The 144179-nt window shown below is 46.1% G+C and overlaps 1 protein-coding gene and 2 long non-coding RNA genes across 4 annotated transcripts; 1 reads left to right on the forward strand and 2 right to left on the reverse strand.

Moving 5' to 3' along the window:
• Positions 1-6200: 6200 nt before the first annotated feature.
• On the reverse strand, positions 6201-29321 carry GPR157 (G protein-coupled receptor 157). 2 transcript variants are annotated; one of them, XM_073585367.1, is made up of 5 exons: positions 29021-29321; positions 26113-26511; positions 13913-14126; positions 11872-12063; positions 6201-10364 (listed from the first exon to the last, which is right to left on the reverse strand). In XM_073585367.1, the coding sequence occupies exons 2-5, from the start codon at positions 26493-26495 to the stop codon at positions 10143-10145; spliced, it is 1011 nt and encodes a 336-aa protein (XP_073441468.1). In that variant the 5' UTR covers positions 26496-26511; positions 29021-29321; the 3' UTR covers positions 6201-10142. The 2 variants fall into 2 exon arrangements, with proteins under 2 accessions (XP_073441468.1, XP_073441467.1); XM_073585366.1 differs by having other exon boundaries at positions 29087-29318.
• Positions 29322-43415: 14094 nt separating this feature from the next.
• LOC141097874 (uncharacterized) lies at positions 43416-90189 on the forward strand. Its single transcript, XR_012234069.1, has 3 exons — positions 43416-43477; positions 52902-53001; positions 89218-90189. It is a non-coding gene; the product is annotated as an uncharacterized lncRNA (long non-coding RNA).
• LOC141097873 (uncharacterized) lies at positions 66702-68064 on the reverse strand. The gene is made up of 2 exons (XR_012234068.1): positions 67522-68064; positions 66702-66956 (listed from the first exon to the last, which is right to left on the reverse strand). It is a non-coding gene; the product is annotated as an uncharacterized lncRNA (long non-coding RNA).
• Positions 90190-144179: the final 53990 nt, after the last annotated feature.

Below are 144179 nucleotides of genomic sequence, written 5' to 3' on the forward strand. Positions count from 1 at the left end.
AATAGCGTGGATTTAGATAATGTAAGGTTAATTCCTAGGTATGTAATATAATGTTTTGCATGTCGGAAATGAAAGTTCTCTACTATTGAGCTTTGTTCAGCAGGAGGGGTGTTCAGAAACATAATCTCTGATTTATCGATATTGACCTTTAAACCTGAGATTTCCTCAAAGGATTTAAGTGTATTTAAAAGATTAGGTAGTGATACATGGGGATTTGTCAGTCAAAAGAAGGCGTCGGCAAACAGACTGACCCTGTATTCATGTCTACCTATTGTTTGGCCTGTGATACCGGGGTGCAGACGGATCTTCTGCGCCAGTGGTTCCATCACCAAAGCGAATAGGGCCGGAGATAGGGGGCACCCTTGCCTGGTTCCTCTGCTGATAATTATTGGCTCTAGAGTGGTCAAAGGTAATTTTAAATAAGCAACCGGGGTATTACATAGAAGTTTAAGTGAATCGATTAATTGTGAAATCTCCTTATTTTACGCAAGATATTAAATATGTATATCCAAGTGACGGTATCGAAAGCTTTTTCTATATCTAAAGCTAGCAAAGTTAAGGGGGTTTTACATTTGTTGGCATTATGTATGAGGTTTAGGTTTTTACGGATATTATCCGGGGCTTGTCTAGTTGGGATGAATCCAACCTGATCTTTATGGACAAGACCAGGCAGACATTTATTAATTCTATTGGCTATTATGGAGAAAATCTTGAGGTCCACGTTCAAAAGGGATCTTGGCCTATAGTTTTTTGTGAGCAATGGGTCTCTACCTTGTTTTTGGATGACAGTGATATGCGCCGTATAGAATTCCGGCGGCATTGTTTGGCCAGTTAGCATATTATTGCAGTATGCTTGTATATGCTTTAATAAAATATTTGAAAACTTTTTATAGTATAATGCGGTCAGCATGTCGGGGCACGCAGCCTTCCCAGCTTTTAGATGATTTATAGTAGATGTGATTTCCTCTTCAGTGATCGGAGAATGCAAGGTAGCAGCGTAAGCCGGAGTTAGGGAAGGTAGTGGTACATTAGTTAGGAAGCATTTCTATTTGGGCAATGAAAAATTCATGCTATCAGTGTAGTTTTTGATAATAAGGTTGAAATATTTTGTAGATTTTGTTCGGGTTAAAAGTAGTTTGGGACTGTTGGTCTTTTACGGAGAAGAGTTTAATCGCTTTCTGTTTTAATTTTCGGGCAAGCATTTGGTCCATTTTATTAGAGAACTGATAGAATGTCGCTTGCGTCCACCTGATTGCTCTTTCCGTACGAGTTGTTAGCAAAGTATTTAGTTGTAGTTTTAAGTCATAGATTCGTTTAGTTAAGTATAGGGAGGGGTGTGACTGATTGGCGGTTTCTAATTTATAAAGTTAATTCTCGAGTCAATTGCTCCTTAAGACGATTCCTCTTTTTTTGGGATGCTATCCTAATGAGTACACCAGTGATATATTTTTTATGGGCCATCCATATATTACCCATAGAGGTGTCCGGGGTGATAAGAGTGGAAGAAGGCCTTGAGCTCTTGTTCGACCATTATTCTCGTTTGAGGGTCAGAAAGCAAGGATTCAATCAGTCTCCACGTATACAGGCGTGCAGTCTTCATGCCTAATTTAAACACAGAGAGTACCAAGAGGAGGGGACACGTCTGGAATACATCAATGATGGTATGTTTTTCCGAATTAGTTAGAATCCAGTCAATCCTGGAGTATGAATGGAAAGCTCTAGAAAAATAGGTATGGATTGTCCATGAGACTCTCTCCATGTATGCACCAGATGATGAGCTTGCAAGATACCATCAAAGATAGTTTTTTCCCTACTTGTCATGTCAGGCCTCCCCTTATTAGAACTATCAAGGGTTGGGTTTACAGTCAGGTTAAAATCGCCCCCCCATATAATAGTATCATAGGGTATAGACCTTAGGGGTCCTGCAATAGATTTGTTTTCATTTGAAGTGTCGGGGGTCCATAGCAGTTAGCAAGACAGAATCGCTTCTCCTGGACCGTGCCCCAAAGGATTATATATCTACCTTCTGCGTCCGCAACCAAACCCTCCTGCACAAATGGAAAAGAATTATGCAGCAATATGGCGACACCTCTCATTTTTTGATCATGACTAGCAAGAAAAAATCTCGAGTAGAGCTTATGGAAAAATTTGGGAGATGAGTTATTAGAGAAATGAGTTTCCTGTAGGAATAGCACATCAGGGAATGTTTCTGGTAATCAATAAAGGCGCGGTTTCTTGTTATCGGGGAATTGAATCCCCTAACATTGTGTGATAGTACCTTATACATTAAATATGCATAAAGAGACTCTAATGAAATTTCTAATTAAACTACGGCCTGGAACAGGCATTTTCACCTTAGTTACGTATCCAAAAATATTTTTACATCTCATCGACACTCTTGTAGGGAAAAGAGGGAAGGGAGGGTAACAAAAAATACAACAAGAAAAATGGTCGCAACCAATGACCAATTTGTGGGCTATAATGTGCTGGTCCACTATAAGGCTGGTTTCACATTAGCGTTAAAACAACGCTGCGCACTGCGTCGGTAAGCCCTGCCCCGATCCGGCTCCCTGCCCGCCCCATCCGGGATCACCGCCTACTATCGCATTTGCACGCATGCGATCGGCGCATCCTATCTTTAGCATAGGGTGCGCAGATCATGCGCTGCCAGTGTAAAAGTAGCGTGCTGCGCACTGTTGACGGTGCGCCGAAATGCAACATGCTGCATTTCGGCGCGCACGACGCAACGTCAAAAGTGCGCAGCACGCTACTTTCACACCGGCAGCGCATGATCTGCGCACCCTATGCTAAAGATAGGGTGCGCCGATCGCATGCGTGCAAATGCGAAAGTAGGCGGTGATCCCGGATGGGGCGGGCAGGGAGCCGGATCGGGGCGGGGCTTACCGACACAGTGCGTAGCGTTGTTTCAACGCTAATGTGAAACCAGCCTCAGTAGGACCAGAGGCAGTAATTGCCCAAAATGGAGTGACATACTTACTCCAGGGGCACAACACTCCACTAGTAGAAAAAGAAAACAATATTATTCATAAATTGTCATTAGAAACATCAAATAGTAATACTATCAGAACGATAATTCAGCATTTTGGTCGTTCTTTGAGAATATTCCAGCACATTCGTCGATAGTGGACTCAAGAAATGGGCTATTTGTTGTGCTGTGATTTATTGAGTCTGGTATGGCGAACTTCCATCCACTCTCTGCGCGGTCTCTGTCTCTGTGGTAGGGCTCCCGAATCAGAAATCGGGATGCCTGCCTTCAAAATGCTTTTCTCCCTTCCTCGAGATTTCTTGGAGAATAGGTGGTGTTGCCATAGGAGAAAATTAAAGCATGTGGGAATCCCCATCTGTACTTAATCTTTGCTTTTATTAAGGCCAGAGTTATGTCTTTCATGGCTTTTCTCCATATCAAGGTTGCCGGGCAGATGTCAGGGAACAGAGATACAGTATCTGGGACACCTGGTAAATTGTTCAGTTAATAAAGTACATTTTAATAGGGATTACATATGATTTAAATAACATAACAGCATATATGGCAGATAGTACTGAAGAGTATATAAAGCAATACAGCAAGGTGCATGAAGCTTTAGACTCCGCCATCAGAACGCTTGGTGCTTGTTACAGCAATACTTTTCCAATATTCCAACAAAATTAAAGTTAAGAAAGCTGCAAATTAAATAATGTTTAAGGGGCAAATATAAAAGTTGCAATTAGAACCAGTTTTTCTCTAGAAACAAGGTGCGAAGAATGATGAATCGGGGCCTTTGGACTTGAATGACCATTTTCATGGTTGTGCTTGCTCTCAGTGAAATGGAACAGTCTTATTGATATCTATGGACTAAAACCCTTAGGGTGCGTTCATTTGGAATGGGAAACAAATTTTGACGTGGATTCAGCTGAAAATTGTGTAGATATTGTCACAAATTTCATCCTATGCAAAGGGAGAATATCCTCAGAAATAATTGTAATGATACCAATATAAACATACACCCCTTGTCATTGGACATGTGGATATTTTTCTGCAGTGTTTTAATGACATTTGTTGTCTAAGGGTTAACGTTTCTCCTTGTGGAGAGTGACAAGCCAAGCCTGACATGTCAGATTGAGGAGACTTATAGGCCATGCATGCTCCTCTAGGAAATTAAATATGCAAATTGTATCTTCAGAGAGAAAGAGGACTAGAACTCTAGTACCACCTATTGGAAGCAGTGACCCTAAAAAGTTAATATCGACCCTTTCACAAGCCAAAGTATGCAAAGTATGAGATCTGAATGATTTGGCTAGGTGAGCGGCTTTAGACTGGATTCTAAGGGGTAATGTTTCTCCTTGTGGAGAGTGACAAGCCAAGCCTGGTATGTCAGAGTGAGACTTACAAGCCATGCAAAGCTCCTGTGGGAAATTAAAATGTCTCTTTGGAGAAGAAGAGGACCGCAGTCCAGAACCTTTCACCTAGCCAAATGAGATCTCATACATTGCATTGATGAGGGCTAACACCCCGAAACACTGTTTTCAAATTGAGACTCTGGTTTGACATTTATCCTTAGACATATTGCAAGTCTCGTTCAAACAGTTGATATTGACTTTTAGGATCGCTGCTTCCAATAGGTGGCGATAAAGTTCTAGTCCTCTAGCTCTCTGAAGAGACAATTTGCATATTTAATGAGATTTGTTAAAACGTTTGCTGTTGCAATAAGCTGATGAGCTATTGTTAAAATTGTATCTTGTCTAGGTAAGGGTATGTGCACACGTGGCGGTTTTTGATGCGGTTTTGGAAGCGTGGAATTGCATCACAGTGCAGAGTGCACACAATGTTAATCAATGGGAAATTCAAAACGCTGTGCACACGCTGCGGAAAAAAAAGCGCAGATTCGCAGGGTTTTATTTTCTGCAGCATGTCAATTCTTTGCACGGAACCATTGACTTGCATTGAGTCGGGCACTTCCGCAGCAAAACCACAGGTCTAAAAAAGATCTGCGGTTTTGCTGCAGATGAAAGGCTGCAGATCGGGAGGAGCAAGTGTGTGAGCAGAGTGTGGGCGGTGACTGTGTGTGGGCGGTCTTCCTAGTCTATGAATATCAGCCCGCAACTGTCTGCGTAACCTTTCTGGCTATACAATATAGGGGGGCCCCACATCATCTTTTTGGGTGGGTCCCCCTATTTTAATAGCCAGTAAAGGCTATGCAGACAGCTGCGGGCTGATATTCATAGCCTGGGAAGATCCATGGGTATTACCCCCTTCCCAGGCTATCGATAGATCTATGGATAGATATGGATATATCAGAGTCATTTGGATGTTTTGGGCTGACATTATGACTTAGGCTAGTTTCACATTAGCGTTTTTTAGCACTGCGCTTCGTGTGCAATAGAAACGCATGCAAAAAACGCATCATGCGTTTTACATGCATTTATTTTAGGCGCATGCGTTTTAACCAGTTTCTAGCCATGTTAACACTTAAAAATGCGATTTTAAACGCAGGCGTGTACATGTCCAAGCGCACGCCTGCGTTCCCATAGACTGTAATGTGATTTTTTTTTGCACATTCCGTGCACAAGCGTTTTTTTGACACAGGTCGGACGGACCAAAAATGCAACAGGTTGCTTCCGGCGCGCCTAGGCGCACACTACAAAAAATTGCATATGAACGTGTGCAAACGCTAGACCATGTGCCCCCAAGTTAAAGATAGGGGCGCAGGACGCATGCGCATGGACGCACACGAAGCGCTGCGCTAAAAACCGCCAGTGTGAAACCAGCCTTAAAAGGAGAAAACAGAGTAGTTTGACAATAAATGGCTTCACCCAACCACTAACCATGAGTGGAGAAAAAGGTTTGGTGTTATCATTCATATTCTCTGAAAAAAGGCCAAGAAAGCAAAAATTCTGCTGGGGTATGAAAACTTTTGAGCACAACTGTAGTTAATAGTACACAGTATATGGAAGCCTATGTGGGTCCCATTAGAGTATAATGGGCTCCACATAGTCCTCCATACAGTATAATGGGGGTGGTGTCGGCGTCACGGGCCACATATAATCACCCTCCGGACTAGAGTTTGACATGTGTGGAGAGTGTATCACAATATTTAGTGCTTCTCACAGTGATCTATGAGCCGCTCTTGATAAATGATCTCTTTGGAGGCCTGTAATCATAGCATTCACTGCTCACTTCTACATAAACACTCAACTCTCTATTTATAAACATGAAAAAGTTTATATCAGTTTTACACATACAATTCAAGTAACATTGCTCCAATGGAACAGGATCCAAACTTAGAAATAAGTAGAGTTTCCATAGACCACAGACATGATACATTACTCTGCTCCAAGTGACGAGCACGGTGCATTTTCCTATAAAGTATATCTTTTTTTCTTATCTAATTTTTTATGTCAGGATTGCATATTTTACCGTAATTTATTCTTTTTTGCTAAATAAAGACTTTTTTTTCATTTGTGAATAACAAAGAGCCCAAAGAACAACATCAGCTGAACCATCTGATTATGGTGGCTCCCAGACTTGTACAACAGACAACGTCAGGGAAAAGAAGGATCGGTCATGATAAAGGGGTTATTCCCTTCTAGAAAAGATTTTCCTATATGCTCCATTAGTATTAAAAAAAAATAAAAAAAAATATATAAATAAAACTTTTCTTTACGCACCCTTCAAGGATCGAGTGCTGAATCTGCGCTGCTGCTCCTGTGTCTAATATTGTCGTCAGCGCTGCAGCCAATCAGTGAGCTCAGCGGCTCTGCTGACGTAGGCGGCACAAGCTGCTCGGTTCAATTATTGTCTGCATCAATAACAGACACCCGGAGCAGAGGTGGAGACTCCGCGCCGGACCGGCTGAGGGTGAGTAAAGCACAGATAGTTTACAAATAATGGAGCTTTATTGGAAAAGCTTTTCTAAAAGCCTTTAAATTTCATCAATCGATCCTTTTGTTCTTACGAAAGATAAGCTGCCAACACAGATGTCTTGCAGCGGTTTTCTACCCTTTGAAAGCACATGCACACTCAGCTGAATTGAGTGCGCATGTCTACGAATCAAAAGCAGTTCGAACAGTTGTGGCTTGAACCAGCTTTTGACTGATGGCTACTGAATGGGTAGAGGCTAATAAATACAATTCACACAATGCGTTTTTTGTAACCTAATTCAGGAAGAATTTTGATTAACACGGAAGACAAATGTAAAGCAAAGTGACATTAACTTTATATTAGATATGTCCACCTTAGCCACAATTTTTAATTGCTCCAATTAAGGCAAACAGTAGCAGTAACAAGATCCAATCACTGTCTACAGCTCCTAGACAGACCTATGTGTCTCCATGGTAACAGACTACAAATTAGAATCCTGTGTAGTCTGATTACGAAGTCCTACTCCCAACTATTATTTTCTTCTCGTTAATTTATATCCAATAGGTTACAAGAAGTGGCCAACTAAATGAAGGGAGTACGGCGCTTCAGACTGATAAGGCTATGTGCACACGCTGCGGATTGTCCTGCGGATTTTTCAAAAACCGCAGGTAAATCGGCAGGTCAAAAGACCTGCGGTTTTATCTGCAGTTTTTCTGCGGTTTAGCCTCTGCCATGGAGCAGGTGCCAAATCGCAGCGGAATCTGCACAACGAATTGACATGCTGTGGTTTTGAAACCGCAGCAAATCCGCACCGTCTGCACTGTGGTTTTTAATTTCCATTGATTTTAATGGTACTGTACACCACAGCAGAAACTGCTGCAGATCCGCAGGACCAAAACCGCTGCAGATCCGCAGCAGAATCCGCAGTGTGTGCACACACCCTAAGGGTCAGCGTATAATCATTTAGACACATTGTTTCTACAGATTTTATGCAAGCCTAAGTTGCCAAATGTATTCAAATCAAAGCCATATACAAAAAAGGCTGCATAAAGAGATTTTTTTTGTATTTTGATGCATATTTGGAATATAAATTGGTTGCAAAAGTGGTCATACCCTGTAAAGTTCTTTGAGAATATATAATTATACGGTAAATTTTTACTTTCTGATCAGTATAAATCACTGATTAAATATGGTGCAAGTGCATTAATCTTGGCGACTATGTTCGCTCCGGTGGGCAGTCAGTGTGAATATGAGATACATCCAAAACCAAAGTGAACCGTGATCCTAATAAAAGGTCCTGTGCGGAGCAGCACTGCTGCAACCATGTTCACACGCGGACGGAAAAGTAGTTTCAAGGCACTTCGGTGTTTGAGGTCCTCAGTGTGAATAGCACGGAAATAACGGATCGTGAACTCTAGAGTCGTTGTCTTAGGAGTATGGGAGAAGAAAAAAACATCCTGCAGTTGATACGATTGCACGGATGATTCATTTCTTGCAAGTAAGTAATAAAAACTTGGCTTCACTAATATATAAAATAATGAAAAATATTCTGGGTTCACATTTTGGGTGCATCAAACACAAATTGGATAAGTTTTAACTTGACCTCATGCACATTCTGCATTTTCCCATTATTTTTTCATTAGTATGGAATCGGCTCTTAAGTTGTTTTTGTCCCATTTTTGTTGCAGAATATCACCTTTTTGGAGCTGTTTTTACCCATTCATTTCAATGGGGACCCTGAAATCCACAAGTTAATCTGCTGGTCTGCAATGATTTGTTGCACACATACAAATGTAGGAATAATTGTTGTGTGCACGGATTAGAAATAGGACGGTAAAATCCTAAGCAATGTGTGAATGCACGTGTAAAAGGATTTGATGTGGAGTATTTGCATGTGATGCATGAAGATTTAACAATGGATTATACCCTCTGTTTTTGCGAAAGGGTGAAAAATCTACAATGAAAGAACTAACATGCTGCAAATTAGGTCTATTTATGCAAGGAAGGTTTTTTCCATTTCCACCAGATTACTCTACTTTGTTCTGTACTGATTTCTTGCACGCAAATCCGTGTGGAAAAGGCATGCATTCACCCTAGAGGGGCTGTCCAGCAGCTAAAAATATTACATTTTTCAAAATGCCAAATGGACAACCCCTTTAAGTTGTGGCACATAAATATTGACACATTATCGTATTCCACAACAAACAGTGAAAACCTACAACCCAAACAATTGCAAGATTACAAAAGGTGCAACAATTGCCGGAGCCTGAGAGTACGCTGAGAGGTATAGAAAATGTCAAAAGTCACTTGTGGGAGATAGTAGAAAAACCCTGATTGTGAAGCTGAATACTCGATAAATCCACAAAAAATAATAATATACCGTGCTGGGCTTCTATATACAAAAGACTGCTACAGGCTGGCACGTGACCGGCGCCTCTGGGCTGCGACCATCAATGCACTTCACACCATTCTCGTGGAGTGTCCATAAGAGCACGCGGTCAGACTAGATCACTTTCGGAGGAGCCAATGTGACTTTTTTAGTGGCCTGACAATGGGAATTGTAACTGTAAACAGCCAAAAAGTTAGATTTTGCTCATTGAGTTTTTGGAGGAGTTTTTTTTTTCTTTTTTTTTTTGGAGCGGATCCTCTCCAAAATCCTCCTGGAAAACTCTTCCAATTCATTTCTATGTAAAATCCACTTTTCTGTTCATAAGGTTTTTCTTTTTTAGTTTTTTTTTTTCCTGAAGAGGTAGTGAAAAAAAATGCATATTCACTTCTTGGAAAAGGACCCTGAAGGAAACCTCTCCAAACTTGGTAATGTCAAAATAAACAAAAAAAAAAATGCAACTTTAGAAAAAAGACAAAACTTTTCAAAACCATTTCAGGAAAAGAAAATTTCCTACAGCAACACCCAAAAAAAGGAACATTTTCTGAAGTAGTCTCTGCTTGATACATTCATGGTTTTTGACCCACTCAAAAAGCTCTGCACTTTAAAGTTTGGCGTTGGCATCCAAAGCTAAGTGCACTGATGACCTGAGTTCTAGGGTTTCCCCAGCCACGAACAAAGGGATTGTAAACTCTGAGCATTAGCCTAATAAAGTGCACATATTACTTCTATAGAAAAATAACCTCTACGTAATGTCAACTCTTCATATTCAGTATACACGGGCACCGAGGCTCCGCAGACAGGGCAAATCCGGATTCAGCCTTACACCTGACTGAAGTCTAAGGGGAAGATGATCTGCAGACGGTGCCGGGGCAGATGGTGATGGCTCCGGCGGGATCAGGTGCTGAGCAGGTGAGGCGACCACTTTTGGCTGTCTGGTGTTTCTCCTACTGAGCCGTAGCCGGATGCATAGCCCTCGGACGCGGCGCTCTCTCTGAAGTCACTTGGCCTAGGAGACTTGCAGCAGCTCAATGAGGTGATCAGACGCGTCCTGATAACTCGAGTGCATAGAACAAACATGATGCAGTTCGCTCCTCCCTGGAAACTATTCCCAATACCCTGGGAAGCAAAAACAAAAAAAGTATGAAATATAATACAAGTCCATCATCCAATGTGTCTGTAATAAAGACAAGATAATCAATTAAAATTATTTGATTCTAAAAGGGTTTTACAGGCTTAAAGGGAGTCAGTCTGTGCCCTCCCAAACTGAAATTGAACAATTATATAGGGGACGTGGCACCAGAAATATCCAAATTGTAAGATAGATTTTACTTATTCTGTTTTTTTAATAGAAACATACGGAAATCAGGGGGCTTCGGTGAACCCAAGTGATCTGCTTCACCCCCTCAATTTGCATCTTCTTCCCCTCCCCTTATGATGACTGACAGCACTTGCTGAGCATGGCATGTATTGAATCCGGAGCACTGCACACCGACACTACAGGAGTCCACAGCACACAATGTCAGTGTGTTCGGACGCACTCTGATCCCTCTGTCCTGTGAGCATCATCCACTCGCTCCTGCAGGCAGCTAGCAGTCGATACTAGATAACAACAGAAGAGGGAGATAAGAGGGCCCCCAATCACAGTGACAAGTTGTTCTCGGCTCCTGCAGTGATAGTGTGTGCAGGCATTGCTGAGGATTCCATACAGGCAGTGCCATTGTCAATCATCATAAAGGTACTGTCACACTTAGCGATGTACCAGCGATCCTGACCAGCGATATGACGCGGTCAGGATTGCTGGTGCATCGCTAAGTGGTCGCTAGTGAGCTGCCACACAGGCAGATCTCACCAGCGACATCACTGGGGACGGGGATCGCTACTTACCTGTCACACTAGGCGATCCTGCGTCCTCACACCCGGCTCCACGCTCGTCGCTCCACAGGAAGCCCGGCGGGAAGCTGACGACGAGAAACAGTCCTGGACGTTCTCGCGCGATCAGCGATAACCAGCGGGGGAGCGGGTTGTAGGTAAGTATCACACAGCGATATTGCTAGCAATATCGCTATAACGTCACAAGTTATAGCGATATTGCTAGCGATATCTCTTAGTGTGACAGTACCTTAAGTGGAAGGGAGGAAGATGGTAATGAGAGAGATGGAACAGCGCCCCGAGCACTTGGTCCTGCCATGGGTTCACCAAAGACGCCACTTTTACATATGTAATAAAACTATTTTAACATGAAGAAAAATAATTAAAATCTACAGATTTCTAAATGGGCCAAGTCCTCTATATGAATGTATAAATTGTTTATTTTCAGTTGTGAAGGTGACAGACTCCTTTTAAGATACTAATGACCTATTCTTAGGACAGGTCATTATGATCAGATTGATGGTGGTCCGATAACCCTTCCGATCAGATGTTTCTTATTTCTGCCAAATGTAAACAGAGCTGGGCAGTGCAACTCCGTTCCCTGTGTAGCAACATTTCCTGCGTTCTCCAGCTCAGCTCCTATTCACATTTATGATGTATTTAATTTTGGTACACAGAATATTATGAATACCATATGGCCGTGTTAATATTCTATGTTAATAATGTTTATATGACCGGCGATGGTCCCACTTACATGCAATACGACAAGGATGGGGTTGTGCACGGCTGGTGAGTCGCAGAGAGTCAATACAAAGCGTATGGTGCTCCAGATACGGAGAAAGATGAAGATGATGGGGATGAAAATGAGCTTCTTGTCTGCTATGGCTCTAGGCTGGTACACGGGAGCCGCTGTCAAGATCGGACGGTATTCTGACAATGCCCTATGCTGCAGGAAGGAGGGAGAAGTCACATCATGATCAGCACCACATCACTTGATCACTTGTAAGGAGCAGATGACCGAGCTCCTACCATGAACTTAGAAAATTACATATAACCATTATTATCTGGCTTCTATAGCTGCTGTAAGGTCAGGAATACACTGCATCTATTGACTGTCAATGGCCCCATAAACCAACAAAAATTAGATTTAAAAAAGTTTCTTTTTAAACTTGCATTGAAAAATATATACAGCAATAAGAGTTCTATGTGCATAACTATATTGTGCCCCCTGGTGTTATCAGGAGGTAAAACAAGGACTATTCACTTTACTGTACATTTTGCACAACTGAAGTGAATTAATCTAGTAACCGAAAGGGAGCAGAGGAGGGGGATCTGTGACAATTTGGAAAGGGGGGTCTGGAGCAAAAGTTACACTTCAGTTAGAGGGGGTCTTCCCATCTAGGAAAGTCATGCTATGCTGACAGGATAATTCATACTGATCGATGAGGATTTACATTTTAAGGGGTCATTTATAATAATAATAATAATTGATAATTCCTAGGAAAGCTCATTTCCCGACTATTGGTCTGTCTAAACGGACTGCCGATGCTTGTTTTGTCAAGTGGAAATTATTTTCAAGTCAGCTTAAATATAATTTTTTCTCGGCAGCATGTCGTCTGGAAACAGGACAGGTGCCGCCGAGAAAAATGATATCTTATGTGCACAGAACGATTGTTCTGTGCACATTTAAGTGCAGTCGGCTGGTCCAAACAGTCTATTAAACGACAGTTGCCAATTATTTGTTCTGTAAATCCCTTGAAAACCATTAAAAGGATCCCTAAACCTAGAAAAAAAAATGTTAATAAGAAGTATTTGTCCTCAGTTTGTCAGACTGTAACAGCCTTGAAATATTCCCGCAGAGTACAAAGAGGCCAATCACCTGCTGATCTGTGCCGATTCCAGCTGGTCACTGGCAGAAAAGAGTAGGCTTAAGGCCCCGTTACACGCAACGATATTGTGAATATCGTTGCAACGTCACCAGTTTGGTGACATTGCAGCGATATCGAAACGACATTGTTGCGTGTGACACGTAGCAACGATTAGTTGGCCTATTGTTAATCGTTGCCTAATGGTCTGGGCCATAAATCTATCGCTGGTCTGCCACTGGGCAGCACACATCGCTGCGTGTGACAGCGAGAGACCAACGATCAGCGAGCTCCCAGCGCCATACAGCAGACGCTGGGAGCTGGTATCCCAGGGTAAACAGCGGGTAACTAAGAGCCGCGCGGCGCTTAGTTACCCTGGATACCAGCTTGCTCGCTGGTCCTGATCGGGTATCCAGGGTAAACAGCGGGTAACTAAGCGCCGTGCGGCGCTTAGATACCCGCTGCTAACCCTGGATACCAGCGTGCTCGCTGGTCCTGATCGCTGGTGTGTCTGCCTATGTGAGGCTTACCAGCGATCAGCTAACTATGTCCCAGTGATCCCATCCACATCGGATCGTTGGTGGGATCGCTGGGACACTGAAGCGTGTAACAGGGCCTTAAGGGAAGAAGTGTGGCTTAACCTTTTGTTCTCCTGCAGATATGTAAAGGGGGGCGGCTCCTGCTGCAGAAGTGGTCTAAGAACCACACCCAAAATAATGAGAAGGAGGAGGGGAAACATGGCTAATCTCCTGGGACACCGGGGACAGTTAATATATTTCTCAGTTTAAATTGGAATATCAGACAGAATGGAATGAAAGGGTAGAATAAGGGGGAAGTGTGGGGACTTTTTTTTTATTGTTAAGCATTTTTTTAGGTTTAATATTCCTAAAAAAACAAACAAAAAAATGAATATTAAGAATGTGTTTATACCGCTCTACCGATGTGCTTCTTTATTCGTAGGTACAGCACCGGTAAGATCAGGTACGCCAGGATCTCCCAGGCCTTCCCCGTTAGAAGCATCCATATCAGCTTGTCTTTAGCTTCTATGTTGATCCAACACCAACCGACTGAGACGTAGGATGCGTCATAACCGATCTTCTGGAGGCACACCGCAGCCACAGTGATCACCAGCGGAACCCCCCAGCTGTGCACAGAGAACACCATGTTATACAACAAAAAGTAACCAATGCAATGTGACTATCCAACAACATGCACTTATATAAGGACAGGATATTAAGTACATGACCAGTTGGTTCTCTGGAATTAAACCTCAGACAATGGCGTTTTCTCTCGTACTTGAAAAAAATAGACTCATTTTCAGTAGTCTTTTTTCCGTTTGTCAGTTTTTACCATCGGTATTTCTTTTGTATGCAAAAAAATAACTAAGAAAGATTTATCAAGCGTCTCCTAGCAAAGTCAGTGAAAAGCGGACAGCACACAGAGGCAACCAGACGGGAATGCGCAATTCTGATCTGTGACTCGGATGAAAATAGGTCATTTTTTAATGGAGAAACTTTGTCCACAAAAAAGAACACAGCAAAGTGAGCAGCCATATAGAGTAAGGGATACATGATCTATCCATGGAAAAAAAAATCAAAAGCAGATTGATTTTTTTTTTTTTTATTTAATGAATTTAAAAAAATTTCCATTTCCGTAGAATTTAGAAAAGAAGAATCCCCCCCCCCCCCCCCCAAAAAAAAAATGACTTGACACTCTAATAACAAGGAGAAGCCAAGGTAAGTGTCTGACTGATGCACCATGCTATAAATAATCCCCTCTGAGTGGCCAGAACTTCTCGGATTGCGGCTCGTGATACTGAGGACACCGTCTGTTTACTTTTTGTCCGCGCTCTCGGGAGACGCTCAGTGCCAGGTCTGACCCCAATCTCATACAGAACACCAGGCCTGCACCTCCCTCTGCACAAAGCTAGACACAAGTACAGTTCCTGCCATTGTGTAGGAATGAATGCACAGAAAACCAAACGTCGTCATCTGTGTGATTATAGAGGATGAAAAGAGGACATATAATGCAAGAAAAAAAATATACTTGGAAAACAGTAATAAAAGAGCCATAATGAGGACTACTCATTTTCATCCTTCTGATTTTTTTTTATTTATTATTTACAGGTCTGTAAATTATTTTTAAAGAGGTTTCCGATCTCAGGAAGAGATGTCATACTGGTGGGGTCTGACTGCCGAGACCCCCACTAATCCTAAGAATAAAGAAAAAGAAACCCTTTAGCAATATAACCATATGTCATCACTTTCTACAATTTATTATGCTTTGATTTTACAGCACCATCATATTCCACAGCACTTTACAGACATTCTTAAGGGTATGTGCCCACTATGTCTTTAGGTGTATATTGAGAGGCTTCCAAGTAAAAAAAACAAAATTGGTTGGGTCACTTATTTTTAGTCGCTTGGTGGCTTTGGAAACCTGAAGTGGATAAAAAGAAGATGAACATATGAACAGCAAATGGTTTTAAAAATTACAAGTCACATGTTCATTCTTTTTAGCGTTTATTTAGTGCTTTGTCAGGCAGTATAAGGAACTGAAAAAAGTCATGTGCACAAATCCTAAGAATAGATCTCCCATCACAAGCATTTTTTATTGCTTTAATGCATTTGAAATAAAAAAACAACAATTGTGATTCATTACTGTAATTGCTCCTTTTGTCTCCATTTTTTGGGTGTTTTTAATTTGCACCTTATTCTTCTCTCGATTATTGATTTTTTTAAAGTCTATTTTAGGGTTTGTGAACACATCATCCTTTTCAGGCGAATTCCGCCTCAGACCCACTTGAAAAAGCGCTTTAAACCCACTACAAAGAATGAACATAATATGCACAGCAATCTAAAAAATGACCTGCTGTGCTCATGTTAGTGTCTTATTTAAAAAAATAAATAAATAAAAAATATAATATATAAGATTACAGATGTTTTGGCTCATTTATCAATTCCAACTTATTAAAAAGTCACTACATTTTTGCGCAAACGTACTCCAGTTTCCCAGGAATGATTTTGTGTATATCTGGAATTGATGGACATACTTTGCAACATTTTATCAGACTTTTTGTGCTAAAAAGTTACAAAAAGGTTTAAAGATGAAAAAAAATGGAAAACATTTTAGATTTTGGCCAATCTTTAAGAACCATGTGAGCCATTTAGAAAAATGTGGCGCAAAAATAATCAACGAATACCGCAAAAGAAAAGTGATAAAAAAAACATAGGTGATGAATATGGCCCAAAGTATTACTGCAGCTCCAGGGCCACCATTATTCACTTCGCCTCAGTGATGAGTGCACTAAATGGATGGGACGTTCCTGGGGAGACCACTGGAGCGCCGAATAGTAAAAATCCCTTTAATATTATATATATATATATATATATATATATATATGCTGAGTGTGTGTCTGTATGTATGTATGTATGTATGTATCAAGCCACGCCGACTCCACATAGCCACACTCAATCCACACGGCCCACGTTGTTAGCGCACACGGGCGGAGACACACACCCCGAAAGCCACCCTGCAAAACTCACCGGTTTCGACATCCCGCCTTCAGAGTATCAGTGTGTGGCAGACACAGGCCACATCTAGCTCCGTCGTGTCTAGAATGGAGTTGCTCCTGTGAGGCATGACGTCAAGGGAAAGGGAGGAGCCTCATGGATCACACCACTATGCTCATAACAGGAGGCTGCGGTGCACGTGTGGAGGGAAGAGAGGAGTGAGGGGGAGAATGAATGAGAAGAGTGAGGGGGGAGAATGAATGAGAGGAGTGAGGGGGGAGAATGAATGAGAGGAGTGAGGGGGGAGAATGAATGAGAGGAGTGAGGGGGAGAATGAATGAGAGGAGTGAGGGGGAGAATGAATGAGAGGAGTGAGTGGGAGAATGAATGAGAGGAGTGAGTGGGAGAATGAATGAGAGGAGTGAGTGGGAGAATGAATGAGAGGAGTGAGTGGGAGAATGAATGAGAGGAGTGAGTGGGAGAATGAATGAGAGGAGTGAGTGGGAGAATGAATGAGAGGAGTGAGAGGGAGAATGAATGAGAGGAGTGAGGGGGAGAATGAATGAGAGGAGTGAGGGGGAGAATGAATGAGAGGAGTGAGGGGGAGAATGAATGAGAGGAGTGAGGGGGAGAATGAATGAGAGGAGTGAGGGGGAGAATGAATGAGAGGAGTGAGGGGGAGAATGAATGAGAGGAGTGAGGGGGAGAATGAATGAGAGGAGTGAGGGGGAGAATGAATGAGAGGAGTGAGGGGGAGAATGAATGAGAGGAGTGAGGGGAGAATGAATGAGAGGAGTGAGGGGGAGAATGAATGAGAGGAGTGAGGGGGAGAATGAATGAGAGGAGTGAGGGGGAGAATGAATGAGAGGAATGAGGGGGAGAATGAGAGAAGTGAGGTGCTGCTGCAGTATAAGGCTGTGTACTATCAGTACTTGGGTAATCGTTTAGTTAATTTGTGTTGCAAATCTGTAGTGTTGAATATATGATGTGAAATGTTTTTATGTGCAATATAATCATTCTAGTTATAATAATACATTTTATTTCTATAGCGCCAACATATTCCGCAGCACTTTACATTTCAGAGGGGATTTGTACAGACAATAGACATTACAGCATAACAATAATCACATAGATCATAACAGATACCAAGAGGAATGAGGGCCCTGCTCGCAAGCTTACAGTCTATGAGGAAAGCGGCAGACACGAAAGGTGGGTGGTAACAGTTGCCCTGATTGTATGGACCAGCCATAATGTTAAGTGTGTAACAGTACAGACACAGAGGGCTAATGGATGCATAAAGCATGTGGGAACATGATGTGGGGAACCTGGTTATGGTAAAACTTTTGACTGTGCCACACAGGGATAGATTAGGTTAATGTGTTGAGGCGGTAGGCCAGTCTGAATAAATGCGGTTTCAGGGCACGCTTAAAATTTTGGGGATTGGGGACTAATCGTATTGACCTGGGAAGTGCACTCCAAAGAATTTGTTATAACTAACAACAGTTAGTTACTATGCCCGGGCAACGCCGGGCTCTTTAGCTAGTTTGACATATTGGTAAGAAATGATGTGGATAAAAGCAAAGAAAAATAAAAGCTACATTAAGACTGGGAAATGTTTCATGCAAATGTATTGGTTCTATGACTTTTTTCCCGTCTATCACTGGAGAAAACAGGCTTTCCATGTAATAGCAACCCTATTACCAGGGACTTTAGCCAATTCCTGCAGAATAAAGTTCATAGCACAAAATCCGACTTACAGAACTAATCCGCGCTGCTTAAATTGGGTATTATTCAAAACATACAGGGGTTGGACAAAATAATGGAAACACCTAACGTTTTGGCATCATAATCTTCGAACATGTTATAAACATGCAAACCGTGACATATGGTAATGTTTTGTAGTTGATTATTTGTGTTATGTGATATGTGTATGTAAATTAACTGTTTGTTTTGCAGAATTGTAAGAACATTGATGAAAAACTGATACCAATGGCAGACCTCTCGGATTTTCAAAGAGGTCAAATTGTTGGTGCTCGTATGGCAGGCGCTAGTGTAAGAGAAAGTGCCCGAATGCTTGGCGTGTCAAGAGGTACTGTCTCCAAAGTAATGACTGCGTTTGAATGAGAAGGAAAAACGTCCGCAGCAAAGCACAGGTCCGGCCGAAAGTCGAAGTTGACTGAGAGACCCCGTTGGACTCTAAAGCGAATTGTGATAGAGGATCGCAAGTCCACGGCTCCAAAAATCACTGCTGAGCTCAATGAACACCTACAGAACCCAGTTTTCAGGAAAACTGTTCGTCGGGAGCTGCACAAATCTGGATTCCACGGAAGAGATGCAATTCGAAAACCGCTGCTCTCAATGACAAATGTTTCCAAGCGTTTAGAGTGGTGTAGAAACCTCCAGAATTGGTCCCTCGAGCAGTGGAAACGTGATATTCTCAGACGAATCATCGTTTACCCTATTTCCAACCTCCGGCCGAGTGTACGTTTGGAGACAGCCGAAAGAAGCATTCCATCCAGACTGCCTTCTCCCAACCGTAAAACATGGTGGAGGTTCTGTGATGACCTGGGGTGCTATTTCGTGGAGATCCGCCGGGCCAATGATATCCCTTCATGGAAGAATTAACAGCTACGATTATTTAGGCATTTTGGTCGACCAAGTGCATCCTATTGTTCAAGCACTGTTCCCGGAGGGGAACGCCATCTTTTAGGACGATAATGCACCAACTCATACAGCTAGAATCGTTAAAGCATGGCACGAGGAACATTTTAATGAAGTTGAGCATCTCATCTGGCCCCCACAATCCCCAGACGTCAACATTATTGAGCATTTATGGTCGATTTTAGAGATTCAAGTTAGACGTCGATTTCCGCCGCCATCGTCGATCAAAGAACTGGAGGGTGTTTTAACTGAAGAATGGGCTACAATTCCTTTAGAAACAATTCACACCTTTTATGAATCCATACCTCGGAGAATTGAGGCTGTAATCGCCGCAAAAAGTGGACCTACAACATATTAAACTAACTTTTGTTAATGTTTCCAGGTGTTTCCATTATTTTGTCCAACCCCTGTACATTACACCAATATGTCCATAGAAACAATGAATATAGGATCATAGGGACAAATTCCCCAAATAATCCCCTCTGAGACATACACCCTATTCCAGACTGAGCTTTAAAGCAGCAGCTGGACGCTAATAACGAGCGACTCTTGTATGCGAACCAGGATATAAAATACTGCGGGATAATGCTGTGAGTGGTACAGATACCAGACCCCCTTGTGAATATTTTTATATCCCATCGTTCTGTGAGTGCAGCTTGTTTGCAGATTAGGACATTTTCCCACATATGGTTTTTCCACCAAAATAGGTAATCTGCTCTGTTTACTGCAGATCTGACGCAGCATTTTGCAATGCATTTTTTTTTTGTGCAAAAAGGCTCAGCACTTAGGGCCCCGTCACACATAGCAACTCACCAACGATCCCGACAATAATATCAACTTGTCAGGATCGCTGGCGAGTCGCTACATGATCGCTGGTGAGCTGTCAAACAGACAGCTTCACCAGCGATCAGCACCAGCAATGCCGAGCGCGCGGCATCGCTGTGTACTTTTAACTAAGGGGCGTTAAGTCATGCAGGTGTCACGTCATCAAAGAAAATTCTGTTATTTCCTATGGAACAATTGCTTCCAAATGGGGACAAATTGTGCATGTTCCCCTTCTTGTTCTGCTTCTTTCAGCTGCAAGTTCTGAGCTCAGTGGGCATCCCCTCTAAAGCGCGCGTCACTTTTCTCCCTTTTTCACACTGACACGGTCGCTGTTGTTGTATCATGACTTGCATAAGACCATGTTCCCTTGTAGTATAATTGTTTTTTTGTTTTTTTTTCCCCTGGGTGTTTCTTGTGCAGCACATCTGCTGAATTTTACAGTTTAAACAAAGCGGATGTGATCTCGTGAGAACTCCTACCCGCTGTGTCTTTGAAGATGCTGCAGAATTTTGCATTTTTGGTGCAATTTTTCTTTATATTTCTACAGGCAGTCTGGAAGAAAAGGCAATTGTGTATTTTAAGCACCCGTCACACATAGCGAGATCGCTGCTGAGTCACTGTGTGTGACACTGACCAGCGACCGGCCCCCCCTGCCGGGTATCGCTGATCGCCCTGGAATAGCCAGGACATTTTTGTGATCGCTGGTCTCCCGCTGGCCAGCACGCATCGCTGCGTGGACAGGCGGGAGACCAGCGATCTGGTAACTAAGGTAAACGCAGGGTTTCTAAGCACCGATGTGTACCCTAGTTACCAGCGCGCTGATGCAGGGAGCTTGTAACCAAGGTACACATTGGGTTTCTAAGTGACGCACGCCCCTTAGAACGTGCAGAGTTTACCATAAAGATGCCACATATGAGAAATATTTGGACGTGACGTTTGTGCACTAAATACCATTTTAGATAAATGTGCATTTGTGTCTGCAGCGGCCTTTGCAGCATTAATAAAATCCTGATGGTATTGTGGGCGGCTGCTGAGCCGAAGCAACTTATTCTAATAATGTGCGAAGGTTTCGCCCGATGTAGCAGAGCTAGCTTGCAAAACCAGTCATGCTGCAGAGACTATTTTTAGTGCTTTGCTCTGCTTGACGTTTCTTTCTGCAATGCTTTCATGAAGTTTATTCTTGCAGTGTCGCTTATGTAAAGTTATGATTTGTGCAATCTTGGTCTGGTTTCCCAATTCAGAGGCAATTTTTCATGTAATAAGTCCGATGATTAGTCTGAAGGCAGGGAAAGGGAAGCTAGAACTAATTAGCCGCAGGGATTGCGTGACACTGTCATGGGATCCCCGGGAAAGCCAGTGTAGACACTATTGGAAAGAAGCCAGAGAGGAGTACAAATATTATTTTACAAGGTGGAAACAAAAGAATTGAAAACGAGTTTTCCGAATAGTGTAGAACCCCTTTAAAAATGTACAAGAAAATAAAATCCAGGGTTTCATTGGGGTCAGCAGTCCAATGTATATGGGGGCACTTAACAGATGATTTTCGGGGTGAGAGAAGCATCTGGTTTGTCTGATTTCAGACTGCCGATCGTTTCATTTTTCCAGAAATAAACTGCCGCCAGAACCATCACCCAAACGTGGAGAGTTCAGACGAATCTATTTCATGGTCCATATATGGGCCACAACACCCGGATGACCGGGAAGTCTTCCAACCTGATCTTACAGCCTCAAAGACACACAAAAGGTCAGGAGATCCACGGCTAGTCTGGGCTTGTGGTATACACAGTGAAATACACCCGTGTGAACCCGGTCATAGGCTGACACGTTGTATGTTAGCTAACCTTATGGGATGGAAAGTCTGTCACCACTAAGGCCAATTGTTGCACGGTTGGGTGATCCTTGGAATTGTGGCCAATCACATCATATAGCATCAGTCTTACAAACTCACAGACAATTTTCAGTTAACTCATTGTATAGCTAGCCACATCTCCGTTCACAAACCCACAAGTCGGGGCCCTTCAAGACAGATGCCGTTCCTGTGGATGCACCGTGTCAGAGATGAGAATCTCCCTACAACCACCTCTACGTACTGCAGCAAGCGATCTTCAGTCCTTCTCATTTGTCAGACAAGTGGCTATTGTTCACTCTCGCAGATAGAAATGTGCGGAGTAAATCCACAGCCAGGGTCACATGAAATCTTGTTTACTCCGATGATTGAAGATGAGTGGAGGTCTCTGAGCGTTCATCATCTGAACAGTACAACCCCAGATCTAACCCATGACATTAGAAACATCAAAGTCAGCACTGAAGGCATTACAGAAGAATGAAAGCTTCGCGCAGACAAATGCCGGCCTGTAAAGACGAGCGACAGCTCCGGAGACGAGCAGCCCTGATGACATTACAGAAATGTGAACGCTCTCTTCAGGATGGGCCGACTCCAATCATCGGAATGTTTGAGATGTCATTTACCAGATGCAGATTTTATTCACATGATCTGGCAGCCTCCTATCATCGCACAATATTGGAAGGAGGTGACGTCATTATTAACATCCCTGGTACAAGCTCCTGTTCCCCTTGAGCCACTGATTTGTTTGTTTGGGGTATGGGATGAGGAGACATGGGACCACTATACTAGGATCTTTTTACGGGAGATGCTATTTATGGCACAAAAGGTACTGGCACTGCGGTGGATTGGGGGCTCATGTCCTTCCCTTAGGATCTGGAGTGATTTAGTGAATTCGATCATCCCATATGAACGTACACTGTATCGAAACAGAGGCTGCCCGGGTAAATTTGGGAAGATCTGGGAGAGGTGGAATTCCTATCATCTTACTCTGTAAAATGGAGACATCACAGGATATATAATTAATCGTGTGGAGTCAGGCTGCGAAGTAGTAGTAGTTTTTTCTTTTTATTTGAGGTTTAGGACATTAAATAGGTTTTACTACCTTAGTAATTACATAAAGGCTTGTATAATTTCATTAACATTGCGTTTCATCTCGTGTGTAAACTGCTATGCACATTTTGCTCTACATTCAGTATTGTGTGAAATATATTCTATACAGTGCTTATTATTATTATATGCAAGTATGTATGCTATATATTCTGTTTGTTTAATAAACAAATTAAAAAAAAAAAAGAAATGTGACCGCTCCGCGCAGACAAAGTCCAGCCTGTAAAGACGAGCAGCATCGATGACATCACAGAAGTGTGAACTCTCCGCGCAGACAAAGGCCGTCCTGTAAAGATGAGTGACGGGTCCGGAGACAGGCGGCACAGATGACATTACAGAAGCGTGAACGCTCCGCGCAGACAAAGGCCATCATGTAAACATTACACACAGAGAAAGGCCGGCCTGTAAAGACGAATGACTGCTTCGGAGACGAGCGAGACCGATGACATCACAGAAGCGTGAACGCTCTGCGCAGACAAAGGCCGTCCTGTAAAGACGAGAAGCATCGATGACATTACAGAAGTGTGAACGCTACGCGCAGAGAAAGGCTGGCCTGTAAAGACGAGCGACAGCTCCAGAGACGAGCGGCACCAATGACATTACAGAAGAGTGAACTCTCTGCGCAGACAAAGGCCGGCCTGTAAAGACGAGTGACGACTCCGGAGACGAGCGGCACAGATGACATTACAGAAGCGTGAACGCTTCGCGCGGAGACAGGCCGTTCTGTAAAGACGAGCAGCATCAATGACATTTCAGAAGTGTGAATGCTCCGCGCAGACAAAGGCCGTCCTGTAAAGACGAGCAGCATCGATGACATTACATTAGTGTGAACACTACACACAGAGAAAGGCCGGCCTATAAAGACGAATGACTGCTCCGGAGACGAGCGGGACCGATGACATCACAGAAGCGTGAATGCTCCGCGCAGACAAAGGCCGTCCTGTAAAGACGAGCAGCATCGATGACATTACAGAAGTGTGAACGCTATGCGCAGAGAAAGGCTGGCCTGTAAAGACGAGCGACAGCTCTGGAGACGAGGGGCACCAATGACATTACAGAAGAGCGAACGCTTCGCGTAGACAAAGGCCGGCCTTTAAAACGAGCAACAGCTCCGGAGACGAGCAGCATCGATGACATTACAGAAGTGTGAACGCTCCGTGCAGACAAAGGCCGTCCTGTAAAGATGAGCAGTATCAATGACATTACAGAAGTGTGAACGCTACGCGCAGAGAAAGGCCGGCCTGTAAAGACGAGTGACAGCTCCGGAGACGAGTGGCATCGATGACATTACAGAGGCGTGTATGCTCCGCGCAGACAAAGGCCGGCTTGTAAAGATGAGCAGCATCGATGACATTACAGAAGAGTGAACACTCCGTGCAGACAAAGGCCGGCCTTTAAAACGAGCGACAGCTCCGGAGATGAGCAGCACTGATGAGATTACAGAAGTGTGAACGCTCCGTGCAGAGACAGGCTGGCCTGTAAAGACGAGTGACAGCTCCAGAGATGAGTAGCACTGATGACATTAAAGAAGTGTGAACGCTCCACGCAGACAAAGGCCGGCCTGTAAAGAAAAGCTGCACCAATGACATTACAGAAGAGTGAACGCTCCGCGCAGACAAAGGCCAGCCTTTAAAACGAGCGACAGCTCTGGAGATGAGCAGCACTGATGACATTACAGAGGTGTGAACGCTCCGCACAGACAAAGGCTGGCCTGTAAAGACGAGTGACAGCTCTTGAGACGAACATCACCGATGACATTACAGAAGCGTGAACACTCCGCACAGACAAAGGACAACCTGTAAAGACGAGTTACAGCTCTGGAGACGAGCGGCACCGATGACATTACAGAAGTGCGAATGCTCCGCGCAGACTAAGGCCGGCCTGTAAAGACGAGCAACAGCATATACTATCCAGCCCCCCCCTCCCTACGGCATATACCAATCCCACCCCTCCTCTCTGGGTATACAATCCAGCACCCCCCTTACCCACGGCATATACTATCTGGCCCCTCGCCACCCCCACCTCCACGACATATACCATCGGGCCCCTCGCCACCCCCTGTGGAGTATACCATTTGCCTCCTAGGTTTCCCTGGCACATAGCATCTGGCCCCTCTTCCTCCCCAGCGTATACCATTCGGCCTCTCTTCCTCACCAGCGTATACCATCCGGTCCCTCGGCGTATAACCTCTGGTATTAACATCAGCCCAAACACTGTGCCCCCACCAGGATCTTCATGGCCAAGCAGCCTTACATCACCAAGAACAATGCTGAACGTCGGATGGATTCGTGTAAAGCCGCTATCCCTGGACTCTGGAGGAATCGTGTTCTGTGCAGTGAGGGATCACACTTCTCTGGCATCTTATGGACGAGTCTTGGTTTGGTGAATGCCAGGAGAACGTGACCATCCATGAACATACTGCGTGACAAACAAATCCACACATGATGCCCATAAATATTTTAAATCAGCCCAATTTGCAGGCCGACTACTGTGTATGGAACCACCTGAGTGTTCCCCGACTGCAGATATGAGGGGGACGCATAATCAGATATATTGGATTTTAACATCGTTTATCCTTTTTTTCTCAGGGGAGACCGATGTCTTCCTCGCCTCTACGTGCTGTGAATCCAAGCATGCTCACCTGCGCCCAGCACACGACACGCACGATGCAGTCTGTCCTGCCGTCTCCTCTCCTGGGCCTCGCCACCTTCCTGCTCACAAACATGGAATGATCTAAATAACTTCCACTAGATTATATTATCGATGACGACTTTGGATTCTTTTTGCCCTACGAAGCATTTCAGCCCCGTCACTGCCACCGAAACTAATGCTGGTTTCAGTAATGCTTTTTCAGAATAGAAAGGGGAAGGAACGCAACGTTTTATTTTTGTCTTTAGATTAAAGTTACAATAGGTTTTCAGTAAATAATATGGAAGTTCTGTGTGTTGTATCAGCTGCCCACTTGTCACATTACCCCACCTGAATATCCTCGGCAGCTGTACTTCTCTAAATCTGCACCATTATCCACTTCTTACACATGGCATGAAATGGTTGGGACGTTCAAAATGTGGAAAAGTACTAAAAACTGTAATTGCTGATAATAAGAACAGTGGGCAATGCTCACCGTCCGCCATATTTCCTGGCAGCGGATGAACAGTCACGTTGCCGTTTGTACCCACCTGATGAGATGGAACCAGTACACCATGTGCTCGGCGAGGTTCTGCTGGGACTGGACGATGGTGATATAGAGGTACAGGGCCACCGCCACCGTCCAGAAGAACGAGCTGGTGTTGGAGAAGGTAGAGAGGGCCCCCTGGGCAACGCAGTCCCAGCTGGTGCCCTGGAAATCTCGCAGGACTCCATAGAAGTAGGAGGCGGCCGAGATTAAGTCCGCCACCGACAGGAAGAGAAGCAGCTGGCGAGGACGACTCCGGAGCTCGGGCCAACGGACATGGGTGAAGATGATGAGCAGAGATCCCAGAAAAGAGAGACCGCAGGACAAGAGGACGGTCACCTGCTCCGACAGGTACAGGGTCTGCTGGGGGACGTCCGTCCAAGCCATCGGGGTATGCCCAAACCTGCAGAGAAAGAAGCAACCAATTACTGGCAGCCCGAAACATCACCGGCAACATGAGGTCAGCGCTCCGTGTAACCCGGAGTTATTACTGGCAGCCCCAAACATCACCGGCAACATGAAGTCAGCGCGCCGTGTAACCCGGAGTTATTACTGGCAGCCCCAAACATCACCGGCAACACGAGGTCAGCGCTCCGTGTAACCCGGAGTTATTACTGGCAGCCCGAAACATCACCGGCAACACGAGGTCAGCGCTCCGTGTAACCCGGAGTTATTACTGGCAGCCCGAAACATCACCGGCAACACGAGGTCAGCGCTCCGTGTAACCCGGAGTTATTACTGGCAGCCCGAAACATCACCGGCAACATGAGGTCAGCGCTCCGTGTTACCCGGAGTTATTACTGGCAGCCCGAAACATCACCGGCAACACGAGGTCAGCGCTCAGTGTAACCCGGAGTTATTACTGGCAGCCCGAAACATCACCGGCAACACGAGGTCAGCGCTCCGTGTAACCCGAAGTTATTACTGGCAGCCCGAAACATCACCGGCAACATGAGGTCAGCGCTCCGTGTAACCCGGAGTTATTACTGGAAGCCCGAAACATCACCGGCAACACGAGGTCAGCGCTCCGTGTAACCCGGAGTTATTACTGGCAGCCCGAAACATCACCGGCAACATGAGGTCAGCGCTCCGTGTAACCCGGAGTTATTACTGGCAGCCCGAAACATCACCGGCAACACGAGGTCAGCGCTCAGTGTAACCCGGAGTTATTACTGGCAGCCCGAAACATCACCGGCAACACGAGGTCAGCGCTCCGTGTAACCCGAAGTTATTACTGGCAGCCCGAAACATCACCGGCAACATGAGGTCAGCGCTCCGTGTAACCCGGAGTTATTACTGGCAGCCCCAAACATCACCGGCAACACGAGGTCAGCGCTCCGTGTAACCCGGAGTTATTACTGGCAGCCCGAAACATCACCGGCAACACGAGGTCAGCGCTCCGTGTAACCCGGAGTTATTACTGGCAGCCCGAAACATCACAGGCAACACGAGGTCAGCGCTCAGTGTAACCCGGAGTTATTACTGGCAGCCCGAAACATCACCGGCAACACGAGGTCAGCGCTCAGTGTAACCCGGAGTTATTACTGGCAGCCCGAAACATCACCGGCAACACGAGGTCAGCGCTCCGTGTAACCCGCAGTTATTACTGGCAGTACGAAACATCACCGGCAACACGAGGTCAGCACTCAGTGTAACCCGGAGTTATTACTGGCAGCCCCAAACATCACCGGCAACATGAGGTCAGCGCTCCGTGTAACCCGGAGTTATTACTGGCAGCCCGAAACATCACCGGCAACATGAGGTCAGCGCTCCGTGTAACCCGGAGTTATTACTGGCAGCCCGAAACATCACCGGCAACATGAGGTCAGCGCTCCGTGTAACCCGGAGTTATTACTGGCAGCCCCAAACATCACCGGCAACACGAGGTCAGCGCTCAGTGTAACCCGGAGTTATTACTGGCAGCCCGAAACATCACCGGCAACACGAGGTCAGCGCTCAGTGTAACCCGAAGTTATTACTGGCAGTACGAAACATCACCGGCAACACGAGGTCAGCGCTCCGTGTAACCCGGAGTTATTACTGGCAGCCCCAAACATCACCGGCAACACGAGGTCAGCGCTCAGTGTAACCCGGAGTTATTACTACAGCCAGATGTGAGGCGTCCATCATCAGATGTGTGATTAGCGCAGAGCGTCACTGCACAGACGACAATGAGCCGGTGGAACGGGAAAGGGAGGACGCGGTAACTGCACATACAGTGGCCGCAGAGGTCCGGTGTAACCATGACATGCTGGTAGTAAAACAGCATAGCTTGAGCGCAGCGGCTCACCAACACACGACGGGAGGGCGGCGGCGATTCACCGACACACGACGGTAGCGTAGTAAACACATCGATATAACAGGTGGATAGCTTACCACATGCCCCTGGGACCCCCAGCACTACTTCCCCAGTCTCCGCTCTCACAGCAGGGAACATCCCACCTGTGACAATAATTCATAGTGACATTTACAGAACAGCGCGGACCGGAAAACGGGACCAAGGTCAATAAGAACAAGTGACCTGAGTGATCCCAGCCCCATGTAAACGTCCACAGTCCCATGTAAACAACACACTAAACCAGGTCCCTGCTGGCTGCGCTCACATGCCCAGTCATCCTCTGTATGAACAGAACCAGCGAACAAAACAATGGATCCGCTTCCATGGCAGAAATACAGACGGTGATATCACGGATCCATTTTCCATAGATTTCGGTTTAAAAAATGGATCCAGTTACAATCGGTTGTTTTTTTTTTAAGCCGGACAGAAGTTATCTGCACAACTTTCCTTGTGCTCCCCGGACAGAGGTGTGTGGTTAGGAACTTGGTAGTGACTAGTAGAAATCTCCGCCCTGCCGCCTGTATCTGATGTCTGCACGGTGCATCACCAGGAATCTCCAGGAGTCAGGACACACCTGCTGATACTCCGCGGTGCCGCTCCGGGTTGCCCCTTGTACACACTGGAGCCGGCAGTCACTCACCCGGAGCCGCGCTCTCCTCTCCCCGGTCTCCTGCCAGGATTCCGCACTCTCAGGGTCTCGCTGCCAGCGGAGCACAGGGAGGAGCCTCTGCCCGGGACATCCGGGAGGGCAGGAAACGTCCGCAGAGCCGGGGAGGAATGCCGGGAGCCCGGTGCAGCCTCCGACTCTTCTCTGTACTGTGGGAGTGAGCTCCTCCGTCCTGCAGCCGCCAGTGAGCGCTGTGCTCCTCCGTCCTGCCACCAGTGAGCGCTGTGCTCCTCCGTCCTGCAGCCGCCAGTGAGCGCTGTGCTCCTCCGTCCTGCCACCAGTGAGCGCTGTGCTCCTCCGTCCTGCCACCAGTGAGCGCTGTGCTCCTCCGTCCTGCAGCCGCCAGTGAGCGCTGTGCTCCTCCGTCCTGCAGCCGCCAGTGAGCGCTGTGCTCCTCCGTCCTGCCACCAGCGAGCGCTGTGCTCCTCCGTCCTGCCACCAGTGAGCGCTGTGCTCCTCAGTCCTGCAGCCGCCAGTGAGCGCTGTGCTCCTCCGTCCTGCCACCAGTGAGCGCTGTGCTCCTCCGTCCTGCAGCCGCCAGTGAGCGCTGTGCTCCTCCGTCCTGCCACCAGTGAGCGCTGTGCTCCTCCGTCCTGCCGCCAGTGAGCGCTGTGCTCCTCAGTCCTGCAGCCGCCAGTGAGCGCTGTGCTCCTCCGTCCTGCCACCAGTGAGCGCTGTGCTCCTCCGTCCTGCAGCCGCCAGTGAGCGCTGTGCTCCTCCGTCCTGCCACCAGTGAGCGCTGTGCTCCTCCGTCCTGCAGCCGCCAGTGAGCGCTGTGCTCCTCCGTCCTGCCACCAGTGAGCGCTGTGCTCCTCCGTCCTGCAGCCGCCAGTGAGCGCTGTGCTCCTCCGTCCTGCCACCAGTGAGCGCTGTGCTCCTCCGTCCTGCCACCAGTGAGCGCTGTGCTCCTCCGTCCTGCCACCAGTGAGCGCTGTGCTCCTCCGTCCTGCCACCAGTGAGCGCTGTGCTCCTCAGTCCTGCAGCCGCCAGTGAGCGCTGTGCTCCTCCGTCCTGCCACCAGTGAGCGCTGTGCTCCTCCGTCCTGCAGCCGCCAGTGAGCGCTGTGCTCCTCCGTCCTGCCACCAGTGAGCGCTGTGCTCCTCCGTCCTGCAGCCGCCAGTGAGCGCTGTGCTCCTCCGTCCTGCAGCCGCCAGTGAGCGCTGTGCTCCTCCGTCCTGCCACCAGTGAGCGCTGTGCTCCTCCGTCCTGCAGCCGCCAGTGAGCGCTGTGCTCCTCCGTCCTGCCACCAGTGAGCGCTGTGCTCCTCCGTCCAGCAGCCGCCAGTGGGCGCTGTGCTCCTCCGTCCTGCCACCAGTGAGCGCTGTGCTCCTCCGTCCTGCAGCCGCCAGTGGGCGGGCTACTCCTCAGTCCTGCCGCCAGTGGGCGCTCTACTCCTCAGTCCTGCCGCCAGTGGGCGCTCTACTCCTCAGTCCTGCCGCCAGTGGGCGCTCTACTCCTCAGTCCTGCCGCCAGTGGGCGCTCTACTCCTCAGTCCTGCCGCCAGTGGGCGCTCTACTCCTCAGTCCTGCCGCCAGTGGGCGGGCTACTCCTCTGTCCTGCCGCCAGTGGGCGCTCTACTGCTCTGTCCTGCCGCCAGTGGGCGCTCTACTCCTCAGTCCTGCCGCCAGTGGGCGCTCCTCAGTCCTGCCGCCAGTGGGCGCTCTACTCCTCAGTCCTGCCGCCAGTGGGCGCTCTACTCCTCAGTCCTGCCGCCAGTGGGCGCTCTACTCCTCAGTCCTGCCGCCAGTGGGCGCTCTACTCCTCAGTCCTGCAGCCAGTGGGCGCTCTACTCCTCAGTCCTGCAGCCAGTGGGCGGGCTACTCCTCAGTCCTGCCGCCAGTGGGCGCTCTACTCCTCAGTCCTGCAGCCGTTGGAGAGAGGGGGGTCGCTGTGCTGCTCCGTCCTGCAGCCGCCGGGGGCGCTGTATTGTTATAGTTCTTCTGACCCAAAGTTCCCCGCTGCTGGAGACAACATATACCAGGGCAGGACTGGGACAAAAATGCAGCCCTGCCACACGAACCCCACCAGCCCACAAACTATAGCACTCCTCACCCCGATCAGTGAATTTTTGCTATACTTTGTCGTCCCCTCATCACTCTCTTTAAGGAGTTATTTGAAGAGCCACATGTGAATGGCGTCACAGTGCGTATGACTGACCACAGCTCCATTTACATGGTGCTCTTCAAAGCTATGTTTCCCAGGATCATGGGGTCCGAGGGGTCAAATCCACAACAAACAGAAAGTCATCCCCTATCCAAAAGATAGGGGAGAACTTCCGAATTTGGATAACCCTCCATACAGTATTATAGGCACCACATAGTCCTCCACACAGTGTTATTGGTACCACATAGTCCTCTTTACAGTATTATGGGCAACATATAGTCCTCTATACAGTATTATAGGCACCATATAGTCCTCCATACAGTATTATGGGGCCCGCATAGACCTCCATATAGTATTATAGGCACCTCATAGACCTCCATACAGTATGGGCACCATATAGTTCTCCATAGAGTATTATGGGCACCACATAGTCCTCCATACAGTTTATGGGCACAACATAGTCCTACATACAGTATTATGGGCAACACATAATGCTCCATACAGTATAATGGCCCCATATATTACTGCATACAGTATAATGGCCCCATATATTACTGCATACAGTATAATGGCCCCATATATTGCTCCATACAGTACAATGGGCCCCACATATTCCTCCATACGGTACAATGAGCCCATATAATGCTCCATCAGGGCTGTGGAGTCGGAGTCGGAGTTAGTTTTGGTTGGAGTCAGAGTCGGTAGAACTGTACCGACTCCGACTCCAGCTTTAAAATAAATGTATTAATATTTCATAATTGAACTTTCATATGAATTTTATAAATGTTACTCAAATATATATGTTCTATCAAACTATGAACAACAGTGATAAGCAGTTCTGCTGGAGATAGACATTTCTCACTTCTTGTGTGTCACTGTTCTCCACTGCCCTTATCTAATCTTATACTTGGCTAACCTCATGCTGCCCCAACCCCCCTACTTACAATGTATGAAACTGAAAGTGAAAATGTGTTGCAAATTCTTAGTAGTAAAGTTCCTCCTCTAGACTAGATCATACTAGGTGTGCGTCTTCCAAGCATCTCACAGCTGCCTGCTACTCAGAAGAGGAAGACTGTAAGAAGTATTATCCTTTCAACAAACTTTGCATCAGTTAACTGTGAGTACATGAGGAATAATAACAGTATTACTGACCACTATATCAGTTGTACGACCTGGCAATAATTTTGTACAATTGTTTTTAGGAAAAACAATTGTCATTTGGATTGTGAATGCAGAATTAAAAACCTGAGAATGTCAAAGAAGCATCACATTAAATCAGCTGTATTTGAACATTTCACCATCACTCAAGATAGAAAACATTATGTCCGTTAGTGTATGACAAATGATCCAGACGAAAACAAATGCTGTGAAGCCAAGATGAGTGCATATTCAGGCAAAGATAAAAATGCTCCTACCAGAGCTTCTAATTTAAAGAGACATTTACAGCGCTTTCATCCAGAAGTACTGAAAGCAGTGGATGAGAAAGACTGCATCCAAACCAATGAACCAGTGCCCAGCTCTTCCAGCCAAACAAAGGAGCAGAGAACTTTGCAGCCATCAGTTGCAAGATATTTTGTCAGTGACAAAGTTACTGTGACAATGACAGTAGATACATTTAAAAAACAGATCATAGAGCTTGTTGTAAAGGATAGTGTGCCTATTTCATTATTTTCACGACCAGCTTTTATGTGTCTGAATGGAGAAATAGCCCGCAAGCTTGGTGTTTCTCTGGAGAGAGAGAGTATTAGAAAATTAGTAATCGAAGAAGCTTTTAAACAAAAGGAAGAACTTAAAAAAACTCTCAAGGGACGCTTTCTGTTTCTTAAAATGGATGCCTGCACACGTCACAGAGTGAACTATTTTGCCATCAATGTCCGATTTGTTTGTGACAAAAATGAAATAGTTACCAAGACATTGGCAGTAAAAGACACCAAAGCTCATCACACCAGTGAGTTTCTCCAGGTCTTGGTGGAAAAGGTTCTGCAAGACTATGAACTTAAAAAAGAGCAAGTTCTGTCGTAACTGACAATGCTTCAAATATGATAAGTACTATTAAGCTAATGAATGAGAGTAATGATGGTGACCAGCAGCTAGAAGAACATTCTGGGTCCACAGACACAGAAATGTTTGAAATAGAGGAACACAGTATTGTAACTGAGGAGCAAACTGAAGTTGCTTCAGATGAACAGCAACATGATAGTTTAGATGATCTTGTTGAAACTGTGTCAATATGTTCTTTCATTCATCACATGCGCTGTGTTGTGCATACGCTACAGCTGGCTATAAGAGACAGTCTGCAAGAAGGACATGCTGCTGCACTGATTGGCAAGGTGAGAAAATTGGCTACTGTTGCCAGAACCCCTAAAGTTGACTCAATTTTGAAGAGACGTGCTGGAAAAGGGGCAATTATTGATCAAGCCACACGATGGGGCAGTACTTACTTAATGATTCAGCGCTTGGTTGAACTGAAAACCTTTCTTGTAGACATGGCTAACCCTCAACTGACGCTAAATGAAAGTCAGTGGAATCAGGTGACTGAGCTGGAAAAATTGCTAGAGCACCCATTTATAGTGACTAAAAAATTACAAGCAGAGGACTTAACTCCAGGTATTTTCTTAAAGGAGTGGAAGAACCTGATGTTTTGCCTGTCCCAAAGAGGAGGGTTAATTGCAAGTGGCATTGCTACATCAATGAAACGGAGAGAGGAGCTACTATTACAAAATAACATTCTTTTGGCAGCTGTTTATGTAGACCCAATGCATCGGATTCTTCTAGATGATCAACAGCTAAGTAAAGGAAAAGAAGCTCTGTTTGAAATAGCAGTAAGGATGAAAGGGTTGCAGAACAGTCAGGAGGAACAAGAAGAATTTGGTCGTCCTGCCACATCTTCACCCTCATCATCAACTGATGAAGAATTTAATTTCGAAAAATATTTGGATCACAAGGACCGTGCAAAGCGTTCCCGCATAGAAGAAGAGTCATCCCCATCAAGGAACACAGCCAGTACATTTCAGCAGAATTTTTCATGTACACTAAAAGAAATTGAGAAATTTGACCGTTCATCAAAAATAACAGTGCAACAAGCGATTCCTCTGTATCCTGACATTGTCAGAGATGTTGCCCGAGTGGTTACTGCTTTGCCACCAACACAAGTTAGTGTAGAGAGGTTGTTCTCTGCTCTCAAAATAATTAGATCAGATTTGAGGGCATCCATGAAGGAGGATCTGACAGAGGTAATACTTTTTCTGAGGTCAAATTTATAGATTTCTTCTTATTAACTGCATAAAAGTGTTTATTGCATATTTACTTACAGTTTAGAAAAGTTATTTCCTATATTCTAATTGTATTCTAATAAATGTAGTTTTTGCTCTAAGTGGTCTGATTACTTATATGATGGTGAGAAACTGAATAAGCACGATGTTTAATATTTTACAACAGTAAATTTGTTGTTATGAATTGGCCATTTATGAAGGAGACGGAGTCGGAGCCTGATAAAATCCAGGAGTCGGAGTCGAAACTGTGGCTTACCGACTCCACAGCCCTGTTCTCCATACACTATTATGGGCCCCATACATTACTGCATACAGTTTTATGGGCCCCATATAATGGTCCATACAGTATAATGGGCCCTCATACTGTATATGGGTCGCCCTCACACCCAGGGCTGTGGGGTACTCGGTACCGGGCCCTATGAGCTCCAATGGGAGATGTCACGGCAGCTGTGGCCCTAGGCGCCCATTGTAAAAGGGGTTGCTTCAGTGTGCTTATGGTGATGAAAGTTTATAAGTGATTCGTGACGCCACCTGTGGTGTTCGGCAAGGGAGGTGTTAAGCCAACGCTGCAGACTGATCCTCTGGGACAGATGGTGTGGTGCAGCAGTGATGTTATAGCCCTCCACAGGCAGGGCTGGAGTACCAGGGCAGTGTAGGTGAAGTGACACTTAGATGGTGTAGGTTCAGGCGCAAGGGATGCAGCAGGGCTGGGCAGGTTGGCGCAGGAATAAGTGGAGGACACCAGGGCATGTAGTTCCAAAGCTTTACTCACAGTCTGTTGTACAAACAGGTTCCTGCCTCCGTGCCGTGTCCTCCGGGTCAGGGACTCTGTCAACCTCCAGGCCAGATGGAATACTCCTTCCCAACACTCCACCAACATGTGCCTTTCTGAACGTCTCCTCTTATAGCGCCTTTAAATTAAGTACTCCTAGTACTGAGTTACACTGGAGTTCCTCCTGTCCGATGTTCTTATGAACTCTACTTGTACGGCAGACTGCTGTAGCCTGCTTCGGGGACTTCTTGCTACTAAGTCCCGGCTCACTATCCAGTTGCTGTTGTGCCCCCAAGTCTTGTGTGGGAATAAAGTGGTCACTACTATTCCTCCGGTGTCTGCTGTAGGACCATTAGTATCCATACAACCTCGGGGACCGGGACCGGCCTTGCGCTTGGAACTTCTAGGAAGGGTTCTCTTCTGTCAGGATCCTGTCAGTACCGGCGTGCAGCCTCTGCTGAGCAGGGACTCACCCGCACTGTAGGGGGGCCCGGGGTCAGGTACAGCTGGAAAGTACAGATACACAGGACCTGTGGACGCTGAAGTTTAGCAAGCAGTCACAGGACCAACGGTCATGTGACTGCAAGGGGGCGAGTCTTAGCGTCCTGCTTTCAGAGATGGCAGGACACTATACAGAAATACTCAGAGTCAGGCAAAACGGAGGTCATACACAGAGATATCAGTAAAGTACCAGGGATGAGACAGGACGGATAGTCAGGGCCAAGCAGAAGTCAAAACCAAACAGACATAGAAGGTACCAAGCAGAATCCAAAGCAATATCCAGAGAACAGACCGAGTCATACACAGAGAATCAAGCAACCAGAACACAGCACAAACAGGGGTCACCACACAATGCCAAGGGCAATAGTATAACTGACAGGGATGGGAGCATCCTGAGGCTATAAGAAACCTCTCCCAGAACCAGGGAGAGGCCAGAATCATAGCCCCAGGTGTGCAGATAAGCCTGCACTGGGATCACAACCTTTAACCCCAGAAATGCCAGTCATCAGCACTGGTTCCAGACATTAACCCATGTGTGCGAGTCAAACCCGCACTGAGATCATGACACTAACCCACATCCTCTGTTCCCTTTTACTCCTCACGTTCCGTACTAATCTTTCTTTCTATGGAGAATCAGGCTTTCAGTCTACGTTGCTCTCTCTCTCTTCCTTTCCCGTGCCAGCAGACCCAGGTCACTGGGATCGGCTGCAGCACTTCCATCCATCTATCCCTCTCTCCAGGGATCTTCTTCTCTCCAACTCTCAAACCAACTGACTTCTCATCCTAAACTCTTCCCGCTCCTTGTAATGTAATCTAACTCCACCCACCTCCCAGCACGTTTCGTGTTCCAAGCAGGGAGCCACCAATGGGTGCTTTGCTATACTTCAAGCAGGGAGCCGCCGAAGGTGCTTTGCTACACTACTTTGTGGTGTGGGGTGCAGGTGTTGGAGCGTGGTCAGGAGTCTCCACCTTACCTGGATGGTGGGATACCACACCTCAGGAGGAGGTGCAGTACCTCTATGGCGACTGAGCCTCAGGGGCGCCACATATATTACTTTAAACAGTATAATGGGCCCCATATATTACTTTATACAGTATAATGGGCCCCATATAATACTTCTCCCTGTCCCCACTGCTCTGGTCTCCTCAGTGTATTCTGATCCTCTGCACTGCTTGGCACAGACGATTCGCTGCAGTGATGTCATTGCACCCTCTGCACTAAGACGTCACAGAGCTCAGACGCAGAGGGGGAATGATGAGAGAGGGAGCGTCAGCAGATCATTGTTTTCAACTGTGTCGGCGCTGGCACCGGAGCCCCACTACTTACGAGCCCCATAGCATGCCAAGTCCCCGACGGCACTTGCCCGCTTTTGCCGGGTGGTGATGTCAGCCTTGTGTCATAATTGAGCACCACCAAATATTAAGCAGTGGGTGAAATGCTTTTAGGACACACAACCTTAAATCAAAGGCATTTATAAAAAGAAAATAATCAGCACACCGATGAAATGATTAAATAAGAGAAAAGTGGCGGACTCTTTATTAGCCCATGTGCTAATATTTCAACTCCATAGCAGAGAAATGATCTGTTATACTGTAGATCCAAAACTTTGTCACATGGGCTAATAAAGAGTCCGCCACTTTGTACAATTCATCGGAGCGCTTTTTATTTTCATAGATACACACACTTAGAGCAGATACTTACATTTACACCATGTATACAGGACAGGAGGAGTATACACAATGTACACAGCTCCACACTATATACTGTGGTAAGGAATATAGAGTGGAGCTGTGTATATACTATATAGTGTGGAGATGGGCCAGTGTATATAGTGTGGATTCCACACTATATACTATATACACAGCAACATACTATATGAACAGCTCTACACAATATATACACACAACTCTACATTATAATTGACAGTATTATACTATATTATGTTACATACTGCTGAATATATATCACACTGAGACTACTGTATATACATATGTATATACGGGTGCTGGGGCTGATGTATATACGGGTGCTGGGGCTGGTGTATATACGGGTGCTGGGGCTGATGTATATACAGGTGCTGGGGCTGATGTATACACGAGTGCTGGGGCTGATGTATATACAGGTGCTGGGGCTGGTGTACAGTGGGGCAAAAAAGTATTTAGTCAGTCAGCAATAGTGCAAGTTCCACCACTTAAAAAGATGAGAGGCGTCTGTAATTTACATCATAGGTAGACCTCAACTATGGGAGACAAACTGAGAAAAAAAAATCCAGAAAATCACATTGTCTGTTTTTTTTTCCTTTTATTTGCATATTATGGTGGAAAATAAGTATTTGGTCAGAAACAAAATTTCATCTCAATACTTTGTGATATATCCTTTGTTGGCAATGACAGAGGTCAAACGTTTTCTGTAAGTCTTCACAAGGTTGCCACACACTGTTGTTGGTATGTTGGCCCATTCCTCCATGCAGATCTCCTCTAGAGCAGTGATGTTTTTGGCTTTTCGCTTGGCAACACGGACTTTCAACTCCTTCCAAAGGTTTTCTATAGGGTTGAGATCTGGAGACTGGCTAGGCCACTCCAGGACCTTGAAATGCTTCTTACGAAGCCACTCCTTCGTTGCCCTGGTGGTGTGCTTTGGATCATTGTCATGTTGAAAGACCCAGCCACGTTTCATCATCAATGCCCTTGCTGATGGAAGGAGGTTTGCACTCAAAATCTCATGATACATGGCCCCATTCATTCTTTCATGTACCCGGATCAGTCGTCCTGGCCCCTTTGCAGAGAAACAGCCCCAAAGCATGATGTTTCCACCACCATGCTTTACAGTAGGTATGGTGTTTGATGGATGCAACTCAGTATTCTTTTTCCTCCAAACACGACAAGTTGTGTTTCTACCAAACAGTTCCAGTTTGGTTTCATCAGACCATAGGACATTCTCCCAAAACTCCTCTGGATCATCCAAATGCTCTCTAGCAAACTTCAGACGGGCCCGGACATGTACAGGCTTAAGCAGTGGGACACGTCTGGCACTGCAGGATCTGAGTCCATGGTGGCGTAGTGTGTTACTTATGGTAGGCCTTGTTACATTGGTACCAGCTCTCTGCAGTTCATTCACTAGGTCCCCCCGCGTGGTTCTGGGATTTTTGCTCACCGTTCTTGTGATCATTCTGACCCCACGGGGTGGGATTTTGCGTGGAGCACCAGATCGAGGGAGATTATCAGTGGTCTTGTATGTCTTCCATTTTCTAATTATTGCTCCCACAGTTGATTTCTTCACTCCAAGCTGGTTGGCTATTGCAGATTCTGTCTTCCCAGCCTGGTGCAGGGCTACAATTTTGTTTCTGGTGTCCTTTGACAGCTCTTTGGTCTTCACCATAGTGGAGTTTGGAGTCAGACTGTTTGAGGGTGTGCACAGGTGACTTCTTATACTGATAACAAGTTTAAACAGGTGCCATTACTACAGGTAATGAGTGGAGGAAAGAGGAGACTCTTAAAGAATAAGTTACAGGTCTGTGAGAGCCAGAAATCTTGATTGCTTGTTTCTGACCAAATACTTATTTTCCACCATAATATGCAAATAAAAGGAAAAAAAAACAGACAATGTGATTTTCTGGATTTTTTTTTCTCAGTTTGTCTCCCATAGTTGAGGTCTACCTATGATGTAAATTACAGACGCCTCTCATCTTTTTAAGTGGTGGAACTTGCACTATTGCTGACTGACTAAATACTTTTTTGCCCCACTGTATATACAAGTGCTGGGGCTGATGTATATACGGGTGCTGGGGCTGGTGTATACGGGTGTTAGGGCTGATGTATATACAGGTGCTGGGGCTGATGTATATACGGGTGCTGGGGCTGATGTATATACGGGTGCTGGGGCAGATGTATATACGGGTGCTGGGGCAGATGTATATACGGGTGCTGGGGCAGATGTATATACGGGTGCTGGGGCAGATGTATATACGGGTGCTGGGGCAGATGTATATACGGGTGCTGGGGCAGATGTATATACGGGTGCTGGGGCAGATGTATATACGGGTGCTGGGGCTGATGTATATACTGGTGCTGGGGCAGATGTATATACGGGTGCTGGGGCTGATGTATATACGGGTGCTGGGGCTGATGTATATATGGGTGCTGGGGCTGATGTATATACAGGTGCTGGGGCTGATGTATATACGGGTGCTGTGGCTGATGTATATACAGGTGCTGGTGTATATATGGGTGTTAGGGCTGATGTATATACAGGTGCTGGGGATGATGTATACACGGGTGCTGGGGCTGATGTATATACAGGTGCTGGGGCTGGTGTATATACAAGTGCTGGGGCTGATGTATATACGGGTGATGGGGCTGGTGTATACGGGTGTTAGGGCTGATGTATATACAGGTGTTGGGGCTGATGTATATACGGGTGCTGTGGCTGATGTATATACAGGTGCTGGTGTATATATGGGTGTTAGGGCTGATGTATATACAGGTGCTGGGGATGATGTATACACGGGTGCTGGGGCTGATGTATATACAGGTGCTGGGGCTGGTGTATATACAAGTGCTGGGGCTGATGTATATACGGGTGCTGGGGCTGATGTATATACGGGTGCTGGGGCTGATGTATATACGGGTGCTGGGGCAGATGTATATACGGGTGCTGGGGCAGATGTATATACGGGTGCTGGGGCAGATGTATATACGGGTGCTGGGGCAGATGTATATACGGGTGCTGGGGCAGATGTATATACGGGTGCTGGGGCAGATGTATATACGGGTGCTGGGGCAGATGTATATACGGGTGCTGGGGCAGATGTATATACGGGTGCGGGGGGCTGATGTATATACGGGTGCGGGGGGCTGATGTATATACGGGTGCGGGGGGTTGATGTATATACGGGTGCTGGGACTGATGTATATACGGGTGCTGGGACTGATGTATATACGGGTGCTGGGGCTGGTGTATATATAGGTGCTGACTAGAGGCTGATCAGTGATGTATATACATACAGCCCACATATACATCAGCCTCAAGTCAGCACCAGTATATGCATCACCCTCTCCAGCACCTGTATATACTTCAGCCCCAGCACCTGTGTATTATACAGGTGCTGATGTATATACTGTTGCTGAGGCTTACGTATAGATAGGTGCTGACTCGAGGCTGATGTATATACAGTGTACAGTGTATATACATCAGCCATTTTGGGCACAGTGGCTGGTACTGAGGAAAAGAAAGAAAGAACAGAGAGAGAAAACAGAGAGAGAGAAAGAACAGAGAGAGACCAAGAAAGAAAGAACAGAGAGAGAAAGAAAAAGGGAACATAAAAAAAAGAACAGAGAGAGGAAAAAAAAGAGGGAAAAGAAAGAACATAGAGAGAAAGAAAGAAAGAACAGAGAGAGAGAAAGATGGGAAAGAAAGAACAGACAGAATGAAAGAGAAAGAAAGAACAGAGAGAGAGAATGAAAGAACAGAGAGAGAAAGAAGGAGAAAGAAAGAAGAGAGAGAGAATACAGCGAGAGAGAAAGAAAGAGAAAGAAAGAGAACAGAGAGAAATTACAGAGCGAGAAAGAAAGATTAGAGAGAGAGAAAGAAAGAATAGACCGAAAGAAAAAAAGAGGGGAAAGAACAGAGAGAGAAATAAAGAAAGATTAGAGAGAGAAAGAACAGAGAGAGAGAGAAAGGAAGAGGGGAACAAAAGAAAGAACAAAGAGAAAGAAAGAAAGAACAGAGAGAGAAAGAAAAAAAGAAAGATTAGAGAGAGAAAGAAGGAAAAAACAGAGAGAGAAAGAAACAGAGAGAGAAATAAATATTCTATAAAGATAGTATAGCAGTCCGGCTCCCATTGTAGTGCCCACCTGAGCCTCCTGATGCAGGACATATCATGATCCGCTCACATGGCCGGCATCCCCGATTCCAAGGCAATCCCGCTGTACGTGCTGTCAGAGGAGGACACGGTGATCTGAAGCATTCCGTGAAGTGCCTCCATGGTTCCGTCACAATCTCCTCCCGAAATTACCTCATTTCTTGTCAGCTTCTAGCATGTCACTTCCGGTAGAACGTCACGTGAGAGTTTTAAAGTGCTCCTCGGGACTCCGCCGTGTACTCCTGTGTCCGCTGGAAAAGTAAGCTCCCAGCTGGGGCAGTCTCTCTCTCTCAAAATCGGGATTGTCCCACTGGATACGGGACGGTAGGGAGGTATGAATGCTCCCCATCATACACCTCATGCACACATGGCTCCGCACGCCTCACACACACGGTTCAGCTTTGTATGTCGCGTACACACACGGCTCCGCTCCATACACCTCGCGCACACATGGCTCCACTCAGTACACACATGGCTCCGCTCTGTAAAACTTGTACACATGTGACTCCGCTCCGTACACCTTGTACACACGCAGCCACGCTCTGTACACCTTGTACACGCATGGCTCTATGCGGCTTTGCTCCATACACCTTGTACACACGCAGCTCTGCTCCATACACACGCATCTCCGCTTTGTACACCCCGCACACACGCGGCTTCATTCCATACACATGCGGCTTCATTCCGTACACACCCAGATCTGCTCCGCTCTGTAAACACAAGGCTCAGATCCGTACACTTTGTACACACAGGGCTCCGTTCCATACACCTCGTACACACACGGCTCCGCTCCGTAGACCTTGTACACACTTCCGGCTCCGCTCCGTACACCACCTCGTACACACATGGCTCCACTCCGTACACCACGTACACACCTGGCTCTGCTCCACTCCGTACACCTCATACACACACGGCTCCAATCCGTAGACCTTGTACACACCTGCCCTCCGTACACCTCCGGCTCCGCTCCGTACACCTCGTACACACGCGGCTCCACTAAGTACACCCCGTACACACCCGGCTCTACTCCACTCCGTACACCTTGTACACATCCAGCTCTGCTCCATACACCTCGTACATACACGGCTCCGCTCCGTACACCCCGTACACGCCCGGCTCTGCTCCACTCCGTACATCTCGTACACACACGGCTCCGCTCCGTACACCTCGTACACACACGGCTCCGCTCCTTGCAACTCGTACACACGGCTCCGCTCCGTACACTTCATACACACATGGCTCCGCTCCGTCCACCTCGTACACGCTCTGCTCCGTACATCTCGTACACACGCGGCTCCGCACCGTACACCTCGTACACACACGGCTTCGCTCCGTACAACTCGTACACTCGGCTCCGCTTCGTACACCTCGTACACAAGTGGCTCCGCTCCGTACACACACGGCTCCGCTCCGTACACCTCGTACACACAGGGCTCCGCCCCTTACACTTCGTACACATGCGGCTCCGCTCTGTACACCTCGTACACTCGGCTCCGCTTCGTACACCTCGTACACACGCGGCTCCGCTCCGTACACCTCGTACACTCACGGCTCCGCTCCGTACAGCTCGTACACACACACAGCTCTGCTACATCCAGCCTGTAAACCCCTCCTGACCCCACACAAACTTCCTTCATCCAGCACCATGACAACCAGCACAGCAGACTCCTGCAGACACCAAGAGACAAGGATGTGCAAACAGGACCTGTGAGGAGGTCACAGGAGGGGAGGAGTCAGGGGTCACATGATCAGGGGTCTGGACAGAGGCCCCTGATCATGTGACCCCCTGTCTCCTCCTCTCCTGTGACCTCATCACAGGTCCTGTTCGCAGAAAAGAGAGCAGCCAAGCGACGCAGTGAGTGGCTGCAGAGGGGGGTCTCTGGAGGGCGAGGATGGGCTGCGTGGGGGGGCGTGGCGGCTTATCTCCCTGCTATAACCGCTGTGCCTGCAGAGGGCTGGCGGCATGAAGAACAGCCAGGCCAGTGGCCGCATCAGCTGGCAAGAGGCCAGATGAGCGGGCGCTGCCAGACTGCAGCCCACATGACAGCGGCCCAGCGGGAAAATGCCCGGTTGGGCACATTATCAATCCGGGCCTGGCATATACCACGGACAATAGACATAGTAATACCTTGTGCACTCCTAATACTAGTTAGTAGCATGACGCGGAGGGGTTTTGGAAATTAGAATAAAAACTTTCAATTATTTATTTATTTTGCAAAGCACAGCGCCACTCCTGTTCCTAGGATGTGTCTGGTATTGCAGTTTTTCTCCATTCACTTAAAGGGCACAATCAGATTTTACAGAGCTAGGACAGGTCCCTATGTCTGGATCCCACAATGCCCAGAGTGACTGGGGGTCTCCCATCTGGGACTTAGTGCCTTGTAGACAGATATGAAGCAGTAATTTGGGTCAGTAGACCCCCAGGGAGTCCGTATTGGGACTGTGAAATGCACCCGTCTGATCCCGGCCATTATCTCTCAGGAGCAGAGTCTTTAGTCTCGCCATTATGAGGCTCGGCGGTGCTCAGAGGGGTTGTGCGGAGCTCAAAGGGGCCGTGCGGTCCTACGAGGGGCCGTGCGGAGCTTTTGGACGTGTATTGCAGTGCTATAAGGCCGGGTTCGCACTTTGCTTATTTGGTGGCAATTTTACGCACGTGAAATCCGCATCTTTTTACGTCACCAGCAAACTGAATGACTTTCAACTTAATATCATCCACATGCAGAGCTTTTCGGACACAAAATCTGCACAAAAATTGTTTTTTGGGGCATTTTTGTAAACTGCAACATGTAAAATTCTGTTGTGGAAAAATTTCCATTTCAACAAGGACCCTGAATCTGCGCGTCACCGCTGGCGCTGTATTGGTGCAACTTTTTGGTGCCTTTTCCAAAACAAAAAACTTATATAAAAATGTAAGAATAAGTGCGGAAAATATGTGCAGATGTTTGTTTCAGAAGTGTTGAAGATTTGGAAACCTGCTTGTAAAATCTGCACCATATACACAGTGTGTGAACGGAACCTTTCTGCAACCGAAATTGACAAACGACAGAATGAGAAAACACAACAAAAACTAATCTGCAATGTTTCCTCACATAGCACTCGCCCATATTCTATGGTAGTGTGACGCCGGCCTTAGTTGGACTGTCAGAAATAGTTGAGCATTGTACTTGATTTTTCCAGCAGTGCCACATAGACCATAAGTGGGGGGTCAATCATGTGCATCATAACCATTCAGGGTCTTTTCCACAATGCCATAAAACATCCCTAAGGAATTAAGTAGTTAGGATATGTGCACACATTGCAGATTTTCTAGTGATTTACGGTACAATGTAAGTCAATGGAAAAAAAACCGCTGTGCAATTCTTTGTGCGGATTCCGCAGCGGTTTTACACCCATTCCATTATAGGAATCCACATGTGTAAAAACGCAGGCCAAAACCGCACAAAATCAGCAAAAATAAGCAGATTCCGCATGGAAAAATCCACACAGCAATCCGTAACGTGTGCACATACCCTTAGGAGCATCCATTGACTCTGCTCCTTGGTCACCCAGAACTTGCGCCTCCATAGGATGCAGCTTTATTTCTTATACAAAGTTATTTAAGCAGGGTCGCTAATAGCGGCACACCACGCAGCTGCTATGGGGCCCCTGATGCCAGCCGAACAGCAGCGGGTGACAGGAAGCCGAAGCCTGTTCCCACTGTTAAAGAGAAATGAATATTCATGCTTCCCCACACACCCATGGGCTAGGATAGGAGTGAATATTAATTTCACTTTAATAGTAGGCAGTGTTAGCTGCAGGCTGTGGCTAACACTGCCCGCTATCAAGGCCCGCAGACCAGGAGCCCCCAGCCCACGCGGCCACTATGGAGCCGTAAGTCAGGGGGACCCGGCGTCAGCGCTACCCCCAGTGCGCACCCCGTTCAACTGTATCGGCATCAGATGCCAATACAGTTGAAAGCAATGATGGAGGAGTGTCAGATGACGCTCCCTCTCCCATCATTCCCCTCTGCCTCTGACACACAGCAGGTGCGCAATGATGTCACTTCATCACGTATCTGCTGTGTGCCGGGCATACGACAGCACAGCTCCTGACATTGGAGCAGAACCGCTGCCAAATCACAAACCAGCTTGGGAGTGAGGAGCCCGGCGCTGCCCGGGCATAGTAACTAACTGTGGTTATAACAAATTATAATTATCCTCCATCCCATAGTCTCGTGCCCATATACCCATCACACATATCCACCATCCCATAGGCGAGTGCCCATATACCCATCACACATCCTCCATCCCATAGTCCCATGCCCATATACCCATCATACATATTCTCCATCCCATAGTCCCATGCCCATATACCCATCATACATATTCGACATCCCATAGTCGAGTGCCCATATACCCATCATACATATCCTCCATCCCATAGTCCCATGCCCATATACCCATCACACATCCTCCATCCCATAGTCCCGTGCCCATATACCCATCATACATATCCGCCATCCCATAGTCCCGTGCCCATATACCCGTCATACATATCCTCCATCCCATAGTCCCATGCCCATATACCCATCATACATATCCGCCATCCCATAGTCCCGTGCCCATATACCCATCACACATCCTCCCTCCCATAGTCCCGTGCCCATATACCCGTCATACATATCCTCCATCCCATAGTACAGTGCCCATATACCATCATACATATCTGCCATCCCATAGTCCTGTGCCCATATACCCATCACACATCCTCCATCCCATAGTCCCGTGCCCATATACCCGTCATACATATCCTCCATCCCATAGTACAGTGCCCATATACCCATCATACATATTCTCCATCCCATAGTCCCATGCCCATATACCCATCATACATATTCGCCATCCCATAGTCGAGTGCCCATATACCCATCATACATATCCTCCATCCCATAGTCCCATGCCCATACACCCATCACACATCCTCCATCCCATAGTCCCGTGCCCATATACCCATCATACATATCCGCCATCCCATAGTCCCGTGCCCATATACCCGTCATACATATCCTCCATCCCATAGTCCAGTGCCCATATACCCATCACACATCCTCCATCCCATAGTACCGTGCCCATATACCCATTATGACATCATCATCACCATGGCAACAGTTATGACATAACCATCACCATTGCAACCTATTAAGACATCATCGTCACCATGGCAACCATTGTGACAGCATCTTCGCCATTGCAACCTATTATGACAGCGCCGCCATGGCAACCATTATGACATCATAATGAGGGGCGGAGCTTGCAACCTATGATGACATCAGCATCGCCATGGCAACCATTATGACATCATAATGAGGGGCGGAGCTTGATACACACACACTTTTTCCCCATTATGTAGATGGGGCAAATTTTTTTGTGAATTGGAACGCGCGGGATTAAAATTTCGCCTCACAACATAGCCTAGGACACTCTCGGGGTCTAGACGTGTGACTGTGCCAAATTTTGTGGCTGTAGCTGCGACGGTGCGGATGCCAATCCCGGACATACACACACACATACACATACATACATACACACACTTGAGCTTTATATATTATATATATACACTCACTGGCCACTTTATTAGGTACACCTGTCCAACTGTGTGTTAAGACTTAATTTCTAATCAGCCAATCACATGGCGGCAACTCAGTGCATTTAGGCATGTAGACATGGTCAAGACAATCTCCTGCAGTTCAAACCGAGCATCAGTATGGGGAAGAAAGGTGATTTGAGTGCCTTTGAACGTGGCATGATTGTTGGTGCCAGAAGGGCTGGTCTGAGTATTTCAGAAACTGCTGATCTACTGGGATTTTCACGCACAACCATCTCTAGGGTTTACAGAGAATGGTCCGAAAAAGAAAAAAAATCCAGTGAGCGGCAGTTCTGTGGCCGGAAATGCCTTGTTGATGCCAGAGGTCAGAGGAGAATGGGCAGACTGGTTCGAGCTGATAGAAAGGCAGCAGTGACTCAAATTGCCACCCGTTACAACCAAGGTAGGCAGAAGAGCATCTCTGAACGCACAGTGCGTCGAACTTTGAGGCAGATGGGCTACAGCAGCAGAAGACCACACTGGGTACCACTCCTCTCAGCTAAGAACAGGAAACTGAGGCTACAATTTGCACAAGCTCATCGAAATTGGACAGTAGAAGATTGGAAAAACGTTGCCTGGTCTGATGAGTCTCGATTTCTGCTGCGACATTCGGATGGTAGGGTCAGAATTTGGCGTAAACAACATGAAAGCATGGATCCATCCTGCCTTGTATCAACGGTTCAGGCTGGTGGTGGTGGTGTCATGGTGTGGGGAATTTTTTCTTGGCACTCTTTGGGCCCCTTGGTACCAATTGAGCATCGTTGCAACGCCACAGCCTACCTGAGTATTGTTGCTGACCATGTCCATCCCTTTATGACCACAATGTACCCAACATCTGATGGCTACTTTCAGCAGGATAATGCGCCATGTCATAAAGCTCGAATCAACTCAGATTGGTTTCTTGAACATGACAATGAGTTCACTGTACTCAAATGGCCTCCTCAGTCACCAGATCTCAATCCAATAGAGCATCTTTGGGATGTGGTGGAACGGGAGATTCGCATCAGGGATGTGCAGCCGACAAATCTGCGCCAACTGTGTGATGCCATCATGTCAATATGGTCCAAAATCTCTGAGGAATGCTTCCAGCACCTTGTTGAATCTCTGCCACGAAGAATTGAGGCAGTTCTGAAGGCAAAAGGGGGTCCAACCCCTTACTAGCATGGTGTACCTAATAAAGTGGCCAGTGAGTGTATATACATATATATACATATATATACAATGTATATATATATATCAGTGAGTCTTGGTTGAGGGGGGCAGCATTATTCCCTATGGGGGGCATTAATATATACAATGTATATATATATCAGTGAGTCTTGGTTGAGGGGGGCAGCATTATTCCCTATGGGGGGCATTATTCCCTATGGGTGAGCTACATTATACCCTATGAGGGGGCAGCATTATTCCCTATGGGGGAGCTGCATTATACCCTATGAGAGGGGAACATTATTCCCTATAGGGGGAGCTGAATTATAACCTATGAGGAGGGCAGCATTATTCCCTGTGGGGGGCATTATTCCCTATGGGGGAGCTGCATTATACCCTATGAGATGGGCAGCATTATACCCTATGAGGGGATGCAAGGTACCTTATGAGGAGGTAGCATGATACCCTATGAGGGGGGCAGCATTATACTCTATGAGGGGGGCAGCATTATACCCTATGAGGGGGGCTGAATGATACCCTAGGAGGGGGGCAGCATGATACCCTATGAGGAGGGCAGCATTATTCCCTATGAGGGGACTGCATTATACTCAGAGTGGGCTACATTATATTCTGTGGGGGGCTGCATTATAACTTATGAGGGGATTGCATTATACTCTTAGGGGGCTACATTATACCCTATGGGGGGGCTGCATTACACTATATGAGGCTGGTTGCATTATATTCTTTGGGGGGCTATATTATATTCCATAGGGGGCTGCATTATATTCTATGAGGGGGGCTACATTATATTCTATGAGGGGGCTGCATTATACTATATGAGGTCTGCATTATATTCTGTGAGGGGGCTACATTATACTATATGAAGTGGCTACTACATATACTATGAGGGGGCTGCATTGTACCCTATGAGGGGACTACTTTATATTTTATGAGTTGGCTACTTTATATTCTATGAGAGGGACTACCCCAACCCCTGCTCTATAATTAAGACATGTTCTACCTTATATTATACCCTGATATTAGCACGTTTTACCGCACAATTGGTGGTCTTGTATTTATTTCTATGTAGCTACATATTGGGCCCCAAGAATGATTTTCTCTAATGGGCCCAAGGTGCTCCAGTCCGACGCTGTATTTGAGCACCATATGAATGTATTATTTGGGCACCTTGTAGTAAATCTCATGTGATTGCACCAACCAACACAGTGCCAGATATTCTATAATTATGATAGAATTAGTTAATACACCACCACCTTATATTCTAGCACTGATATACAGTTATGTGGTTCACTTGAGTCCCAAAGCTTTAGAAATGGCCTTATAACCTTTTCCAGACTGATAGAGCTCAATTAATTTATTTCTCATTTGTTCCAAATTTTTTTTAGTTTGCGGCATGATGTCTAGCTTTTGAGGAACTTTGTGTCTATTTCACTTTTTCAGGCAGGTTCTATTTGAGTGATTTCTTGATTGAGAACATGTATGGCAATAATCAGGCCTGAGTGTTGCTAGGGAATTTGAACTCAGTCTGCAGAGAGTTCACATACTGCGCTCCAAAAACAACAAATGTGATTATCTCTGCAATGGAGCATAGCAGCACAAAACGGAAAAGAGTGGCAGAATCAGGGGAGCTCAGGGATTTTTTCAAGTTACTTAATAATATTAAGCAAGTGACAGGTCTTCAAATTCTACTAGACCAGATATGTTAGTTTTCTACTACACACAAAAAAACCTAATAAGTTCTTAATTGTCTTGCATGTGAAATAGGAAAATGTAATAATGAGTTCCACTGTGGTCAGTGGCATAGCTGGTGGGTGGGGAGTGGTTGTTGTTGGCCCTGCACCTCAGTTTTGGATTGGGTTTAAGGTCCAATAAAAGAAAATGAGTACATCCAATGGCATGTGGTAGTAAAATCAGACTGTATCATTGTGAACATAGGAATCCACATGTGTAAGTTGCCATTTACTAAAAATACTTTTCGACTTTATGCATGCATATAAGTTGGTGCATAGGTGTTGCTATTCGGCAGGGTCCCCCACATGTGGCTCGCAACCCTCTTTCATAGCTGAATGTGGCTCTCAATGTCAGAAAGGTTGGAGACCTCTGCTATACGGTGTGCAGTGGCAGCAGTCACACCCAGACCATTGAGCCTGAAGAAGGCCAAAGGTCTCTACAAAATGAGAAGACCCCTTTATTTTCAATGTTGAGCAGGGGCCAGGATACACATTAGGCATTACACCTCTGACTTAGTGGATGAGTAATTTTTTGGGATGTTTTTTTTTGCTTTTCAGAAAGACTGTTCCTAATTATGTTGTTCAGATATGAATGCAAACAAATCTATTTTATTGTATGACCAAAGTCAGTGATAGGGGCATGAAGCCTTCCTCACCCCTCCATCCCCTGGAAACCGGAAAGTTTTGTCCATTTTGTGTGTGAGTCACAAACCTCACATCATTCCTTAGGAAAGGAAAGTGATGGTCTTCATTAAATGCAGGAAACATTTGGAAGCGCGCACAGTTTATGTGAATGATGTAAAAGACTTTGTTGGTGGCATCGTCTACTGGAAGTCCAATTCATGTGCCCAGAATGTATTCATTGTTTATCCTGTGGTTTTCGGAAGATAGTTATTATAATACATAGCCGGAAGCAGCAGAATACTGGTACCAAACAGATTATCGATAGCAGCTTGGTTTTGCCAAGTAAGTCTGTAATTTATCTGCAAAATGTGGCGTTTGTTAAGGATCTGTTCCATTTTGCATGCACAATCAACTTGCAAACCGGTGGAGGACCAACCAGGACATGAGTCCTCTAACCAAGCCAAAAGATTTCTTGTGACCCTATTTTTGACCATGAAGGTTTCTTAGGTGGATGCAGCATACTCAACCCGATGCATAATCAAAACACTAAAGTGTCCTAAGAGTAATATTTGGCACTTCAACCACAATTATATACACTTAAGGGCAAAAAGACATCACCAATTAGCCCCAAATGAAGCGAACCAACAAATATATGTAATAAAATCACACAATTTTATTGGGTATCAAAAAATTAGAATAAACGGCTACATATCCATATCCTCATAACATACCCCATGGGACCAAATGCTCAGACCAAGAGAAAAACGAGAAATCAAAAATAATTTTCTTATTATGATAAATACATCAATAAATTGATAATATAATATTCATTAAATAACACAATGTATTCAAATATATTCCATAATATTTCAATATTCCCACACCATCACTGGAATAGAATCCCTTACAGCAATATACTTTTAAGCAGTATTGTAAGGGGTTAACAAATCAAATTCTTATAAAGTGCCAGTGCATCATAGGCCTAAACCGGTCTGTTAATACATGCCCCATAAACGAATATTGCCAAATTCTAATAGCGATATAGCTTATAATTACCTTAGCCAGAGAATGGTGGTGAAAGTGGTCCAGTGCAGAGACCCCCGTGCCCCGACGCGCGTTTCGCCCTCTTGCTTCTTCCGGAATACTGCTTAAAAGGATATTGCTGCAAGGGATTCTATTCCAGTGATGGTGTGGGAATATTGAAATATTATGGAATATATTTGAATACATTGTGTTATTTAATTAATATTATATTAACAATTTATTGATGTATTTATCATAATAAGAAAATTATTTTTGATTCCTCGTTTTTCTCTTGGTCTGTGCATTTGTCCCCTTGGGATATGTTATGAGGATATGGATATGTAGCCGCTTATTCTAATTTTTTGATACCCAATAAAATTGTGTGATTTTATTACATATATTTGTTGGTTCGCTTCATTTGGGGCTAATTGGTGACGTCTTTTTGCCCTTAAGTGTATATAATCAACCCGATGCATGTCTGAACTTGTCTCTAAACATGTCCCAATATGACATATGTATCATCTTAAAATTATTTCTGCAGCTGAAACATCCACGTACATACTTTTACTGGACATAGCCAGCCCAACCCAAGCTCTGTCTGGACATGTCTCTAAATATACCTTAAATAACACTTTCCGAGGGGTTGTTCTTTAAAAAAGTGTATCAGTATGCAGTATATCAAGTATCAATATATTAAACTTTCAGCAAGTTAAGTACATGTCCTGTCAAAAGAGCTTGTCTGGTAGTGAGGGTTATAATTGGGTACATTAAATTAGTAGCATATCATGGGGGTGGGCAACAGAGGCCTGGGGTGTCAAATTTCTATGTAGCAAAATGTTACCAACCCTGCCTCCATTTAGCCAGGACTCTGCAGTACTGAGTTGCTACTTTTTGGACTGGCGCCCATGGAGTGTTTCACTCCCTTCTGCTGGGTATACTGCCCTCTGTTGGGCTCCACGTTGGGTTTTGCAGGTGGCTCGGAGTGGATCCGTAATCATCTCTCTAGACCAATTAAACACCCATTAATACACCCATCTGTGTCTTTGGATTAAGACTTGTGTGCGCCACCATCTGCGCTTTTGTGTTTTTACTTTCTTCTTTCCCTCCTAGATTTCTGCCCAATCCTCGCTCCCCATGTCCCTTCTTGCTTGATGAATCGACGCCCGTGGTCCGTGTGCCCATCTGAGGCTCAGAGGATCCACGTCACCTGGTGAGTCTAACAGAGCTGACAAAGCTCTCATGATAATAATAATAATAATAATAATAATAATGAAGTGTGCTTTGTCATCTTGGTTGCTGCCTATGCGGAGTACAGCAGCCGGTCACAAACTTATCTTACTTGCTGCCCTCTCCATAGGTAACGTCAGTATTGAATCATGCGTCCTGCTGTACTCACCTGCAGCTCTCTGTCTCTCCGCATTTGTAATTTTGTGAGAGGAGACAGTGTCCTACTGGGAGAGATGTCCCAAATTTAAAAAAATTGTCCCTTGTAAAAATAAAATAAAATAGTGCTACAATGATTTTTTTGCTATTCATAACTAAAGTCAGGGTAATAAAACAATTGCATAAACAATATTTAAACAAGGTATAACCTTTTTTTTTGCCAGATTTCAGCAAACAGCAGAAAAAACTAAAAGGCCAAATGGCAAACTATAATTATATCATTACTTTCATAGAACACAATATATGTGTGTAAAGACAAACAGCAGGTTTTTGCCACCTAATCTAAGAGCAGCATAATGTAGAGGCAGAGACCCTGATTCCAGCAATGTGTCAATTACTGGGCTGCTTTCTGTAGGTTTGATAACTTAGGCAGTAAAAGACACAGAAGAGACCCCTGTCCAAGAACAGTATATGGGCTCATCATAATATATAATGTATAATGCCCCTCTGCAGCTACACAGGTTGCACCAATAGTATGTCCGACCCTGGTCTTTGGCCTCATACAGATGTCTGTGCTTCACATACAGTAGCATGTAAAAGTTTGGGCACCCCTAGTCCAAATTACTGTTATTATGAACAGTTAAGCAAGTTGAAGATGAAATTATCTCTAAAAGGGCTAAAGTTAAAGATGACACATTTCCTTCGTATTTTAGGAAACAAAATATATATATTTATTTTGTAGATTCATGGTAAGTACCTAGTAGCACCGCCTTATAAATGCTTTTTACAGCCAGACTTGTGCACTAAAAAGGACATAAAAAAATACTATGTAAAATCTGCACTAAATATACATCAAAAGAGGGAAAAATGCAGGAAAAAAGAGTCTGCAAAAATCAGAACAGATTGGTATGGTGTATTTTGATGCGGACACCTGCAGAACAAATAGCAGAATTTGAGCATGTGAGAACAAGGTCTAAAAGTTAAAAAGTACAGTTCAGAAGTTAAAAGTAACAGAACAGAAGTACCGAAACAGAAGTGAAAAGTAACTTTCTAGACAAACCATCTTTGGGTCAGTCTGACAAAGTCTGTATGTAAACTCTATATTTCTATTATGTAAATGACACATATATGCAATAATGACATAATATTTAATAATAACCAGTACAGAAGACTGCGTGTTACTCTTTCTTGCTCTGTCATACTCCCTTGTTATTGGGAGTTAACACAACACATACCAAGCTCATGAAATGCCCCTATACTTTTCCCACCCTCCGCCTGTCGAACAGTCACTGCCGGTGACAAGTTCTTAGTGGCTACAAATAACAAGGGATGTGACCGAGTTTCTGTGACACACCTCAACCTGTCCGGTTTCTGGAATCTACATATAATCAACATGGTATAGAAGATTATAGCGTTGGGTAACCTTAAATTTGGGAGTAACCACCATGGCCGCAGGAAAAGTGGGGGATACTACGGGGGCAAAGGAGACAGCTCACTGGAAGACCAAGAAAAATATACCGTACAGGTGACAGAGGAAACCCATATAAGAGCCTCCTTCACTGTACCTTGGATGCAGGGGTGGGATTCAGCGGGTTCTCCCCGGTTCGGTGGAATCGGTTGTTAAAAAAGCAGCTGGTTCCCCGAACCGGGGAGATTCACCGCCGCGATCTGGTACTTTGATGTTCCTGCAGCAGCCGATAAGGAGCAGGAGCAGAGGAGGACTCTTGCTCTGCTTCCTAGTCCCGCCCGCCGCGCCGGATACCGCGCACTGATACGTGCAGCCAGCCAGCCGCAGAGACTGAGCACACCCCGCCGGACCCCAGCAGCCCCCGCGCACTGATACTAACCAGGACGAACCGCGCGCCGCTACCCAGTGTGAGCTGCGCGTGGTCTGCGGCCTGCCTTCCTAGTCACCCTCGGCCCGGCCTGCCATCTTCATCATCCTGGACTGGTCACACCGGTGCTGCTGTGTCAGGTCAGTATGTGCTGCTGCTGCCTAATGGGGACCTGCTGTGCTGCCTAATGGGGACATGTGCTGGCTGCATATTGGGGACCTGTCCTGCCTAATGGGGACCTGTCCTGCCTAATGGGGACATGTGCTGCATATTGGGGACGTGTGCTGCCTAATGGGGACATGTGCTGCCTAATGGGGATGTGTGCTGCCTAATGGGGACATGTGCTGCATATTGGGGACGTGTGCTGTATACTGGGGACCTGTGCTGCCTAATGGGGACCTGTGCTGCCTAATGGGGATGTGTGCTGCCTAATGGGGATGTGTGCTGCCTATTGGGGATGTGTGCTGCCTAATGCGGACCTGTGCTGCCTAATGGGGACGTGTGCTGCATATTGGTGACCTGTGCTGCCTATTGGGGACGTGTGCTGCCTAATGGTGACCTGTGCTGCCTATTGGGGACGTGTGCTGCCTATTGGGGACGTGTGCTGAATAATGGGGACGTGTGCTGCCTAATGGGGACGTGTGCTGCATATTGGGGACCTGTGCTGCCTAATGGGGATGTGTGCTGCATATTGGGGACCTGTGCTGCATACTGGGGACCTGTGCTGTCTAATGGGGACCTGTGCTGCCTAATGGGGATGCGTGCTGCCTAATGGGGACCTGTGCTGCATATTGGGGACGTGTGCTGCATATTGGGGACGTGTGCTGCCTATTGGGGATGTGTGCTGCCTATTGGGGACGTGTGCTGCATATTGGGGACCTGTGCTGCCTAATGGGGACCTGTGCTGCCTAATGGGGACCTGTGCTGCATACTGGGGACCTGTGCTGCCTAATGGGGACCTGTGCTGCATATTGGGGACGTGTGCTGCCTATTGGGGATGTGTGCTGCATATTGGGGACGTGTGCTGCCTATTGGGGATGTGTGCTGCCTATTGGGGACGTGTGCTGCCTAATGGGGACATGTGCTGCCTAATGGGGATGTGTGCTGCCTAATGGGGACATGTGCTGCATATTGGGGACGTGTGCTGCATACTGGGGACCTGTGCTGCCTAATGGGGACCTGTGCTGCCTAATGGGGATGTGTGCTGCCTAATGCGGACCTGTGCTGCCTAATGGGGACGTGTGCTGCATATTGGTGACCTGTGCTGCCTATTGGGGACGTGTGCTGCCTAATGGTGACCTGTGCTGCCTATTGGGGACGTGTGCTGCCTATTGGGGACGTGTGCTGCCTAATGGGGACGTGTGCTGCATATTGGGGACCTGTGCTGCCTAATGGGGATGTGTGCTGCATATTGGGGACCTGTGCTGCATACTGGGGACCTGTGCTGTCTAATGGGGACCTGTGCTGCCTAATGGGGATGCGTGCTGCCTAATGGGGACCTGTGCTGCATATTGGGGACGTGTGCTGCATATTGGGGACGTGTGCTGCCTATTGGGGACGTGTGCTGCCTATTGGGGACGTGTGCTGCATATTGGGGACCTGTGCTGCCTAATGGGGACCTGTGCTGCATACTGGGGACCTGTGCTGCCTAATGGGGACCTGTGCTGCCTAATAGGGATGTGTGCTGCCTAATGGGGATGTGTGCTGCCTAATGGGGATGTGTGCTGCCTATTGGGGATGTGTGCTGCATATTGGGGACGTGTGCTGCCTATTGGGGACGTGTGCTGCCTATTGGGGACGTGTGCTGCCTAATGGGGACATGTGCTGCCTAATGGGGATGTGTGCTGCCTAATGGGGACATGTGCTGCATATTGGGGACGTGTGCTGCCTAATGGGGACCTGTGCTGCCTAATGGGGATGTGTGCTGCCTAATGGGGATGTGTGCTGCATATTGGGGATGTGTGCTGCCTAATGCGGACCTGTGCTGCCTAATGGGGACGTGTGCTGCATATTGGTGACCTGTGCTGCCTATTGGGGACGTGTGCTGCCTAATGGTGACCTGTGCTGCCTATTGGGGACGTGTGCTGCCTATTGGGGACGTGTGCTGCCTAATGGGGACGTGTGCTGCCTAATGGGGACGTGTGCTGCATATTGGGGACCTGTGCTGCCTAATGGGGATGTGTGCTGCATATTGGGGACCTGTGCTGCATACTGGGGACCTGTGCTGCCTAATGGGGATGTGTTCTGCCTAATGGGGACCTGTGCTGCATATTGGGGACGTGTGCTGCATATTGGGGACGTGTGCTGCCTATTGGGGACGTGTGCTGCATACTGGGGACCTGTGCTGCCTAATGGGGACCTGTGCTGCCTAATGGGGACGTGTGCTGCCTAATGGGGATGTGTGCTGCCTAATGGGGATGTGTGCTGCATATTGGGGACCTGTGCTGCCTAATGGGGACGTGTGCTGCCTAATGGTGACCTGTGCTGCCTATTGGGGATGTGTGCTGCCTATTGGGGACCTGTGCTGCCTATTGGGGACCTGTGCTGCCTATTGGGGACCTGTGCTGCCTTTTGGGGACCTGTGCTGCCTATTGGGGACCTGTGCCTGCCTATTGGGGACCTGTGCCTGCCTATTTGGGGACCTGTGCTGTCTATTAGGGACCTATGCTGTCTATTAGGGACCTGTGCTGCCTATTGGGGACCTGTGCTGCCATTTTGGGACCGGTGCACTGTTCTGATCTCATTCCAATTTATTATTTTTTTTTAACTGTTTGACTGCGCCCCTACTTGTATATGTTTGAGGAAAAGGTGCCTGTAAATGGGTGTGGCTTAAAATGGGTGTGGCTTAAAATGGGTGTGGCTTTCCTACACACAAACACAGAACCTGTTGTTAAAAATTTGAATCCCACCACTGCTTGGATGTAATACGGAGTAGTAAATTGGTGACCCATGCTGCCAATTTTATTATTAGAGGGATTGTCCACTACTAGGATCTTGATCTAAATGTTTGGCCCCGATAAAATAAAAAAAGCTTATACCCACTTCCGGTACCGTTCCAGCGGTGTTGGCACTCGCAGTCTTGGGGCTCTCTAGCAGTTGTTGTGACACGTGACCCCGGCGCCCAATCAGCGCTGGCATAACTGTCTCCGCCTTTTCTCAAATTGAACATGAAGAGGAAGCCAGGGCTGCAGTCGGACTTCCTCTTCATGTTCAATTCGTCAGGAGGCGCGGACAGAGACGCCAGTGCTGATTGAGCTCCGGGCTCACATGTCATAACAACCGCTCGAGAGTTCCAGGGGGAGCGAGTGTCGACACTGCAGGAACGATGCCGGCACGGGACGGGAGTATAAGCTTTAGGGTATGTGCACACGTTGCGGATTTGACTGCAGATCCGCAGCGGATTTGGCCCTGCGGATCCACAGCAGTTTTCCATGCGGTGTACAGTACCATGTAAACCTATGGAAAACAAAATCCGCTGTGCATATGCTGCGGAAAATTCTGCACAGAAGCGCAGCGGTTTATTTTCCGCAGCATGTCAATTCTTTGTGCGGATTCTGCAACGTTTTTACACCTATTCCATTCTAGGAATCCGCAGGTGTAAACACGCAGGCCAAATCTGCACAAACACCGCAGAAAATCCACAGAAAATCCGCAGTGAATCTGCAGGTAAAACGCAGGACATTTTACCTGTGGATTCTGCAGATTCTGAGGGAAAAATCCGCACAGCAATCCGCAACGTGTGCACATACCCTTATTATTTTATCGGGGCCAAGCCTGGGGTATGAGAAGGAGATGTCCAGGTAGTTGACAACTTCTTTAATGTCATGTAGAAAGAACACACAGAGCATTATCAGAAAAAAATATGAAAAATTTTGAATATGTCCAAACACATCCGTATTTTCCAAAGTGAAAATCTCCAACGTATTACTTTACCCACAAAGTGGCTGAAATTTTGACAAATCCCATTCACACCCAGAAAAAATATGGGAATTTATTCTATGGCTCTTGCCATTTGTGGTGAATAGTGTGAAACCCGTAGAAAAATTCTTGAGAAATCCACATGTAAGGCTAGTTTCACATTTGAGCCTTTTTGCGCAGGGTTTCGTGTGAAATAGAAGCGCATGCAAAAAACACATCATGCGTTTTGCATGCATTTGCGTTTTTTAGCCGCATGCGTTTTAACCAGTTTCTAGCCATGTTAACTCTTAAAACGGAAGCTTTTGCGTTCCCATAGACTGTAATGCGTTATTTTGCCGCATTCCGTGCGCAAGTGTGCGCATACGTTTTTTTTTTACGCCGTTGGATGGACCCAAAAATGCAACAGGTTGCGTCTGGCCCGTTTAGGCGCACACCTTAAAAAAATGCATGTGCACGAAAACGCATACGAACGCGTGCAAACGCAAGACCATGCACCCCCCATGTTAAACAGGTGCGCTTGACGCATGCACATGGACACGCAAGATGCGCTGCGCTAAAAAACGCTAATGTGAAACCAGCCTTACTCATGCAGATATTGATGTGGATTCATTACACCTGTTACTGTATATTGTAGGTTGCAAAATTGACTACTTTGACTTTGCAGAAACACTACGATTTCACATTGAGGCCACGTTCTCACTTAGCATAAATACTGAGTTTTATCCACTACGGGTTTTTTTTTGTGCAGAAAATTTTCTGTGTTTAAAGGGGTTGCCCATGTTTTGCGTAACAGACAGGAATGACTCTGATTGCAGACTTACGGATCCTCTCATTGCCGCCAGGAGTATGCATATCACATATTTGTGGTCTCATGACTGCCCACTGACGGTACCACTGTGCGCACTGTGAGGATTCACAAGTCTGCAGTCACAGAGTGACAAAGCTGGACAACCCCTTTAACTATCCAAGCAAATGGATGTGATTTTATGAAAACTTCTGCTCACTGTGCGTTAAAAATACTGTTGAGCTGTGCATTATTTGGTGCATTATTTCTGTATAAGCTTTTCTGGGGAGCCTGAAAAGAAACCACTGTTGTGTTTTTAAATGCAGAATGAAAGTGAAATGAAATGCATTAAAAAAACGCTTCTTCAAATCAGGAAAGCTGTGTAGAAAAAAAGTTAATAATCGTACATCGCTGTTGCATATTTTTTTGCAGGCAAATTCAAAATACAAAAAAATGGATGAAATGCAGCCAATAAAACACAGCATTTACGTAACAGGTGAACAAGCCCCCAAATGTATTTCATCCCCATATCTACTTTGATTAAATTGTGATTTTCTGCACAAAAAAGGCAACATTTATGCTATGTGAGAACATGGCCTAAAGTTGATAAAAATTGACAATTTTGTTGGGGGAAATTTAACCACAAACCATCATTTTACGACAGACTGTTTTAGTCTGGAAAGACATGAATTTATCTATATACAGTCATATGTAAAAGTTTGGGCACCCCTATTTTCTTTATAACAATTTTGGTTTTTGCAACAGCTATTTCAGTTTCATATATCTAATAACTGATGGACTCAGTACAATAAACCTCATTTGGATCCAGAAATATAACTAACAGAAAATGTGCAGTCTGCATTTAAACAAAATTTGACCGGTGCAAAAGTATGGGCACCCTTATCATTTTCTTGATTTGAAAACTACTTTTTACTGACTTCCTGAAGCACTAAATTGGTTTTGTAACCTCATTGAGCTTTGAACTTCATAGCCAGGTGTATCAAATCATGAGAAAAGGTATTTAAGGTGGCCACTTGCAAGTAGTTCTCCTATTTGATTCTCCTATGAAGAGTGGCATCATGGGCTCCTCAAAACAACTCTCAAATGATCTGAAAACAAAGATTATTCAACATAGCTTTTCAGGGGAAGGATACAAAAAGTTGTCTCAGAGATTTAACCTGTCAGTTTCCACTGTGAGGAACATAGTAAGGAAATGGAAGAACACAGGTACAGTTCTTGTTAAGCCCAGAAGTGGCAGGCCAAGAAAAATATCAGAAAGGCAGAGAAGAAGAATGGTGAGAACAGTCAAGGACAATCCACAGACCACCTCCAAAGACCTGGAGCATCATCTTGCTGCAGATGGTGTCACTGTGCATCGGTTAACAATACAGCGCACTTTGCACAAGGAGAAGCTGTATGGGAGAGTGATGCGAGAGAAGCCGTTTCTGCAAGCACGCCACAAACAGAGTCGCCTGAGGTCTGCAAAAGCACATTGGGACAAGCCAGTTACATTTTGGAAGAAGGTCCTGTGGACTGATGAAACAAAGATTGAGTTGTTTGGTCATACAAAAAGGCGTTATGCATGCGCTGTATTGTTGACCGATGCACAGTGACACCATCTGCAGCAAGATGATGCTGCAGGTCTTTGGAGGTGGTCTGTGGATTGTCCTTGACTGTTCTCACCATTCTTCTTCTCTGCCTTTCGGATATTTTTCTTGGCCTGCCACTTCTGGGCTTAACAAGAACTGTACCTGTGTTCTTCCATTTCCTTACTATGATTCTCACAGTGGAAATTGACAGGTTAAATCTCTGAGACAACTTTTTGTATCCTTCCCCTGAAAAGCTATGTTCAATAATCTTTGTTTTCAGATCATTTGGGAGTTGTTTTGAGGAGCCCATGATGCCACTCTTCATAGGAGAATCAAATAGGAGAACTACTTGCAAGTGGCCACTTTAAAAACCTTTTCTCATGATTTGATACACCTGGCTATGAAGTTCAAAGCTCAATGAGGTTACAAAACCAATTTAGTTCTTCAGGAAGTCAGTAAAAAGTAGTTAGGAGTGTTCAAATCAAGAAAATGATAAGGGTGCCCATACTTTTGCACCGGTCAAATTTTGTTTAAATGCAGATTGCACATTTTCTGTTAGCACAATAAACCTCATTTGAATCCAGAAATATAACTGAGTCCATCAGTTATTAGATATATGAAACTGAAATACCTGTTGCAAAAACCAAAATTGTTATAAAGAAAAAAGGTTAACATTAATAGGGGTGCCCAAACTTTTACATATGACTGTACATGCGATCAGTGGCATACCGCAGGCCATGCAGCCACTATGGGGTCCATGGAACACCGACCCACCCCGCCAGTCATTGCAAGTTTAACTGTATCGGCATCCTGAAAGCTGACGCTCCCTCCCCATCAGTCTTCGCCAGCTCCTCGGCGTCTGACGTCTCAGCGCAGCAGGCGAGATGAAGTAACTACATGGCGTCAACTGCGCTGAGAAATGCAGGGCTTCAGGACGCTCGCTGCAGGGACTGGAGCAGCAAGGGAACGAGGAGGAGCGATAAGTATTTTCTTTTCTTTTTAAATCAGTGAGAACATTGTGATGGCCAGAATACTGAATGGAGGACTATGAGGTGTATTATACTATATCAAAGACTATGGGGAATGCATTATACTATATGGAGGACTATGTGGAGTACAATATACTCATTATACTATTTGGAGGACTGTGGGTAGTGCTTCATACTATATGAAGGACTATGAGGTGCATTATGCTATATGGAGGACTATGGGGAGTGCATTATACTATATGGAGGACTATTAGTGCATCATACTATATGAAGGACTATGAGGTGCATTATACTATATGGAGGACTATGGGGAGTGCATTATCCTATATGGAGAACTATGGGGAGTGCATTATCCTATATGGAGGACTATGGGGAGTGCATTATACTATATGGAGAACTATCGGGAGTGCATTATACTATATGGAGGACTATGGAGAGTGAAGTGTACTATATGGAGGACTAGAGAATGCAGTATACTATATGGAGGACTACGGGGAGTGCAGTATACTATATGAAGGACTATGAGGTGCATTATACTATATGGAGGACAATGGGGAGTGCATTATGCTATATAGATCTAAAGAGATCAAGTTAGCCAAACACAAGTATGCAAAGATTCTGGAGGAAAGGTTCTCATCAAAAGATACTAGATCTGCATGGAGAGGATTAAGAGAGGTCACCAATTATAAAAGCCACCCCACTATAGTGAACCCCAGCAGAAGTCTGGCAGCAGAGTTAAATGAATTCTACTGCAGATTTGAAGCAAGCTCTACACACAGTGGCTATTCATCTCTAAGCTCCTCAGTCTGTTCATATAAAGATCATTCATTGTGCAACACCCAAGTAGTGATCTCCGAGGCAGAGGTGATACGCATCCTGAAGGGAAGATCAAAAAGGCACCTGGCCCTGATGGTGTATCTCCAATGTGTCTGAAAGTATGTGCTACCCATCTTGCCCCTATACTGACAAATATATACAATGTGTCACTGAAAGAGTGTGTTGTACCTCAGTGTTGGAAAAATTCCACAATTATCCCTGTCCCCAAGAAAGTGGGATCCTCTGAGTTGAACGACTATAGACCAGTAGCACTCACATCTGTAGCTTTGAAAGTCTTCGAAAGAATTATGATGTCCCACCTGATAAAATTCACGCAGAAGCTATGGGACCCGCTTCAGTTTGCCTATAAGGAGAATCGTTCGGCAAACGACACTGTCAATCTGGCACTGAAGTACATTTTGGATCATACAGATGAACTGCACTCATATCTCCGGATTCTTTTCATGGACTTTAGCTCAGCGTTCAATACCATTGATCCGAATTTACTTCATAAGAAAATGGTAGCTCTTGGAGTCCCTCTCAACTTATGCTTGTGGATTTATAACTTCCTGACAGCCAGGATACAGAGTGTAAAAATTGGACCATTCACTTCGGACACCTTGGTCACAAACATCGGGGCACCTCAGGGGTGTGTTTTGTCCCCGTTACTGTTTTCTCTCTACGAATGATTGCATCTCTTCAGCAAACTCAGTAAAAATCTTGAAATTTGCCGATGATATGACACTGATTGGTCTCATCAGGGGAAATGCTGAAGACTTGTATCGGAGTGAGGTGGAAAGAATATGTGACTGGTGTAAAGCCAATAATCTTGTACTCAACACTAAAAAAACTGCTGAGATGGTTGTGGATTTTAGGAAAGATCAACATGAGATACTTCCAATCTACATCCATGACGAAGTGGTTCTTAAGGTCACAGAGACCAAATTCCTTGGTGTTATCATCTCTCATGATCTTAAATGGGGGAAAAACGTGGATGCTGTTATAAGAAAAGCACAACAGAGGATGTTCTTCCTGCGTCAGCTGAAAAGATATGGTTTGTCTAAGAATCTGCTGATCTTATTCTTTAATGCTGTCATCAGATCTGTGATTTGTTCCTCTCTGATAGTCTGGTATGGGGGAAGCCACTGCACATGACAAACTCCGCTTACAAAGGACTTTCAGAACAGCAGAGAGAATTATAGGTTCCCCCCTGCCTAAAATCCAGGATCTTTACGATAAGAGTATTCGATCCCACGCATTGAAAATTTCATCCGATCCCTCTCACCTGGGACACTCCTCATTCCAACTACTCCCTTCAGGACGTCGCTTCAGAGTCCCCAAATGCAGTACCAACCGCCATATGAACAGCTTCTATCCACTCTCTGTTCAACAATTAAATCGTCATGTGTAGACTATATACTGTATCTGTCTTGTTAGATGTTACTTGTTGTATCTGTTGTTATATATTATGTTGCCTCTTTGCCACAAAGAATTCCTTGTATATATGTAATATGTACTTGGCGATAATAAATTTGATTGATTGATAGAGGACTGTGGGAAGTGCATTATATATGAAGGACTATGGGGAGTGCATTATGCTATATGGAGGACTATGGGGAGTGAATTATACTATATGGAGGACTATGGAGAGTGCAGTATACTATATGGAGAACTATGGAGAGTGCAGTATACTTCATGGAGGACTATGGGGAGTGCAGTATACTACATGGAGGACTATGGGGAGTGCAGTAAACTATAAGGAGCACTATGGGGTGTGCAGTATACTATATGGAAGACTATGGGGTGCATTATACTATAAAGAAGGCTATGTTATTTGGGCGCTATTAAAATATTTGGAGGGCTATGTGACAGCTTTCATACTGTATGCAAGCAATTGTACAGTGTCATGGTTTGTGTGGGGTCCATCATACTGAGGGGGGGGCATTATACTGCATTTAGAGCTGTGCTGGGTTTACAGTTGGGGGATTATACTGTGCTGAGGTCACCATAGTTTTCTGGGAGAGTTGAAGGGTGGGGTACTGTGAAGGAATTCATTGTGGGGATATCTTACAGTGCTTGTAGGACACTTTTGTAGACATCATACGGTATGAGTGCAATGAAAGGGGAATCTAGGGCTCCAGTAGGACGAAAACTGCTTTGAAAAGGTTGCAAAGTTGTTAGATATGCTCTTCTGTGACCCCGCCAAATATTTTTTTTTCTTTTATTTGGGGAGGCAATTTGAACTTCTATGGGGCCCCATGATTTCTATGCACGCACCTGCTGGCGATGTGTTTGTAAACATCATATGCCATCACCCACTGATCTTTGGACCACAAAGTAGTCTCTTTGGGAAGCATTCTCATGGTACATTTGGGGGAAATCAAAGATGGTTGCCTTAAAAGCTTCCAAGAATATGAGAACAGTTCTCTGGGTTTTTCTTTGAATGCAACATTGTGAATTTCCTCTTATTGCAGACTTTACGAGAACAAAATAAGGCAGAATATTTATTTTAAAAAAACAAACAAAAAACAGCTTTATTTCTTCAGCGCAGAGTAAAACAACAGACGGAAGATCTGTAACATTATATCACACAGTAGTTTCAATAATGACAAATGTAGTGTGTGGACACGAGTATTCATTGTACATTGCCTCCAATTTCTGTGCCCAGACGGGTGTATGCAAAATCGTCTGCTTTTCATCCTGAAAAAAATTTTTATATTATGTTCCATGCATTCGTATTCAATCAGTATGTCCTGTTTTAGGTCTGTGTGACATCTCATCCGTATGTTTGTTTTTATCATCCGTACGGTATCCGTTTTTTTTACATGAATTATTTCATAAAAAATAAAAGACCAAATACAGGTTCCTGTGTCAATAATTGGAAGGATCTGTAAAAAAAAAAAAAATAAGGGTGCGATAGAAGCAGCGGAGACTGACTCACATTTTAGAGCAGTACTGAATGCATTTTTTTCATACAGATTTTAATGGCACCATTGATAAGTGAATACGAAAAAAAGTTTTGAAAACTTGCCCAATTCACTTTTTAGAAACAGATGAGAAAAAAAATGGAAGCAAAAGAGATGCTATGTTGTAAGCTGAAACTGATGTGTGAATGTGCGCTTGTTATCACGCTTTCAGCAAATGATCGTTAAATTGTATTTTTATAGTCACTTTATGTTCCAGCAACTTCTGAATTATCGGACACTCATCATCAATGTTGCTGACTATTATCCTGTTATATCAGCTTGCCTTCTTAGAAGTGCGCTCTTGAATATTGCAGGATGCTTTTTCACCCTCCGTCATCTTCCATTGCAGATTTATGCTTCTTACAATAGTTGTGCAGGCGCGTCAGGGAATAATTCTTTATTATCTTTAAGTGACAGTAGCACATTAAATATCATCGTACAGGTTTCCAACAAGTTACTTTACAATAAAATCCTACGCAATAGCCATGATCAGGACACAGGAAAACCCTGATGCTGTCTAGGAGTTGTGGTACTGCTACAATTTTACAAAAATGTATTCAAAATTAAAGTAAAGAAGGTTCCCATTCAATGACGGCAAGCAGACATAATGACGAGGAATCGATCCTGATGTTGTGCTGAAAAACATTTCTTTTATTGTGCAATGAATAAGCGACATTTGCAGGACATATAATACCTTTCTAACGTAAATTACAACTTTTTTCAAACCAATTAGTTATTTCTAAATATGTGCAAACGGCAATGCGGATTCACTTCATATCATGACTTTAAACCCAGGTCGGAGGTGAGAAATCCCCATTGAAGTCTATGGATTGTGATGAGAAAAATATGGAAAAGTCACTTTTCTGTTTCTTTTTTTCTCTGTGCCTAGAGATATAGTGGAGGAATAGAGGTAAGAGCCAAAAAGAAGCCCTGACTTTCTCTTGACTACTTACACGTCTGAAGGTGGGGACAGTGACACCAGCGATGATTGGGAGCAGGGATCGCGTGACATAACGTAACGAGAGCCCAGGGATCGCGACTGCCGATGCTGCTGGAACTCAACCTTTGGCCACGGTCAGTATTTTACATCAGTATTTGTAAGCCAAACCCAGGAGTGAGTGAAAAATGCAGAAGTGGTGACGCGTTTCTATTATACTTTTCCTCTGATTATAATACTCCTGATTTTGGCTAAGAAATACTGATGTAAAATGCTGACCAAATACTGATGGTGTGAACATGGCTTTATACAGATCCTACTGATCATAAAAAAATATAAATATTTATATTTAAAATAAATATATTTAAAAGTGTACAAGGGTATATACACAGAGCATATATACAGTATATATCTATACGTATGTAGATATTCACATATATACTATACACACGTATAGATGATAGATATTTATAAATTCTAACATACGTTAACATGTATTTATCCAAACGTTACCTGTAGGATAAAGGATGAAGTACTTTTTGCTCCGTACTGATGTTACTTCTGCAGAACTCTTGGTCTAAAATGTGCAGAACTTCTAGGGCGGTATATTTGCTGATTGCTAATTCAACGTCACAACAACCAGCTAAGACACTGCCAAAGAAACACTCACAGAAAGAACAAACCCTGGCAGAAGGCCGACGCGTGTCATCCTTTCCACAATCACCCCTAAAACAGAAAGAAAAGACTCAAAGCCTGCGACCTTCACATGGTGACCAGAAGTGATTCACATTACATTGTGGTTTATAATTAAATAATGATTGATTATGGTGAAAAAAAATGCATGGCAGAGAAGAAAAACAGCGGATAATGGAGAAAATATGTGATATTGAATCACTGCAATGATTTGGATAAGGGAGAAAAACAACTCTAAATAAAGAGCGACACATGCCGAAAACTATCCCATCTGTCCACACTGGAAAAATGACGCTGATGAACAGGAAGATTGTGCAGTTTTAACTCAAATATTGCATTTTGCATTGCAAAGGGTGAAATCAGGGCCGGCATCAGCACCCGGCGTACCCGGGCAAGTGCCGGGGCCCTGGCGAGACGGGGGGCCCACTCAGCACCTAAACAAGTTTTTTTTTTTTTATGTATAAGTCCCGGGTCGGTCCCCCGACCTCCGCCCAACATCATACTGACTACCATCTTTTTTCATTAAGGTCATGAATATGGATGCCACTCCTCTCCCATAGGCGTGGCACCCATATTCATGACCTTAATGAGCGGTACCACGTGACCGCGCGCTCTTACAGGAAAAAGTTACCGGCACCTGGACTCAGGTGAGCGGCGTTGAGAATGAGCGGCTGCGGGGCTGGGGGGAGAATGAGCCCAGCCCCTGGGGGAGATGAGAGTGAGCCGGGCGGGGGCGAAAAGTGAGCGGGGGGGAAATGAGCCCAGCGGGGGAGATGAGAGTGAGCGGGAGGGAGGAAAATAAGCCCAGCGGCGGAGATGAGAGTGAGGGGGGGGGGGATGAGCCCAGCGGGGGAGATGAGCCTATTATTCTCCATGGGGCATTATATGGGGCCCATTATCCAGTACGGAGCATTATATGGGGCTCATTATCTAGTATAGAGCATTATATGAAGGCCATTATCCAGTATGGAGAAATATATGGGGCCCTTTATCCAGTATGGAGCAATATATGGGGCCCATTATCCTGTATGGAGCATTATATGGGGCCCAATATTCTATATGGAGCATTATATTGGGCCTGTTATTCTGTATGGAGCATTATATTGGGCCCATTATTCTGTATGGAGCATTATATGGTTTCCATTATGCTGTATGGAGCATTATATGAGGCCCATTTTCTGTATGGAGTTCTGTATGGGGCCCATTATTCTGTATAGACCATTATATGATGCCCATTATTATGTAAGGAGCATTATATGAGGACCCTTTTACTGTATGAAGCAATATATGGGGCCCATTATTCTGTGTGAAGCAATATATGGGGCTCATTATACTGTATGAAGCAATATATGGGGCTCATTATTCTGTATGGAGCATTATATGGGGCTCATTATTTTGTATGGAGCATTATATGAGGCTCATTATTCTGTATGAAGCAATATATGGGGCCCAATAAACTGTATGGAAGACTATGTGATGCCCAGAATACTGTATGGAGTTCTATTCTGTCCGGTCTTAAATGAAAACTGAGGATTTGCTGGTTTCTGAGCTATTGTAGAATTTACAATAGATATTACTCATGTAATGTAAGAAGTAAGTGATATCTTCGGCATTGTACTATACCTATATTTCTTTGCCGTATCTGTGCATCATGAATTGTGGTACCTGTTAAAGGGGCCCACTGAGACACTTTCGCCCGGGGCCCACAAAAACCTGGAGCCAGCCCTGGGTGAAATCCATGGTAAAAAAAACCCCTGCAACTTAAATTGACAGGGTGCAAATGTGAAATCCACAGCAAAGCTTAAATGGGTTTTTCCTTTAGTATAATAATAATGACATAACTATAGGATGGGTCATTAAAATCAGATTGATCTTGTAATTCTGCACTTACAATGTTTTCAAGAATCCCATCTGTAAGTAGGTTCGCAGAGTTTTTTTTCTCAATTCTCTTTCACACATCAGCTTTTTGCCATCAGTTGCAATCCATCGTTTTTAGAAAAAAAACGGATAAAGCGACTGATGACGCTGGATCCGTTTTTTTTCTCATAGGCTTGTATTATCGACGGACTGCGACAGATGGCCTCACGTTTCGTCCATCGTTCACTGGATCCGTCGGAAATTTTGTGGAAACGACGGACAAAGTAACGTTTTTTGCCTCCGTCGATAAGTCGGACAGCGACGGATCCAGCGCCATCTGTCGTTGGCTATAATGGAAGACAATGGGTGCAGGATCCGTCGCTGTCCATCAAATCCAGAGACGGATTCCATTTTTTTAAACTGAGCATGCTCCAATTATTATTCCAGGTAGGGCAGTCGGATCGGGCAAATAAACTGATCTGTCACATCAGTTTTTCACAATCTGCAACGGATCCATTTTTTTTTCCCAAAACGGCTGGATTGCGACTGATGGCAAAAAACTGATGTGTGAAAGAGGCCTTAGGCTATGTTCACACTAGGCGTTTTTGCTGCGTTTTTTTTCCGCCGCAAAACATGATTTCTTGGCAGGAAAGAAGCTGTGGCAAAAACGCAGGTTTTGCTGCGGTTTTTATGTGCTTCTCCCTGCATTTTCGGCATGCTACACTTGTCTCTTGTGCATGCTGATAAAGCTCAGTGGAAAAAAAAAATCTCATTCTATTTAATCAGGTTTTGGCACAAAACACTGCAAAACCTGATACCTGCGTTTTCTTTGGTGTGGATCTTAAACGTTTTTTCACCACCCCTTACTTTCAATGGGTGAAAAACGCTGAAAACAAAAACGCTGAAAGAAGTGACATGCTCTATGTAAAAAAAAACATGCAAAATGCAAAATACTGATGACAAAAAAAAAAAACTGTGTGCATGAGATTTCTGAAATGTCATAGACTTTGCTGGTACTATAAAACACAGCTGGAAATTAGCATTAAAAAAAAAAAAAAAAAACACTGAAAAAAGTCTACGACCAGAAAGCACAGCGGACATTATATATTTTTTTTCCATTTTTTAATTTGTGTTTTTAGATCAAGTCATTTTCATCTCAATTGGAATAAATGCTGGAAGAAATGACAGTGTTTTTTTGTAAAAAAAAAAAAAAAAAAAAAAAAAAAGCACCGCAAACTGCAAGGAACAAAAAAAATCCACTGTGTGCATAAAATTTTAGAAATCATTCATAATTCACAATAATTCATTTTGCTGTTACTGTAAAACATTTCCTTTTTTTCCTGAACAAAAAAAAAAAAAAAAACCATACCTCAAAAGCACAACGTGTAAACACGCCCTAAGGCCTCGTTTCACATCTGAAAAAAAATAGTGCTAGTGTCATTCAGTGTTATTAAAAATGGACACATTGCTGCATATCTGTCACATGTGATGTACCTTGTCAACCATGCTGCTGAAAAAAGTGGCCATGTCTCCGTGTGTTTTGGAAAAAACATAGACATGTAAACAGCAGCATAGATTATACTGTGTACGTGTTGTATCTGCGAAAGAAACGGATACAACACGTATGTGCAACATGTACATCTGAATGAGACCTAAGTCAAATACAGTTCTCCCAACATTTTCTGCAGCCACGCTGGGTAATTATTGAAACTTTCCTGCAGTAAGAGAAAGGTGATTTTGGATGCTGATATTTATCAGTAGTTTTGAAATTTTCTTATAAGGCGAGGTAATCCTATAAGACAATGGCAATGATGGATTTTCTAGTTCTGCAGTTCTGGTGTAACTGAAAATGTTATTGTTTCCTTGTCTGGTGTCATTGAGCAGATCAGTCATGATTATACGCCGTTCATCTCTCCACCCTCATACTCACCTGTTGTTACCTAGAGCAGGATGTTACTGCAGTTTCTGTACATCAGTTTATAGTCCGGCCTTGTGCTAATTTACAGTTCTGTTGTGCAATACCCAGAGCTCTGGTTGTCACTAAACACTGACTGCAGGTCTGCAATGCCCATCCCATTCTAATAAAGAAATCTGGAACAGGTCACTTGACTTCTTTACATTTGAATGCTGTGTAGTCAGATGGGGATTTAAAGAGAACCTGTCACTGGGTCAAGAAAATTGAGTTTAATACCTTATAAAAATGCTTGAGCTCCCCTGATTCTGACGCTTTTTTCCGTTTGGTGCTGTGTCGCTCAATTGCAGAGATATTCAAATATGTTGATTTGAGCGAAGTATGTGACATCTCTGCTTTGCAGCAAACTGGGCATTTCACACAGTCTTCTTTGGGAGTGTGCACTTTTATTGCTCCCTTCTAGACGCTATCAATCACAGCTTGGCAGCTGATCTAGCGGTCACAGATGCTGTCGAACTGTGATTAGCAGCATCTGAGAGGGAGGGATGAAAGCGCAAGTTAGCAGAGAAGATTGTAAAGAAATGCCTACTTTGTTGCAAAGCAGAGATTTCACATACTGCACTCCAAAAGCAACAAATGTGAATATATCTGCAATAGAGCAACGTAGCACAGAATGGAAAAAAAAAAAAAAAAAATCAGTATCGGGAGCTCAAGGAATTTTACAAAGTATTTAGCGCAATTTTTTTTTTCGAGTGACCAGTTCTCTTTATGAGTTTTGCCCAACCATTTGCAGTAGGCTGGGATTCAGTAAACCATATAACCCCTCTAGGAATCATAATAAGATAAATCTCAATCCCACCATCTGGCCATGCACAGTAAAGTAATGTCAGACGAAATGTGGAACCAGTCGAACAAGTAATGTGTACGGCGACCTCCCAACTCTCATACAACAGCTGACGTCAACTGAGTAGTTAGATTTTAACATGCCAGATGTACTTGGTTCTCAGGCTAGATTAATAACAACCGGAGAGGTTTGAGCGTGGATTAATCTGCTCTCCCCTTTTAAAACACATGCACACTCAGCCAGACGGAACGTCCATGTACATGGTGGTTTTGGGTCCATTTGAAGTGTATGACTAGCTTTACACAGAAGAAATTAAAATTAGACGCAGAAGTCTTGTAGCCCCTTCCCAAATCACAATATATCTACAAGAATGTTCTGACCGTCCATCAAGGAACGATGTTATGATTACTTCTGCACTATGCACACCCACATCTTCATTTAAGATGTAAGGTTACGTTCCCACGATGAGTTTTTGGTGAGTTTTCTTTATGCTGCGTATTTTCGAAAAAAAAAATGCAAGTAACCTATTTTACTTAATAGGTATAAAATTGGTGCAGAATATTTGCTACACCAAAAACTCACCAAAAGCTGATCGTGGGAACGTAGCCAAACAAATCCTCACAAACGTTCCAAAGCACAAGAATTCAGTGCTCAGCCTAGGCATGAGAAATCACACAGTGCAGGACTGGGGTTGGGTGGACCGGTGGAAGTTCGGGTTCTGGTGCCTGTACTGAACTTTTAGGAAAGTTCGGTTCGGGTACCAGAACAGTTCCCAAACTTCCACCAGAACTCGAACCCCATTAAAAATAAAGGATACCCAAACTGCTAAGAAATGAAAAAAAAACAAAAAAAAAAAAATCTCTCTTCTCCATGTCACCACAGACTTACCATGAATACTGCACCGAACTTCAACAGAAAGGCCGTCATTGGAGGTCAGGCCCGAACAGTGACTGTCCGGTACGAACACTGAACATTTCTGTTAGGGTTCACCCATCTCTACCAAGGACCCAAAGACTTGTTATTGAGATTGTGCACCGCTGTATGCACTCGTGTATGAGCTGAGCACTTCTGCTTTCAAAGACTGGTGGAGATTTTACAACTCAGCTTATCACTCTTTTAAGAAGACCTGTCACACGTCACAAATATGTATTTTTTTTTACCTGCTCTAAATGCCACTGTTCTCCTGAATCTGTTGATGTTTTACTTTTATTCCCGCGCTTTTCCATTCCTGCGATAAGGCCCTCTCTTCCTTGTGTATAAAGTCTTGTTAGCCAAGTGGGCGTGCTCCTCCAGAAGACATAAACAGAGCAGAGATAATGGACAACACCCACTTGGTTTACAATAAAAAATTTACATACTAAGGCCGGGGTCACACTTGCGTGTGTAATGAAAGAAGCTTGCGCGAGTCTCTCGCATGAATAGCCGGCACTGCCGCCAGCACTCGGGACTGGAGTGTGCGGCTGCAGAGAAACACCAGATTCAGGAGAAAAGTGACATTTACACCACGCTAAAAAAAAACACCAAAACATATTTATGACAAGTGACAGGTCCTCTTTAAGCGGAAACAAGATTTCAAAATACTGCACACTTTATGACCTCCTTCACACTTCCATATAAAACACCTACGTGAAAAAATGGTACCGGTGTCATCTATGCCATCCATGTATCAGTGTGCCATCCATGTATCAGTGTGTCATCCGTGTGTCATTTGTGTGCCATCCGTGTCAGTGTGTCATCCATGTTCAGTGTGCCATCCGTGTGTCATTTGTGTGCCATCCGTGTGTCAGTGTGTCATGAGTGTGCCATCCATGTATGTGTGTCATCCGTGTGTCATCCATGTGTCAGTGTGTCGTGTGTGCCATCCATGTATGTGTGTCATCTGTGTCATCCATGTATGTGTGTCATGTGTCATCCGTGTGTCATCCATGTATATGTGTCATCTGTGTGTCAGTTTTTACCATCAGTGTTTTTCCAGTATTAATAAATTACAAAGCTTCTCAGATGCCACAAGTACTGCCAACACAGACATGTGGATGAGGCCTAAAGCATGGTTAAAGGGATATTCTAGCTCATTTAAAGGGACAATATATACTATTCCTCTACTCTGCCAAATTTGAGATTTTATAGAGGACCGTATATTATACAGTTTACGGTTTCTCAATAAAGATACAGATGTGGCAAGTAATGGTGATACACAATTTGCATACAGCATGATCTCTACCCCATATGTAGATTCATGGAAGTATTCCATATTTATAGTCTTACAGTAATGATCATTCCAACTGTCCCACAATCCATGACGCCATCCGATCATCAATAGTTGTGCAAGGCATAGATCTGTGGATACAGTGGCAGAATAGGTCAATTTAATCAGATTAGTCAGGACATTGATCAGCCATATTGCTCCTATAATTATGGAACACAACCCTCAGCATGCTCTGGCAGGCCTATAACAGCTCCCGGATGTTTACCCTGGGCCGGCCACTCTTCTCAGGACTTCATGCTAAGTACGAGATGTGGCCGGGTCAACAACATACTTAGGACAATGACACATTTTACAGAAGCCTTCACACCCAGGGTGTGCATCTAAAAGCTAATTGTTTGTATACGCGGGCTGCGGTGCCCTGCCTGCCTTCATTTATCTGCATTGTATCCATGAATCATGTGTTCACCAAGGAGGTCAAACAGAACCACTGATGTCTGAGAAAAGTGGTCGGATGAGAATCCTTCGTTCCTCCAGACTCCCAAAAAATATGCATGCTCGGTAAAGCTAAGCGAGCATGTCTTTTCAATGAAAACTGCGGAAAAACTGCAACTAGAAAAGGCCATAGAAAAAAAAAATACACAACATGGTGGATTTAAAGTCATCACAATTTCCACGGATGCAAATATCCTGAAAATCTGTAACTCCTCCACATCGAAATCTGTAGCAATATTTACCAGAGTGGATTTTGCCACTTCTGAAAGTCTGCAGCGCGTGGGAACGTATCTTTGGGGTAATTTTCCCCAGACAACAGACATATCAGATTTTCCATTGCAGAATTGCGTACATAAAATACTTAGCATCTTATAGCAGCAGCATTGTGGACAACATGTCCCGAAAATTCCCAAAATTTGAAATTCGCAGCCTGTAAATTTACGCTGTGGGTGTTAATGCAGATTTGAACCTTTGCAACGCAAAAGGGGAAATGTGCAGAAGCACCAGAGCATTTCCACTAGGAGATTGCTAGTTTGTTTTTTTTAGCAAGATTTTTGCTGCCACTGTGTAAATTTTTCCCATGGGATCTTTTCACTGAAAAACTTCCTGCAGTGAAAAAATGTTCTACTAAAACCACTAGTGATTTCTGAGTGGAAATGCATCGTGATAAATCGAGGAGGGGACAGCAGGTATCCAGATGGGATGAGCAGCATTGTCCAGCATCGTGCTTCACTTATCAGGTATGAGGCTGCTGACATGTGCAGGAGTTTTTTAAGGCTCATTGATTGCAAAAAAGTAGGAACTTGTCCGATTTAGAGCTAAGTCACGGATCAAATTTGCTCATTCCATTCAATAGGTCTGTAAAAAGAATGTGAAGCACACGGATGCCATCCCAGCTTGCATAAGGCCTCATTCACATGTCAGTGTTTAAACAAGCATGTGGAGAAAAATAATTTTTGCAAATGAGAAAAACGGATGCCACATTGATGCTAAAAAGAGACACACGGAGTAAAATTGGATCCAACACATTGATGATGCCGGACGATTTTCATTTTTGCTACGTGATTTTTGCAAAACTGCTGTGGTCATACACTTATATTCATAGCAAGAGCAATGGAACACAAGAGATTTTTGTGCGACGCTATTAATTGGATTTCAAGCATGGAAATAAATAGCATGTTACTTATTTGTGCAGATTCCACATATAAAAGCCCCACGAAATGACAATGCAGTACATCTGTGGAATAGCCACATCAGAATTCTGAGTGTCAGCCTGGGGTATCTGCTGTGAAAATAAACATTCATTTTTAGATTGTATAAAGCTGTATGTATGCGATATACAATGCAGCCTATACAACCCAACAGGCTCAATCTCAAGCCTCACTCAGAAGTCTGTTTTTCACATCCGTGTTCTATATGTGGTTTTCACAGATAAAACATGTATGCATTAAAATCTATGAAGCTGTTCACACACCCGTGCATTTTTCTGGACCGTGTCACAGATCAAAATTGCCCACACAAGTCTATGGATCCATGAAAATCACTGACAGTGAAGAATCGGCGCACTGTCCATGATTCACATGGCAATGGATAGGAAAAGCTTTCGAATTTATTTATTTATTTTTTTTACATATGTGAAAATCACTGGTGAAACTCTGACACACAGAGGACACTTGGACTGCGTTTTGTTTTTGTTGCATACGTGAAGAATCACGGGCGTCTGAATGAGGCGTCCTACTGATGAATGACGGCTCCATCACGACCCAGCCATGGTTAAGTTACTTAGCTGAACTGCTCATACTCTATTTATGGGGATATTGATTATTGGGACACTAGAGACGTGCTCCCGATTCCAACTTTACAGCTCGTATACTTAGCTCAGCTTTTACATTCTGAAAAGTTGTTGACATTTTGATAACTGGGTGATTACAGTTGACGATCTCCAGTGTCAGAACCTTTGACACAACTCTGATGTCTACTTTTTATTTACCTGTTCATAGCTCCTCAGAAATAATAGTTAATAGTTTAATTTTGCATTAAACAGGGTTTTCTTGGACCCTTACATAAATGACGAGCCTATCTTTAGTATGGACCTTTGACTTAAATATGGATGCTCCTGTGGAGCACAGCCGGAACCATACAGTGCGTCCAGTGCTGTGACAAGCAGAGGGATAGTCTTCATTCTTCTCCTTGGCAGAGGTTCTGGGATAAAATTGTCACATTCCAAGAAGTTGAAGGAAACTTAAAAAATGGGGAGTGGATTTTTTCTTCCATGATTCGCGGGTCACTGGACCAAGTTGGGAATTGCACATTGGCCCAATTCCTTTAACTGTAAATCAACTGTAATACCTGTCACAGCCCATGGATAGGACTGGCACCTTTTGGTAATGTAACCAGACCTTTATTCTAATTTTATATAGCCCCTTTAAGGGTTTTTCTCACCTTAGTTTTTAGCATACATGGTTTAATAAAGGCATACTCGCCTACCGATCAATCGCTGCTTCTTGTTATCCCTACCTGGGTCCCCCGCCAGATTTGAGGCTTCCTCCTCCTAGGATGAGCATGTACCCACTGTAGTTTTTCACTAGGTGCAGAAGTGTCCAACTCATCATCATTGCGCCCAGTGATTAGCTGCTGGACCCATATGTTGGTACATGCTTTTAATTAAAAATCAGGGTTGGAAAAACTCGTTAAAATCAGTGCAAAATGTAACGTAGTTGAAATATGCATTTTACAAAAAAAAAAAATCAGGTCCATTTATGGAGGATAATGATAGAGGAAGCATAGTACCAAAATATGTCATCACTGCATGTCTGACTTTTCCAACCCTGATAGCTGCTGAGAATGAAGAGGCTGCGATGTTGCAGAAGTTCCTTTCACAGTTTTTCCTTGCACAGCGGCACTCACCGCCACCTGGCTAAGGAGGGAACTGCAGTCAGCTCCCAATCACCGCGGTGTGTGTCCAGGTACACCACTGTGTAGAGATAAAAATTGTCATGGGTACAAGGTAATGAAGCAGCAGACCTTTCGCCCCTTCATTCTCAGGATCAGTGAAATGTCCTAGAGGTTACCTCTCCTCCCCAAAGATCATTAAACAGGACCTTTCACTGACTTTTTTTCTAATTTATACCAAGTACTTCCTCCAATTGAAGCAGCGGCAATTGGAGTAAAAGGTTCTCTTAATGATGGCATACCCTAGTGGTATATGAATACCCCTTGAAAGCCTATAATCTGATGTCACGCTGTGACGGTCTTCGGTAAGGAACGGGGGTCTCAAAACTGTCCCTGGAACTGGGACCCTAACTATCCATGTCCCAGGGGGTACTCTTGAAGGTATAGAGGCCTGGGTCTCCGACCTCACCGCTCCTGATAAACAATAATCTGTCCCCTACTCCACCCCACGACACATGGAACAGAAAAGTGAGGTAAACAAGACACAAAGACAAATCATACAAAAGCACAAACCAACAATAGGGAGGAGGATAGGGACAAAGAGGAATAAACTAAATGGGAACAGGGACCAGGAGATAAATACTCAAGTACAATAGCAAACTACAGAACACTTCTACAACTTCCACTCATCTACTCAGCTTTAGTACTCAGCACAGGAAGACGAATCTTTCACCGGCAGGGAATAAACACCCAGAGCCAGTAAACAGTTGTGGCCAAAAGTATTGACACCCCTGCAATTCTGTCAGATAATACTCAGTTTCTTCCTGAAAATGATTGCAAACACAAATTCTTTGGTATTATTATCTTCATTTAATTTGTCTTAAATGAAAAAACACAAAAATAATTGTCCTAAAGCCAAATTGGATATAATTCCACACCAAACATAAAAAAGAGGGTGGACAAAAGTATTGGCACTGTTCGAAAAATCATGTGATGCTTCTCTAATTTGTGTAATTAACAGCACCTGTAACTTACCTGTGGTACCTAACAGGTGTTGGCAATAACTAAATCACACTTACAGCCAGTTGACATGGATTAAAGTTGACTCAACCTCTGTCCTGTGTCCTTGTGTGTACCACATTGAGCATGGAGAAAAGAAAGACCAAAGAACTGTCTGAGGACTTGAGAAACCAAATTGTGAGGAAGCATGAGCAATCTCAAGGCTACAAGTCCATCTCCAAAGACCTGAATGTTCCTGTGTCTACCGTGCGCAGTGTCATCAAGAAGTTTAAAGCCCATGGCACTGTGGCTAACCTCCCTAGATTTGGACGGAAAAGAAAAATTGATGAGAGATTTCACCGCAAGATTGTGCGGATGTTGGATAAAGAACCTCGACTAACATCCAAACAAGTTCAAGCTGCCCTGCAGTCTGAGGGTACAACAGTGTCAACCCGTACTATCCGTCGGCGTCTGAATGAAAAGGGACTGTATGGTAGGAGACCCAGGAAGACCCCACTTCTTACCCCGAGACATAAAAAAGCCAGGCTGGAGTTTGCCAAAACTTACCTGAAAAAGCCTAAAACGTTTTGGAAGAATGTTCTCTGGTCAGATGAGACAAAAGTAGAGCTTTTTAGGCAAACGCATCAACAGAGTTTACAGGAGAAAAAAAGAGGCATTCAAAGAAAACACGGTCCCTACAGTCAAACATGGCAGAGGTTCCCTGATGTTTTGGGGTTGCTTTGCTGCCTCCGACACTGGACTGCTTGACCATGTGCATGGCATTATGAAGTCTGAAGACTACCAACAAATTTTGCAGCATAATGTAGGGCCCAGTGTGAGAAAGCTGGGTCTCCCTCAGAGGTCATGGGTCTTCCAGCAGGACAATGACCCAAAACACACTTCAAAAAGCACTAGAAAATGGTTTGTGAGAAAGCACTGGAGACTTCTAAGGTGGCCAGCAATGAGTCCAGACCTGAATCCCATAGAACACCTGTGGAGAGATCTAAAAATGGCAGGTTGGAAAAGGCACCCTTCAAATATCAGGGACCTGGAGTAGTTTGCCAAAGAAGAATGGTCTAAAATTCCAGCAGAGCATTGTAAGAAACTCATTGATGGTTACCGGTAGCGGCTGGTCGCAGTTATTTTGGCTAAAGGTTGTGCAACCAAGTATTAGGCTGAGGGTGCCAATACTTTTGTCTGGCCCATTTTTGGAGTTGTGTGAAATGATCAATGTTTTGCTTTTAGCTTCATTCTCTTTTGTGTTTTTTCATTTAAGACAAATTAAATGAAGATAATAATACCAAAGAATTTGTGCTTGCAATCATTTTCAGGAAGAAACTGAGTATTATCTGACAGAATTGCAGGGGTGTCAATACTTTTGGCCACAACTGTATATAGAGGGAGTAAATTATAAGTAGTTGCAGCTGATTACAACTTGGCTGTATGGTCTTAACCAGCATGGAAAGAGTCCTTAACCATCTCTGTACTGAAGGAAATAAAGTTAATTTAAAATACGACATGCATCACAACATCTCTAAAGAAGACCTGTGATTCATTACCCGATCATCTACTCCAGGTCTTCCAGGGGGACGCGACATCCTTCGTGACAGCTGAGAATTGAGCATTCTCAAGAACGGTCAGTCATTCACGATCATCAGCCTTTGTGACAACCCAATAACGTTCAAGTCATTTATGCCAGGATGAAAGGTCATAATTATCGACAGCACATTACTATGTGATATGCTGCCGAGAACATGATGCTGTATGGAGACAGTGTCATCGTATTAACAATCGTTCGGTTCCCATCAGTCTTTATCGACTCTTGTAAACAGGCACCAGAATTATCCCATCTTAAATTGGATTTAGGTAAAACAAACTATTTGCCTGCCCAGACTGAAGACAACCTTTAGAAGGAAGGCTGTGTTGATTCAGTTCATCCATGAAGTCGCCATGACTTGAGATTGATCCAAAGACCATTAAATAATAATAATATATGAAGGACTAATCTTATCTAATCTTATCTTTTTACAACCATGTTTGGAATAAAGGTGACTCTTAAAAACAAACTACTTTAGATGTTATGTCCACAAATGGCTATACCAAGAAAGAAGGCAGCTGAGAGGGGACTGCGAGCAATGAGTTACTGGGAGTGGAAAGCACAAGTCTGTACAGTAACCTCAACATTTAATTTGGGAGATCCCAGGAGCACAGGGGAAATACCGAATGAGCCAACGTCAGTGAGAAGGAGGATGACTACTACTTGTTACTTCAGGTGAAATGTGCCAAGTTGTCATGTACTATAATGATACAATCCCTAAAATAACATCATTTCCAGAAGACCCATTATATCTTGCGACATGTCTGATTCAGTAACTACTTGTATCATCTAAGAAAATCTGCTTAATTTCATAAGAGTTTTTGTTCCTCTGTTAATCCTCCTAGAAATCTATGAATAACCTGGCATCTGATGGTACCGGCGTGGGGGTGTCCCCAAATACTCTGACACTGTCCAATCATTGCTGGAGGTATCAGACCGTATAGTGATTAGCCCTCTTGAAAAAGGCAACAGTAACACCCAGTTATCAAATTTATTCATATATTCCAAGAGGAATAACAGAATGCAGGGTTATAAGAAATGACGCGACTGAAATGGAAAATGATGCTCCAGAATGGATATGTAATGAGAAATCTAAGTATTTAGTGAAACTGACTTCAGGAGAAGTGACATCATCAGTCCTTATAAGCTCCAAACTTTTAAGAAGTAAGGTGTTTTGTGCTCCAAATTCCCATCTATAGAAAAATGTCAATAAAGGATTTAAAACCACTTGTTTTGATACAGATGAGGTCCCTTTAACTCTGTCCTTGCCACAAATAATGTTCAGTTCAATGCTACAATAGACTTTCCTTTTTCTATTACCACCAATGATATAATCCAAGATATGTTCAGCAAAAACATGGCGTTTTTTTTTTTCCCTTTTCAAAAACAATGCCACACCTGTCCAAAGTTATCTGTCCAAAATTATCTTCACTAAATAATTGCCTTTTTTCTTGGGGTGCGTTTCATTTGTTTTAATTACATTTTCTTAATACACACACACATATATATATACATACATACATACATACATACATACATACATACATATACACACACACACTAGATGAAGAGCCCGGCGCTGCCCGGGCATAGTAACTAACTGGTTAGTTATAACAAATTATAATTATCCTCCATCCCATAGTCCCGTGCCCATATACCCATCACATCCTCCATCCCATAGTCCCATGCCCATATACCCATCACACATCCTCCATCCCATAGTCCCATGCCCATATACCCGTCATACATATCCGCCATCCCATAGTCCCGTGCCCATATACCCATCACATCCTCCATCCCATAGTCCCGTGCCCATATACCCATCACATCCTCCATCCCATAGTCCCATGCCCATATACCCATCATACATATCCACCATCCCATAGTCCCATGCCCATATACCCATCATACATATCCTCCATCCCATAGTCGAGTGCCCATATACCCATCACACATCCTCCATCCCATAGTCCCATGTCCATATACCCATTATGACATCATCATCACCATGGCAACCGTTATGACATAAACGTCCCCATTGCAACCTATGATGAATCAGCGTCGCCATGGCAACCATTGTGACATCATAATGAAGGGCGGGGCTTTATGCGCACACACTGCTTCACCATTATGTAGATAGGGGAAAAATTGTTTGGTGAATTGGAACGCGCAGGGTTAAAATTTCACCTCACAACATCGCTTAGGACACTCTCGGGGTCCAGACGTGTGACTGTGCCAAATTTTGTGGCTGTAGCTGCGAAGGTGCAAATGCCAATCCCGGGCATACACAGACACATTAAGCTTTATATATATATATTACATTATTGTTATAAGTAATAAACTTGGACAAATTAATTTGCAGGATCTGGTCCATTTGGTTAGACAAAAACCCTGAGAACCAACTCCACCTGGCTCTTATCTTGATTAGTCGGAATGGCTGTAGATGCCTTCAAATACGAGGTGGTCCTTTGGGCCAGAGGTGTAACGATAGCAGAAGGTGTGACCAGGCCAGGGTTAAGGATGAAGGGTTATTTGGAAATTGTCTGGAAAGCTGTGTGTAGTGTTGTGTATACGCTTCTTTACAATATTTGACGAATTCACACACACATGGTATAAATTCCTACAATAACTTGTTCCGTTTAATTGTTTTCTGACCTTTAGATTCCTCGGTGAAATCATTCTCACTTATTTCTATAGAGTAATTATGACTCTCCAGCCGGGCAGAATACAGTCCTCACCATTACATAATAGAAAGGATTTTCCTGGGAAGTACTGTAATATGTAACATACCGGGCAGATTCTAATACAGAATTACATTTAGTAGATAGATGGATACAATGTTGACATTCTACAATGATACTTCGAGAATTTAAAGCTCCGGTAATATCATTTCATTAAAGCTCAACCTTGGAGCCTCTGAAATGTTACATTAGTGAATTTCAGTTTGCTAATATATGTATCAATTACACGGATCTCTCCTTTTTAATGTCTGGGGGGCAAATCAGGTAATGGCGAGAAATCTAATTTCTCTCCACAGCCTGGCAGGCACAGTTGGAAGGATACAATCATTTACTGCAGACTATATTTTGCTTAGGGCGCCTTCACTATTTTTTTCTCACTTTTTTTGGGCATTTTTACAATTGTTATAGCAAAGCCTAAGGTAAAACAATAATCAGAGCATGGGGTGCTTAAAAAAAAAAAAAAAAAAAAAGCCTAAAACATTACAAACTTATTTAAAAATTGCAGTTGTGCCAATTTTTAACACAAAAATGGAGCTTGTTTCCTTCGCTTTCAGAAACAACGATTTTAAAGCATTGTGCGCCTGTTTGAGAATTTTGCATCTCTCTTTAGTGACATTGGCGGCATGGTTTGAGCAGCCAGAGTTTCTCCAGACAGATTTGTGACTTGCTCTACTTTTTCCCCAGTTACACATAGAAACTGAAATCTGATATAACAAAGTTTCCATATTTGTTGCGCCTTTTAAAAAAAAGTGTCAATACCTGCAGTGCAAAAAAAGCCAAAAATTCTAAATCCCTTTTCAAGGTATGTAATGTTTTCTATTTTACTCTAGACTTTAGTAACATCTGTCTGCAAAAAGAAAAAAAAAAAAAAGTCAACCAATTTAAAGGGGTTGTCTAGTCAAACACTAGAGGTGAGCGAACCTGAACTTACTTGTTCGGGATTCATACCGGACAGCTAGTGTCTAGTGCTAAACGCTGAGCTTCTCTCAGAGAGAGAGGGAGAGAGCGAGTGATTGATTTTTTTTCCAGGCAAAATTCAGGTCCCCATTGTTTTCATTGAGGAACCCAAACTTCCACAGGTCCGCTCATCCCTAGTTATCACCTATCCACAGGATATTTGGTAACTTGCTGATTGTTGGGGGTCTGATATCTAGGACCAGCATTGATTGGATTGATTGGCAAAATGGGAAATTTTTACCCCAACAGGAAACGTTTATCCCCGTTACAAAAAGGAGGGGAAAGGTGAATGATCAACCGCTGCTCCATTCATTCCCTATGACGCTACTGGGAAAAAAAACGAGCGCACCGCTCCGCAGCAGCATAAGGAGTGAATGGGCACTACTGCTCCATTCTGCCAATCAGTGCAGATAGATGATAACTTGTTTTTACCTACAACCCATTTAGGCATGCCAAAACTAAAAAATACTGTGCGTGAATCCTGATAATCAATGTCCCCATAACCCATGCAAAACCATCTACTGTGCAACTACAACTTCCAGCATGTTGCAGTTTTGTAATAGTTGGAGAGCCAGAGGTTAGGAGCCACTTAATGGAGTGAACGGAAGAGTTGATGAAATATAATGCCATTACTCCCTAAGGTAGATAAGGTTGTCCACTTTGGAAGCCCTTTTTGCTAGAAAGGTCCGAATATGCTGATAGCAGGATGGGCGAATCTTGTAACAAGTGTGTATTTTTCCTACAGCATCATCACGGGGGACATGAATTAAGGCATTAAATAAGTGAGGCATTCCAGCTAATCAATGCGGATCCAGGATGGAGGTCATCCTCTATTAACGGAGAATTCCATAACGGGTATTTGAATGGATTTTCCAATAAAAACATTCATTTATAGAATTAATAGTAACATATTAAGCACGAAAGTCACATATCTACTGAACGTAGTGGTAAACCTTACCTGGAGGCCGATGTATAGTAAGCACCTGCTGGATCACCGGCAGCTTGTGTCACCTTTCTCGTCCAGGCAGACACTGTTTTGACAAAGCAAGAGAACCTATATATAACCTGACTGTACATATCCAGGCAGGCAGGTCACCTAGCCGTGGACCACACCTAAGTGAGCGCTTTACACCCCTAGGTGAATAGTGAAGTCATCTTTGCTGCTGACTCACCTTAACCTGACAGCAAGCAGTCAGAGCTTATCAGCAGGTGCAGAGAGATAGATGCTCCATAAAACAAGGGAAACTGCGCTACGGTCAGGAGTCAGCCATCAGCATTCTCGGCTGTTATTGCCGCATTCAGGCTGGTGACCTATGGCGGTCGGCCAGCCTCGTTCGCACACGTAGACTTTGTTTCGTTCTACTTCCTATGATGATGCACAAGAAATATGTTAATGACATGGACTTACACTAATGTTGCACCAAAAGTCAGCAGAAGTTGTACCCTTTTTGGTGCAAATAAATTTATATAAATGTAGGTACTTTCCAGGGACGGACATACTATTGGTGCAACGAAGAGGTAAAGGAGACCACTTCCACCTCAAAGGCAGATTCTGCCTCAGATACATAAGAGGGGGCTTTATGATGAGCTATTGGATTGCTGAGGGCCCCATATACTGTCCTAACAAAGGGGCCCTCTTCTGTCTATGTTCTGTGTCCGCCACTGGTACTTTGCCATTATCTGGACCAGGGGTGGACAGAGACAGAAGAAGGCCCATGTGCAAGAACAGTATATGTGGCCCTTTGCAGTCCATTAGTTTATTAAAATGCACCTTTGGAGGTGGAAAGGGCCCCTTTATCTCTTTGGCCCCTTTAATGCTTCACAGATTGCACCAATGGTATGTCCGCCTTTGATCTTTGGTTGCATTCCCCCAGAGCTGCACTTCGCCACATCTCCTGTCCTTGGCACTCTTCACTGGTTAGTCAGTCACATCTTCAGTCCTCAGTTTTGCTTCTCCAGGAACTCCCAATGTCAGTCGCTAGTCAGTCATCCGCTCTCCGAGTTGAGTAAGCCACATTCCTATCGTTTCATTGCCTCTACAGTCCTTGGCACTGTATCTCCAGTCCTCAGCACTCCTCATGAGCTGCATCGCTCTGGACGCCAGTCAGTCTGCCGCATTGCCAGTCTGCGCCACTCTTGTCATCTGCATCTCCAGTACTGGTACCTTACTAGTAGCAGAAAGGTAGTTTTTGATTTCTATTATGCAGTGTGAGGACGACTGGCATCCGCATAATGGAAAAGTACCCCGATTTAAAAGAAATCTTTTTAAAAAAGTGTCTAGAAAAAGTGAGATGTGAATTTGCCAGGTCAAAAACTGTTCCAATTTATTATTTATGGGGCAAATAAATAGTCTTACGTAGACAAACTTAATTTTGGTATAAGGATCCAGATAGCCAAATTTTCACAGTTCGTATATGGACCAAAATGCCTGGAATACAACCCCATATATGCCTCCTACATACAACCCCATATATGCCTCCTACATACAACCTCATATATGCCTCCTACATACATGCCTCCTACATACAACCCCATATATGCCTCCTACATACATGCCTCCTACATACAACCCCATATATGCCTATGCCGCGGTCAGTACGAATATTATTGTAGTCAATATATGAACTGTGCCATCTGAACCCAACCTAACTCCATGCACGATGCTCCAAAACGAAACTTCATATACCTGGTGTTACGCCATTCCAACATACTCACCCGGCCTCCGCTCCCACACCGTCTTTGCATACTCACCCGGCCATCGCTCCCACGCCGCAGCCCCTCGCCACCCGACAGCCACGGCGGTCACCTCTGACAGGCGCGCGGCCGACGGCATCTCTGCATGCAATACGCATGCACCATAGGCCGTGGCCGTGCCTCCCTTCTGCTCCGGCTATGCCCTGACCCGGAAGCACCCCCTGACCAATGGCATACCAGACAGGGGGATATCAGGCCGCTTCCCCCTGAGGGAGGCGCCTGATCGTTGTGTTTCCTAGCATACTGGGCCTCGCTTCTTCGTGTGCTCTCTGCAGTCTCACAGTCCCGGTTTCGTGTGCTCCCTGCAGCAGCCTCGCAGTCCTGCTATCCGTGTCCCCTGCTGTACTCCGCAGTCCGACTCCATTCCTGCCTCCGGTGTTCCTGTTCCATCCTGCTCCAGTCCTTCCGTCCTACTCCAGTCCTGCCTCCGGTGTTCCTGTTCCATCCTGCTTCAGTCCTTCCGTCCTACTCCAGTCCTGCCTCCGGTGTTCCTGTTCCATCCGGCTTCAGTTCTTCCGTCCTACTCCAGTCCTGCCTCCGGTGTTCCTGTTCCATCCGGCTCCAGTCCTTTGTCCGGCTCCAGTCCTTCCGTCCTACTCCAGTCCTGCCTCCGGTGTTCCTGTTCCATCCGGCTCCAGTCCTTCCGTCCTACTCCAGTCCTGCCTCCGGTGTTCCTGTTCCATCCTGCTCCAGTCCTTCCGTCCTACTCCAGTCCTGCCTCCAGTGTTCCAGCTCTGTCTTGTCATCTACATTTCAGTCCCACACTCCTACTCCAGTCCATCCTGAGCCGCCCCTCTCGGTACCGGCTACCGTGGTACTCAAACCCCTGTGCCTACTCCTAACGGTCCCTGTATAGGGGTCGGTTCCACCTGGCAGCTCGCCCGGGGCCCCTCGGTGCCACGGCCCAGAGGGTCCACTCCTGGAGATTCCGGCTCCAGACCAGCCACGCTAACACCTGGACTAATTTTGAGCTGTCTAATTAGACTGTATTAGTAGATTTGGGTCATTGTTTCCATCAGACTATTCTCATATATTGTTTTGCCATTTTTTTGATATCAGACATAGGGTAAATAACAGGCGCTTGTTCCAAATCGTCCTTCCCCAAAATTGAATTAGGTAATTATCAATCCTGATTTATAGCTGTTAATCATAATCAGCCTGATTATAGATGTTCCTTGAAAAAAAAAAAAAAAAGGGTGTTAGCCACTAAGGACACCATTATTGCTCCTGTAGAAGTGATCACTCCCATAGAAGTAAACACACATTATTGGAGTCAGGGATAAAAGCAAATTTGGCTTCCAGGTGTCTTAGGTAGTTGCCAGTTGATACCTTTAAGAGTCGTCATGGTGGCTACATCATAGCATAAATTGTTACATTAAATGACCCAAAGACCAGACCAGGTGAAGCCATATTGATGGAAGTTTACTGTCCTTTTTGCTGATGGGCACAGCATATATACTTAAAGGGAATCTGTCAGCAGGTTTTTGCTGTGTAATCTGAAAGCACCATGATGTATTAGCAGAGACCCCAATTCCAGCAATGTATCACTTACTAGGCTGCGTTTTGCTGTTTCAATTAAATCAGACGTTTATTAGCAAGAGATTATCACTACAGGACTAGGTGTTGCATACCACCTGGTTCAATCATGCCCCCACCTCTGATTAGCTGCTAATTTGTGTTATGGGCAGGGTTATACTCAGCTCAGCATTCCGAGTTCCGCTAGATCTGCAGCAGAGAAAACTATGATGCTATCACAACTGCTGAACCCAGGAAACGAAGTGATACATCACTGGAATCAAGGTGTCTTTCCCTACAGGGTGATTGGTGCTATCAAATTTCATAGCAAAAACCTGCTGGCACACACAAAAGGGCTTAGAGAATTGTTCGCTGAATGTTTTTTTTTGGACATTGCTAATCCTCCAAACTCCCCCAACTTCAGCCAAGCACTTATGTGTTTTCAATACAGCGAGCGGAGATGATGTTGGGGAGGTGTTGGGAGGCACCCTTTAGATGTTCACCAATCCAATATCATCTGTGTTGGACAATTTTAATCTAATGTGTATGGGAAGGGGGTCTTAAGAGCTCATGTAAATAAATATGTTATGGATTCATGCAACCTCTGAGTTATACAGCACATATGAAGTCGAAGTCCTTCTTGCAGTTCTGTTGCCTTAAATGTCAGCCATGCTGTATTATAGAAGTGTTCTTGCCTAGAAGCAATGCCTTTAGGGGGGGACTAACTATATACTCTGATCCTGAATACAGGCACCATATGATGTACATGGATGACCTCCAGCACCTGACTGCACACTGGCACATGCCTGAGGCCGATCTGTACCGGATAGACAGGATGCAGTGCCGGATCGGGAGAGAAATGAGAAGAACGCTCATTACTGACTGATGAGGCTGCTGCAATTGGTTGATGCCTTGGTTATATCGGGATATCAATGACTGATCTCCGGAGCACGGCCAGTTGTAATTCTGTTTTTATCCACCTGAACCGATGTCACATCCCGAACCAGAACAATTAATGTAACAGTCTGAATGTGCCTGGAGCTTTACAATATCTCATTAGATGTAAAGAGCATTCTGGCTGTAATGATATCTGTAAAATAGCAATCACTAATTGATTCATGCTCCATGGAATTGGCCTGAAGGGCTTATGCACACTGCCGTTTTGCACAAAGCTGTACAAAGACAGCCATAGAAGTGTATGGTGCTTAAACTGTGCCTCCTGAGCCTTCACAAAAGTTTGTCCATAACCTGTCACCTCCATACATCTCTGATGTGATCTCCCACTTTCTCCCAAACAGTAAAGTCCAGTCCATAACCCATCCTATCCCTCCCTAACCAAATCTCCCAATACTTTCCCACATGTAATCTCAGGCTCTCTAAAAATCTCCTTCTTTGTTCTCTTCTCGTCTGCTCATCACAAAGTCTTCTCCAAAACATCTCATGTGCTTCCCACCTACAACAGCAGACTCTCTCCACCTCCAAAACCAACCTTAAAAAATCAACTTCTTCAGTAAAAGCTCAAAACCTACAATTCCCGTTCTGCCACCACAATGCCTTATGAACCACTGCCACCCTCATCTTCTGTCTCCTTCCCTTGTCCTTTGTAAGCCCTCGGGAGCCAGGTCCCGTCACTCTGCCCTAGAGTTGGCACAAATCGATTCTTAGTATCTGGTCCAACGGCCAAGTCAGTGACAACTGGACAGGACAGGCGTGACATCATTCCAGGCTGGCTAATCAAGAGAAGAGCTGCAAAACTGTTGGGTAAACGGCGATTCTCAGGGCTCCCGTCGAGCAGCCAGATATTACTGACATGGCTGTTGGACTAGGTCCTGAAAAACAATTTACACCTCCTCTACTCTGCACCCATCTAGTTCATGTATAGTTTACTTATTTTTTTGTCTTGTGTATATATATATATATATATATATATATATATATATATATATATATATATATATATCCACACACTATGTCCGTCATAAACAGCAGTTAAGCGCCAAAATAAATATCAACACGAAGCCAAAAAGGACAGTGCAAGGAAGCTTCATTGACTTTATTGGCTCCATTTACAGGAGACTAATGAACAGAACAGTCGCCGGTCATATGGGGTAAAGTTGAGTTGCATATGTCAGAGACGTGCACAGATATAAATGGATTATATTTCGTGGGAGTGTAAAGCAGAGAGGAAGAGAAAATACATAAGATTTTATTTTCACGGAAGGATAATCAGGGTCAGATTCCTCAGTTGTCACATGGCGTCCCCTCCCTGGAGCTATTATCAGCCGTTTAGCTCATCGAAGAGTCACAAACACACAAGTATGAGGAAGTATTACAGTGACCTGTCATGGCGTGGGTGTGTGTATATCATCACCAGGTAACAGGGTACAGCCCAAATCGCTCAAGCCTGCAAAAACACAGCAGGTGCATGAACAAATTCAGACCTCCCTATAATGGCAGAGGACGACTGGAATTAAGATGAGGGTTCATTATACAAGATAACAAGGAAAATAAATATTTCCTTAGTATGAAAAGGAATATATTGTGCATGCTGAACGTAAAGCGTATTTTAACCGTCATGTGTGATGATGAGGAATTTGTCCATTACATAACTTTACATTTTTTTCCTGTTACCCCCTCTGCAAGCTTTGTCATTTTCAGTTGTTTCTGAGCTAGTGGGTGGACACGAGCTGGTATGATGTTTCCCATACACAGCAGGGATTCCTAAACGTTTGCCTCTATGTAAAACATGTTCAGAAGCAGCAGCGGGGAAGACATTAAACAGCAGTATTGAGAAGTGTAAGGCTGAGTTCACACGTTTTTTCGCGGTGGGTTTTTAACGCACGATTTTGCAGCAAAAACGCAAAAAAACAGCATCCCATGCAATCCTATGGGATTCCGCAATGCTGTGCTAATGCTGCGGATTTTCCTGCTGTGGAATCGCATAGCAGAAAAATACGCAGCATGCTCATTAATTTTGCGGAATCGCGGCGATTCCGCCCACATATGAATGCATTGTTCTGTTTACTTTCTGCATGTGGCTGTGCACACCATGTAGAGCTGGGCTGCCAGGAACTTAGCAGTGATGTAGACTTGTAGCTCTAATGATGACTCATGCATGGAAAGAGACTGCTTGTTTCTACATAGAGCTTAGAAGGATTCATGCAGGGAAAATTGACCTCCTGTTTCTACAGAAAGCTTAGTAGGATTCAGTTAGATAGTTTTTAATCACTTAATGTTATAGACTTAATAGAAAAGAGTTAATTGAGTAGAAAGACAAAATGAGCAATTGTAAGTACACAGTGCTATATAATATGATGAGAGCTTCTATAATAACACAATACAGTGTAATAAAAAACTCACCCTACATAGTATGAATTTAGCTGATACAACAAAATAGCAGTGATCTTGGGCTCTTCATGTAACACGAAAGCAAAGTTTCCTGTCTGAGGTGTCCACCAAACATCCATCCATATCGCATCTGCATGGATCTGTAAAGGAGCCCCAAATCATATAATTAATAACAAAGTAAGAAAAGTTTGTCAACTTTCTTCGCTGTCGCTACATATTATATACTTTTAGAAACTTTTACAAGAGAAAATTTTAAAAAGTTTTCTCTTATAAGAACCAATTCTCTTATGGAGCTTTTACATAAAATCTCATTTTTATCGAAAAGGATGGTCATTTTACAGACACTTACAGACCGCAAATGGTCCCTGTACTTTCAGACAACTTAATATGCTTTACCATATAATACACATATAGAGATGGCACGTTCTGTTAATATTTTCCTTCATTATGACCTAGAACTCACCTGACATTAATATGATGAATATCTCTTTTAAAATACGAAGATCACATAACGCCTTTGGCTAACAGCGGGTTCTAGGTCTTTCTTCGGTCAGTTTACTTATTGCATTAGCTTTCACTTGGTGACATTCTTAACTTCATTTGCAAACTTCTTCTAATTGTACGTTATATAACAATGTTTTTTTTTTAGCATGGAACACTTAAGGCCAAGAAGTTTGCATAATGTTTTTTTTAGTTGTAAAATTTTGCCTTCGAATTTAGCATCAAAGTACAGTACAAACAATGCAAAAAAAAAAAAAAAAAAAAGAAATATTACTATACCCCATTCACATACAGCCTAAAAAAGTCTGACACAAGTTTTCTAATTGTATTGTAGTTTTTAAAAATCTGTAGCTGTGGATTTTCATATCATATTTTATTCATATTTTCATTTTCCCTTCTAGGAATATTGGACAGCATGCTAAATATACTAGGTGTCCTCCAGACAGAGCTGGAAGCTCTTGCTTTGCCATATTTAGCCGTTTATGGATTACATATTCGGCCACTCATTTTAATGGCCCAGCAACAGTTGCACTCATTTTAATGGCCCAGCAACAGTTGCACTCATTTTAATGGCCCAGCAACAGTTGATCGTTGGGGTTTCTGATTATTCTATTATTACGACATTCTCTCAGAAAATTAAGGGGGTCTGTAACCTCCCGAATCATTATAGACCATTGTGTGCAAATAACTCACATAATATACAGGCTCAGTTAGGCATTGCCCCTTCGGGTGCCCTCTTAGGGTTGAGTCCCATGAGAATCCTTAGGCTAGGCTCACACTGCATCTGTACATGTAGCCTACAATGTAGTTTGGGAGCTTTTCTAGACTTATACTGAAGCGTCACCATAGGTAACCATTCACCAGATGGAAGCCAAAGCGTGTTCTTTTGGCCTCCGGCCATTCGGTGTACGATTGCATAGTTTTTTTTTTTGTTTTTTTTTTTAACAGCAGACTGCGCCTTCCTATACAGAAGGTTACTGCAAATAAACATGTCCCATGTAGTATACTTTTCTTTACAATGGGTCCTATATGGTGGAGAGATGTCTCGGCACCCATTCTGACTGTACACACTGGCACATACGTCCATGGCGTATGTGCCAGGTAATGTGCACAAAGGTAGGGTGGACCAAGCCTTAATGAGACCAGCTGACTCTAATGTGCTTGGGAGAGTCAGCTGATATGGCTGTGGCTGAATAGCCAAGCATTGTACATCTAATGGGCATAGTCAGCTTTAGGTAGCAAAGCTCAGATGCCATCAAATTCGCCTCTATGAAAATAAGGTCATCACAGATTTATCCTGCTGGGACACAAAGTGATCAATTGTACTCTGAGGGTCCATAAATGCCTGGTAGATGTAGGTCCCACCATTCGGATACTAACATGTGAGAGCAGCGCTTGTATGCTGACCACTACAATCCTGGCGCTGTTATCAAGACCTGAATCTATTAGATATTTCATGCTGTAAATGCATGGCATGGATGTTGGCTATCAACTATCTTATTTTTATGGTCAGCATTGGTGGCCCATAATTAAACGGTGAGGTTATCCTGATTTATATCTAAATCATCATTATGCTGTGACTACACGTTGACTTTAACAGTGATGCAGGTCAAAGACTGTTTCATAGTGTAAGTGAATGAAGTTGTATGGTTCCGAAACAAACATGTAAAAAGATGGAATCGGTTTGTTTTTTTTTGCAACTTGCATTTTGTGGGTGCAATCCCATTCACTTACAGTATGCTGCAATGCACCAGTGACATACACCAACCTCTGTCACCATGAAGTCCCAGCCTTAAGGCCCCCATACTGATATTGATGGGTTTAGATGATGGTCTAATGCAATGGTCCCCAGCCTTTCTGACCTTGAGAGCCACATCCAGCTCTGACAGAGGGTCACGAGCCACATCCAGCTCTGACAGAGGGTCGGGAGCCATAACCAGCTCTGACAAAGGGTCACAAGCCACATCCACCTCTGACAGAGGGTCACGAGCCACATCCAGCTCTGACAGAGGGTCACGAGCCACATCCAGCTCTGACAGAGGGTCACGAGCCACATCCAGCTCTGACAGAGGGTCCCATCGAGCTCTGACAGAGGATCACGAGCCACATCCAGCTCTAAGAAAGGATCACGAGCCGCATCCAGCTCAGAGGATCACGAGCCACATCCAACTCAGAGAGGGTCGTGAGCCACATCCAACTCAGAGAGAGGGTTATAAGCCACATCCAGCTCTTAGAAAGGGATTACGAGCCACATCCAGCTCTGAGAGAGGGTCACGAGCCACATCCAGCTCTGAGAGACGGTCGTGAGCCCCATTCACCTCTGAAAGAGGGTCGCGAGCCCCATTCACCTCTGAAAGAGGGTCGCGAGCCACATCCAGCTCCCACTGCCCTCACATTAGTGTCAATCACAGCCCCCATTATTGGTAAAATGATACAAAAGCTTTTTCATAGTATACCAAGATCCAGGGGTTCCCACAACACCTCCATTCAATATTTACCCATAAAGCACTCCCAACACACTCACATCTAGCTTCAATCACCTCCTCGGACAGGTTATCGTGTCTTCAGGGTACAATACTTAAACTATCTGTAAACCCCTAAGACCAGTATATGTGCATCCAGACCTGCTCTTCTGTGTAGGGCTACTCAGAAAATTCACCATTTTGAAATGCGCTCTTCATACCTGTTTGCTAGACCCGGAGCTAATGCATCAGGCTGGCAGACAGCCGCGATCCACAATTCATAGGATCGCGAGCCACATGTGTCCCCTGAGCTACAAGTTGGGGACCCCTGGTCTAATGTACATAGTGGCACCAGCCGACTGATGGTTGGGAGAAATGTTGATCACACCGTTCTCCGAGATAAGCCGCCGGGTGAAGTGTCAGTCAACAGCTTTTTCATAGAGAACGCAAGAGCATGTGTTTCCTGAGATAGCGGTTGGACAAACGATCGGCAGAAGCATTGTTCATCCAACAGCAATGTGTATGGACTGCTTGCTTTGACTACAGATGTCGCAGCCACCAACATGACAATGCGCTAGGTTAATAGCACGGTGCGCCACATGGCCATTCTCATTCACTTTTAAATAAGAGTCATGATACACAAGAATTGATGGAGTGGTGTGCTATCGCCAATAACAGGATGCAGCGGTCATGTTAGTGCCTGCTCGATGTGAAAGTGCACCCTTTCCCCCATGGTTTTAAAAGTTTGCTGCAAAAAAAACAAAACAAAAAAAACGTTAAATTTAGACTTTTTGGCCAGGTTGAAAGTGGAAGCTAAAACTTTTATTTATTTTTTCTCCCGATAAATTCAAATGGATGGAAAAGCACATTCACATCACGCTTATACAAAAGGTCTGTCCAAAGGGTTAATGGTAAATTGCACAAGTATATAAATATATATTAGAAAAAATGTATGTGTAGGAGGCCCAAACTATAATCTGAGCCTTTATCTCAAATTTAAGGCCAGCTGCTAAATTGTTGGAATTAATTCTTGGCCCAGGTCATAAATAATGTAATAATTAAAAAAGAATATCGTGAATTAATAGCATTATCGTCGTCATGTAGATCGTACACTATTGCATCTTGCTACTTGGAGGCGGATGCTGGACGTATAGATCACCTCTTCCTTTTAGATCACTGCAGGAGTGAAATGCAAGACGTCAAATGCTGCAAACCCCAGAAGGTTACAATTTTAGCGCAGCGCAGGTGGAGGACATCCAAGGGCTGCTGCACCCCCTTACAATACCCAAATGTCTTCTCTAAAGTGCAACTTCCAATGAGTTCTATTTTAAATCACGTGAAAGATGCCCACGCTGCAATCTTGCAAAAAAGCTGCATTGTGGTGCATTGAGTGACCTGATGCTGATTTAAAGGAGGGGTCAGTGGGTAAAAATAACAGGGCCCTATACCGAGCGAGCGGATCAATGCTGCATTTCAGCCCATGAGTGCGAGGAGGAGTCATTGCAGGAACAGCACAAATGCTTGCTGCAGTCCAAGCCTGTGCTGCATTGGCAAATGTGAGAGGGACTGGGGAAAAAAAAAAAAAAAAAAAAAAAAAAAAAAAAAAAAGGGAAAAGCAACCTCATCAAGTCATCCTCAGCAATGCTGAGTGTGTATGTGAGCGTGGGGAAATCCTAAAGAACCAGGCTCCAGATGCATCCCTTCCCCCTAGACAGGCAGAGCAGGCAAGCCTGGACAAGCCCAGGCACATCATGGAAATCCCCATTTCTAATGACCATGGTCATGGGAAAAAGAGGTGACTGCTGCCCTGACCTGCACCCAAAAAAGTCACCTTGTTGTAGCTGCTCTATACTCTGCAACTTCATGTGCAGATGCTACCGTGTCCCCCCACCCGCCATCTGCAATCTGCTTCTGTGCAGCAGAGGTCACAATCTGAGACGTCAATGCGAAGGCTGTTTAACCCCTTCTTCAAGGCCGTAAAATGTACCGCAGGGCATGACGTCAAAGGTGTTAACTAGAAATAGAGCCGAGGTGCCACAGTACAGCGCCGCGGAATATGCTGGTGACATAAATAAAATTGATCGCACTTCAGACCTATTTGCTCTAGATATAATATATGAGAAGTTTTAGTGTACCCTCCCGCACTGCGTGGGTGACATGCCGACTGTCCCCGCCATATTTTAATCCCCATAAAGCCGAAAGTGACCTCTGAACGCGACCCGTGCTGTAAACCAGGGGCACAGGTAAGCCAATAAAATTAGAAATTACGATTGGTCATCTATAAGCCAATTGTGTGAATGCAAGAATTAAAAGTCATTTTATAACGCACCAATCCGCAATGCCGGCGATCACCGGATGCAAAGTGAAATTTATATTCTATTCATTTAGCATATTTTAGCAGATTGCTGATGAAATAAGCAAGTTTTCAACTTGGCACAACCAGTCCTGATATCACGAGGTGTCATCTGGGGCTTTACATAGGACAGCAGGTAAACCCACTGCAGAGAGTGGTGCAGCCCAAAGAGTTCCATCGCGTGACAAACTCGGCTCTGCTACATCAGGATTTTTTTTTTAACACTTCTGGATAATTATCATCATATAATGTGTTTGATGGTTTATACACCTGCGGTGGAACTGCAGCATTGTGCAGGGGGATTCTGCAAAAATGTGAAGTAGAAAAAAATACTAAATATTCTAACACTACAATATATATATATATATATATATAATATACACACACATTTGCAGGATGTATATATTGTAACATGGCGTAATCTCAATAAATCTTAATTAATCCACCAAAAAAGACTAAGCAATTTTGACGTTTTCTCACCTGAGCCAATGATATGAATGAGTTCATCTAAAACAATTTCCAGTAGATTTCCATGATGCCCATTGGTCAGAGCACTATTAACCCCTTTACCGCCGATACCCGGTAGAATCATGGTAAGGCCTCTCGCCGAGTTCCATTTTGGACTTTTTTTCTTAAACATTTTTTTTCTAACATGCGGAGTCTAATAATACACACTTGCTGCATTATGCTCCATGCCTTCATCCTGGATAACTTATCAGACTAGACAATTCGTATTAAACATGCAGTAAAAAAAAAAAGCTTAACTACATCCCATCAAAGTATATGGCTCTGTCTGCATAAACATTATACACACACATAGAGCGATGATGGAGCGATAGACATATAGATAATACATAGATTAGATAGATAGAAGAGATATAGATAGATAGAAGAGATATAGATAGATAAATAATTTTTTGATATATCAGATTAGAAAACACTGGAAGATAAAATAAACAATAAAGAAAATAAAGAAGCAAATAAATAAACAAATAGAACACAAATGTATCAATAATATTTGTCTTCCTTTTCGTATCGGAATTTAGCACATATAAAACATAAAATAAAATGAGAGGGATGTATAAATGACAAGTGACAGAGAACTAAGCAGGAATTAGAAGTATGACATTGGGAAAAGAGAGGAGCACATCTGAGGGTATGTGGCGGAGAATGCACAGTGCCACTGCAATATGACACAAGGAGGTTCAGCCGGACTGCTGCAACCCAAAGGGGTAAAGGGTTTGGGAAGAAGGGGGCATAAGACATGCATAAGGTCAGACTATAGAGGAGGGCAGTGCTGGCTGTCACTTACTTGCAGTCACTGGGCACAGGCCGAAGACTTGGGCATTAGTGAGGCAGACAGAATGTGACTTCCTTTCCAAGCAGTGAAAGTTGAGTGCTGCAGTGCCTTGTCAGGGAGGAATGACATTGTTACAAGGGACCTCTGGCAGCCCAACCTGCCCGGCTCAGCAGCCTCTCCAGTCTGCAGCAGAGCCGCATGCTAGCATGTGTTGGGACTTTTAAAGGGGAAGCCAACCTCCAGTGGGAGGGCTGGAGAGGGGGAACAGAAGGATGCACAAGCCTTTGTACTGAATCTCACTTCACAGTTGAAGGGCAAAGGGTGATGATGGGGATGGTGGGGGGAATCTGGAGGGAGTTTAGGGAAAATCACCTAGATATGCAAAACTATGACCTGGAGAGGAGAAAAAAATATTCTGCAGGGTATGTAGGGTTAGTTGATTTCCTAGACATTGTAGCAAAGGAAGGGTTAACGGCAGCGTTTTTTTCCGCAAACTATGCGCTTAAATGATTTCTCCAAGGGGTCGAGGGGGTTAACTGCAACCCTGACTTATTCTCTGCTGATAAATGCAGTGCAGCAGCAATGCAGGAGGGAGAAGATGGATGTGTCCCCTCAGCAGGACCAGAAAGGGAGAGCGGACACTTAACTGCTTGGATGCCGATCGCTTTTAGTTCGACGGTGAATTTTTCGCTGCATAGACTAATTTGCCATCACAAGGTCAAAAAACCTACGAAGCGAATCGCATCAAATTGATCGAAACGTTCAAAGCGGCATGATAAAGTTGGCAAGACCGGGCACGAGTTTTCTTCTTTAACTACTTCATGCCGGGCGTGCATATACGCTAATATTTTGCACCAAAAATTGGCATGTGTCCATCGCAAATTTGCCGCAATTTTCAGCCTTGACCGCTTCATGCACCATCTTCTAAAACTGATTTAGGTGTTAAAGAGTGCGTTATGTACATAGTCATCATATTTCAAGGGCATTTCTTTGGATTAATGAGCCCAACTGGGGGTAAAATTGCATCACTGGACCACTGGGCATGACTTTAATTTTTTAAATTTTTTTTTGCAAGTTTTATCAGCTGTACAAAACTGTAAGTTAAAAACAGGATAAGGGTATGTGCACACGTTGCGGATATGCTGCAGATCCGCTGCGGAAAAATCTGCGTGGAAACTGCGTTTTTTTCCCGCAGCATGTCAATTCTTTGTGCGGATTCTGCAGCGTTTTTACACCCATTCCATTATAGGAATCCGCACGTGTAAAAACGCAGGCCAAATCCGCAATAAAACTGCAGGAAATCCGCATAAAAAACGCGCTGATTTTGACCTGCGGGTTCTTCCAAAAAAAGAAGATTCCGCACACAAATCCACAACGTGTGCACATACCCTTCTTTCTTTGCAGCATCGAGATGCAGTTATCCATGGTCTAGGGTTATTTCCTATAAGTGCAGTAATTAGTACACGGTTTTGCTGCTGCAGCACTCATTAGGCTTCCTGCGCTACCACAAAAGGTACGTATGACCCTAAGATACCCCTTGGTAGACCAGTCTCATGGTTCCTATTCTCTATTACCTGAAATGATCCCACTTAGGGCTTGTGCACATAAACAAAAAAAATCAAACGAGTGCTATCCATCGTTTTGGTGGAAAGCGCTCGTCCCCATCTCATTCAATGAGGCTGTGCACATGTCCAATGTTTTCCATGGACTGGCTTGGTCTGAAGAAAGAATGGCTCCATGCCCGAGTTTGATCCATTATTATTCAAATCACATTCGGCCATGTAAGTCTATTAGTCTGTGGTAGCCATCGGACTGCACTCGGATGACATCTGAGTGCAGTCCGTTCTTCAGAGACTGACAGAATGGAGTCTCCAATTCTCATCCAACAGAATGGTAGCACACTGTGCACGTTCGGATAAGAGATTAATCAGAATATGATCTCCTTAATCAACCAGATTCTCTTGGATGAGAAGAAGAAAACAATTTCTCAATTGTGTCAGTCTGTGAAAATCGGACTGCACTCAGATGTCATCCGTTTGCAGTCTGATGGCTTCCACAGACTCATAGACTTGCTTGGATGAGTGCAATCGGAATATCGGATAAAACTGGGGCATGTAGCAATATTTTCTTTATATCGGCTCCGTTCAAAGAAAAAAAATCTGACGTGCAAGACCCCATCGACTAACATGGAGACGAGTGCGATTCGATGTTTTGTCAGATCGCACTGGGACCAAAAATACTGCCATGTGCACAAGTCCTTAGAAAGGAAAAAATTAAATTTTAGACTATATTTCAGCTCTTTGAGTGTATGTGCCATTGCTAGATATTTACTGTAATTAAAGTGTATGGCTACTTTTGGAGACTTTCTTTTTGGCTAAAAATCATTTTTCCAATGGCATTTCATTAAATCTTTGCACCGCTTGCCTGAGTTAACTGAGAATCCTTCAGTGAGCTCCTTCTGACGGGGAGTTTATAACCCTTTATTTCCTTCTTCCATGGTCCTCTCAGCTGAATTATGACCACAAAGTTCAAAAGCTCAGCTGAGCGGAGCTTATGGACCACAATTTCCGGACTGACTGTGGGCTCCTTGACCCGAATGATCAGTGTAATATTTGTCTTTGTGGTTGTTAGTTTAGAATGGGATTCACTTAAAGGTGTGAATATAGTCTAAGGAAAAAATTGCTGTAAAAGAGCGCAGTTTTGTTTGCCATAGTTGCAGTAAAAATAAACGAACAATGGATAACGTTTGGGTGCAGCCTAAGGCCTCATTCAGATGTCCAAGAGTCACTTGCGTATTCTGTGATTTTCCTGGATAAAACACCTTCCGTTTTTTTACCTTAGGCCGGGATCACACATGCGCGAAACTCGGACGAGTCTAGCATGTTAATATCCGGCACTGCCGACGGAACTCGGGAGCGGAACGTGCAGCAGCATGTCTTTTCATGCAACCGCATGGTCCGCTCCTGAGTGCCGGGTATTAAGATGCGAGACTTGGCCAAGTTTCTCGCATGTGTGATCCCGGCCTAAAAGAAAAATCATGGACGTTTGAGATTTTTATACGCTCTCATCAGAACAAACTCACTGATGGAATCTCAGTTAACTCATCCTGCAACCAGCCTTAGATAGTGCATTCCAAAGACTATAGAAGACAAACAGTGCAACATTTCTAATGAAAGGCCATTGCAAAAATGATTTTTAACCAAAAATATATGCGTTTCAGTAAAAATCCCATTTGTGACTAATGGTGGATATAAACATTTTATTCCAACATCTGGCCAGGTTCACATGTGGCATTTTAGTGGCACCTTTTTTGCAGAAGTGAATATGAAAATATCATTTTCATATTGCAGTGGTTTTTTTTCATTCTATATTTTTGTTTTGGCAATTATTAATTCATGCTCATTGAAAACAGATAATAAAAAGCGCATAAAAAGCCCCATAAAAATGCATGTAAATTTTATGTGTGTCTAAATGCGTGTCGGAGCGGCTCCATAAATGGAGCAGTCGGCACAAACGTTACATGTTTGATGCATTTATACCCAGATATAGGAGTAAATATAGTGATAGATTTATCCCAATGTGGATGCCTAGAGGAACTTTTCCATAACCATCAACTTTGGAAGTGTGTCTTAACTTTGGTGAAAGTTGCACTAAATATATTGGTTCATTTGCTGCAAATTGGAGCATCCAGTTTTTAGGGCTCGTGCACACTATCATATTTGTGGTCTGAGTGCGATCCGACAAAACATCAGATTGCACTCGGATCAAGATTATTATATGGGGCACATTTGTTTTTTTTTTAATCGAAGCATGCTCAACATGTATCTGGTAATCGGATCACACTCGGCCATGCAAGTCAATAAGTCTGTGGAAAACATTGGACTGCACCCGGATGGCATCTGGCCTGAATTTTTGCATTTCTAATGTCTCGTGCACATGGCCGTATTTTCGCTCCAATGTTATCCTGTGGGGCCGTGTGCATCTCAGATTTGATTTTTTCCTCGGACTGATCCGGTCCAAGGAAAATAACGCTGCATGCAAGAGTTTGATCCAATGTTAGGGTCGTACTCGACCATGCAAGTCAGCCACGGAAGCCATTGGGCTGCACTTGGATGACACCTGAGTGCAGTCCGATTTTCACAGACTGACAGAATGGTGAATTTTTTTCTCCCTCTTCTCCTCATCCGAGAAAATGCCAAACTCTGATCAGATTGATGTGATTGGCATAATCGACCCGATTCTCTTGGATGAGAGAATATACGCTGCTGTGACACCAGCCTTACAGCTATTCTTTTTTTCATCTGCTGAAATGGTGTGTGACTCTGTGGTGAGGGGTGAAACTTGACTAGAATTGGGACGTAGCTAGCATGCAAGTTTTCCGAAAATTGCGCTGAAATTTAGGTGCAAAAAAAGTGTTGCAAACTAAGCAACACAACGCGGTGTAAATTACACAAAAAGTATCCAAATATGCAACAAATGTATCGTCCAGGGTGAGAAACCCTATATAAGGGATGCATTAAAAACTAACTTTTATTAATTATTGTTTAGAAGACCACTTTTAAGTAATAATTAATAAGGTTAGTTTTTAATGTATCCCTGTTATAGGGTTTATTTACCCTTTGGGTAATATGTTGTCTTGAATTTTTCATACCCTGAGGGTTGTTCACACTTTGGTTTGTTACTGTGATGAATAAGACCCAAATTCAGGCTGTGGTGTGTAAGATTACGCCATGGAAATACATGGCAGGATCGGTAAGATGGTCACATGTGGTACATGCAGAGTTAATAGAGATGTCATAAAGATGATCTGAAATATCTGGGGCAATTCCACAGACTTTACAGCACTGATGACAAACCAAAAAAAACAAACAGAAGATGAGTTTAAGGTCCATCATCCATTCAGATAAATCCCTCAATGTTCACACCTTCCATCCTGACGGTGCGATCAATGATCTTTAGAAATTCATAACCGGAGAGCAGACCCCAAAAGACGGTAACCCACCAGATGTTGGAGCACTAACTCCAGACTATTGTCAGGCAAGCAGCAATGTAAGGGGCAGAGTCCGCCATCCCTAAATGATGTGTCTTGCAAAATGTGATCCTGCCAGGCTAGATTTAACCCTTGGAGTTCGTCATAGGCTAAACATTGATCTTGCAACTGTCCTGAATATCGCCCAATAGTAAAACGTGCTCTGCATAGCTGCAGTTTGCTAATGCTGTTTTATTCCTAGAATGACTTCTTTTACGAGAAGAAGGGGTGCAAATACATTTGCAAAACTGCTGGAAACAGATTCTATCTGCTTCTGTTAGGGTATGTGCATACGCTGCGGATTCACCTGCGGATTTTTCCGTGCGGATCCGCAGATAAAGTGACCTGCGGTTTTCCTGCGGATTTGCCAGCGGTTTTCCCCTGCAGTTTGACACCTGGACAATGGAACAGGTAGCAAACCGCTGCGGAATCCGCAGAAAGAATTGACATTCTGCGGATTTAAAACCGCAGCAAATCCACACGGAAAAATCCACAGCATGTCTGCGGATCCGCAGTGCCAAATCCGCTGTGGATCCGCAGCGTGTGCACATACCCTTATAGTTGCTTATTTTATATGGATATTACATGCATGAAATCCACAGAATTTGCTACAACTTAATGAAATCTGTCAACAGGTTTTTGCTACTTATAAAGTAGGAAAGAGATCTGGTACCACACAATGGTATATAATTAAAACCATATCTTTATTAACATAAGAAACACATATACAAAAGAAAGGTGTCAAACAATTGGAAAAGGGACTAAATAGTCCACAGGAAATCCCACTACAGCAAGTTTGTCATAAACATTTTAACACACCCATTTCATATGTCTGAGCACAATAGTTAATAATGGGGGAGACATAACCTAATAGGTAATATAATAAATGTTATTGCCTACCACAGGCATATATGGATTCAATAATCAAGTATAGAAATCCCCTCTTATGTTGTTCCTCCTAACGGCGCTAACCATAGGTAGGGTGTACGGTAGAGAACTTGAATACTTGTCAATTTCAGCTGGTGGAGATCCCTGGACGTCCCTTCTGCCCCGACGCACGTTTTGCACTGCTTCTTCCGGAGGCATGTCAGGGCAGGGGGAACTCTGGTTTAAATACTTAACCCGCTTTCACTATTGGTCAGTAATTATGTGACATCTGCATTGATGATAGTTTTCCACCTGTTTGACACCTTTCTTTTGTATATGTGTTTCTTATGTTAATAAAGATATGGTTTTAATTATATACCATTGTGTGGTACCAGATCTCTTTCACACTTTTTGGTTACCATAAAAGTGATATTATTAGTTGGTGGTATATTACCCTTCATTGGGATTTTGTGATTTACTGGGCAATCATCTCTGATTACATTATAAACTAGGGGCAGATACCCTGATTCCAGTAATGTATCACTTATTGGGCTGCTTGCTGCAGTTTTGATAAAATCCCTGCTTTTTCTGCTGCAGATATACCAGTTCTCTGAATGCTGAGCTGTGTATAACACTACCCACACCACTGATTGGCAGCTTCCTGTGTTCACTGTGCACAGGCAGAAAGTTGCCAATCAATGATGGAGGAGGGGTTATACAGAGCTCATGAATATTGGGGACTACATAGCAGCAGGTTTACTAGTTCTCTAGTGAAAATCTCCTGCTGATAAAACAGTGATTTATCAAAACTACAGCAAGCAGCCCAGTAATTGACATAGCTGGAATCAGGTTCTCTGCACCTACATCATGCTACTCTCAGATTAGGTGGAAAAAACCTTGTGACACATTCTGTTTATCCTCATTCACACGCTGCATTTTTTTTTTGTGCGCAGAGTCTGTGCGAAAAAAAAAAATAGTTGGGTTTATTAAACTTGCTGCATGTCAGTTTCTATTTATTTATTTACTTTTTATGCTTTGCTAATATAGCACCATCATATTCCACAGTGCTTTGCAGATAAAGTATTTTAATTGCTGTCCCCATTGGGGCTCACAATCTACATTACCTATCAGCATGTCTGGAGTGTGGGAGGAAATTGGAGAACCCAGAGGAAACCCACACAAACATGGGGAGAACATACAAACTCCTTACAGATGTTATCCTTGGTGGGATTTGAACCAAGGACCTGAGTGCTGCATGGCTGCAGTGCTAACCACTGAGCCACCGTGCTGCGCAAAATGCACCTTTTTGGGGTGTTGTTGCATTTTTGGTGCATTTCTGCAGCAATAAATGCACATAAAAAATGAATAAGTGCAGAAAATATGGGCAAATTTTATATATACAGTTGTGCTAAAAAGTTTACATACCCCAGCAGAATTTTTGGTTTCTCTGCCTTTTTCTCAGAGAATATGAATGATAACACCAAAACTTTTTCTCCACTCATGGTTAGTGGTTAGGTGAAGCCATTTATTGTCAAACTACTGTGTTTTCTAATGGCCTTTTCTTAACAATCCTTTCAAGGCTGTGGATATCCTGGTTGCTTGTGTACCTACTGTAACATCGGCGGCCGTGCCCGCCGCCGTCCCACTAGCACCGGGTCCCGCCGCTGCATCTTCTTACTCAGTCGCATCCTGCCGCGCTGCTTCCTGCTCACGCGCGCTCCCTCCTCCTCCTTCCTCCCGGTCAGCTGCGGTCCCGCACATGCGCCTTAGGCCGCGGGCACGCGCCCTTCTGATTTCTTAACCCTGCAGTGGGCGGCTGCTGGATCTCGGCAGTCAATCACCTGCTAGCAGGGGATATATCAGGCGTCTCCCATAATGGGAGGACGCCTGGTTATCGTGTGCCTTTCCCTGCGCTAATCTGGCCGCCTATAGCGAGTCTATAGTCTTTTCCTCAGTCTCGTGTTCCCCCCTGTCCCAGCCTTCGTTGTCTCTACCACTGTGTTCTATTACCTGCCTCCCTGCCTGTCTTCCGTCCTGCCTGGTCCTTGTTCCGCAGCCTATGTCCCCTCTGGTCTCCATCTCAGTTAGTCCTCCAGTGTCTGCCCCGCTCCCTGTCCAGTTCTACTGCCTGCTGTCTGTCGTCCTAGTTGTTCCTGGTGCTAAACCGCTCCGTGCCTCTCTCCGCGCTTACTGCACGGAGTCCTGTACCTTGGTTCCTGTCTGGTATCCCGGTCCTGCCTGTAGCCACTCCGGTCCTTCAAGCCTCCCCTCTTGGTTCCAGCTGTCGTGGTGTCTGACCCCGCGGGCCTGCCCCTAACGGTCCCTGTATAGGGGTTGGTTCCACCTGGCACGCTAGCCCCGGGGGGGCCTCAGTTCCGTGACCCAGAAGGTCCATTCTCGGACACTGCCAATCCCTGAAGCGTCTTAGTATAACCAGGCCATGGACCCCACTGGAGCCGCGGCCGCTGCGCAAAAGGAATTGCTTTTCTTACGGGAAAACCAGACCCGGATATTGTCCTTCATGAAGTCCATGGACACCCGGCTTTCCACCCTTCAAACCACCGACCCAGGGAACGCTCCCCTGTTAGCAGGTCTCCAGCAGGTGCTCGCGCAGCAGCGCGATGCCCAGTCCCACATTTTAAGTTACATGGCGTCCGTCGATGATCGACTACTTTCCCTACAGTCTTCTGCGGCCGCCTCTATCCAACCCCGGGATCCAGCATCTCACCCGCCACCTCGCCTGGGAAAGCCCCCCAGGTATAGCGGGGATCCCAAGCTATGCCGAGGTTTCTTGAACCAGTGCAGACTGCACTTTGAGCTTCTACCCCAGCAATACCCCTCAGATCGAGCCAAAGTGGCGTTTATAGTGTCCCACCTTGAGGGGGAGGCTTTGGCCTGGGTGAATCCTTTGTGGGAGAGGGATGATCCTCTGGTTTCAAGTATCCAGAATTTTCTGGATATGTTCCGCAAGGTATTTGACGAGCCCGGACGGTTGGCTTCTATTACTGAGGCTCTTTTTAACCTCCGTCAAGGTTCCCTTACCGTAGGACAGTATGCCATCTGCTTCCGGACACTGTCTTCGGAACTTGGGTGGAATAATGAGGCCCTGGTTGGGGCCTTCTGGAGAGGTCTCTCTGGCAAAATAAAGGATGAGCTTGCCGGTCGGGACACCCCCACCACCCTGGAGGATCTCATATCCCTTTCCACCCGTATAGATCTCCGGTTTCTGGAACGTTCTCGCGAATCAGCTAGGGAAAAAAGACCCTTTAGGCTGTATCAAGCTCCCATTCCACGCTCCTCCGCACCCTCTGCTTGTACCGCTCCCGTGCCCATGAGGGCCGCCCTCCCAGGGCTGTGGGGGTACTCGGTACCGGGCCCGATGAGCTTCAATAGGAGATGTCATGGCAGCTGGGACCCGGCCCGTGGCCCTGGGCGCCCATTATAAAAGGGGAATGTTCAGCGTGCTTATGATGATTAGAGTTTATGAATGAATGAGTCGTGACGCCACCTGTGGTGTTCGGCAATGAAAATGTTAAGCCGACGCTGCAGACAGATCCTCTGGGACAGATGGTGGGATGCAGCAATGATGTTATGGCCCTCCACAGGCAGGGCTGTAGTCCCAGGGCAGAGTAGGTGAAGTGACACTTAGATGGTGTAGTGTCAGGCGCAGGGGATGTAGCAGTGCTGGGCAGGTTGACGCAGGAAGAAGCGGAGGACACCAGGGCATGTAGTTCCAAAGCTTTACTCACAGTCTGTTGTGGCACAAGAGCCCACATCTGTGCCGTGTCCTCCGGGTCAGGAGCTCAGCCAACTTCCAGGCAAGATGAAGTACTCCTTTCCAACACTCCGCCAACATATGTGCCTTTTCTGAACGTCTCTCTCTTAGCGCCTTTTAGTGAAGTACTCACAGTACTGAGTTACACTGGAGTTCCTCCTGTCAGATGTTCTTAGAACTCTACTTGTACGGCAGACAGCTGTAGCCTGCTTCGGGGACTCCTTGCTACCTAGTCCCGGCTCACTCACGATGCTGTTGTGCCCCCAAGTCTTGTGTGGGAATAAAGTGGTGACAACTTCTATTCCTCTGGTGTCTGCTGCAGGACCATTAGTATCCATACAACCTCGGGGACCGGACCCCGGCCTTGCGCTGTGAACTTGGGAAGGGTTCTCCTCTAACCCTAATCCTTAGTTCTCCTCTTCTCACGTTCCGTACTAATCCTTTTCCTTCTTATGGAGAGTCAGGCTTTCTATCAATTGTTCCTTTCCTGTGCCAGCGGACACAGGTCACTGAGGTCGGCTGCAGCACTTCCTTCATCCCTCTCAGGGGATCTCCTTTCACAGACTGACCTTGTCAGACTCCTGTGACCAACTAACCAAATCCTACACCCTTCCCACTCTTTTAGTGCAGACTAAACTCCACCCGCCTCCCAGCACATTCGTGTTCCAAGCAGGGAGCCACCAAAGGGTGCTTTGCTACAGTAATATGTTGTGTGGGATGCAGGTGTTGGAATGTGGTCAGGTGTCTCCACCTTACCTGGATGTTGGGGTACTACACCTCAGGAGGAGGTGCAGTACCTCTGTGGCGACTGAACCCTCAGGGGCGCCACATACCCCCCTGTTAAACACAGCACGTCCGCGGGCTGAAAAAGAAGCAAAGATGGACAAATACAGGAACATACAAAATTTTTGTAATGCTAAATAAACAGTTCTTATCTAAACTTCCCAATGTGGGAGGCACTCATTCTTGAACATTGCAAACAATTTTAACTAACTATCTATGCTCTAGTACAGTACCTATCTCAAAAGTACTATTGGCAGTAACTCACTACCAATTCAAGTATTCTTCATCCACACATTTCTTCATCATCTCTTTCACATTTTCTACTCCCTATTGTTAATTTTAAGTGACAACCGCTGATGCCTGGTTCGCCACCTGTAAATTTTTAAATCTTTATTCAAATATTAAAGCATTAGTCTAAACTCTGTAAAGCATTCACTATTTACTTTTTCTATCAAAAATGCTAGACATTATTAATAAGTGCAACATAGACATGGATCCAGCCAAGATGTCTTGAAATGTCCTTATTATCAATGAGGTAGTCCTTATTCTTAAAAGACTTATGTAAAACCAAGAAATGGCACCTAAAGAGGTGCAACTATTTACAATACGGTTCTGGATCATTCAGTGTCCATGATCTCCACAGTTCAGTAAGAAAAACGCTGCCAATAAAACTGGGCAACAAAAACTGGAATCAACAGGGAAACATCATGATAACAAAAATAGAAAAAAAATAGAAAAACAAGCACAATGGTGCTAATACCCTCCTGGGTAACAAAGTTAGTTAGTTATCTTTAGTATTGGGGGTTCCTTCCTGGGTTGCTGGAAGCCGATGACTTGGGCTGCTTCCAGGGAAGAACTTCTGGAAATCCTCTTTCTGCTGACTGGCCACAAATTGCAGGTACTCCTTTTCTCCTGGAGTGAGGTTGGCATCTGCCTGTGTAGCTGGGATGGCATCGGAAGTAACTGTTGCCTGTGAGGGTAACACGTCAACTGCTGCTGATGGTATCTCTGCTGCCTGTGATTCTGCAGGAGTTGCAGCTGGTACCAATGGATCCTCAATTTTAGGTGGCACTGTAGTTAGCGGCACTGCTATCGGTTGCTGTCGGTATAGCGCCATTTGGGTGTTGTCGCTTGATGCCTGAGCCATCACTGGACCATTTCTGTCTACGGGCGCCGTCCCTAACACCAGGATCATGGTCAGGGCAGTGACCGTACCTGGCGCTTCTCGATGGAGCTCCGGTCCCTGCGCAGGTACAGGGGGGCGAACGATGGCAGCCATAATCCCCGAGGCTGCCCGGTAGACGGACGGCAGCTGGGTCTGTACTGGTGCAGGGTTGGCTCCTGGCAAGGCCTCCGGGGTGGACATGCGTGGCCGCGCTAGGTCCGGGTAGGGCCTCAGCCCCTGCTCCACCGCTTGCTACGGGACTCTCATGTACCTCCTCCGGGCAGGCCGCATCCAGTGGCGGCACCGGTTTGGAGGTGGAGGTGGGCGCTGTACATGGTATCGCAGCGGTCGTATGCCCCACAGGGGCTGCCTGGGAGCAAATGGTTTTTTGCCATCGCGTTCTTCTGGCCTCCGCCCGTCCTCCATTATGGCATTCGCTCTTCCTTCATCTTCCTGTCTGGACTCTTTTCCCGCCACCGGCCCTCGCTCCTCCTTCCGTGGGCGGCATCTTCTTCCTACTCCTCCATACCAAGCCAGTATACGAACCCCTCGGGGGTGGGCCAAGTTGCAGTTGCATAGAAGTTCAGGCAGGAGAAGCCCAGGACAGTTTGCGGTCTTTTCTTAGGACCACCCATTTTGTCACGCCCTTCTTCTCCGTGCCGGCGGCCATTTTTAGAGTCCATTTTACAGTCTATCAATCTGGTTATTCTGCACATTCTCAGCAATCTTTAAGTCCAATAAATCCTAGGCACACAGAACCCGGTGGCACCGGGCTTCGTCATCCTGTTCGTGATGCCAAGTTGGGTCGCCCTCCCAGGGCTGTGGGGGTACTCGGTACCGGGCCCGATGAGCTTCAATGGGAAATGTCACGGCAGCTGGGACCCGGCCCGTGGCCCTGGGCACCCATTGTAAAAGGGGTATGTTCAGCGTGCTTATGATGATTAGAGTTTATGAATGAATGAGTCGTGACGCCACCTGCGGTGTTCGGCAATGCAGATGTTAAGCTGACGCTGCAGACAGATCCTCTGGGACAGATGGTGGGATGCAGCAATGATGTTATGGCCCTCCACAGGCAGGGCTGTAGTCCCAGGGCAGAGTAGGTGAAGTGACACTTAGATGGTGTAGTGTCAGGCGCAGGGGATGTAGCAGTGCTGGGCAGGTTGACGCAGGAAGAAGCGGAGGACACCAGGGCATGTAGTTCCAAAGCTTTACTCACAGTCTGTTGTGGCACAAGAGCCCACATCCATGCCGTGTCCTTTGGGTCAGGAGCTCAGCCAACTTCCAGGCAAGATGAAGTACTCCTTTCCAACACTCAGCCAACATATGTGCCTTTTCTGAACGTCTCTCTCTTAGCGCCTTTTAGTGAAGTACTCACAGTACTAAGTTACACTGGAGTTCCTCCTGTCAGATGTTCTTAGAACTCTACTTGTACGGCAGACAGCTGTAGCCTGCTTCGGGGACTCCTTTCTACCTAGTCCCGGCTCACTCAAGATGCTGTTGTGCCCCCAAGTCTTGTGTGGGAATAAAGTGGTGACAACTTCTATTCCTCTGGTGTCTGCTGCAGGACCATTAGTATCCATACAATCTCGGGGACCGGACCCCGGCCTTGCGCTGTGAACTTGGGAAGGGTTCTCCTCTTACCCTAATCCTTAGTTCTCCTCTTCTCCTCACGTTCCATACTAATCCTTTTCCTTCTTATGGAGAGTCAGGCTTTCTATCAATTGTTCCTTTCTTGTGCCAGCGGACCCAGGTCACTGAGGTCGGCTGCAGCACTTCCTTCATCCATCTCTCTCAGGGGATCTCCTTTCACAGACTGACCTCGTCAGACTCCTGTGACCAACTAACCAAATCCTACACCCTTCCCGCTCTTTTAGTGCAGACAAAACTCCACCCGCCTCCCAGCACGCTTCGTGTTCCAAGCAGGTAGCCACCAAAGGGTGATTTGCTACACTAATATGTTGTGTGGGATGCAGGTGTTGGAGTGTGATCAGGTGTCTCCACCTTACCTGGAAGGTGGGGTACCACACCTCAGGGGGAGGTGCAGTACCTCTGTGGCGACTGAACCCTCAGGGGCGCCACACATGCAGATAGATCGAATAAGATTGTCTGAGCAACGGCGCAGAGAATGACGCAAGGCCTTTGTATTGCGGCGGAGCCAACCATTTTCTACGGACCTGTCCAGAGAGACCGGGAAACGCCTCCACCTAGGCCAGGTAAGAGAGGCCTCCCTAGGTGACCCTAATTCCTCTCTGCCCCTTACCATTTCGGCTTTAATTATTCTAGGTCGGGAGCGTAGATCTGTGGAGGCGTATGTGGACTCGGGTGCGGCTGGTAATTTCATTCGGCTAGAAGAAGTTGACAAGTTCCAGATTCCGGTGGTTACCCTGGAAAACCCACGTGCGATTGCTTCTGTGGATGGCAGACCGCTACCTGAGCTCATCACCATGGTTACTGCCGAATTAGAGCTACAAGTTGGAGCTCTTCACCTGGAGAAAATAGCTTTTTATGTCCTGCCTAATTTGTCCCACACCGTTCTCCTTGGATTACCCTGGCTCAGGTTGCATGAGCCGGTTCTTGACTGGCGCTCAGGTTCTGCGCTGGGGTCATTCCTGCCATGAACGCTGTCTGCTGTCGGTTGTCCGTCCCCGTCCACTACAGGGGCCAGCCGATCTTCCGGGACTTCCCGCCCCGTATCACGTGTATGCCGACGTCTTCAGTAAGAAGGAGGCGGATTCCCTGCCGCCGCACCGGTTCTATGACTGCCTAATCGATTTGATTCCAGGAGCCACCCCTCCCAGGGGGGGAACGTATCCACTGTCTCCAGCAGAGACCTCGGCCATGACAGAGTACATTCAGGAGAACTTGGCCAAGGGTTTCATTCGGAAGTCATTTTCCCCTGCAGGCGCGGGTTTTTTTCTTTGTCCGGAAGAAAGACGGATCCCTCCAGCCATGTATTGACTATCGAGGCCTGAACAATATCTCTGTTAAAAATCGGTATCCTCTTCCGCTAATCCCAGAACTCTTTGACTGGCTGAGGGGAGCCCGGGTCTTTACCAAATTGGATCTACGAGGATCTTATAATTTGATCCGAATCCGCGCTGGGGACGAGTGGAAGACGGCTTTCAATACTCGGGATGGCCATTATGAATATTTGGTCATGCCGTTTGGACTCTGCAATGCCCCGGCAGTGTTCCAGGAATTCGTTAACGAGGTTTTTTCGGGATTTGCTGTACTCCTGTGTTGTGGTGTACTTAGATGACATCCTCATCTTTTCACCCGATCTATCCTCGCATCGGAGAAGTGTTTGCCTGGTCCTGCAACGCCTTCGGGAGAATCATCTCTATGCTAAATTAGAGAAATGCCTGTTTGAGCAAACCTCGTTGCCCTTCTTGGGTTATATAATCACGGATTCCGGGATGAAGATGGATCCCGAGAAGCTCTCTGCCGTACTCAAATGGCCTCGTCCTGTCGAAGTGAAAGCCATCCAGTGCATCCTAGGATTTGCCAATTATTACAGACAGTTTGTTCCTCACTTCTCCTCAGTGACCAAGCCCATCACAGTCCTGACCCGAAAAGGAACTAAATCGAACACCTGGTCTCCTGAGGCTGAAGACGCCTTTCTTGCACTGAAACGCTCCTTTGCATTAGCACCAATCTTACATCGCCCTGTAGCCAGTAGGCCTTTCATCCTAGAGGTGGATGCCTCCTCCACCGGGGCTGGGGCAGTTCTTTCCCAGCGGGAATCATCTGGACATCTGGTTCCCTGTGGGGTTTTTTCTAAGTCCTTTTCCCCTGCTGAGTGCAACTATTCAATCGGAGATCGGGAGTTGCTCGCCATAAAGATGGCACTGGAAGAATGGCGGTATCTGCTCGAAGGGGCAGTTCACCCCTTTACTATCTTCACTGACCAAAAGAACTTAGCCTATCTTCAGTCCGCCCAAAGACTCAATTCCAGGCAAGCCAGATGGTCTCTGTATTTTTCACGCTTCGACTTCAAGCTCCATTTTCGACCCGGGAATAGGAACACCAAGGCGGATGCACTCTCCTGGTCTTTGCAGTCACCTGAAATGGAGGAGGTCCCATCATATATCATCGAGACTGCGAAAGTTATCACCGTGGCTCCCGTGAGCCTCTCCACCCTTCCGCCAGGCAGAACCTTCGTTCCACAGAGCAAAAGACTGGAGGTGCTATGCTGGGGGCACTCGTCCAAAATTGCAGGACACGTCGGGACCAAGAAGACCCTCTTGCTTCTCTCTCGCTACTATTGGTGGCCCTCTCTTTGCCAGGACGTGACGGATTATGTAGCTTCCTGTACTACTTGTGCTCAGAACAAGGTGCCGAGGAGCCTGCCTTCTGGTCTTCTTCATCCGTTACCTTTTCCAGAAACTCCATGGCGGCAAATCGCCATGTATTTCGTGACAGACCTGCCTCGCTCTTCTGGGTGTACAACTATCCTAGTGGTAGTAGATTGCTTCTCCAAGATGGCCCATTTTATCCCATTGCCCAGTTTGCCTTCGGCTCCTGAGTTGGCCGAGATCTTCATCCATCAGATCTTCAAACTGCATGGTCTCCCTCAACGGATTGTGTCTGATCGAGGAGTCCAGTTTACCTCTCGATTCTGGAGAGCTCTCTGTCGGCTTATGGGTACATCTCTGAACTTCTCCTCCGCCTACCACCCTCAGACCAACGGGCAAGTGGAACAAATCAATCAAGTTCTGACGTCCTACCTGCGTCACTTTTCCAACGCCCACCAAGACAACTGGGTCTCACTTCTTCCTTGGGCAGAATTTGCCCATAATAATCATCCTAATGAGTCCACATCCAAGTCACCATTTTTTGTGGTCTCAGGCCAAAACCCTGGCATCCCGCTGCACATTTCCACGTCTTCGGGGGTTCCTGCGGCAGATGCTCTCGCCTCTGAGCTTTCGCAAGTCTGGAAAGAGACCAGGGAGGCTCTCGTGAACTCCAGTGCCCGGATAAAGAAACATGCATTAAAAAGACGGAGGGACCTTCCACCATACCATCCTGGCGACAAAGTCTGGCTTTCAACCAAACATATCCGTCTGAGAGTCCCTTCGTACAAGTTGAGCCCCCGGTACATAGGGCCTTTTGAAGTACTTGGACGCATCAACAACGTTGCATACAAATTGAGGTTGCCGGCTTCACTCTGGGTCCCTAACGCCTTCCATGTCTCGCTCCTTAAACCTGTCATTCTCAATTGATTTCGCCCTGCTCCCATTCCTTCCCCTCAGCCAATTGGGGCTGATAGCATCTTTGAAGTAAAAGATATTCTGGCCATGAAAAGGGTCAGGGGAAGAACCTTCTTCCTTATCGACTGGAAGGGATTTGGTCGCAAGGAAAGGTCCTGGGAGCCTCGGAAGAATGTAAATGCCCCACGTATTCTGAAAAAGTTTTTAGCCAATCTCAGAAGGGGGAGATGTAAGGAGGTGGATACTGTAACATCGGCACCGTGCCCGCCGCCGTCCCACCAGCTCCGGGTCCCGCCGCTGCATCTTACCCAGCCGCATCCTGCCGCGCTGCTTCCTGCTCACGCGCACTCCCTCCTCCTCCTTCCTCCCGGTCAGCTGCGGTCCCGCACATGCACCTTGATTTCTTAACCCTGCGGTGGGCGGCTGCTGGATCTCGGCCAGCCAATCACCTGCCAGCAGGGGATATATCAGGCGTCTCCCATAATGGGAGGACTCCTGGTTATCGTGTGCCTTTCCCTGCGCTAATCTGGCCGCCTATAGCGAGTCTATAGTCTTTTTCTCAGTCTCGTGTTCCCCCGTCCCAGCCTTCGTTGTCTCTGCCACTGTGTTCTATTACCTGCCTCCCTGCCTGTCTTCCATCCTGCCTGGTCCTTGTTCCGCAGCCTATGTCCCCTCTGGTCTCCGTCTCAGTTCCGTGCTCCAGTGTCTGCCCTGCTCCCTGTCCAGTTCTCCTGCCTGCTGTCCAGAGCTGGACTAGGACTAAAATTCAGCCCTGGCATTTGAAGTTACACAGGGCCACTAGTCACATGGTGACTATATAATATTTTTGTACAGTTGTAGGTTACAAGCAGTGAGAGGAGATTAACACGACTATATAACATGTAGTCACAGCTGTGCCCAGTATTTCAGCTCAGTCCTATTTATTGCTTTTAGGTACAGTACTCCTCCCAAAGCTCTGTCCCCTTTTGTACACACAGTGACAGAATTCCTGGCAGAAATGCTATCCATTGGGCAACCAGACCCCCTGGTCATAGCTGCCCCTATCATACCTCCCAACTTTTGAGGAAGGGTAAGAGGGATAAAGACTGCGGCGCGCACAGCGCGCCGCTGCAAATTTTAGGCCACGCCCGGCCACACCCATTCCGCAACTAGTCACACCCATGTCCACGCCTAATCGCACCCATTTAGCACTGCTGATCACACTGACTTGTACTGAGGGCACAGTGGCTGGCATTATGGGCACACTGACTGGCGCTAAGGAAGAGAGAAAACAGAGAGAGAGAGAGAAAAAAGAAAAAATAGAAAGAAAGAAAGAAAGAGGGGAAAAAAGAAAGAAAGAACAGAGAGAGACAGTGAGAGAACAGAGAGAGAATGAAAGAGGGGAAAGAAAGAACAGAGAGAGACAGAGAAAGAATAGAGAAAGAAAGAGGGGAAAGAAAGAACAGAGAGAGACAGAGAAAGAATAGAGAGAGAAAAAAGTAAAGTAAAGAAAAGAAAGAAAAAACAGAAAGAAAGAGAGGAAAGAAAAAGAAAGAGGGGAAAGAAAGAACAGAGAAAGAGAAAGAAAAAAGAAAGATTAGAGAGAGAAAGAAAGAACAGAGAGAGAGAGAAAGAAAATGAGGGAAAGACAGAACAGAGAATGAGAAAGAACAGAGAAAGAGAGAAAGAAATAAAGAAAGATTCTATAAAGATACTATAGCAGCCCGGCTCCCATTGTAGTGCCCACCTGAGCCTCCTGGTGCAGGACATATCATGATCCACTCACATGGCCGGCATCCCCGATTTCAAGGTGATCCTGCTGTCTGCGCTGTCGGAGGAGGACATGGTGATGGATCTGAAGCATTCCTGGTTCTGTTACAATCTCCTCAAGAAATCTCATTTCCGGTCAGCTTCAAGCACATCACTTCAGGTGGAACATCACATGTGTGTTTTAAAATGCTCCTCGGGGCTCCGCCATGTACTCCTGTGTCCGTGGGAAAAGCCCGCTTTGTATGCTTCGTACACACTTGGCTCCGCTCCGTACACATATGGCTCCGCTCCGTATACCCCAAACACACGCGACTCCGCTCCGTACACCAAGTACACACGCGGCTCTGTTCCGTACACCTCATACGCACACGGCTCCTCTCCATACACTTCGTACACACGCGGCTCCGCTCTGTACACCTCGTACACGCGGCTCTGTTCCATACACCTCATACGCACACGGCTCAGCTCCGTACACCTCGTACACGCGGCTCCGCTCCATACACCTCGTACACGCGGCTCCGCTCCGTACACCTCGTACACGCGGCTCCGCTCCGTACACCTCGTACACGCGGCTCAGCTCCGTACACCTCGTACACGCGGCTCAGCTCCGTACACCTCGTACACGCGGCTCAGCTCCGTACACCTCGTACACGCGGCTCCGCTCCGTACACCTCGTACACGCGGCTCCGTTCCGTACACCTCGTACACACACGGCTCCGCTCCGTAAACCTCGTACACACGCGGCTCCGCTCCGTACACCTCGTACACACGCGGCTCCGCTCCGTACACCTCGTACACACGCGGCTCCGCTCCGTACACCTCGTACACACGCGGCTCCGCTCCGTACACCTCGTACACGCGGCTGTTCCGTACACCTCGTGTACACACGGCTCCGCTCCGTACACCTCGTACACACACGGCTCCGCTCCGTACACCTCGTACACACACGGCTCCGCTCCGTACACCTCGTACACACACGGCTCCGCTCAGTACACCCCATACACATACAGCCCTGCTACATCTACCCTGTAAACCCCTCCTGACCCCACACATACTTATCTCATCCAGCACCATGACAACAGCCAACAGCACAGCAGAGTCTTGCAGACACTAAGAGGCAAGGCTGTGCGCACAGGACCTGTGATGAGGTCACATGAGGGGCGGAGTCAGGGGTCACATGATCAGGGGTCTGGACAAAGGCTCCTGATCATGTGACCCCCTGACTCCTCCCCTCCTGTGACCTCATCACAGGTCCTGTGAACAGAGAAGGCAAGCGACACTGTGAGTGGCTGCGGGGGCGTCTCATGCTACGGCGAGGATGGGGTGCGTGGGGGGAGGCGTGGTGGCTTATCTCCCTGCAGTGCGGGAGGAACTTGGAAACTATCACCGCCGTGCCCGCAGAGGCCCGGCGGCAGGAGCCACAGTGGCCGCAGCCGCTGGCAAGCGGCCCACATGACAGCGGCCCAGCGGGAAAATGCCCGGTTGGTTATATTGCCAATCCGGGCCTGCTGCTGTCTGTCTGTCGCCCTAGTTATTCCTGGTGCTAAACTGCTCCGTGCCTCTCTCCACGCTTACTGCACGTAGTCCTGTACCTTGGTTCCTGTCTGGTATCCCGGTCCTGCCTGTAGCCACTCGGGTCCTTCGAGCTGCCCCTCTTGGTTCCAGCTGTTGCGGTGTCTGACCCTGCAGGCCTGCCCCTAACGGTCCCTGTATAGGGGTCGGTTCCACCTGGTACGCTCACCCCGGGGGCCTCAGTTCCGCCACCCAGAGGGTCCACTCTCGGACGCTGCCAATCCCTGAAGCGTCATACCTATTTTTAACACACTTTTTCCTTCCACTCAACTTTCCATTAATATGCTTAGATACAGCACTCTGTGAACAGCCAGCTTCTTTAGCAATGACCTTTTGTGGCTTACCCTCCTTGTGGAGTGTGTCAGTGACTGTCTTCTGGACATGTGTCAAGTCAGCAGTCTTCCCCATGATTGTGGAGCCTACTGAAACAGAATAAGGGACCTTTTTTAAATGCTTAGGAAGCCTTTGCAGGTGTCTTTTGTTAATTATTGTAACTTACTGAGATAATGACTTTTTGGGTTTTCATTGGCTGTAAGCCATAATCATCAACATTAGCTGAAATAAACACTTGAAATGGATCATTCTGTTTGTAATAACTCTATATAATATGAGTTTCACTTTTTGTATTGAAGAACTGAAATAATTTAACTTTTTGATCATATTCTAATTTAAAAATCTAAAAAACGCAATGCAAAATATAAGTTGATAAAAAGTGTTCAAGGTGTAAGGTGGCTGTTAGACATGTAACAAGGTCGCACGGGGTGGTAGTCACGGGCGAGTCCACTAGGTCACAGCCAGTGAGCACCCCGGCCCCTTGCACATGAAAGGACAGTTCTAGTCCCAACCCCAGGTGACAGTGGGTTACCTCAGAATCACGGCTGCTCTCCATGTTTCCTCTGGATACACAACACATCACACTCTTTAGGGCCCAACAGTGTCAACTTGTTTAATGATGATGAAGAATAGAAGGTAACAATTCCTGAGCTGTCCCTATACACAGCAACGGCTGCAGCAACAGATGCAATAGCTCCCAGTCAGCTTCCAGGGGCAAAAAATCTCTTGTGGGGCACACACAGTCCTTGTGCCTGCCCGAGGTCGTCGTCCAATCGGTACCCCCGGGGCCTCGTCTGTCCTGCGGTCCGTCGGGTCAGGGCCACCCCCCTGACTGTCTCCTTGCTGTCCGTCCCCTGGTCAAGCTCTTCTCTCTTCACTGTCTTCTACCGAGCTCCTCCCGCGACTAGACTGTCTGGAACCCTAACCAGTCCTATTTATCCCCTCTCTCACCGGGAATTCCCCTCCTGGGTTCCTATCTCCCCGCCCCATATGACTAAGCGTTTCTCAAGCCATAAGCTGTTGTTGAGTACTGAACTACTCCCCCCTGCCATCTTGTGGTCATTTCTCAGTACTGCACTCTCCTATCTACCTTTCCTAGCTGTCACCCTTCTATCCTGTCAGTCTCCGTCTCTTGTGCACAAACCGTCCCCTCCTTCTACCAGTCACATCTGTCCATCAAGTCACCTTCCCCACATAGGTAAAGGCAAAATCAAACCCTAGATCAGTAAAGTGGATCCAATCCAGGACTGACCAAAACCACTCTAAAAAAAACAAACAAGTTAGGGTCTTTCTGGGAATCGTGGGGTACTATAGGAGGTTCATTCCAAACTTTGCCATGGTGGCCGGACCCCTTATTGACCTTCTTAAGGGGGCAAAATAAGTTATGGCCAAATGGATGATGGAGGTGGAGACGTTTTTTCAAGAACTGAAAGTGGCACTATGTAAGCAGCCATTCCTGATTACCCTGACTTTAAGAAGAAACGGACGCCTCAGAAGTCGGATTAGGAACGGGCGTCTCTCAGGAGATACACGGAGAGGAACATCCTGTTCTCTACCTTCTTAGTGCGTATAGGACTAAAAGGGGCTAATCGGCCTTGACAATTTGATTGTGAGCAGCTGAATGGTTGCTCACTATATCTCCACCCTTGGGTGTATTTCGCTTGGCAAAATGAGACCTGTTTGTCTCACACATGTGGTGTGCATGGAGGTGTGAAGATTTCCTGGATTTAATGCCTTTGCAAAAGGAGTAAGACTCTGGACTCTAAAGCCCCCGTCACACACAGCGAGATCGCTAGCGAGATCGCTAGCGAGAGCGCTGATTTTGTGATGCCACAGCGATCTCGCCAGTGATCTAGCTGTGTGTGACACACATCAGCGACCGGGCTCCCTGCTGGGTATCGCTGATCGTGCAGGATCGTCCTGGGCCATTTTATGATCGTTGCTCTCCCGCTGGCCAGCGCGCATCGCTGCATGTGGCAGCGGGAGCTAACGATCAGCGACGATCCCAGTGCTGTAAGCAGGAGCTGGGAGCTGGTATCTAAGGTAAATATCGGGTTACTAAGCGGGGCGCGTCACTTAGTTACCCGATGTGTACCTTAGAAACCTGCGTGCTCGCAGCTCCCGGCATGAGCACGCAGGTTTCTAAGGTACACATCAGGTAACTAAGTGACGTGCGCCGCTTAGTAACCCGATATTTACCTTAGAGACCAGCGTCCTTGCTGGTGCTGATCGCTGGTGAAGCTGCCTGTTTGGCAGCTCACCAGCGATCATGTAGTGATGCACCAGCGATCCTGACAAGGTCGTATCTTCTAATGATAATGAAATGACTTTGCTCATGTTGTTCTAATCTACACAGCAAAGCTGTCAAGTGAGCTACAGAAAGCAGAAAGTATTGACCTATTGAGACTTCTCTAGTGACTAGTGGTAAAAGCAAGCCATTTCAAACTTTTTGTTATGTGATTAGTCAACTTCTCACATTTCAAAAAAATTATTCAATAATATGTAATTTTCTGTCCGTACAGCCCGTAAATATCCTGAATTTTTGGAAATAATCTTGGAAACTTTAGACGTGTATGAGGCTGAAAAGGGGCATATTATACATGGTTATGAATTGATGTGGTGATATACAAAATTTGGGTGCTTTGGTGAAGAGATGGTCTATCCTAGATGCATCTACTCGTCGCACTGTATGAGCCATGAGCTATGATTATATAGCAATTCTTACACACGTAGCAGGATTGCATGCACTGTCTGAAATGTACAACTGTTCCCTTAAGACTACTTTCACACATCCGGTTTTTGTACTCCGGCGCCGTGCGGTGAAAAGCCGTAGTAGTGGATCCGGGATGTACCACTGACACCGGATCCTTTTGTGTGGCCGGATACGGTGTTGCCCAGATTTAAAGGAGCAGTGCACCCGCTCAAAGGTATCATCTGATCCGGAGAGAGAGAGATTTTTCGTCATTTGCCAGGCACATCTAGGGTTAAAACTCACAGTGTCCGGGCATGCGCTGTTCAAAAAACCAGTCCGGCGCTGTCAAAAAACGTTGCATGGAACGTTTTTTGCAGACGTCGGACGGCGAAGTTTGGCCGTATCCGACAAAAAAACGGACACGCCGCATGCCCATCCGGCACAATGCAGCGATAATGAACGTCTATGGGAAAAAAATGAACCGTGCCGGATCCGGTTTTTTCAAATTTCGCCGCATCGTGCCGGATTACAAAAGCCGGATGTGTGAAAGTAGCCTTAGGAAGAATCATCACAAATAATGAATAAAATATGGGGTAGGCATTACAGGATAGACACTGACCCTGCAGCTGTGATAATTTTCCTGCAAGAATCAGTATCTCCAGGACATCCAGCCTTTCCCAACATGAGCCTGTAAAAGTATATATAACTTTCATCTCAGTTTTGGGGAATAAAAAGAAAAAAGTAATAAGGTTTAGTGATAAAAATATCATATTTTGATCTTTTGTAACTTATAATGCCAGACGTTTCAACTTCAGCCAGTATGGGTCATTATGAGGATGGACATGTAGTCACAGTGATTGGCAACTTTTAGAGACTGCGCTCCAATTAAAAATGTAACTTTCCGTCACATCCAATATTCACTTTTGTTTTTCCGCCCCTTCTCTCAAAACCCGTAACATTTTTATTTTTCCATCAATATACCCATAATAGGCCTTTTGTGATAGATGAGTTGTAATTTTGAATAATATTCATTTTTCAACATTCATACGATGTACTGAAAAACTTAAAGTGTAGTGAAATAAAAAAAAGTAGCTTTTATTTTTTTATAGTTTCTTTTCATCATGTGGCTAAAATGATCTGAAAATATTATGGTTTGCTTTTATTACATTTTGGGGGAAGGTGTGAAAACTGAAAATAGGAAAATCTGGGGTTTCATTTTTCACTTTATAGTGTTATCTTTACAGTTTAAATTATTTCATTTATTGATAGAACTCTTATGAAGGTAGCAGTACCAAGTTTGTACATTTTTCATATTTTTTAGGAACAGGGGGGTCAAACTTTTGTGTTTTTTTAACATTTTCAATATTTTTTAACTTTTCTTTTACTATTTTTCTTTTAGTCCCACTAGGGGACTTATACCTGTGATCAATTGATCACTTGTTCTATATGCTGCAAAATATTGCTATGGAGCCCAATCGAAGCCTGGGCTTTGACTTGGCTTCATAGAAGCTCAAATATGGTGGTGACTTGGGCCTTCAGTTTTCCCCACCTTTCATGGCACCGATCGCAGTGGAGAAGGGTGTCCAAATTGCATGTCACCTAAATGCCACTGTCAGTAATTGACATTGGAATTTATTGGGTTAAATGGCAGTGATAGGAGCTAGCTCCAGTTGCAGCTATATGTTGCAGCTGCTGGCTGTATAGCACATCTCACACTGTATATGGAGCAGGCACTGCTACTGTACCCACTCCATACACCTGATATGCTCCATATATGGGTAAGGGGGTGAGATAGAATTACCTCCTTGCTTCCCTTTCTCTATTTGTCTTTGATCTGTTAATGTTTACATATTGTAAAGTTGATAATGTCTATGATGAATGCTTGCGGTACTGCTACATAAGAACATGTATTACCGTGCACAATTTTGGTACTGCCACATTTATATATGTGTTACCATGCTTTGGACACTGCATTTCTTAGTATTATACTGTATACAATGTAAAGTGAGGTATAGTGATATTCATGCACAGTTTAGGGTAAGTGCATTCTTTTGGGGACATTAGAGGGGGGGCACTTTAGTATATAGTTCTTATACATAGGGTAAGTGTACTTCTGTTGTGGGCCATACTAGTGAGCCTTGTAGGTATAGTTTATAGGATGTTCATAGATGGTTAAGTGTAGGAGGGGCTGCTGGGTAGTAAGAGAAGTTTCTAGGAAGTTAGGTCAGACGGGGCCAGGGTGCCCAAGTGTCCACATGGGCTATAGGCCCGGACAGCTCGGAAACCATGTAACATTAAAGTGCTACAGCCCACGTTACCCACGGCCACTGTGTGTCATAGCAGTGGGCAAGTGCAGGAAAGGAAAGATGTGGCGACTTATCACCTGGGCAGATGCTTTAGGGCAGGAGTTGGTTGGCCTGAGATGAAGGAAGTTGGAGCTTCGACGAGTTCGGTACAGACGGGCCGGATGCTTTACCAGAGGCAACCAAACCTGGTGACTTATGATTTCGAGTCTGGGGCGAAACAGGCAGAAGGAATTGTCATCATGGTGAGGTCAGGCCAGGAAGGAACTGGGGAGCAGTCTAAGACGGTCCAGTCCAGGCGTGTACTGCACATAAGTGACAGCCAAGCAGGGAAAGATGAGGAACCAAGTGAATATCATGATGTGCCAACTGTGGATGTAACATGTGAAGTATTAAGTAAAGAGAGTGTTCAAGTTAACCTGGACTGTGTCTTCGTTACTGGGGGTCCCCTGAAGAAGGGACCATCGTCACCTGGGAAGTGCCCAGGGAAGCCTGGAGTTGGAGATGTAGGTATGCTGAAGGGAAGAATACAGAATTCTGTAGGGGAAGGACTGGACATCGATGTTACAGTATCTCAGGTCACGACTACAGTCCTGTCTCTCCCTTATACATGTACAGTAGATATCAATAATTTATGGTAATATTTTACCTGCAAAATATTGCACCAATTTTCAGGAAAACACATTACCAGCTACATGACGCTTTAGCTTAAAAACTTGTACAGACAAGTGTACTATTCGGGTGTGTGCTGTCCATTTGCCCTACAGATCGCACTTGGAGAACCACCTTGCCCACTGTATAGCCAATGTGCCAGTGCACATGGCCGATTTTCCACAAGGATCAACAGTCTGCATGGAGAAATAATTGCAGCCTGCGCTACTTTTGGTCCAATTTATGAACTAGACTAATGCATGTGAATAGCAGACACCTTCTGCACTCATCCACTACGTGTACAAGCACACGGAGCCAATCACATCTGCAATTTGCCGACATGACTGGTCTATGTTTTAGTACAACTGTCTGAACTCGACCTACAGGTCATGTTCACTTCTCAAATAACATTTTTAAAAAAGTTTCGGAAATCTCTTTTTATTCATTTCTATGGGAAATCCACTGTGCTATTCATAATAGTTTTTTTATTTTTCTGATGAGGTTTTGAAAATACGCCTAGTGGCAAAAAAAATGTGCAAGTCCCCTCTTGGAAGCGAATCCAAATTGAATCCACTCCAAATTAAGCATCATCCAATCAAAAAGCTGCAAAAAACAGGAAAAAATTCTTCAGAAAAAGAAAACTCCAAAAACTCCCCCTCACCACTCACAGTGCTGTCCACTTGACATGCTCATCATTTTTGAACTTGTGAAAAAACTGTCTGAACAAATTTAATGTGCCCATAGACATTACATGACCCACCGGTACTTATTTTTCCCGTAAACCCAAATGGAAAGGTAGCGTGGATGCTAGACAATGGGTAAAAATATGAAAGCTTGCCCTAACATTTTTGGTGTGTGTCTGATTCCCACCAAAATTCTTTGGATCCACTTAGTATAATGTCAACATTGAGCTGAAACCACGCAAATCTACTCCAAGGAAAGACATCTGCGAAACAGAAAATAAACTCCAGATTCCTGAGATCATCATTTCTAAAGCTGATGTGGTAAAAGGCAAATATGACTGACACGATAACGTGACACAAAGCAGGACATCACCTAGCAATAACCAGGGCAGCATGTTTTCACTTTCAATAAGAAAGCTAACGTCAGTGATCGAAGGTCATGTGTACCTGTGCATCTATAAACACTCGTTTCACTATACGGCTTGTATAATACAAGTTTCTGTTGTGCTATATAAAGTCTAAAGTCATTTCCTTGATGAGTTATTTGTGTAACATTTTATTATAAATTGCTTACATTATTTTTCACGACTTGGCAATTTTTCCTCAAAGATTTCTATGGGTGTTAAACAGCGCCGGACTGGCCATTTAGCAATTTGGGCAAATGGCAGAAGGGCCTGTCTGGTCGTGGGTCACCTTGTCTGCTACGTTGTTAACAGAATCAGTGTTCTCAAGACACCCATACTGTTAAGAGTTATGACGGAGCATAAAGTTGCTGACTCTGTCACTTACCCCCATCAGGCCACGGATATCATGAGAAATATTGGTCTTGTAGTAAATCTTGCTTTCCTCCATCCAGGGTAGTATTAACAGCATATCCCATTTGATGCTTGGGGACAGGGACAGCATGGGCATGTGTGATTTCAAATGCCAGGGCTGAATTTCAGCCCCAGTCCGTATCTGGTGTTAAATAACCATACTCTTAAGGCCCTTTTACATTTAGCGATGCACCAGCGATCCGACCCGGTCAGGATCGCTGGTGCATCGCTAAATGATCGCTAGTGAGCTTTCATACCGAAAGACCTCACAGCGATGCAGCAGCGACGCAGCGCACAATACTCACCTTTCACACACAGCGATCCTGACGTGTTCCCGCCCGCCTCCACGCGTCGCTCGTCGTCACAGCAGGAAGTCTCAGCAGGAAGCGCCCGACGAGAAATGGAGCCGGACATTCTCAGCGATGGACAGCAGGGGAGCCGGTCGGAGGTAAGTATCACACATAGCGATATCGCTAGCAATATCGCTATAACGTCACAAAATCAGTGACGTTTTAGCGATATTGCTAGCGATATCGCTTAGTGTAAAACCCCCTTTAATCAGATCTACTCTGTTATCTAAAGCCATATCTAGATACCTGCACTCATCAGATAATAACCACCCTCTTCACATCTTCCAGGACTTAACAGGAGCTCAGCTGATGGACAGCAAAGGGGTTTTTTTTGGCTGTAAATGTCTACTCCTGGGGTCAGGAATCTCCGCCCCAGGAGCTGTTTGCAGCCCATAATGTCCTTTTCTGAGGCCCTTCGGACAAATTCCCATGGACTGCAGTGCTTGGGCTGGCGTTATGCCGGCTGTGGGCCCTTTAATTCCTCTTTACAATGTGAGCACATGCATGAAGAGTCCACTACAAAACGCTGCGGTGCATGCAATGAAAGATTACTTCTTAACGCTGGAGAGTACCAGCATCAAGACGTCATTTGTGACATCATTTGTCAGTGCGCTCTGCACTCCAGTCCCACTGACAATGACAGCAGCAGCCCTGTCTCACGCTGTATAGATGCCCCAGTCCCATCTGTGATGTATGTGCTCCCAGCATCTCCTCTGATGTTCAGTATATGCAGCCAGCATCTCCTGTTATGAATATGACCCCAGCCTCTCCTGTAATGTATATGCCCCCAGCCTCATCTGGGATGTATATGCCCCCTGTTATGGGGATACCATGACAGAGAGGGTCCAGAAGATCGCAGTGTTTGGTTTCACGAATTCCTACACTGATTAAAACTGCTTCACCAGCTTATTAAACAGTGCAGGTTTTTTTCCTTGCTGATAGTTCAAGGGTTAATCGGATCAGTTGGCCTCCTGGAGCTCTCCAACCTAGATTGTCTCAGCTTTTCAGTGTTGGCCACACCCCTCTCCAATATATGCTCACCACTAGCAATTGGGAATTGCCAGTGATAGTTCTTACTGCGTGGTTAGGAGTTGAAGGTGAAGTTCATGGTTGGAGTAGGCGTTTGGAAAGTTATTCAGGAGATTGTTAAGTGGAGTTTGTAAGTGTGTTCATCCTCATCCTCAACTATTTGGTTTCACCTTCCTATATCTCTCCTGTGCTGTTTGGTGACTGTATTTTGTATGGTTGTAGTTTTCACTTATCCTTGTTCGTCTTCCCTTGTTTGTCTGATTAGTGTTATCCTATAATCTTCAGCCTCACACCTCCCTGGATAGAGGAGGAAATAGATGAAGATTAATATCGGAGTATGGCAAGGTACGTGACTGGCATTTACACCTTCAGGAGTATTCAAGGGTACAGGGATGTTAGGCATCTGTTTCCTGTCGCTGCACAGCATGAATCCCGAGCCTTGCATTTGGCAGTCTTCCATTCCTCTCCGGCCACAGAGGAGGCTGCTCAGCAGACTCGTCGATCAGGCGCTCTGCTCAGACCAGCTCTGTAGGTTTGGTTGCTGCTGCCACCTCTGGTTCAGTTATAGCAACGCATGCTGGTCAGCAGCGAGCTACTCCAGGGATTAAGTCCTCCTTTCGGTCCACTGAGCATGCCTGTGGGACGATCTCTCATTGGAGATCGGAGGTCACATGCTCAGGTCCTTCTCCAGCTCGCATTGGACCATCAGGAAGGTCAGAAAGGTCCCGGAAGGATACGGCTATAAAAGGTTGGCCGCTCGGCCATGCACTAATATAGAGAAAGATTTAGACCATGTGGAGTGAGAGTTGTATGCACGTATGAATGTCTCTGGTGAATGACTCATTGGAAACCCCTACCCTTGGTACGCATGTGTTGTGTAGCCTAGCCTGTTAGCGCCCAGGCTGATGAGCAAGTAGGAGGCAGAGTCAGAGACTGGCATCAACGCCAAGTGGTGCCTTGGTCTGTATGCCACGGTTCTCTTGGTCGACACTCCACGGTCGCCAGCGTCACTCAGTGGCGTCCGCAGTTGCGACGCTGCACGCTTAGTAGGTCTAGAGGCACTTGGACCCTGTGTCCTTGGGGCTGAGTCCTGTGACCTGATACTGAGTGTTTACCTTGCCGAGCTCTGTGAGCTTTAACAGGCTCCGGCATTTATGTTCAGCGGTAGTGCGGCTCTGTGAAGCAACAGAGTCCGTCCCTGTACATACCGGGTGACGTTAACCCGCGTGTGCCCCTCTATTATACCGCCATATAGCGCCGCCATTACTAGCAGCAGTTTACCACCGATGCACGGTGGACCCCGGGCTGCGAAGACACCTTTTTACCATCTATATTATTTGGTGCGTTCCGCCAGCCCCATCATTATATTAGCGCCAGGGTCTGGCTAGCAATGATGGACGAGCAGCGTCTGCAGAGATATGTCCAGCAGCTGGAGGGCAGGTTGTCAGCTCTCGAGCGGTCAGCCTCAGCTGCGGATGTCACTGCAGTCGCTGTTCAGGCAGCTGCAGAAGCTGTCTCCCGTGCCTCCACGTCCATACCTGCCCCAACTTTGTCCCGTCTCCCGCTGCCCGACAAGTTTTCGGGTGACCGCGCCTCCTGTAGGGGTTTTGTGAGCCAGTGCTCTATCTAGCTTGAGCTACTGGCCAAGCGATTCCCCTCAGAACGGGCTAAGGTGGGGTTCATCATCTCCCTTCTGTCAGGTAAGGCTCTGGAATGGGCCACTCCACTGTGGGAGCGTGGTGACCCCATAGTACTGAGTGCCGCCCAGTTCCTGACATCCCTGAGACAGGTCTTTCTGGGGCCACGGGTCACACACTACACCTCTCTTCAGTTGTTACCATTAACACAGGGTTCCTTCTCGGTCAGCCATTATGCCGTCCGCTTCCGAGCTGGAATGGCCTGATAAGGTGCTCATTCCTGTGTTCTGGAGAGGTTTGGCGGAGCACGTCAAGGATGCTCTAGCGACCAGGGAGTTTCCCGTTAATCTGGAGGAGCTTATTAACATCTCCACCCGCATAGATCTCCGTTTTACGGAGCGCGGGTTAGAGCGCTCGCAGTCCAGACCGAGGGATAGGTCGGCCCCCGCCTTCTCTAGACACTGGAACTTTCTCCTCCAAACTGTCCTTTAGAGGGACGTTAGAGAGCGGTGCTTCCACCTGGGAGGTAGAGGTCTGCGTGGACTCCGGGGCGGAGGGAAATTTTATGTCCTCGGCCTTCGCCCAACAGCACGCAGTTCCTTTGGTGCTACTTCTTCATCCTGTGACCATTAGGGTGGTGAACAGTTCAACCTTACCACCTCAAATTACACATCAGACAGCTCCCCTTAGGCTCTCACCGTCCCACCATGAGACGTTGTCCCTTCTCATTATGCCCGAGGGCTTCGACCAGGTTCTCCTAGGAGTTCCCTGGTTGTGTTGCCACTCTCCCCATATAGAGTGGTCCTCGGGGAGAATACTGGGCTGGAGCAAGTCCTGTGAGGGTAGGTGCGTGAGGGAGTGCGTTCAGGTAGCCCCCACCGAGGTCCCCGCGGATCTCTCCGCACTCCCAAAGCACTACCAGCAGTATGCGAACATGTTCTCTAAAAAATCTGCAGACTCTTACGCCCCATCGTCCCTACGACTGTCCTATAGACCTTTTGCCAGGCACAGAGCCTCCTCGAGGTCGCATGTATCCCTTGTCTCTCCTGAAGTCGGAGGCCATGTCACAATACATCATGGAGAACCTGGCAAGGGGGTTTATTAGGAAGTCGGTGTCTCCAGCGGGGGCGGGGTTCTTTTTCATACAGAAGAAGAGTGGAGAGCTGCGCCCTTGTATTGATTACAGGGGTCTTAACGCCATAACCGTCAAAGACAAGTACCCTCTTCCCCTGATATCTGAGCTATTCAACAGGTTGCGTGGGGCCCGGATCTTCACTAAGCTAGATCTACGGGGGGTTTACAACCTGATACGCATTCGTAAGGGGGAAGAGTGGAAGACGGCCTTTAATACCAGGGATGGCCACTATGAGTATCTGGTCATGTTAGGCGTCGGGTTCCTGCAACTGCACAGCAGGGATCCAGAGCCTTGCATTCAGTGGTCTCCCATTCTCCATCGACCGCAGGGGAGCCTGCTCAGCAGTCCCGTCGTTCCCGACGCTCTGCTCAGACCAGCTCTGTGGGTCTGGCTGTTGCTGCCACCTTTGGGCCAGCAATAGCAATGCAGGCTGCTCAGCAGCATGCCACTCCGGAAGCTAAGTCCTTCCGTCGCTCCACTGAGCATGCTCACGAGACAAACTCCCATTGGAGATCGGGAGTCACATGCACAGGTCCTTCTCCAGATCTGATCTCAGGGATCTAGAAGCTTCCGGAAGGTCCCGGCTATAAAAGGTTTGCATGGCCGCTCGGCCATGCGCTAGTATAGACTCTAGTTTCTACCTGTGTGAATGATGACTCATTAAGATTCCCCTCCCTCTGATATTACGTGTGTGTATAGGGAACTAGTGATAATGTCAGCGCCAGTCAGTGGCAAGCTACAGGCCACGGTGCATATCATCTACGGTACTAGCGTCCAACAGTGTGCCTGCTACCGGGCACTGTTGTCTTGCGGCAGTGTCTGTCGCCGCGCTGCAGTCAGCAGTACTTATTGGCGTCCGCAGTTGTGACGCCGTATGAACGGTACGTCTAGAAGGACGCTGACCCTGTGTCTGGGCCGAGTCCTGTGACCATATACCGTGCGTGCATTCCGCTGAGACCTGTGAGTTCAACAGGCTCAGCATTTGTGTTTAACGCCTCGGCATCTCTGTGAATCAACAGAGTCCGCCCAGCACACACCGGATGACGTTCAACCCGCGTGCGCAATACCGCCATATCAAGCGTCTGCCATTACATAGCAGCAGTGTAACATCTCTGCACAGTGGACCCCGGGCGGCAAATGCACTTTCTATTTATTATTTAGTGCGTTCCGCCGTCCCTAACATTATACTAGTGCCAGGGCCTGGCTAGTGATGGCGGACAAGCAGCAGCTACTGCAGTACATTCGGCAACTGTAGGGCAGGTTGGCGGCTCTCGAGAGTCCCACCTCAGCTGCGAATGCTACTGCGGCCGCTGTTCAGGCAGTCACAGAGGCTGTCTCTCGTATGCCCAAATCCACTCCTGTGCCGACATTATCCTGCCTCCCGTTGCCCGACAAGTTTTCGGGTGACAGCGCCACCTGTAGGGGTTTCGTGAGCCAGTGCTCTATCCAGCTTGAGTTACTGGCCACACAAATCCCTACAGAGCGGGCTAATGTGGGGTTTATTGTCTCCCTCCTGTCGGGCAGGGTGTTAGAATGGGCCACGCCACTGTGGGAGCGTGATGACCCCGTAGTTCTGAGCGCTGCTCAGTTTCTAATGTCCCTAAAGCAGGTCTTTTTGGGACCACGGGTCACTCACGACCCCTCTCTCCAGTTATTAGCTTTAACACAGGGGTCCCTCTCGGTCAGCCATTATGCCATCCGTTTCCGGACACTGGCTTCTGAGCTGGAGTGGCCTGATAAGACACTCGTCCCTGTGTTCTGGAGGGGTTTGGTGGAGCATGTCAAAGATGCTCTAGCTACCAGGGAGGTTCCTGTAAGTCTGGAGGAGTTGATTGCTATCTCCACCCGCATTGATCTCCGTTTCACTGAGCGCAGGCTGGAGCGAGCTCAATCCAGACAGAAGGTTAGGTTGGCTCCCACCTTCTCTGAAACCCTTGAACCCATGGAGGTGTCTCGCACCGGTCCCAAGCCACGCCCGGTGCGAAGCTCTGCACGCTGTTACCAGTGTCGACAGTTTGGTCACCCGGCTAACAGGTGTCCGCAGTGGTCGAAAGAACGAATACATCCAGTGGTAGTAGGTGGGGGTCTATCCGATATGAAACCTTTCTCCCCCAAACCGGTATTCCGATGGACGTTAGATAGCGGTGCCTCCACCTGGGAGGTAGAGGTCATGGTGGACTCCAGGGCAGAAGGAAACTTTATGTCCTCGGCCTTCGCCCAAAAGCACGCAATCCCACCATCAGGGTGGTCAACGGTTCGGCCTTACCATCCCAGGTTACCCACCAGACAGCACCCCTTGGGCTCTCAATCCCACCATCTCACCACAAGATGTTGTCCCTGCTCATTATGCCAGAGGGCATCGACCAGGTGCTTCTCGGAGTTCCGTGGCTCCGTTGCCATTCCCCTCATATAGACTGGTCTTTGGGGAATATACTGGGTTGGAGCAAGGACTGTGAAGGAAGGTGCATGAGGGGCAGCGTTCAAGTAGCCTCCACGGAAGTGCCCGCGGATCTCTCCGCGCTTCCCAGACACTACCAGCAGTATGCGGACGTCTTCTCAAAAAAATCAGCAGAGACGCTTCCGCCGCACCGCCCTTACGACTGTCCGATAGACCTTTTGACAGGCGCGGAACCTCCTAGAGGCCGCGTGTATCCTCTCTCTCTCCCGGAGACGGAGGCCATGTCACAATATATCCGGGAGAACCTGGCAAGAGGGTTTATCAGAAAGTCGGTGTCGCCAGCTGGGGCAGGGTTCTTGTTTGTGCAGAAGAAGAGTGGAGAGCTGCGTCCCTGGATTGACTACAGAGGTCTCAATGCTATTACAGTAAAAAACAAATACCCTCTTCCCTTGATCTCTGAGTTGTTTGACAGGTTGTGAGGGTCCCGGATCTTCACTAAGTTGGATCTACGGGGGGCTTACAACCTGATCCGCATACGCAAAGGAGATGAGTGGAAGACAGCCTTTAATACCAGGGATGGCCATTATGAGTACCTGGTCATGCCCGTCGGCCTCTGTAATGAACCTGCTGTCTTCCAAGACTTCGTAAACGACGTCTTTCGCGACATGCTCTCCACCTCGGTGGTGGTCTATCTGGATGACATTCTCATCTTTTCTCCAGATTTGGCCTCCCACCGGAGAGACGTCTGCAAGGTCTTTGACCGTTTGCAGGTGAACTCTCTCTTGCCAAGTTGGAGAAGTGCCAATTTGAGCAGGAGTCCTTGCTGTTCCTGGGCTATATCATCTCGGCCCAGGGGTGGCTATGGATCCTGCCAAACTGCAGGCGGTAATGGACTGGCAGGAACCCCATTCTCTTAAAGCGGTGCAGCGCTTTTTGGGGTTCGTTAATTACTACCGTCAGTTCATTCCCCACTTCTCCACACTGGTAGCTCCTTTGGTCACCCTCACCAAAAAAGGAGCTAATCCCAAGGTTTGGTCAGAACAGGTCTCCATGGCCTTCTCGTCTCTGAAAACCCATTTTGCTGGCGCTCCTATCCTACACTATCCCGACGTGGATAAACCTTTTATCCTAGAGGTGGATGCCTCATCCGTCGGTGCAGGAGCAGTCCTTTTCCAGAAGGATGCTCAAGGTCAGAAGCATCCCTGCTTCTTTTTCTCAAAGACCTTTTCACAGGCGGAGAAAAACTACTCCATCGGGGACATGGAGTTGCTGGCAATGAAGATGGCCTTTTCCGAGTGGAGACATCTCCTGGAAGGAGCCCGGTTCCCGTTTCAGGTGTACACTGATCATAAAAACCTGGTTTATTTACAAACGGCCCAGCGCTTGAACTCTCGTCAAGCTAGGTGGTCACTCTTCTTCTCCCGCTTCCGCTTCACCTTGCATTACCTGTCTGGTGAGGAGAACGTCTGTGCTGATGCTCTCTCTCGCTCGGTGGTCTCGGCGGAGGAGGAAGAGGCTGAGCCTCGGCTAATCGTCCCCACTGAGAGTCTGAGGACCGTTGCCCCGGTTGCTCTCGACTCGGTGCCGCCGGGCAAGACCTTTGTCCCTCCTCACCTGTGGCCGTTCTTGCGTGGGCACACGCATCCAGGGTGGGTGGTCATTTTGGCAATAAGCAGACCACAGAACTCCTGGCAAGGTCTTATTGGTGGCCGAACATGACTCGGGACATGAAAGAATACATTCAGGCATGCTTCTCTTGTGCTCGGAACAGGTCCTCTAGGCAGAGGCCGGCTGGGTTACTGTATCCCCTGCCGGTGGCAGACAGACCCTGGAAGATGGTTGGCATGGATTTTGTGGTCGGCCTGCCCAAGTCTGGTGGCAGCACGGTCATCTGGGTGGTCACCGATCATTTTTCTAAAATGGTGCATCTGGTGCCACCTTTGGGCCAGCAATAGCAACGCAGGCTGCTCAGCAAGCCACTTCGGAGGCTAAGTCCTTCCGTCGCTCCACTGAGCATGCACATGAGACAATCTCCCATTGGAGATCTGGAGTCACATGCACAGGTCCTTCTCCAGATCTGATTGGTCCATCTTAGGGATCTAGAAGCTTACGGAAGGTCCTGGCTATAAAAGGTTTGCATGGCCCCTCGGCCATGCGCTAGTATAGACTCTAGTTGCTACCTGTGTGAATGATGACGGATGCATGGACTTGCAAATGACTCATTAAGATTCCCCTCCCTCTGATATTACGTGTGTGGATAGGGAACTAGTGATAGAGTCAGCGCCAGTCAGTGGCAAGCAACAGGCCACAGTGCATATCATCCACGGTACTAGCGTCTGACAGTATGCCTGCTACCGGGCATTGCCGTCTTGCGGCAGTGTCTGTCGCCGCGCTGCAGTCAGCAGTACTTCTTGGCTTCCACAGTTTGCGACGCCGTACGCACGGTAAGTCTAGAAGGACGCTGACCCTGTGTCTGGGCCGAGTCCTATGACCATATATCGTGCGTGCATTCCGCTGAGACCTGTGAGTTCAACAGGCTCAGCATTTGTGTTAAACGCCTCGGCGTCTCTGTGAATTAACGCACACCGGGTGACGTTCAACCCGCGTCCGCAATATGGCCATATCGAGCATCTGCCATTACATAGCAGCAGTGTAACACCTCTGCATGGTGGACCCTGGGCGGTGAACGCACTATTATTTATTATTTAGTGCGTTCCACCGTCCCTAACAGGTCACGCCCTTCGGCCTCTGTAATGCACCAGCCGTCTTCCAAGACTTCGTGAATGATGTCTTTCGGGATATGCTCTCCACCTCAGTGGTGGTCTATCTGGATGACATCCCTATCTTCTCTCCAGATTTGGCCTCTCACAGGAGAGACGTCCGCAAGGTCTTCGACCGCTTGCGGGTGAATTCTCTCTTCGCCAAGTTGGAGGAGTGTCAGTTTGAGCTGGAGTCTTTGCCTTTCCTGGGCTACATCATCTCGGCCCAGGGGTTGGCTATGGATCCTGCCAAATTGCAGGCGGTAATGGACTGGCAAGAACCCCACTCTCTTAAAGTGGTGCAGCATTTTTTGGGGTTCGTTAATTACTACCTCCAGTTCATTCCCCACTTCTCTACCTTGGTGGCTCCCTTAGTCACCCTCACCAAAAAGGGAGTCAATCCCAAGGTTTGGTCGGAACAGGTCTCCGAGGCCTTCTCTGCCCTTAAGACCCATTTTGCTGGCGCTCCTATACTCCATTGTCCCGACGTGGATAAACCCTTTATCCTAGAGGTAGATGCCTCATCCGTCTGTGCAGGTGCGGTCCTTTTCCAGAAGGATACCCAAGGTCGGAAGCACCCTGCTTTTCTCCAGGACCTTTTCACCGATGGAGAGAAACTTCTCCATCGGGGACAGGGAACTGCTGGCAATGAAGTTGGCCTTCTCCGAGTGGAGACATCTCCTGGAGGGAGACCAGCTTCCCTTTCAGTTGTACACCGACCGTAAAAACCTGGTGTACTTGCAAACAGCCCAGCGGCTGAACTCTCGCCAAGCCAAGTGGTCACTTTTCTTCTCCCGTTTCCGCTTCACCCTGCACTATCTGTCCAGTGATCTGTCCGGTGAGAAGAACGTCCGGGCTGATGCCCTCTCTCGCTCCGTGGTGTCAGCGGAGGAGGAGGCTGAGCCTCGGCTAATTGTCCCCTCCGAGAGTCTGAGGACCGTGGCTCCGGTCGCTCTCAAATCAGTGCCGCCAGGCAAGACTTTTGTCCCTTCCCGCCTGCGGCCAGAGGTCCTCTCGTGGGCTCACGCGTCTAGGGTGGGCGGTCACTTTGGGACGAAGCGGACCACGGAACACTTGGCTAGGACATATTGGTGGCCGCATATGGCTTGGACGTGAGACAATACATTCGGGCATGCGTCTCCTGCTCCCAGAACAGGTCCTCTAGGCAGAGACCGGCCGGACTACTTTACCCCCTACCGGTGGCGGACAGACCTTGGGAGATGGTCGGCATGGATTTTGTGGTCGGCCTGCCCAAGTCCAGTGGCAGCACGGTCATCTGGGTAGTCACCAATCATTTTTTTAAAATGGTGCACCTAGTGCCACTCTCGCGGAGGCCTTCTGCCCGAGGTCTGGCGGCGTTGTTCATAAAACCCATGTTTTGCTTGCACGGTATGCCGGACAAGATAGTTAGTGACCGGGGTCCCCTGTTCACGTCCCGGTTTTGGAGGGAGCTCTGCAGACTGCTCAGTATTGAGCTAAATTTGTCTTCTGCCTATCACCCTGAGACAAACGGGTTGGTTGAGAGAGCTAACCAAACCCTGGTCACATACCTTCGACATTTTTTTTCTCGGCCAGTCAGGATGACTGGGCATCCTTACTACCGTGGGCAGAATTTGCCCTGAACAACGCTGTAGCCGATTCCTCCGGTCAGACCCCGTTCCTCCTTAACTGTGGCCAGCATCCGCGTGTTCTTGTCCCGATGCCAGTGTCGTCCACTGATTTCAGGATGGCAGACTGGGCAGTGGAGGCTTGGGACATTTGGGACCGTACTCAGGATGCCATCCGGGCCTCTAAGGAGAGAATGAGGGCGTCCGCCAACACGCACCGGCGTCCCGCTCCGACTTTTGCCCCTGGCAACTTAGTGTGGCTCTCTCTGCCCGTAATATCAGGCTGCGGGTCGAGTCCACTAAGTTTGCGCCGCGCTACAATGGTCCCTTTAAGGTCCTCGAGCAGATCAGTTCTGTGGTCTATCGACTGGCCCTTCTACCACCCTTGGCTATCTCTGACACCTTCCACGTGTCCCTCCTTAAGCCGGTCCACATGTCTCGGTTCTCGGAGTCATCTGCCGGAACATCAGACCTGTCTTCAGACGAGTTTAAGGTTAATGCCATCATGGGATGCAGGGTGGTACATGGAAAAAAGTTTTATTTGGTGGACTGGAAGGGTCATGGTCCAGAAGCTCGGACCTGGGAGCCAGTGGAGAACATCCGTGCTCCGCTCCTCATTGCGGCATTTGAGTGTAGCGAGGCTCAGAGGGGAGGGGGCCGTAGGAGGGGGGTAATGTTAGGCGTCGGGTTCGTGTCGCTGCACAGCAGGAATCCCGAGCCTTGCATTCGGCAGTCTCCCATTCCTCTCTGGCCACAGAGGAGGCTGCTCAGCAGACTCGTCGATCCAGGCGCTCTGTTCAGACCAGCTCTGTAGGTTTGGTTGCTGCTGCCACCTCTGGTTCAGTTATAGCAACGCATGCTGGTCAGCAGCGAGCTACTCCAGGGACTAAGTCCTCCTTTCGGTCCACTGAGCATGCCTGTGGGACAATCTCTCATTGGAGATCGGAGGTCACATGCTCAGGTCCTTCTCCAGCTCGGATTGGACTGTCAGGAAGGTCCCGGAAGGAAGCGGCTATAAAAGGTTCGCATGGCCGCTCGGCCAGCATCACTTAGTGGCATCTGCAGTTGCAACGCCGCACGCTTAGTAGGTCTAGAGGGACTCGGACCCCGTGTCCTTGGAGCTCAGTCCTGTGACCTGATACTGAGCGTTTACCTTGCCGAGCTCTGTGAGCTTTAACAGGCTCCGGCATTTATGTTCAGCGGTAGTGCGGCTCTGTGAAGCAACAGAGCCCGCGCCTATACACACTGGGTGACGTTAACCCACGTGTGCCCCTCTATTATACCGCCATATAGCGTCCGCCATTACAAGCAGCAGTTTACCACCCCTGCACGGTGGACACCGAGCTGCGAATGCACCTTATTACCATCTTTATAATTTGGTGCGTTCCGCCAGCCCTAACACAGTCACTATATGACAGCGTCAGCCTCTCCTATGATGTATATGCCCCCAACCTCTCCTATGATGTCTAGATGCTCCAGCTTCTCCTGTGATGTATATGCCCCAGCTTCTCCTATGTGATGTATATGCTGCAACCCCAGTGTCTCCTATGTGGTGTATATAGAGCAGTCTTGGTGTCTCCTATGTGATGTATATAGAGCAGTCTCAGTGTCTCCTATATGATGTGTATACAGCAGTCTCGGTGTCTCCAAGATGGTGTATATAGAGAAGTCTTGCTGTCTCCAACATGATGTCTATAGAGCAGTCTCAGTGTCTCCTATGTAATGTATATAGAGCAGTCTCGGTGTCTCATATGTGATGTATATAGGGCAGTCTCAGTGTCTCCTGTGTGATGTATAAACACAGTCTTGGTGTCTGCTATGTGATGTACAAGTGCTTCTCACTAAATTTCTCATATAACAAGGCCTATATAAAGCTTCCTATAATCTGTACTACAATCCAGGAAAAAAGAGGAAGTATGAATAACACTGTAGAAAGACATGCAGTTAGCTAAAAACAGCGTTTATTAAATCAAAATAAAATACATGCTCATTGTATGGATCACAAAAGGTATACATAAATACAGTGTGCACAATGGAACCACCAACAAGGGTATCACTACAGGGAAAATGTTACTATCATGTAATTTTATTCTGGTGCACTGAATGATGGTCTGCAAAACAGTACTGACAATATATAATGTATAGTTACACCAATGCACTCCCCTTTTTTTTTTTTTTTTTTTGGGTGTATAAATATTAAACAAAATCCCCAATAACATCATTTATCATGTAGTAAAGGATAATAATATGAGGAGGAACTGCCAAATAGCATATGCAAGTAGTACACCACCAGCTGAATCTTCCCAAACTAGCTAGTGCATGGCAGACTTGGAGAAGACTGACAACAATGTATAAAAATTATATATCTATCTTAATCCAAAAGTGCTAAGTGCTTAAGTGCAAACTGCAATAAGATAAAGATATATAGCCTAGTGGCAGTACATAGAAGACAAGTCGCAAAGTCAGAAAATCTCCTACCATGGAGAGGACATATTGCTATGTGGAAAAGTGCAAAAGCACCACTGAAACAGTTAAATATGCATGGCAGCTCAATGTGAATACCTGACCAGTAGGTGGCAGCCGTTCCCCGACGCGCGTTTTGCGTGAGCTTCTTCAATAGGGGGTAAGAGTGTATTCTCACTAAAGTAGAATATCATCAAAAAGTTAATTTAAATTCTTCAATACAAAAAGTGAAACTCATATTATATAGCGTCATTACAGAGTGATCTATTTCATGTGTTTATTTCTGTTAATGCTTATGATTATGTCTTACAGCCAATGAAAACCTAAAAGTCATTATCTCAGTAAATTAGAATACTTTATACCACCAGCTTGAAAAATAATTTTAAAATCCGAAATGTGGCCTGCTGAAATGTATGTTCAGTAAATGCACTCAATACTTGGTTGGGGCTCCTTTTGCATCAATTACTGCATCAATGTGGTGTGGCATGGATTTGATCAGCCTGTGGCACTGCTGAGGCCTTATGGAAGCCCAGGTTGCTTTGATAGCAGCCTTCAGCTCATTTGCATTGTTGGGTCTGGTGTCTCTCATATTCCTCTTGACAATATCCCACAGATATGGGGTTAAGGTCAGGCGAGTTTGCTGGCCAATCAAGCACAGTGATACTGTTGTTTTTAAACCAGGTATTGGTACTTTTGGCAGTGTGGACAGGTGCCAAGTCCTGTTGGAGAATGACATTTCCATCTCCAAAAAGCTTGTCAGCAGTGGGAAGCATGAAGTGTTTTAAAATTACCTGGTAGATGGCGGAACTGACAATGGTTTTAAGAAAACAACAGTGGACCTACACCAGCAGATGACATGACTCCCAAACCATCACTGATTGTGGAAACTTCACACTAGACCTCAAGCAGCTTGGATTGTGTGCCTCTCCACTCTTCCTCCAGACTCTGGGACCTTGATTTCAAAATGAAATGCAAAATTTACTGAAAATAACACCTTGGACCACTGAGCAACAGTCCAGTTCTTTTGCTCCTTGGCCCAGGTTAGACGTTTCTAGTGTTGTCTATTGGTCATGAGTGACTTGACACAAGAAATGCGACACTTGTAGCCCACGTCCTGAATATGTCTGTGTGTGATGACTCTTGAAGAAATGACTCCAGCAGCAGTCCACTCCTTGTGAATCTCCCCCAAATTTTGAAATGGTCTTTTCTTAGCAATCCTTTCAAGGCTTCGGTTGTCCCAGTTGCTTGTGCACCTTTTTCTAACACACTTTTTCTTTCAACTCAACTTTCCATCGATATACTTGGATACAGCACTCTATGAACAGCCAACTTCTTTAGCAATGATCTTTTGTGGCTTACTCTCCTTGTGGAGTGTGTTATTGACTGCCTTTTGGACATCTGTCAAGCCAGCAGTCTTCTCCATGATTGTGGAGCCTACTGAAACAGACTAAGGGACCTTTTTAAACACTTAGGAAGCCTTTGCAGGTGTTTTTTGTTATTCTAACTCATGTGTCGTTTTGACGCTGTGCCGAACTGCGTCGAACGTAACATGTTGAATTTTGTTGCTGTCAGCGCAGCATCAAAACGATGCATACGGAGGCATCCGCATACATTCACATGGCCTGTGTACCCAATGTTAAAGTTAGGGTACACAGTACGCATGCCGACGTAGGCAGAGCTGAATGGAAGACGTGCGGCAGTGGGCAGGGCTTAACGGAGGAACTGCGCAGCCTTCCGCAGCTATGCCCTATGCAGGGGTGGATTAAGGGTAGCCAGGGCCCGGGGCAGTTCAGACTCTGTGGGCCCCCCTCGTCACGTGACGGGGGTCACGAATCGTAGAGCCACACTCTACATAGAGAATAATGGGGCCTCCAGCACCGACCTCCACCCGCACTCCACATAGAGAATAATGGAGCCTCCAGCACCGACCTCCACCCGCAGAGCCGCACTCCACATAGAGAATAATTGAGCCTCCAGCACCGACCTCCACCTGCAGAGCCCCACTCCACATAGAGAATAATGGGGCCTCCAGCACCGACCTCCACCCGCAGAGCCACACTCTACATAGAGAATAATGGGGCCTCCAGCACGGACCTCCACCCGCACTCCACATAGAGAATAATGGAGCCTCCAGCACCGACCTCCACCCGCAGAGCCGCACTCCACATAGAGAATAATGGAGCCTCCAGCACTGACCTCCACCCGCAGAGCCGCACTCCACATAGAGAATAATGGAGCCTCCAGCACCGACCTCCACCCGCAGAGCCGCACTCCACATAGAGAATAATGGAGCCTCCAGCACCGACCTCCACCCGCAGAGCCCCACTCCACATAGAGAATAATGGAGCCTCCAGCACCGACCTCCACCCGCAGAGCCCCACTCCACATAGAGAATAATGGAGCCTCCAGCACCGACCTCCACCCGCAGAGCCGCACTCCACATAGAGAATAATGGAGCCTCCAGCACCGACCTCCACCCGCAGAGCCGCACTCCGCATAGAGAATAATGGCGCCTCCAGCACCGACCTCCACCCGCAGAGCCGCACTCCGCATAGAGAATAATGGAGCCTCCAGCACCGACCTCCACCCGCAGAGCCGCACTCCACATAGAGAATAATGGAGCCTCCAGCACCGACCTCCACCCGCAGAGCCGCACTCCACATAGAGAATAATGGAGCCTCCAGCACCGACCTCCACCCGCAGAGCCACACTCCACATAGAGAATAATGGAGCCTCCAGCACCGACCTCCACCCGCAGAGCCGCACTCCACATAGAGAATAATGGAGCCTCCAGCACCGACCTCCACCCGCAGAGCAGCACTCCACATAGAGAATAATGGAGCCTCCAGCACCGACCTCCACCCGCAGAGCCACACTCCACATAGAGAATAATGGAGCCTCCAGCACCGACCTCCACCCGCAGAGCTGCACTCCACATAGAGAATAATGGAGCCTCCAGCACCGACCTCCACCCGCAGAGCCACACTCCACATAGAGAATAATGGAGCCTCCAGCACCGACCTCCACCCGCAGAGCTGCACTCCACATAGAGAATAATGGAGCCTCCAGCACCGACCTCCACATAGAGAATAATGGAGCCTCCAGCACCGACCTCCACCCGCAGAGCAGCACTCCACATAGAGAATAATGGAGCCTCCAGCACCGACCTCCACCCGCAGAGCCACACTCCACATAGAGAATAATGGAGCCTCCAGCACCGACCTCCACCCGCAGAGCTGCACTCCACATAGAGAATAATGGAGCCTCCAGCACCGACCTCCACCCGCAGAGCCGCACTCCACATAGAGAATAATGGAGCCTCCAGCACCGACCTCCACCCGCAGAGCCGCACTCCACATAGAGAATAATGGGGCCTCCAGCACCGACCTCCACCCGCAGAGCCGCACTCCACATAGAGAATAATGGAGCCTCCAGCACCGACCTCCACCCGCACTCCACATAGAGAATAATGGAGCCTCCAGCACCGACCTCCACCCGCACTCCACATAGAGAATAATGGAGCCTCCAGCACCGACCTCCACCCGCAGAGCCCCACTCCACATAGAGAATAATGGAGCCTCCAGCACCGACCTCCACCCGCAGAGCCGCACTCCACATAGAGAATAATGGGGCCTCCGGCACCGACCTCCACCCGCAGAGCCGCACTCCACATAGAGAATAATGGAGCCTCCAGCACCGACCTCCACCCGCAGAGCCGCACTCCACATAGAGAATAATGGAGCCTCCAGCACCGACCTCCACCTGCAGAGCCGCACTCCACATAGAGAATAATGGAGCCTCCAGCACCGACCTCCACCCGCAGAGCCGCACTCCACATAGAGAATAATGGAGCCTCCAGCACCGACCTCCACCCGCAGAGCCGCACTCCACATGGAGAATAATGGAGCCTCCAGCACCGACCTCCACCCGCAGAGCCACACTCCACATAGAGAATAATGGAGCCTCCAGCACCGACCTCCACCCGCAGAGCCACACTCCACATAGAGAATAATGGAGCCTCCAGCACCGACCTCCACCCGCACTCCACATAGAGAATAATGGAGCCTCCAGCACCTACCTCCACCCGCAGAGCCGCACTCCACATAGAGAATAATGGGGCCTCCAGCACCGACCTCCACCCGCACTCCACATAGAGAATAATGGGGCCTCCAGCACCGACCTCCACCCGCAGAGCCGCACTCCACATACATGGCTGCTCTCAGTGCTCTGTGCTGTGCGCACAGGACCTGTGATGAGGTCACAGGAGGGGAGGAGACAGGGGTCACATGATCGGGGGCCCTGACACCTTACCTCCTGTGATCTCATCACAAGCCTTTGCACGCTACCAGCAGCATCAGCGTTCACACTACTTGTAGATGCTGCTGGTAGCAGAGCACATAATGCCGCCCCCACGGTCACTCACTTTTAGGTGGGGAGAAGATGGAGTGCCATTGCAGCAGCCAGCAGGAATGTGGTGGGGGCCCCCTTAGAAGCTCTTGTGGTGGGGGCCCCGGGGCTGAAGCCCAGCCTGCCCTGCCTATAATCCGGCCCTGCGCGGTGGCGGATTATAATGGGGCAATTTACTGGCCTGGGCTGTGGGCCCCTTAACCCCACTGGGCCCGGGGCAACTGCCCAAATTGACCTCATTATAATCCGCCACTGGCCCTATGCAAGTATGAAACCAGCCTTAGTGTCTCCAATGTGTTGTATACAGATTAGACTCAGTGTATCATGTGTTATATA

This window comes from Dendrobates tinctorius, unplaced genomic scaffold (assembly GCF_039654945.1).
Source record: "Dendrobates tinctorius isolate UK_male_01 unplaced genomic scaffold, ASM3965494v1 ptg000086l, whole genome shotgun sequence".
In the NCBI taxonomy this organism is placed as follows: Eukaryota; Metazoa; Chordata; class Amphibia; order Anura; family Dendrobatidae; genus Dendrobates; species Dendrobates tinctorius.

Coding starts and splice junctions, on each gene's coding strand:
- GPR157 (XM_073585367.1), bottom strand. CDS start 26,495: ATGGCTTGGACGGACGTCCCCCAGCAGACCCTGTACCTGTCGGAGCAG. Junction 12,064..13,912: donor AGAAGCACATCGGTAGAGCG/GTATAAACACAT, acceptor TCCTTCCTGCAG/CATAGGGCATTGTCAGAATA. Junction 10,365..11,871: donor CCATCCTTGTCGTATTGCAT/GTAAGTGGGACC, acceptor TTTGCTTCCCAG/GGTATTGGGAATAGTTTCCA.